Raw genomic sequence first — 101617 nt, 5'->3', positions numbered from 1 at the left:
CCTCTGTCTGGAACATTCCATACATATGTGTGATATATGGACTCTGGCCGACTTTCTCCAGCACGCCAACTTCTGTGGAAATCATTTTCCAATCAGCAACGTTTTTCCGTAATTTTTTCTTTTTTATGGTTTTAACTGCCAGATTCTGGTCAATGGCGGTATGAGAGGTCAAATGCACAGTCCCGTAGCGTCCCCCTCCGATCATTCTATGACAGTTCATCTTTTCAATGGTGAGTACGCGTGACTGGTTGAGAGTTTCACCGTTTGGTCCTAGAGAGAGAAGAAAACAGTCATTTTTATTCTTGCTCTTTACACCCCATTGATCGATCTTACACGAAATCTGTGCACATTTAGATGGATCATCAGATATTAGTGAGTGTCATGAGCAGTGGCGGTGCGTCCATAGAGGGCGCAGGAGCGCCGCCCCCTCTCGCTCCTGCACCGCCACTGAAATACAATACATAGATTCGTGCATTGCATGAATCTATGTATTGTTGCTGCTGCCCACTATTCAGATGGCCGCCCCCCTAGTGAGCGCCAGCAATCTGAATAACATGGCACAGTGGCTGCGTTTGGCATGGCACAGTGGCGACAATTGATGGCACAGTGGCTGCGTTTGGCATAACACAGTGGCGACAATTGATGGGCACAGTGGCGACAATTGAATATAGAATGTCACCCCACTATGTGTGTATATAGAGGTGACCCCACTATGTGTATATAGAGGTGATCCCACTATGTGTGTATATAGAGGTGAGCCCACTATGTGTGTATATAGAGGTGACCCCACTATGTGTATATAGAGGTGACCCCACTATGTGTATATAGAGGTGACCCCACTATGTGTATATAGAGGTGACCCCCACTATGTGTATATAGAGGTGACCCACTATGTGTATATATAGAGGTGACCCCACTATGGGTGTATATAGAGGTGAGCCCACTATGTGTGTATATAGAGGTGACCCCACTATGTGTATATAGAGGTGACCCCACTATGTGTGTATATAGAGGTGAGCCCACTATGTGTGTATATAGAGGTGACCCCACTATGTGTATATAGAGGTGACCCCACTATGTGTATATAGAGGTGACCCCACTATGTGTGTATATAGAGGTGAGCCCACTATGTGTATATAGAGGTGACCCCACTATGTGTATATAGAGGTGACCCCACTATGTGTGTATATAGAGGTGACCCCACTATGTGTATATAGAGGTGATCCCACTATGTGTATATAGAGGTGACCCCACTATGTGTATATAGAGGTGACCCCACTATGTGTATATAGAGGTGACCCCACTATGTGTGTATATAGAGGTGAGCCCACTATGTGTATATAGAGGTGACCCCACTATGTGTATATAGAGGTGATCCCACTATGTGTATATAGAGGTGACCCCACTATGTGTGTATATAGAGGTGACCCCACTATGTGTGTATAGAGGTGACCCCACTATGTGTATATAGAGGTGACCCCACTATGTGTATATAGAGGTGACCCCACTATGTGTATATATAGAGGTGAGCCCACTATGTGTATATAGAGGTGACCCCACTATGTGTATATAGAGGTGACCCCACTATGTGTGTATATAGAGGTGACCCCCACTATGTGTATATAGAGGTGACCCCACTATGTGTATATAGAGGTGACCCCACTATGTGTGTATATAGAGGTGATCCCACTATGTGTATATAGAGGTGACCCCACTATGTGTATATAGAGGTGACCCCACTATGTGTATATAGAGGTGACCCCACTATGTGTATATAGAGGTGACCCCACTATGTGTATATAGAGGTGACCCCACTATGTGTATATAGAGGTGACCCCACTATGTGTGTATATAGAGGTGACCCCACTATGTGTATATAGAGGTGACCCCACTATGTGTATATAGAGGTGACCCCACTATGTGTGTATATAGAGGTGACCCCACTATGTGTATATAGAGGTGACCCCACTATGTGTATATAGAGGTGACCCCCACTATGTGTATATAGAGGTGACCCCACTATGTGTGTATATAGAGGTGAGCCCACTATGTGTATATAGAGGTGACCCCACTATGTGTATATAGAGGTGACCCCACTATGTGTGTATATAGAGGTGACCCCACTATGTGTATATAGAGGTGATCCCACTATGTGTATATAGAGGTGACCCCACTATGTGTGTATATAGAGGTGACCCCACTATGTGTGTATAGAGGTGACCCCACTATGTGTATATAGAGGTGAGCCCACTATGTGTATATAGAGGTGACCCCACTATGTGTATATAGAGGTGACCCCACTATGTGTGTATATAGAGGTGACCCCACTATGTGTATATAGAGGTGACCCCACTATGTGTATATAGAGGTGACCCCACTATGTGTGTATATAGAGGTGACCCCACTATGTGTATATAGAGGTGACCCCACTATGTGTATATAGAGGTGACCCCACTATGTGTATATAGAGGTGACCCCACTATGTGTATATATAGAGGTGACCCCACTATGTGTATATATAGAGGTGAGCCCACTGTGTGTATATAGAGGTGATCCCACTATGTGTATATAGAGGTGACCCCACTATGTGTATATATAAGTGACCCCACTATGTGTATATAGAGGTGACCCCACTATGTGTATATAGAAGTGACCCCACTATGTGTATATAGAGGTGATCCCACTATGTGTATATAGAGGTGATCCCACTATGTGTGTATATATAGGTGACCCCACTATGTGTATATAGAGGTGACCCCACTATGTGTATATATAGAGGTGACCCCACTATGTGTATATATAGAGGTGAGCCCACTATGTGTATATAGAGGTGACCCCACTATGTGTATATAGAGGTGACCCCACTATGTGTATATATAGAGGTGACCCCACTATGTGTGTATATAGAGGTGAGCCCACTATGTGTATATAGAGGTGACCCCACTATGTGTATATAGAGGTGACCCCACTATGTGTATATAGAGGTGAGCCCACTATGTGTATATATAGAGGTGAGCCCACTATGTGTATATATAAAGGTGACCCCACTATGTGTATATAGAGGTGACCCCACTATGTGTATATAGAGGTGACCCCACTATGTGTGTATAGAGGTGACCCCACTATGTTTATATAGAGGTGACCCCACTATGTGTATATAGAGGTGACCCCACTATGTGTATATATAGAGGTGACCCCACTATGTGTATATAGAGGTGACCCCACTATGTGTGTATATAGAGGTGACCCCACTATGTGTATATAGAGGTGACCCCACTATGTGTATATAGAGGTGACCCCACTATGTGTATATAGAGGTGACCCCACTATGTGTATATAGAGGTGACCCCACTATGTGTATATAGAGGTGACCCCACTATGTGTATATAGAGGTGACCCCACTATGTGTATATAGAGGTGACCCCACTATGTGTATATAGAGGTGATCCCACTATGTGTATATAGAGGTGACCCCACTATGTGTATATAGAGGTGAGCCCACTATGTGTGTATATAGAGGTGACCCCACTATGTGTATATAGAGGTGACCCCACTATGTGTATATAGAGGTGAGCCCACTATGTGTGTATATAGAGGTGACCCCACTATGTGTGTATATAGAGGTGACCCCACTATGTGTATATAGAGGTGACCCCACTATGTGTATATAGAGGTGACCCCACTATGTGTATATATAGAGGTGACCCCACTATGTGTATATAGAGGTGACCCCACTATGTGTATATATAGAGGTGATCCCACTATGTGTGTATATAGAGGTGACCCCACTATGTGTATATATAGAGGTGACCCCACTATGTGTATATATAGAGGTGATCCCACTATGTGTATATAGAGGTGACCCCACTATGTGTATATATAGAGGTGAGCCCACTATGTGTATATATAGAGGTGAGCCCACTATGTGTATATATAGAGGTGATCCCACTATGTGTATATATAGAGGTGATCCCACTATGTGTGTATATAGAGGTGACCCCACTATGTGTGTATATAGAGGTGACCCCACTATGTGTATATATAGAGGTGAGCCCACTATGTGTATATAGAGGTGACCCCACTATGTGTATATAGAGGTGATCCCACTATGTGTGTATATAGGTGATCCCACTATGTGTATATAGAGGTGACCCCACTATGTGTGTATATAGAGGTGACCCCACTATGTGTGTATATAGAGGTGACCCCACTATGTGTATATAGAGGTGACCCCACTATGTGTATATAGAGGTGAGCCCACTATGTGTATATATAGAGGTGACCCCACTATGTGTATATAGAGGTGACCCCACTATGTGTATATAGAGGTGAGCCCACTATGTGTATATAGAGGTGACCCCACTATGTGTATATAGAGGTGACCCCACTATGTGTATATAGAGGTGACCCCACTATGTGTATATAGAGGTGACCCCACTATGTATATATAGAGGTGAGCCCACTATGTGTATATAGAGGTGACCCCACTATGTGTATATAGAGGTGACCCCACTATGTGTATATAGAGGTGACCCCACTATGTGTATATAGAGGTGACCCCACTATGTGTATATAGAGGTGATCCCACTATGTGTGTATATAGAGGTGATCCCACTATGTGTATATAGAGGTGAGCCCACTATGTGTATATAGAGGTGACCCCACTATGTGTATATAGAGGTGACCCCACTATGTGTATATAGAGGTGACCCCACTATGTGTATATAGAGGTGACCCCACTATGTGTATATAGAGGTGACCCCACTATGTATATATAGAGGTGAGCCCACTATGTGTATATAGAGGTGACCCCACTATGTGTATATAGAGGTGACCCCACTATGTGTATATAGAGGTGACCCCACTATGTGTATATAGAGGTGACCCCACTATGTGTGTATATAGAGGTGATCCCACTATGTGTATATAGAGGTGACCCCACTATATGTATATATAGAGGTGACCCCACTATGTGTGTATATAGAGGTGAGCCCACTATGTGTATATATAGAGGTGAGCCCACTATGTGTGTATATAGAGGTGACCCCACTATGTGTATATAGAGGTGATCCCACTATGTGTATATAGAGGTGACCCCACTATGTGTATATAGAGGTGACCCCACTATGTGTATATATAGAGGTGACCCCACTATGTGTGTATATAGAGGTGAGCCCACTATGTGTATATAGAGGTGACCCCACTATGTGTATATAGAGGTGATCCCACTATGTGTATATAGAGGTGATCCCACTATGTGTGTATATATAGAGGTGATCCCACTATGTGTATATAGAGGTGAGCCCACTATGTGTATATAGAGGTGACCCCACTATGTGTGTATATAGAGGTGACCCCACTATGTGTATATAGAGGTGACCCCACTATGTGTATATAGAGGTGAGCCCACTATGTGTATATAGAGGTGACCCCACTATGTGTATATAGAGGTGACCCCACTATGTGTATATAGAGGTGATCCCACTATGTGTATATAGAGGTGACCCACTATGTGTATATAGAGGTGACCCCACTATGTGTGTATATAGAGGTGACCCCACTATGTGTATATAGAGGTGACCCACTATGTGTATATAGAGGTGACCCCACTATGTGTATATAGAGGTGACCCCACTATGTGTGTATATAGAGGTGACCCCACTATGTGTATATAGAGGTGAGCCCACTATGTGTGTATATAGAGGTGACCCCACTATGTGTATATAGAGGTGACCCCACTATGTGTGTATATAGAGGTGATCCCACTATGTGTGTATATAGAGGTGACCCCACTATGTGTGTATATAGAGGTGACCCCACTATGTGTATATAGAGGTGACCCCACTATGTGTGTATATAGAGGTGACCCCACTATGTGTGTATATAGAGGTGACCCCACTATGTGTATATAGAGGTGACCCCACTATGTGTATATATAGAGGTGACCCCACTATGTGTATATATAGAGGTGACCCCACTATGTGTGTATATAGAGGTGACCCCACTATGTGTATATATAGAGGTGACCCCACTATGTGTGTATATAGAGGTGACCCCACTATGTGTATATAGAGGTGATCCCACTATGTGTATATAGAGGTGACCCCACTATGTGTATATAGAGGTGATCCCACTATGTGTATATAGAGGTGATCCCACTATGTGTATATATAGAGGTGACCCCACTATGTGTATATAGAGGTGATCCCACTATGTGTATATAGAGGTGACCCCACTATGTGTATATATAGAGGTGACCCCACTATGTGTATATAGAGGTGATCCCACTATGTGTATATAGAGGTGATCCCACTATGTGTATATATAGAGGTGACCCCACTATGTGTGTATAGAGGTGATCCCACTATGTGTATATAGAGGTGACCCCACTATGTGTGTATATAGAGGTGAGCCCACTATGTGTGTATATAGAGGTGACCCCACTAAGTGTATATAGAGGTGATCCCACTATGTGTATATAGAGGTAATCCCACTATGTGTGTATATAGAGGTGATCCCACTATGTGTATATAGAGGTGACCCCACTATGTGTATATATAGAGGTGATCCCACTATGTGTATATATAGAGGTGACCCCACTATGTGTGTATATAGAGGTGACCCCACTATGTGTATATAGAGGTGATCCCACTATGTGTATATAGAGGTGACCCCACTATGTGTATATATAGAGGTGACCCCACTATGTGTGTATATAGAGGTGATCCCACTATGTGTATATAGAGGTGACCCCACTATGTGTATATAGAGGTGACCCCACTATGTGTGTATATAGAGGTGACCCCACTATGTGTATATAGAGGTGACCCCACTATGTGTATATATAGAGGTGACCCCACTATGTGTATATATAGAGGTGACCCCACTATGTGTGTATATAGAGGTGATCCCACTATGTGTATATATAGAGGTGACCCCACTCTGTGTATATAGAGGTGACCCCACTATGTGTATATAGAGGTGACCCCACTATGTGTGTATATAGAGGTGACCCCACTATGTGTATATAGAGGTGACCCCACTATGTGTATATATAGAGGTGACCCCACTATGTGTGTATATAGAGGTGACCCCACTATGTGTATATATAGAGGTGACCCCACTATGTGTATATATAGAGGTGACCCCACTATGTGTATATAGAGGTGACCCCACTATGTGTATATATAGAGGTGACCCCACTATGGGTGTATATAGAGGTGAGCCCACTATGTGTGTATATAGAGGTGACCCCACTATGGGTGTATATAGAGGTGACCCCACTATGTGTATATAGAGGTGACCCCACTATGTGTGTATATAGAGGTGACCCCACTATGGGTGTATATAGAGGTGACCCCACTATGTGTGTATATATTGGTGACCCCACTATGTGTATATATAGAGGTGATCCCACTATGTGTATATAGAGGTGACCCCACTATGTGTATATAGAGGTGACCCCACTATGGGTGTATATAGAGGTGACCCCACTATGTGTGTATATATTGGTGACCCCACTATGTGTATATAGAGGTGACCCCACTATGTGTATATAGAGGTGACCCCACTATGTGTGTATATAGAGGTGACCCCACTATGTGTGTATATAGAGGTGACCCCACTATGTGTGTATATAGAGGTGACCCCACTATGTGTGTATATAGAGGTGACCCCACTATGTGTATATAGAGGTGACCCCACTATGTGTATATAGAGGTGACCCCACTATGTGTGTATATAGAGGTGACCCCACTATGTGTATATAGAGGTGAGCCCACTATGTGTATATAGAGGTGACCCCACTATGTGTATATATAGAGGTGACCCCACTATGTGTATATATAGAGGTGAGCCCACTGTGTGTATATAGAGGTGATCCCACTATGTGTATATAGAGGTGACCCCACTATGTGTATATAGAGGTGACCCCACTATGTGTGTATATAGAGGTGACCCCACTATGTGTATATAGAGGTGACCCCACTATGTGTATATAGAGGTGACCCCACTATGTGTATATAGAGGTGACCCCACTATGTGTATATAGAGGTGACCCCACTATGTGTATATATAGAGGTGACCCCACTATGGGTGTATATAGAGGTGAGCCCACTATGTGTATATAGAGGTGACCCCACTATGTGTGTATAGAGGTGACCCCACTATGTGTATATAGAGGTGACCCCACTATGTGTATATAGAGGTGACCCCACTATGGGTGTATATAGAGGTGAGCCCACTATGTGTATATAGAGGTGACCCCACTATGTGTGTATATAGAGGTGAGCCCACTATGTGTGTATATAGAGGTGAGCCCACTATGTGTATATAGAGGTGACCCCACTATGTGTATATATAGAGGTGAGCCCACTATGTGTATATATAGAGGTGACCCCACTATGTGTATATAGAGGTGACCCCACTATGTGTATATATAGAGGTGACCCCACTATGTGTATATAGAGGTGACCCCACTATGTGTATATAGAGGTGATCCCACTATGTGTATATAGAGGTGACCCCACTATGTGTATATAGAGGTGACCCCACTATGTGTGTATATAGAGGTGACCCCACTATGTGTATATAGAGGTGACCCCACTATGTGTATATAGAGGTGACCCCACTATGTGTGTATATAGAGGTGACCCCACTATGTGTATATAGAGGTGATCCCACTATGTGTATATAGAGGTGACCCCACTATGTGTATATATAGAGGTGAGCCCACTATGTGTATATAGAGGTGACCCCACTATGTATATATAGAGGTGAGCCCACTATGTGTATATAGAGGTGACCCCACTATGTGTGTATAGAGGTGACCCCACTATGTGTATATAGAGGTGACCCCACTATGTGTATATAGAGGTGACCCCACTATGTGTGTATATAGAGGTGACCCCACTATGTGTATATAGAGGTGACCCCACTATGTGTATATAGAGGTGAGCCCATATATATTTTTTTATATCTATATATAAATATATACATACATATGTGTGTGTTTGTGTTAAATAATTAATTACATCAATTGATAAAAAATATATAAGTAAGTATGTAATATATATATATATATATATATATATATATATATATATATATATATATATATATATATATATATATATATATATATATTAAAATGTTATATTTATATATATTATATATATTAAAATATAATATAAAATATAATTTTTTTTATATATATATATATTTATATAAATGTATACATATGTGTGTGTTTGTGTTAAATAATTAATTACATAATATATATATTAAAATGTTATATATATCTAGTTTTGGATTTTTTATTTTGGATTCGAAGTTTTATTTATATATATATATTATAATGTTATATATATTTATATATATATATATATATATATATATATATATAAATATATATAACATTATAATATATATATATATATATATATATATATATATATAAATATATATAACATTATAATATATATATATATATATATATATATATATATATATATAAATGTGTGTGTGTGTATATATATATATATATAACATCGAATCCAAAATAAAAAATCCAAAATGTTACACAGATTACATAATGTGCTCTTTGAAGGGCAGATTTCTCTTATTTCTATATATCTCCTATGGGAAGGATTGATTGCTTTGCACTGCGGCTTATTTCTGCACCTCGCATTATAATTCTCTAATATATTACTTACCATAAAAGTCATCTTTTAGGTTTTCGAGGTGTAGGCAGGGACAGGTTCTATCTATGGCAGCCCTGACCTTCTGCCTAATAGTCTTGGCTCCACCCTTTTTAGGGGCGGTAGTTTGGGGCGGTGGCTTTGCCCGGTGCTCCTTGGATAAAGGGCGCACACTTGGCAATACAACAGGTTCTTCCTTGTTGTTCTTCGCTTTGTAAACGTTCTTTCTCATAAATCGTGTCATTGTTCTCATGGAACTCGCAACACAGCAGAGAAAACGCATCCTGCTCGGTCAGATACACGCAGCAAGTGAGCTGCAGTCCCCTTGCGTGTTCCTTAAATTGCCAAAAGTGGAGCAGCCACAGTGACATCACAAAGTCCCATATGCATATCAGTGTTCCATAAGGGGGAGGAGCCAGTGACATCATCATGTTCCGTAGCGAATCAGTGTTCAGTATGCAAATGAGCCTTCCTTTCTGTAGACTGAATTCACACAGCTGCTCCAGATGGATGAGGTGTTCTATTTTTAGAACCAACCGACAAAAATTCAAATCTACAGCCAGTCTGGTGCACTGTACAAACAACTGTTTAACCCCTTCACTGCCGGGGACTTTTTCTTAATATGTTTTCTGTTCATTAAAATGAGCAGAAATGACTGTAAAAAGTATATATTTTCTGAAAGCGGAGGCTCTGCAGAATCAAATGGCGGCATTTGTAATTTTTTATGTCACAAGATATTTACACAGTTGTTTATCAATCGCATATTATTAGGAAACAAATTCGCTAAAATGACTTTTAAAGCAAACAAAAGCAATATTATAATCAATTTTGTGAAGGTTTGTGCGATTTGCTGCATTTGTTGTCCGACAAAACGTGTCTCTTCTAGGCAGTTTCTTTGTACCTTTAACAATTAATTAAAGACATTTGCACGGCCGAAAAATTCATTTTTTTTTTTTTTTAGGATCATTCGCAAATTCAGAAAAATTCTAATTCAGTACATTCTAATTGTATAGATGCGGTAATCGTTTTTTTTTTTTTTTTTTTTTTTTGTATTTCTTACGTTCACTAGCAGACAAATTTAAAAGGAAATATATTTATTAGTTTATAACTTTTATAGTTTTTATTATTATAATATATGATTTATAAATAATAATAATAATAATAATAATAATAATAATAATAATACAACTATAATAATGGTTAATAATTCATTACCTTCACTAACAGACAAATTTGAAAGGAAATTCCAAGACCTATAATTAAATAGTTTATAACTATTATTATAGTTTTTTATTAATTATTACTTATTAATAATAAAGAATAATAATATTTTATTATATATAATAATTGTTAATAATTTGTTATGTTCACTAACTGCCAGGTTTGAAACAAAAAACAATTCCTAAAATGTATTCATTTATAACTATTATTATAGTTTTCATTATTATTAGCAATTGTATTAATAATAATAATAATAATAATAATAATAATAATAATAATATAAACTATAATATTGGTTAATAATTCATTACCTTCACTGACAGACAAATTTGAAAGGAAATTCCAAGACCTATAATTAAATAGTTTTTAACTATTATTATAGTTGTTATTAATATATTATTACTTATTGATGATGATAATAATAATAATAATAATAATAATAATAATAATAATAGAACAAATCTATAATAATTGTTAATAATTTGTTATGTTCACTAACTGCCAAGTTTGAAAGAAAAAACAATACCTATAATTTATTCATTTATAACTATTATTATAGTTTTTATAACTATTTATAATAAATAATAATAATAATAATAATAATAATAATAATAAAATACACTATAATATTGGTTAATAATTCATTACCTTCACTAATAGCCAAATTTGAAAGGACATTCCAAGACCTATAATTTAATAGTTTATAACTATTATTATAGTTTTTTTTATTTTTATTATTATGAATACAAAATAATAATAATTAAAAAAACTATAATAATGGTTAATAATAATGGTTAATAATAATGGTTAATAATTCGTTATGTTCCCTCATGCCATTTTCACACTGGGGCGGGAGGTGCGGCGGCAGAAAGCGCCGCCAATTTTGCGGCGGTATTAGGTATTTTTGCGGTTGAATTACGGCGGTATTCGGCTGCTAGCGGTGCGGTTTTACCCCCGCTAGCGGCTGAAAAAGTGTTAATTTTGCCTGCAATGCGCCTCTGCAGAGGCGGATTGCCGGTGGTATAGCTGCAGTTTCCCATTGCTTTTAATGGGAATGAGCGGTGGAGCTCCTTCACCGCTCCAAAGATGCGCCTAGCAGGACTGTTGGAGCGGTCCTGCTAGCGCCAGGGCTGGACTGGGACAAAAATTTGGCCCTGGACTTCATCCAGACCGGCCCACTTTAATTCAATAAAATGCTGCCCCCCCCCCCCCCCCCCCCCCCCCCCCCGAAAAATCACGCCCACCAAAAGGCCCCTACATCCATTATTGTATATCATGAGAGGGAAAGGGGGTGAGAGAGGGGGGTGAGTGTAAGAAAAAGAGAGTGGGGCAGATTCAGGTAGCTTTGCCCCTTTTTTTTTACGGAGGCGTAGCGCACCGTTTTGCCGCTGCGCCTCCGTAAATTTTCTGCGCTACGCGCGATTCACGGAGCATTAGCTCCGTAAATTGCGTGTGCGCTCCGGAAAACTGCCCGGTGTAAGGGCGCGTAATTTAAATGATCCCGTAGGGGGCGTGGATCATTTAAATTAGGCGCGCTCCCGCGCCGAACGTAGTGCACATGCTCCGTCTGGAAACTTTCCCGACGTGCATTGCGGCAAATGACGTCGCAAGGACGTCATTTGCTTCAAAGTGAACGTGAATGGCGTCCAGCGCCATTCACGATTCACTTACGCAAATGACGTAAGAATGCAGCCTACGATATGACTGGCATAAGAGCCTTATGCCAGTCATATCTTAGGCTGCCGTCGGCGTAACGAGCTCTCTGAATCAGGAGCATTCGTAACGCCGGCGCAAGTAAGCAATTGCGCTGCGTAACTATGGTTACACAGACGCAATTGCTTCTTGAATCTAGGCCAGTGAGTGTAAAAGAGAGGGGGTGAGTGTAGGACCCCTTTTTACACTGATGTGTTTTTTAGGCGCTTTTGGGCTAAAAATAGCGCCTGTAAAGCAACTGAAAAACGCTTCCGCTGCAGTCCCAGTGTGAAAGCCTGAGTGCTTTCACACTGGGGCGCTGCCAGGGCGTTAAAAAAAAAAGTCCTCATTCTGTGAAGGCGGGTCACCCCTTGACACCGAGCCTGTTGACCGCCAACATCGTGATGATCCCTAAACCTGATAGGGACCATTCTTCCTGGGCCAATTTTCGACCAATTTCCTTAATCAACATAGACATGAAGATTTTGACGAAGATTCTGGCCAATCGCTTGAATTCCTTTCTTCCGCGCTTGATTAAGAAGGACCAGGTGGGTTTTGTCCCACGTCGGCAGGCGGGTGACGCTATCAGACGCCTTCTTCAAGTTCAACATATAGCTCATAGTAGATCCTTGGAAACAATGTTTTTGTCATTAGATGTTAACAAGGCCTTTGACACATTGTCATGGCCTTATTTGACACAGGTCCTTCTCCACTATGGCTTTGGCCCCTCCTTTTTGAGTTGGATCTCTGCCATTTACGATTCCCCTCGGGCCAAGATAAAATATTATGGTTTTGAATCGTCCACCTTCCCTATCGAAAGGGGTACCCGTCAGGGCTGTCCGCTTTCCCCACTTTTGTTTATTTTAGCATTGGAACCCTTGGCGGAAGCTATCCGATCCCACCCGGACATATCTAGCGTAGACATAGCCGGTACTTCGCATAAGTTGTCCTTGTTTGCGGACGATATTCTGTTGACTGTTACTAAGCCCAGACTTACCCTCCCGAATCTACATTCTCTCTTAAATGATTTTGCTAAGTTTTCCGGCTTATCTGTTAATCCCTCTAAGTCCAAGGCCATGTCAATCAATCTTCCGCCCTCGGAGCTTGAATCCCTTCAGGCTGCATTTTCTTATCAATGGCAGACCTCGTTGCCTTATTTAGGGATCAAGCTCACCCCGAATTACTCGGGTCTATACCAAGCCAATTTCCCTTCGCTTTTTGGGAAATTGTCCGCTATGCTTTCCTCCTGGTCTACTCTCCCGCTTTCCTGGTTTGGCAGAATCGCGACGGTCCGCATGACTTACCTTCCAAAGTTGCTTTATTTTTTTAGAGTCTTGCCGGTCCAGGTTCCTTCTTACGTTTTACGTATACATCAACGTAAGCTACTGCAGTTTGTTTGGGGTTCTAAGAGGCCCAGGATCAAGAAACAGATTCTTTATGCCCACAAAATCAATGGTGGGCTGTCGGTTCCCAACCTGCAGGCTTATTATTTGGCCGCAGGCATAGCCCCCCTTTCTCATCTTCACGAGCAGCAACAAATGCCATTGTGGGCCACTATCGACTTAGTGGACTCTCACCCGATACCTTTGGCTTCTCTCCCATGGCTCCCTCGAGCGCACCGCCCTAGCACTATAGGCCCCTGTCTGGCTCACTCGCTCCGGCTGTGGGATACGATTAAATATTCGGCGGGCCTGATCTCCCCCCATCTTCCCCTATTGCGTCTCCTTCATTGCCCACTATTTCCACCAGGATGCGACAACCCCTTGCAGTTCTCATGGTGGACCCAGAATGGTTTCGTGGACGTTCATTCTCTTTTTACCCCTACTAGGATCGTCTCTTTCGCAACCCTGCGTTCTTCTCATGATATCCCCCTTCGGGAGCATTATAGCTACATGCAACTCCGGCACTTCCTTTTGCAACTTATAAAGTCTCAACCTACCCCTTATACGTTGACTCCCTTTGAAAGCCTATGTAGATCGCGACCCCAATCCTCGGGTCTAATTTCCTTAATTTACGCAGCCATAATTTCCTCTAAAAGACCTCCGCTGAGACCTTATCATTTACAGTGGGAGGCGGAATTGGGGAAGCAGCTTGACCCGGAGGATTGGCGGAGTATGACTGTTGCTCTATCCAAATGTTCTAGAAATGTTCTCTTTCAGGAGAATGCTTATAAAGTGTTCTACAGGTGGTATTATACCCCAGCTAGATTGGCAACTTTTATCCCGTCCTATTCTCCCTTATGTTTCCGCGGCTGTTCTCAGGAGGGCACAATGGCACATATCTGGTGGACCTGTCCCAGGGTGTGCAGACTGTGGGTCAGAGTATATACGCTCCTTCGCAATCTTTTTAACACCACTCTCAAGAGGGATCCATTTGTGGCACTTCTTTGGAAACCAATTACGGAACTCCTGCGCCCGGAACGCCAGTTGGCATCGCATATTTTTACTGCAACTAAATTGACCATAGCTAGGGCTTGGAAATCCCCAGCCCTCAGTTTCGAGGCTGTTAAAAACTGTGTGAACGACATCATGATAAATGAGAAGCTGACGGCCGTCTTATCAGATACTCACGATAAATTTCTCAGAATCTGGCAACCTTGGGTGGATCATGACCGCTCTTCGCGATTTGACCCATCACTCCTTTCCCTTTAGTACATCCCGGCTCCCCCCACCCCATGGACTCTTTTTCCCTCCCCCCTTTTTTCTTTTCTTTTCCTTTCTCCCCCTTTTTCCTCCTTTCTATTTCTCATCCTAGTTTCTCTTACTCCTTTCTTCTTTGGTCTATCTTCTATACCTTTACATTTTTCTCTGCCCCACAGGCTTAGTCCTGCTGGGAAAGGAAAATTGTTCTGCTGCTCTCTAGGGAAACATTTTTCTTTATTTTTCTTCAGCTATTATCAGTTGATATTTAATTTTGTATGCACACGTGTATGTATATATATATATGTGTGTATGTATGTGTGTGTGTGTGTATATGTGTGTGTGTGTGCGTATGTGTGTATGTGTATATATGTGTATATGTGTATGTGTGTATGTATGTATGTATATATATATATATGTATGTGTATGTGTATATTTTTTATTTTTTTTTTTTTTTTATCTTAATTTCACTGTCTGATACTTACTGTCTGATGTTTCATGTTTTCACTCATGGTCCTGCGAGATCATTGACATGCTAATCTAACCTGTCAGGGTTTTTTACTTACCTGTCTTGTAATCTGATGTCAATGTCCTGCTGACCTCACCTGACTACCCTTGGATTTCCAAGGGGTTTTTTTTTTTGTTTTGTTTTGTTTTTCTAATTGAGCATTGTAATGGTCGTTCTACTTCTACTAGTTTATTTATTTTATCCTTATATATGTATATATATGTATATATATATATATTTTGCCCTTTTTTTTATATATATCTATATATCTTTTTTTGTTTTTTGTTTACACCTATGTTTCCTGCTGGGCTATGTCTATATTTGTTTTGTATCACAATGTTGGATGTGACTTTTCAATAAAACCCTTTGTACAAGAAAAAAAAAAGTCCTCCACGCAGCATTTCTCTTTTAAAAAACGGCCCACTGAGCCATCGGCCCACCGGGAAACTCCCTGTAGTCCCTATGGCCAGTCCATCCCTGGCTAGCGCACCGCTCCAGTGTGAAAGCCCCCTCCATGCTGCGGTCTCCCTCTGTGTAAATAAAATAAGAAGATTGCAAAAAGCGTATATTGATTGGTTTGCGCAAAAGTTATCGCATCTAAAAAATAAGGGATAGCATTATGACATTTATATATATATATATTTTTTTTTTTTTTTTCACAAGTTTATTTTTTATTATTTATTTTTTTTTTTACCAGTTTATTTTTTATTATTTATTTATTTTTTACCAGTAATGGTGGCAATCAGCGACTTATGGCGGGACTGCGACATTGCGGACAAATTGAACACTACGACTCGGTTTCCACTTGTTGCGACTTGTCCTGCGACTTGGGTCTGCAACGTTGAATGACAAGTCGTATGCCCCCATGATTTCCAATGAGTACCGATCATATCTCTGCGACTTGAAGTCCCAGCGAGTTGAAAGTGGTCCCGGCACCATTTTGGCGCGCTTTAATGCGATTTGAGGTCCATAGACCTCAAGAATACACAGGCATTGCTTCAAATCGCGGCACAAATTGCAGCAAAATCGCGCGACTTTCAGGTCACAATAGTGGAAACCTAGGCTAAGGGGTTTATGTACTAAAGCTAGAGAGTAGGGTTGTCCCGATACCACTTTTTTAGGACTGAGTACAAGTACCGATACTTTTTTTATGTACTCGCCGATACTTTTTTTAATGTGTCCCCAAATGCAGCCATGTCCCCCCACATATGCAGCCATGTCCCCCCACATATGCAGCCATGTCCCCCCACATATGCAGCCATGTCCCCCCACATATGCAGCCATGTCCCCCCCATATTCCAGCCATGTCCCCCCACATATATCCAGCCATGTCCCCCACATATTCCAGCCATGTCCCCCCCACATATTCCAACCATGTCCCCCACATAATGCAGCCATGTCCCCCACATAATGAAGCCATGTCCCCCACATATTCCAGCCATGTCCCCCACATATTCCAGCCATGTCCCCCACATATTCCAGCCATGTCCCCCACATATTCCAGCCATGTCCCCCACATAATGCAGCCATGTCCCCCACATATTCCAGCCATGTCCCCCACATATTCCAGCCATGTCCCCCACATATTCCAACCATGTCCCCCACATAATGCAGCCATGTCCCCCACATAATGAAGCCATGTCCCCCCACATATTCCAGCCATGTCCCCCACATATTCCAGCCATGTCCCCCACATAATGCAGCCATGTCCCCCACATATTCCAGCCATGTCCCCCACATAATGCAGCCATGTCCCCCACATATTCCAGCCATGTCCCCCACATATTCCAGCCATGTCCCCCACATATTCCAGCCATGTCCCCCACATATTCCAGCCATGTCCCCCACATAATGCAGCCATGTCCCCCACATAATGCAGCCATGTCCTACATACCTTGATGATGCCGCACGTGCCGCCGTTAATCAGCGTGCGGGGAACATTACAGCTTTCGTTTGAATAGCTGTATCCCCGCCGCGTATAGACACTCCCCCTTGCGTGGGATTGGACAGATCATCCGTCCAATCCCGTGCAAGGGGGTGTGTCTATACGCGGCAGGCATACAGCTATTCAAACGAAAGCTGTAATGTTCCCCGCATGCTGATTAATGGCGGCGGCGGCTTTGCGGTTTGCGGCGAAGGGTTTGCGGCGACGGCGGGGGGAGAAACAAGTATTCTATTTCAGTATCGGGGGTATTTGCGGGAGTACGAGTACTCCCGCAAATACTCGGTATCGGTCCCGATACCGATACTGGTATCGGTATCTGGACAACCCTACTAGAGAGGGCAAAATTTGTCACGTTTCTGCATAGAAACCAATCAGCTTCTAACTTCGGCTCGTTCAATTAAGCTTTGGCAATAAAACCTGGAAGCTGATTGGGTACTATACAGAAATGTGACTCATTTTTCCCTCTCTAGCTTTAGTAAATAAACCCCAATGTGACACCTTTTTTGGGAACCAGTGACGCCAAATACATTGATCAGTGCTAAAAATATGCACTGTCACTGTATTAATGACACTGGCAGGGAAGGGGTTGACTTCAGGGGAGATGAACGGGTTATATGTGTTCCCTGGGAGTGATTACTAACTGTGGGGGAGGGGCTTGTTCGGTGGGAACACAGAGATCCGTGTTCCTGTTTAGCGGGATCTTTACCTTCCCTTGTCACAGAACGGCGATCGGCTTTGTTTACATCGACAGACCGCCGTTGCATTGCCATGAAATGCGATTTGCCATGGAATGAGATGGTCCGCCTCCATCTCATCCTATTGGCTCACTCATGTCACGTGACAAAACTTCAGTCACAGCTAGGCTATCATAGGGAGAGGATCTCCTCTCCCTGTGATAGGCCGATAGCACTGTCAGCAGCGTGCCTCCCGCTCCCCGATTAAGTACACCCCGCGCCCGCTCTACTCCCCGTCCCCCGCACTCTACTCCCCGTCCCCCGCACTCTACTCCCCGTCCCCCGCACTCTACTCCCCGTCCTCCGCACTCTACTCCCCGTCCCCCGCACTCTACTCCCCGTCCTCCGCACTCTACTCCCCGTCCTCCGCACTCTACTCCCCGTCCCCCGCACTCTACTCCCCGTCCCCCGCACTCTACTCCCCGTCCTCCGCACTCTACTCCCCGTCCCCCGCACTCTACTCCCCGTCCTCCGCACTCTACTCCCCGTCCTCCGCACTCTACTCCCCGTCCCCCGCACTCTACTCCCCGTCCCCCGCACTCTACTCCCCGTCCTCCGCACTCTACTCCCCGTCCCCCGCACTCTACTCCCCGTCCTCCGCACTCTACTCCCCGTCCCCCGCACTCTACTCCCCGTCCCCCGCACTCTACTCCCCGTCCTCCGCACTCTACTCCCCGTCCCCCGCACTCTACTCCCCGTCCCCCGCACTCTACTCCCCGTCCCCCGCACTCTACTCCCAGTCCCCCGCACTCTACTCCCCGTCCCCCGCACTCTACTCCCCTTCCTCCGCACTCTACTCCCCGTCCTCCGCACTCTACTCCCCGTCCTCCGCACTCTACTCCCCGTCCCCCGCACTCTACTCCCCGTCCTCCGCACTCTACTCCCCGTCCCCCGCACTCTACTCCCCGTCCTCCGCACTCTACTCCCCGTCCTCCGCACTCTACTCCCCGTCCTCCGCACTCTACTCCCCGTCCTCCGCACTCTACTCCCCGTCCTCCGCACTCTACTCCCCGTCCTCCGCACTCTACTCCCCGTCCCCCGCACTCTACTCCCCGTCCCCCGCACTCTACTCCCCTTCCTCCGCACTCTACTCCCCGTCCTCCGCACTCTACTCCCCGTCCCCCGCACTCTACTCCCCGTCCCCCGCACTCTACTCCCCGTCCCCCGCACTCTACTCCCAGTCCCCCGCACTCTACTCCCCGTCCCCGCACTCTACTCCCCTTCCTCCGCACTCTACTCCCCGTCCTCCGCACTCTACTCCCCGTCCTCCGCACTCTACTCCCCGTCCTCCGCACTCTACTCCCCGTCCTCCGCACTCTACTCCCAGTCCCCCGCACTCTACTCCCCGTCCTCCGCACTCTACTCCCCGTCCCCCGCACTCTACTCCCCGTCCCCCCGCACTCGTCCTCCGCACTCTACTCCCCGTCCCCCGCACTCGTCCTCCGCACTCTACTCCCCGTCCTCCGCACTCTACTCCCCGTCCCCCGCACTCTACTCCCCGTCCCCCGCACTCTACTCCCCGTCCCCCGCACTCTACTCCCCGTCCTCCGCACTCTACTCCCCGTCCTCCGCACTCTACTCCCCGTCCTCCGCACTCTACTCCCCGTCCCCCGCACTCTACTCCCCGTCCCCCGCACTCTACTCCCCGTCCCCCGCACTCTACTCCCCGTCCTCCGCACTCTACTCCCCGTCCTCCGCACTCTACTCCCCGTCCTCCGCACTCTACTCCCCGTCCTCCGCACTCTACTCCCCGTCCCCCGCACTCTACTCCCCGTCCCCCGCACTCTACTCCCCGTCCCCCGCACTCTACTCCCCGTCCTCCGCACTCTACTCCCCGTCCCCCGCACTCTACTTCCCGTCCCCCGCACTCTACTCCCCGTCCCCCGCACTCTACTCCCCGTCCCCCGCACTCTACTCCCCGTCCCCCGCACTCTACTCCCCGTCCCCCGCACTCTACTCCCCGTCCCCCGCACTCTACTCCCCGTCCTCCGCACTCTACTCCCCGTCCCCCGCACTCTACTCCCCGTCCCCCGCACTCTACTCCCCTTCCTCCGCACTCTACTCCCCGTCCTCCGCACTCTACTCCCCGTCCTCCGCACTCTACTCCCCGTCCCCCGCACTCTACTCCCCGTCCCCCGCACTCTACTCCCAGTCCCCCGCACTCTACTCCCCGTCCCCCGCACTCTACTCCCCTTCCTCCGCACTCTACTCCCAGTCCCCCGCACTCTACTCCCCGTCCCCCGCACTCTACTCCCCGTCCTCCGCACTCTACTCCCCGTCCCCCGCACTCTACTCCCCGTCCCCCGCACTCTACTCCCCTTCCTCCGCACTCTACTCCCCGTCCCCCGCACTCTACTCCCCGTCCCCCGCACTCTACTCCCCGTCCTCCGCACTCTACTCCCCGTCCTCCGCACTCTACTCCCCGTCCCCCGCACTCTACTCCCCGTCCCCCGCACTCTACTCCCCGTCCTCCGCACTCTACTCCCCGTCCCTCGCACTCTACTCCCCGTCCCCCGCACTCTACTCCCCGTCCTCCGCACTCTACTCCCCGTCCTCCGCACTCTACTCCCCGTCCCCCGCACTCTACTCCCCGTCCTCCGCACTCTACTCCCCGTCCTCCGCAGTCTCTACTCCCCGTCCCCCGCACTCTACTCCCCGTCCCCCGCACTCTACTCCCCGTCCCCCGCAGTCTCTACTCCCCGTCCCCCGCACTCTACTCCCCGTCCTCCGCACTCTACTCCCCGTCCCCCGCACTCTACTCCCCGTCCTCCGCACTCTACTCCCCGTCCCCCGTTAAAGCGGGGGTTCACCCTTAGAGGGCACTTTTCCCCTAGATGGATGCTCGTTTTCTCTAGGGGAATCGGCTATTTGTTTTAAAATATGATCCGTACTTACCCGTTTTCGAGATGCATCTTCTCCGCCGCTTCCGGGTATGGGTCTTTGGGAGCGGGCGTTCCTTCTTGATTGACAGTCTTCCGACGGTCGCATCCATCGCGTCACTCGTAGCCGAAAGAAGCCGAACGTCGGTGCGGCTCTATACTGCGCCTGCGCACCGACGTTCGGCTTCTTTCGGAAAATCGTGACGCGATGGATGCGACCGTCGGAAGCCTCTCGGAAGACTGTCAATCAAGAAGGAACGTCCCTTCCCGCAGCCCATACCCGGAAGCGACGGAGAGGATGCGTCTCGTAAACAGTTAAGTACAGCACATATTTTAAAACAAATAGCCGATTCCCCTAGACAAAACGAGCAGGAATCTAAGGCTAAAAAATGCCCTCTAAGGGTGAACCCCCGCTTTAAGGCTCAGGGAACGGGGCGAGTCTACGCTATTACCGTAGACCTAGCGTTGGATACGTTAGTAGCGTAAACCTGTGCATGCGCAGTATTTACAACACCAGCCCAGTAGACCTAGCGTAGGCTACGTTAGTAGCGTAAACCTGCGCATGAGGTTTACGCTACTAACGTATCCAACGCTAGGTCTACGCTAATAGCGTAGACTCGCCCCGTTCCCTCAGCCTTAACGGGGGACGGGGAGTAGAGTGCGGGGGACGGGGAGTAGAGTGCGGGGGACGGGGAGTAGAGCGGGCGCGGGGTGTACTTAATCGGGGAGCGGGAGGCACGCTGCTGACAGTGCTATCGGCCTATCACAGGGAGAGGAGATCCTCTCCCTATGATAGCCTAGCTGTGACTGAAGTTTTGTCACGTGACATGAGTGAGCCAATAGGATGAGATGGAGGCGGACCATCTCATTCCATGGCAAATCTCATTTCATGGCAATGCACCGTTATTCACACACACTGATGCCTGTTGATTGGCTGGTAGTTGAAATGCCCCGCCTATCTTAGCAGGAGAGTGGCACTTCAGCCTCCTCAGTCCCGTTATTCGGCCCGCCCCCTCCGCTAACCTAAGCGGGGATTGGCTGGAGATGTTCTCAGTTACCATTTGATCCCGCCCACCCTGGTGTCTGAGCACGCTGATTGGGCAGCGGTGTGTTGAGTGGCGGGCAGGCTCTCCTGGGTCCCGTTCTCCGGCAGACATGGAGTCGGTGGGCGCTCAGAGGCTGCAGCCGGGGGTGTCCGGGGGAAGTCTGCGCTCTCTCCGGCCCGGGGTGACGGGCGGGTCTCAGGCCACGGCTCCTCCCCCTCCGCTCAGCCTCGGGGTGTCCGGGAGTCCGGCGGTGCTGCGGGAAGCGGTGGAGGCGGTGGTGAGGAGCTTCGCCAAACACACCCAGGGATACGGGAGAGGTGAGGGGCCCTGGGGGGCCACAGACTGGCGGGGGGCAACGTAGGGCTATGACCCCCCCCCCATACTTACCCTTTATAATTACCCCCTTCATGTCCCCCTGTCCCTTATAATTACCCCTCGTCTGTTTATAATTGCCCCTTGTGTCCCCCCCGTCCCTTATAATCACCCCCTGTCCGTTATATGTCCCCCTGTCCCTTTATAATTACCCCCTGTCCCTTTATAATTACCCCCTGTCCCTTATAACTCCCCCTTGTGTCCCCCCCGTCCCTTATAATCACCCCCTGTCCGTTATATGTCCCCCCATCCCTTATAATTACCCCCTGTCCCTTATAACTCCCCCTTGTGTCACCCCCATCCCTTAGAATTGCCCCTTGTGTCCCCTTCCCCTGTCCCTTACAATTACCCCTTGTCTGTTATTTGCCCCTTGTGTCACCCCCATCCCTTATAATTGCCCCTTGTGTCCCCTTCCCCTGTCCCTTACAATTACCCCTTGTCTGTTATTTGCCCCTTGTGTCCCCCTCCCCTGCCCCTTATAATTAACCCTGTCCCTTATAACTCCCCCTTGTTTCCCCCCCATCCCTTATAATTGCCCCTTGTGTCCCCTTTCCCTGTCCCTTATAATTACCCCTTGTCTGCTATATGTGTCCCCCCCCCCCCCCGTCCCTTATAATTACCCCTTGTGTCCCCCCCCCCCGGTCCCTTATAATTACTTCTGGTCCGTTATATTTGCCCCTTGTGTGCCCGTCCATTATAATTACCCCTTGTGTCCCACTCCCATCTCCCTTATAATTACCCCTTATCTGTTATATTTTCCCCTTGTGTCCCCCCCCCCATCCCTTAGAATTGCCCCTTGTGTCCCCTTCCCCTGTCCCTTACAATTACCCCTTGTTTGTTATTTGCCCCTTGTGTCCCCCCCGTCCCTTATAATTACTTCTGGTCCGTTATATTTGCCCCTTGTGTGCCCGTCCATTATAATTACCCCTTGTCTGTTATATTTGCCCCTTGTGTCCCATCGTCCCTTTTTATAATTACTCCTTGTTTGCTATAGTTGCCCCTTGTGCCCCCCCTGTCCCTTATAATTACGCCTTCATGTTCCCCCACCCTGTCCCTTTTTATAATTGGGGCTAATTATAAGGGGGACATGGAGTAATTTTATAAGGGACGGGGGGGTAATTATGAGGGGAGAGGGGGGGGTCGTGAGGTGTAATCATAAGGGCGGTGGGGTTTATTTGTAAGGGACTGGAGGGTATGAGGGGTATTTATAGGGGGAAGGGGGGTAATCGTTTTGATGGGATAACAAAGTTATTGAGCACATGGGGTTAATTAGGACGGGTCAGGGGTAGATTGTCGGGGGGGGGGGGGCATCTCTCAGATAAGTGATATGGGGGGTAATTTTGGAGGATGGAGATCTGAGGGATCAGTTATTGAGAGTGGGGGGTGGTTTTAGGAGTTTTAGGATTTTGGGTTTATTATGGGGGGGGGGGGGGGTTAATATGAAGGAGGGGGTGCCAGAGGTGGGGGGGCGGGGTTTAATATGAATGAGGAGGTGCCAAAGGTGGGGGGGGTGTTTCCTGGTATAAGAGTCATAAGACCTGACAGCCTCGTGTTTCAGGCATCGGAGGGCGGCCCATAGACTGTGTCCTGGGTATGAAGTAAATAATCGCAGGCAGAGAACGGGGTGGTCTCGCTCCTCGGGGGCGGGACATTTATGACATGGGGGTGACTAACCAACGCCAAGTGAGGATAAGAGAAACAAGGTAACGTTGTGTGCGGCACCACGGATCCCAGCGCACCGCGCCCGGTGAGTCGCACACATTGCCGATCACATCCCGTTATTTGTCCCCCCCTCCCCCCCGTCTGTTTGCGATCCTGCGGGGGGCGCTGTTCACCTCGTGTGATGATAATCCCGTCCCCAGCTGTGAGTCCTCCCCACCGTCTGCTCCAGGGACGGGATCAGACAATACTCGCGGAGTGGCGGAGCTCCTCCACCATATGGGATCAATTCCTCCCGACGTCTCCCAAACCTCCTCGTCCCTTCCTCCAATGTTTTCATTCTCTTCGTGTAAACTTTATTTTCTTCCCCGGCAGAAGATGTCGTCGCAGTGACCGCAGCCTCGCCGTGTGTGGTGCGGGGGTGGGGGGCGGCTGGCGCGGGATCCTCACTTGGCATCTGTCGGGGATTAATATGGAAAATTAGCAGTTGCTGAACCGCCATTTGTTCGGTGATTTGCTGCGTGGGATCGGCTTGTCTTCCCGTTACCGATTATAAATAAAGTTTTTTTAAAGGACATGTTCATGTTACAATATAGAATCTGCCCCGCATGACCCCCATCATCCCACCCCCGCCCACCTAGTTGCCCACTTGGCTCTTTACAATGACGGTGGATTGCCTCTGTGTTTGCAGCCTCGTTCTTCCACCCTGCCGCCCCTATGCGGTGCGTCCCGTCCCACCCCCCTGCCCACCTAGTTGACCACTTGGCTCGTTTACAATGACGATGGATTGCCTCAGTGTTTACAGCCTCGTTCTTCCACCCTGCCGCCCCTTACGCCGTGCTTCCCTTCCCACCCCTACCTACCTAGTTGCCCACTTGGCTCTTTACAATGACAGTGGATTGCCTCAGTTTACAGCCTCGTTCTTCCACCCTGCCCACCCCTACGCGTTGCTTCCCGTCCCCACCCACCTAGTTGCCCACTTGGCTCTTTACAATGACAGTGAATTGCCTCAGTGTTTACAGCCTCGTTCTTCCACCCTGGCCGCCCCTCCGCGGTGCGTCCCGTCCCACCTAGTTGCCCACTTGGCTCCTTACAATGACGGTGGATTGCCTCTGTGTTTGCAGCCTCGTTATTCCACCCTGCCCGCCCCTTCGCGATTCGTTCCATCCCACCCACCTAGTTGCCCACTTGGCTCATTAACGACGGTGGATTGCCTCAGTGTTTGCAGCCTTGTTCTTCCACCATGCCGCCCCTACGCAGTGCGTCCTGTCCCACCTAGTTGCCCACTTGGCTCCTTACAATGACCGTGGATTGCCTCTGTTTGGAGCCTCGTTATTCCTCCCTGCCCGCCCCAACGCGGTGCGTCCCGTCCCAACCCCTTGCCCACCTAGTTGCCCACTTGGCTCGTTTACAATGACGATGGATTGCCTCAGTGTTTACAGCCTCGTTCTGCCGCCCCTTACGCGGTGGTTCCCTTCCCACCACTACCTACCTAGTTGCCCACTTGGCTCTTTACAATGACAGTGGATTGCCTCAGTGTTTGCAACCTCATTCTTCCACCCTGCCCGCCCCTACACGGTTCGTCCCGTCCCACCCACCTAGTTGCCTACTTGGCTCATTAACGACGACGGTGGATTGCCTCAGTGTTAAAAGCCTCGTTCTTCCACCCTGGCCGCCCCTCCGCGGTGCGCCCCGTCCCACCCCCCTGCCCACCTAGTTGACCACTTGGCTTGTTTACAATGACGTTGGATTGCCTCAGTGTTTACAGCCTCGTTCTTCCACCATGCCGCCCCTTACGCGGTGCTTCCCTTCCCACCACTACCTACCTAGTTGCCCACTTGGCTCTTTACAATGACAGTGAATTGCCTAAGTGTTTACAACCTCGTTCTTCCACCCTGCCCGCCCCTATGTGGTTCGTCCCGTCCCACCCACCTAGTTGCCCACTTGGCTCATTAACGACGACGGTGGATTGCCTCAGTGTTTACAGCCTCGTTCTTCCATCCTGGCCGCCCCTACGCAGTGCGTCCCGTCCCACCTAGTTGCCCACTTGGCTCCTTACCATGACAGTGGATTGCCTCAGTGTTTACAACCTCGTTCTTCCACCCTGCCCGCCCCCTACGTGGTTCGTCCCGTCCCACCCACCTAGTTGCCCACTTGGCTCATTAACGACGACGGTGGATTGCCTCAGTGTTTACAGCCTCGTTCTTCCACCCTGGCCGCCCCTACGCGGTGCGCCCCGTCCCACCCCCCTGCCCACCTAGTTGCCCACTTGGCTCGTTTACAATGACGTTGGATTGCCTCAGTGTTTACAGCCTCGTTCTTCCACCATGCCGCCCCTTACGCGGTGCTTCCCTTCCCACCACTACCTACCTAGTTGCCCACTTGGCTCTTTACAATGACAGTGGATTGCCTAAGTGTTTACAACCTCGTTCTTCCACCCTGCCCGCCCCTATGTGGTTCGTCCCGTCCCACCCACCTAGTTGCCCACTTGGCTCATTAACGACGACGGTGGATTGCCTCAGTGTTTACAGCCTCGTTCTTCCATCCTGGCTGCCCCTACGCGGTGTGTCTCGTCCCACCTAGTTGCCCACTTGGCTCCTTACCATGACGGTGGATTGCCTCAGTGTTTGCAGCCTCGTTATTCTTCCCTGCCCGCCCCTCCAAGGTGCGTCCCGTCCCACCCCCACCCACTTGGCTTTTTACAATGACAGTGGATGGCCTCAGTGTTTACTGCCTAGTTGTCCAACCCCCGCCCACCTAGTTGCCCACTTGGCTCATTTACAATGACAGTGGATTGCCTCAGTGTTTGCAGGCTCGTTCTTCCACCCTGCCCGCCCCTACGCGGTTCGTCCCATCCCACCCACCTAGTTGCCCACTTGGCTCTTTACAATGACAGTGGATTGCCTCAGTGTTTGCAACCTCATTCTTCCACCCTGCCCGCCCCTACACGGTTCGTCCCGTCCCACCCACCTAGTTGCCTACTTGGCTCATTAACGACGACGGTGGATTGCCTCAGTGTTAAAAGCCTCGTTCTTCCACCCTGGCCGCCCCTCCGCGGTGCGCCCCGTCCCACCCCCCTGCCCACCTAGTTGACCACTTGGCTTGTTTACAATGACGTTGGATTGCCTCAGTGTTTACAGCCTCGTTCTTCCACCATGCCGCCCCTTACGCGGTGCTTCCCTTCCCACCACTACCTACCTAGTTGCCCACTTGGCTCTTTACAATGACAGTGAATTGCCTAAGTGTTTACAACCTCGTTCTTCCACCCTGCCCGCCCCTATGTGGTTCGTCCCGTCCCACCCACCTAGTTGCCCACTTGGCTCATTAACGACGACGGTGGATTGCCTCAGTGTTTACAGCCTCGTTCTTCCATCCTGGCCGCCCCTACGCAGTGCGTCCCGTCCCACCTAGTTGCCCACTTGGCTCCTTACCATGACAGTGGATTGCCTCAGTGTTTACAACCTCGTTCTTCCACCCTGCCCGCCCCCTACGTGGTTCGTCCCGTCCCACCCACCTAGTTGCCCACTTGGCTCATTAACGACGACGGTGGATTGCCTCAGTGTTTACAGCCTCGTTCTTCCACCCTGGCCGCCCCTACGCGGTGCGCCCCGTCCCACCCCCCTGCCCACCTAGTTGACCACTTGGCTCGTTTACAATGACGTTGGATTGCCTCAGTGTTTACAGCCTCGTTCTTCCACCATGCCGCCCCTTACGCGGTGCTTCCCTTCCCACCACTACCTACCTAGTTGCCCACTTGGCTCTTTACAATGACAGTGGATTTCCTCAGTGTTTACAACCTCGTTCTTCCACCCTGCCCGCCCCTACACGGTTCGTCCCGTCCCACCCACCTAGTTGCCCACTTGGCTCATTAACGACGACGGTGGATTGCCTCAGTGTTTACAGCCTCGTTCTTCCATCCTGGCTGCCCCTACGCGGTGTGTCTCGTCCCACCTAGTTGCCCACTTGGCTCCTTACCATGACGGTGGATTGCCTCAGTGTTTGCAGCCTCGTTATTCTTCCCTGCCCGCCCCTCCAAGGTGCGTCCCGTCCCACCCCCACCCCCTTGGCTTTTTACAATGACAGTGGATGGCCTCAGTGTTTACTGCCTAGTTGTCCAACCCCCGCCCACCTAGTTGCCCACTTGGCTCATTTACAATGACAGTGGATTGCCTCAGTGTTTGCAGGCTCGTTCTTCCACCCTGCCCGCCCCTACGCGGTTCGTCCCATCCCACCCACCTAGTTGCCCACTTGGCTCATTTACAATGACGGTGGATTGCCTCAATGTTTACAGCCTTCGTTTTTCCACCCTGCCTGCCCTACGCGGTGCATCTCGTCCCACCTAGTTGCCCACTTGGCTCCTTACAATGACGGTGGATTGCCTCTGTGTTTACACCCTCGTTCTTTCATTCTGGCTGCCCCTACGCGGTGTGTCCCGTCCACCTAGTTGCCCAATTGGCTCCTTACAATGACGGTGGAATGCCACAGTGTTTGCCTCGTTCTTCCACCCTGCCCACCCCTACGCGGTGCGTCCTGTCCCACCCACCTAGTTGCCCACTTGGCTCCTTACAATGACGGTGGATTGCCTTAGTGTTTGCAGCCTCGTTCTCTTTCGTACTGCCCACCCCTACACAGTGCGTCGCGTCCCACCCACCTAGTTGCCTACTTGGCTCCTTACAATGACGGTGGATTGCCGCAATTTTTACAACCTCGTTCTTCCACCCTGCCTACCCCTACGCGGTGCGTCCCGTCCTACCCCCCCACCCTACTATTTGCCCACTTGACTCGTTTAAAAAGACGGTGGATTGCCTCAGTGTTTGCAGCCTGGTTATTCCACACTGCCCACCCCTATGCAGGGCGTCTCCACTGACTTTATAGGGTGTAGGGCCACATTCAAGTCCTGTAGAAAGCTCCCGCACGGGCAATGGGCCACAATACATCTGCAGGGAGGCTGTGAACTCTGAAGGGGTAACTTTGAGGGACAAATTATGCGGGTTATTAGGTGTAAGTAGAAGGGAGGAGTTGGGCTATGAGGGGAGATTCTGAAGGACAGGGTGGCAAGGAGAAGGTGATTTGTGAAGGAGAAGGTGATTTGTGAAGGACAGGGTGGCAAGGAGAAGGTGATTTGTGAAGGGCAGGGGGGCAAGGAGAAGGTACTTCTGAGGGGCAGGGGGGCAATGAGAAGGTAGTGGTGAAGGGCAGGGTGGCAATGGGGGTTGAATATGAAGCACAAGGGGGGGCAATGAGGAAGGGTTTTGAGGAATGGGAAGGGGAATCGGGGTTGACTATGAAGTACAGTGGGGAATGAATGGTAATTATGAGGGACAGGAGGCAATAAGAAGTGGCGGGGGGGGGGGGGGGGGGGGGCAGGCAGTGGGAGATGGTTATGATGGACAACGGGGGGGGGGGCAAGAAGGTATTTATGTTATGAAGGACAGGGGGCAATGAGGCATTATAAGGGGACTGGTGAGGGAGGACTGAGTGGCAGAGGATCAGCAGACCTGGGGGACCAGAGCAGGATAAACCAATAATATCGCACGTGGTGAACAGCGTGGGAGCAATATAGCGGGAGGGGAGTAGAGAGGAGGAGGGGGATCGGCAGAGCTGGGGGTTACTACTGAGCGAGCCTTCATTAGAGCTGGAGGTTACCGCGGAGCGAGGGATTGGGTGGAGCTGGAGGTTACCGCCGAGCGAGGGATTGGGTGGAGCTGGAGGTTACCGCCGAGCGAGGGATTGGGTGGAGCTGAGGTTTTACTGCCGAGCGAGGGATGGGTGGAGCTGGGGGGTTACTACTGAGCAGGGGATCGGCGGAGCTGGGGGGGGGGGGGGTTACTACTGAGCTGGGGGGGTTACTACTGAGCGAGGGTTCGGAAGAGCTGGAGGGTTACTACTAAGCGGGGGATCGGCGGAGCTGGATGGTTATGATGGACAACGGGGGGGGGGGAGAAGGTAATTATGTTATGAAGGACGGGGGGCAATGAGGGATGATTAAGGGGGGGGGGGACAATGTAATCATGAGAAATATGGGGACAATAGAGGGTTGTGGGCAATGAGGGGTGATTATGAGGGACAGGGGGGGCAATAAGGGATTTTTATGGGTGGGATTGCAATTATGAGGGACAGATAGACAATGAGGGGTGATTAATGGGGGGGGGGGGGCAATGAAGGGTAATCTTGAGAAATATGGGGAAAATAAAGTCGTGAGGAACAGGTGGGCAATGAAGTTGCAATTATGGGGGGCAATAAGGGGTTGTTATGGTGGGGGGGTATTGAGGGAGGGGGGAGCAATGAAGGGTAATTCTGAAGAGCAGATGGATATTGAAGGGTTGATTGTGATGGCCAGGGGGGCAATGAAGAGTAACTGTGAGAAACATGGGGACAAAAAATAGTTGTGGGCAATGAGGGGTGGTTATGAAGGATGGGGGGGGGGGGGGGCAATAAGGGGTTTTTATGGGGGGGTTGCAATTATGAGGAACAAAAGGGGCAATGAGGGGTGATTAATGGTGGGGGGAGCAATGAAGGGTAATTGTGAGAAACATGGGGACAAGAAAAGGGTTGTGAGTGACGGGGTGGCGGGGGCAATAAAGGGGTATTTGAATAGACTTCTAACACCTCTTATTTTCCTTCTTTCCGCCCCCCCAGTAAACGTGGTGGAAGCTCTGCAGGAGTTCTGGCAGATGAAGCAGACCCGGGGGGCAGACCTGAAGAACGGAGCCCTGGTGGTTTACGAGATGGTCCCTTCCTCCAGCCCGCCGTACATCTGCTACGTCACCCTACCTGGAGGAAGCTGTTTCGGGAGTTTCCAGGTACGCGTACATTTTTATTATTATTTTATAACTTGGTTTTTAAAAATGTGAACCCTAAAAGAGCGGCCCGTAGTCGCGGGATGTGGATGGTTCTGGTAGTCCTTATTGAGAACTTGGTATCTAAAGGGGAACTCATGCGTAGCATTTTCCTGCGGTCTGATGGCATCACCAGGACTTTCTCCTCTATCTCCAGCAGGGGGTGGGCGTTGCTCTTTTTTTTTTTTTTTTAAATGTCGATCAAAGCTCATGTGGTGTGCAACACGGGACTGCTATAGTGAAAAGTAAGCGGGGACTGGTGAGGGAGGACTGAGTGGCAGAGGATCAGCAGAGCTGGGGGACCAGAGCAGGATAAACCAACAATATCGCACGTGGTGAACAGCGTGGGAGCAATATAGCGGGAGGGGAGTAGAGAGGAGGCGAGGGATCGGCGGAGCTGGAGGTTGCCGCTGAGCGAGGGATTGGCGGAGCTGGAGGTTGCCACTGAGCGAGGGCTTGGCGGAGCTGGAGGTTGCCGCCGAGCGAGGGATTGGCGGAGCGGGAGGTTGCCGCCGAGCGAGGGATTGGCGGAGCGGGAGGTTGCCGCCGAGCGAGGGATTGGCGGAGCTGGAGGTTGCCGCCGAGCGAGAGATTGGTGGAGCTGGGGGGGTTACTGCTGGGCATCGGCAGAGCTGGTGGGGGTTACTACTGAGCTGGGCATCGGCAGAGCTGGTGGGGGTTACTACTGAGCTGGGGTTCGGAAGAGCTGGTGGGGGTTACTACTGAGCTGGGGGGGGGTTACTACTGAGCTGGGGATCGGCAGAGCTGGGGGGGTGTTACTACTGAGCGAGGATTCGGAGGAGCTGGAGGGTTACTACTAAGCGAGGGATCGGCAGAGCGCGGGGGGGTTACTACTGAGCGAGAGATCAGCAGAGCTGGGTGGGTTACTACTAAGCGAGGGTTCGGAAGAGCTGGAGGGTTACTACTGAGCTGGGGGGGTTACTGAATGGGGGATTGACAGAGCTAGGGGGGGTTACTACTGAGCTGGAGTTTGGGCGGAGCTACTACTGAGCTGTAGTTGGCAGAGCGGGGGGATCTGCTGAGTAGGGGGGGTGTCTATTGGGTCTATTTAAAGCAAATAGAAAATCAGCACACAGGACATTTGCCACACTCCATTAAAGCTCCAAATCTCTATTTTTCTTCCTTAGTTCTGCCCGACTAAAGCTGAAGCCAGGAGGAGCGCGGCGAAGATTGCGTTGATGAATTCCGTGTTTAACGAGCATCCCTCCCGCCGGATCACCGACGAGTTCATCGAGAAGAGCGTCTGCGAAGCCCTGGCCACGTTCAATGTAAGAGGCTGTTCTGTTAGTAGCCGGCTCCCCCTCCCCCCTCCCCAGTGCTGGCGGGATGGTTGAGGTTGTTAATCGCTCCATTGACTTTCTCTCCGGCGTCGCTCCTCGTGTCATTTCCATGAACTCTTTCCTGTAAGTTGTTAAATCTCGGTGTTTGGAATGTGATCTGTACATTCGAGAGATGACCGAAATCTTACAAACCTTTGTTGTGTCGGCGCCCCCCCCCCCCCCCCCCCCCCCCCCCAGTTGGATATACACTCCTACGTTGTTTTTCTTGTATGGTCGGGTTTAGTTGCTCACATTTTAGGTTCCATCCTACCGGCCATCATGGGATTGGTAGAGCTGGTGGCCACCGTGTGACAGGATAGAGGGCGGGGCACCATGTGACAGGAAAAAGGGCGGTGGGGCGACCGCGTGACAGAATGGGGAGAGTAACCGTGTGACAGGATAGAGGGCGGGGGGCTCGCGCCGAGTGATAGGATAGAGGGCGGGGGGCTCGCGACGAGTGATAGGATAGAGGGCGGGGGGCTCGCGGCGAGTGACAGGATAGAGGGCGGGGGGGGCTTGCGGCGAGTGACGGGATAGAGGGTGGGGGGGCTTGCGGCGAGTGACGGGATAGAGGGCGGGGGGGCTTGCGGCGAGTGACGGGATAGAGGGCGGGGGGGCTTGCACCGAGTGACGGGATAGAGGGCGGGGGGGCTTGCGACGGGATAGAGGGCGGGGGGGCTTGCGGCGAGTGACGGGATAGAGGGCGGGGGGGGCTTGCGGCGAGTGACGGGATAGAGGGCGGAGGGCTCGCGACGGGATAGAGGGCTCGCGACGGGATAGAGGGCTCGCGCCGAGCGACAGGATAATGGGTGGAGCGCTCGCGCCGAGCGACGGGATAGAGGGCGGGGGGCTCGCGCCGAGTGACAGGATGGTTGCACCCTGTGACAGGATAAAGGGCGGGGATGGGCCACCGCGTGACAGGATAAGGGGCAACTGCGTGACAGGATAGAGGGCGAGGGGCTCGCACCGCGTGGCAGGATATAGGGCGGCAAGGGGGGTGCACTGCGTGACAGGATAGAGAACTGGGGGCCACCCTATAACCATATAGAGGGCGGGGGGTACCCCTATGACAGTATAGAGGGCGGGTTCGGTCAGTACCTGTTTGTGTGTCGGAGATTCTGTTCAGGAGAGAAGGTGGGGGGAGGGTTTGGAGACGGTCCGGAGTTCCTCTTTTTATTGTGTATTTTATGGGTTTGCTTCCAAAATTCCTTTGTAAGTCGCTGTGACAAATGCGTTCCCCCGGCTGGATGTTTTCATTCCTCGCACTTTCCAGATGCCGCGCACGGCTCCCCCTGGAGGCTTCTTCTGGGATTTGTATTGTTTGATGTTTTGCAGAAATACGTGTGTGGTGTTGTTTTTTTTTTTGTTTATTTTTTATTTGGTGGGAAAGAGAGAAGCGGCTGGTTTGGTTTCAGATCCCCGGATTGGAGTGTCATTGGCTATTTACCATCCACAAGCAGGAGACAATGGGCCCACCCTGAGAAGTGTAGTGAGGGGCCACAATGAGAAGTATATTGGGTGGGGGCGAGGGGCTACCCTGGGAAGTGTAGTGGGGGGACGAGGGGGCCATCCTGAGCAGTGGGGGGCCACCCTGAAGTGTAGTGGTGGATGAGGGGCCCACCCTGAGAAGTGTAGTGGTGGATGAGGGGCCCAACCTGAGAAGTGTAGTGGTGGATGGGGGGCCCAACCTGAGAAGTGTAGTGGTAGATGGGGGGCCCACCCTGAGAAGTGTAGTGGTGGATGGGGGGCCCACCCTGAGAAGTGTAGTGGTGGATTGGGGGGCCCACCCTGAGAAGTGTAGTGGGGGTATGAGGGGGGCCACCCTGAGAAGTGTAGTGGGGGTATGAGGGGCCACAATGAGAAGTATATTGGGTGGGGGACGAGGGGGGCCACCCTGAGAAGTGTAGTGGTGGATGGGGGGCCCACCCTGAGAAGTGTAGTGGGGGTATGAGGGGCCCACCCTGAGAAGTGTAGTGGTGGATGGGGGGCCGCCCTGAGAAGTGTATTGGGGGGTTGGGGAGGGGCCACCCTGAAAAGTGTAGTGGGGGGTTGGGGAGGGGCCACCCTGAAAAGTGTAGTGGGGGACAAGGGGGGCCACCCTGAGAAGTGTAGTGGGGGTACAAGGGGGCCACCCTGAGAAGTGTAGTGGGAGAAGACCCTGAGAAGTGTAATGGGGGTACAAGGGGGCCACCCTGAGAAGTGTAGTGGGGGGACGAGGGGGCCACCCTGAGAAGTGTAGTGGGGGGACGAGGGGGCCACCCTGAGAAGTGTAGTGGGGGACGAGGGGGCCACCCTGAGAAGTAGTGGGGGACGAGGGGGCCACCCTGAGAAGTAGTGGGGGGACGAGGGGCCCACCCTGAGAAGTAGTGGGGGGACGAGGGGCCCACCCTGAGAAGTAGTGGGGGACGAGGGGCCCACCCTGAGAAGTGTAGTGGGGGGACGAGGGGGCCACCCTGAGAAGTAGTGGGGGACGAGGGGGCCACCCTGAGAAGTAGTGGGGGACGAGGGGGCCACCCTGAGCAGTGGGGGGGGGGCATTGAACTGGAAGAAAACAATGGCAGTGTGTGGAGAGCCTCTTGTGTTATAGGAAGGAGTTAAGACAAGTTCTCCTCCGCCGCGTTTCTGGGTCTCATTAGTCACAAGTGTTCTCTGGCAGATCCCCGTTCTGCGTCGGTGTCCAGACACGCGTTTAGTTTCCTCGCCGCATTTGTGTTGTGACAACAAGGAGCAGATGAACTGTCAGGAACTTCACTGAATTTTCCATGTTTTGTTTCTTAGGGGAACCGCGAGGAGGCCGACAACCCCAACACCGGGATCGGCGCGTTCCGATTCATGCTGGAGGCCAACAAAGGAAAATCCATGCTGGAGTTCCAGGTACGGCTTCCCAAAGAGCTCTCCCTAACGCCATGGACGCACCCGGGACCTGCTGCGTTTCCTGGTCTGCTAGGAGTCATTAAAGCCTCGCTCTACGCCTTTCCTCCTCCTCCACCGCTCACTCTACGCCTTTCCTCCTCCACCACTCACTCTACGCCTTTCCTCCTCCACCACTCACTCTACGCCTTTCCTCCTCCTCCACCGCTCACTCTACGCCTTTCCTCCTCCACCGCTCACTCTACGCCTTTCCTCCTCCACCACTCACTCTACGCCTTTCCTCCTCCTCCACCACTCGCTCTACGCCTTTCCTCCTCCTCCACCACTCGCTCTACGCCTTTCCTCCTCCACCACTCGCTCTACGCCTTTCCTCCTCCACCACTCGCTCTACGCCTTTCCTCCTCCACCACTCACTCTACGCCTTTCCTCCTCCTCCACCACTCGCTCTACGCCTTTCCTCCTCCTCCACCGCTCACTCTACGCCTTTCCTCCTCCACCGCTCACTCTACGCCTTTCCTCCTCCACCACTCACTCTACGCCTTTCCTCCTCCTCCACCACTCGCTCTACGCCTTTCCGCCTCCTCCACCACTCGCTCTACGCCTTTCCTCCTCCTCCACTCGCTCTACGCCTTTCCTCCTCCTCCACTCGCTCTACGCCTTTCCTCCTCCTCCACTCGCTCTACGCCTTTCCTCCTCCTCCACTCGCTCTACGCCTTTCCTCCTCCACCACTCGCTCTACGCCTTTCCTCCTCCACCACCGCTCGCTCTACGCCTTTCCTCCTCCACCACTCGCTCTACGCCTTTCCTCCTCCACCACCGCTCGCTCTACGCCTTTCCTCCTCCACCACTCGCTCTACGCCTTTCCTCCTCCACCACTCGCTCTACGCCTTTCCTCCTCCACCACTCGCTCTACGCCTTTCCTCCTCCACCACTCGCTCTACGCCTTTCCTCCTCCTCCACCACTCGCTCTACGCCTTTCCTCCTCCACCACCGCTCGCTCTACGCCTTTCCTCCTCCACCACTCGCTCTACGCCTTTCCTCCTCCACCACTCGCTCTACGCCTTTCCTCCTCCACCACTCGCTCTACGCCTTTCCTCCTCCACCACTCGCTCTACGCCTTTCCTCCTCCACCACCCGCTCTACGCCTTTCCTCCTCCACCACTCGCTCTACGCCTTTCCTCCTCCACCACTCGCTCTACGCCTTTCCTCCTCCACCACTCGCTCTACGCCTTTCCTCCTCCACCACTCGCTCTACGCCTTTCCTCCTCCACCACTCGCTCTACGCCTTTCCTCCTCCACCACTCGCTCTACGCCTTTCCTCCTCCACCACTCGCTCTACGCCTTTCCTCCTCCACCACTCGCTCTACGCCTTTCCTCCTCCACCACTCGCTTTACGCCTTTCCTCCTCCACCACTCGCTCTACGCCTTTCCTCCTCCACCACTCGCTCTACGCCTTTCCTCCTCCACCACTCGCTCTACGCCTTTCCTCCACCACCACCACTCGCTCTACGCCTTTCCTCCACCACCACCACTCGCTCTACGCCTTTCCTCCACCACCACCACTCGCTCTACGCCTTTCCTCCACCACCACCACTCGCTCTACGCCTTTCCTCCACCACCACCACTCGCTCTACGCCTTTCCTCCACCACTCGCTCTACGCCTTTCCTCCACCACTCGCTCTACGCCTTTCCTCCACCACCACCACTCGCTCTACGCCTTTCCTCCACCACTCGCTTTACGCCTTTCCTCCTCCACCACTCGCTCTACGCCCTTTCCTCCACCACCACTCGCTCTACGCCCTTTCCTCCACCACCACTCGCTCTACGCCTTTCCTCCACCACTCGCTCTACGCCTTTCCTCCACCACTCGCTCTACGCCTTTCCTCCACCACCACTCGCTCTACGCCCTTTCCTCCACCACCACTCGCTCTACGCCCTTTCCTCCTCCACCGCTCGCTATACGCCTTTCCTCCTCCACCGCTCGCTCTACGCCTTTCCTCCACCACCGATTTAATGTCTCATTTGCTCTGTATTTCTAAATTATACAGATGATTGTTTTGTTGAATTGTTAGAATTCCTTCTAATGTTTTTTTTTCTCTGTTTCTCTAGGAGCTCATGACAGTCTTCCAGCTCCTCCACTGGAATGGAAGTCTGAAGGCCATGCGGGAACGGCAGTGCTCCCGTCAGGTATGCGACCCATAATGTGGTGGGCACTTGCTGTCTACCTACTGATGATCACAGCCAAGTAGATGACGTTCCCACCTTACTGACCCTCCCTTCAAAAGCACTTTTCCCTCATTATGCAGCAAGACAAAGTTGCCTGTTCTGGTTCCCTCCGATTCACCAATCACATTTGCCTGGGGTGCATAAGAGAGGGGGATCGGCAGGGAAGTGGGCCCCAGAACAGATGGGGATGTTACTGGGGCTCCCCAGTGTAAGACAGGATGTTACTGAAGCTCCTTACTGACCACCAATGTAAGAAGAGATGTTACTGGGCCCCCTCACTGACCACCAATGTAAGAGGGGATGTTACTGGGGCCCCTCACTGACCACCAATGTAAGAGGGGATGTTACTGGGGCTCCTCACTGACCACCAATGTAAGAGGAGATGTTACTGGGGTTCCACTGACCACCAATGTAAGGGGAGATGTTACTGGGGCTCCTCACTGACCCCCAATGTAAGAGATGTTACTGGGGCTCCTCACTGACCCCCCAATGTAAGAGGAGATCTTACTGGGGCTCCTCACTGACCCCCCAATGTAAGAGGAGATCTTACTGGGGCTCCTCACTGACCCCCCAATGTAAGAGGAGATGTTACTGGGGCTCCTCACTGACCCCCCAATGTAAGAGGAGATGTTACTGGGGCTCCTCACTGACCCCCCAATGTAAGAGGAGATGTTACTGGGGCTCCTCACTGACCCCCCAATGTAAGAGGAGATGTTACTGGGGCTCCTCACTGACCCCCAATGTAAGAGGAGATGTTACTGGGGCTCCTCACTGACCCCCAATGTAAGAGGAGATGTTACTGGGGCTCCTCACTGACCCCCAATGTAAAAGGAGATGTTGCTGGGGCTCCTCTCTGACCCCCAATGTAAGAGGAGATGTTACTGGGGCTCCTCACTGACCCCCAATGTAAGAGGAGATGTTACTGGGGCTCCTCACTGACCCCCAATGTAAGAGGAGATGTTACTGGGGCTCCTCACTGACCCCCAATGTAAGAGGAGATGTTACTGGGGCTCCTCACTGACCCCCCAATGTAAGAGGAGATGTTACTGGGGCTCCTCACTGACCCCCAATGTAAGAGGAGATGTTACTGGGGCTCCTCACTGACCCCCAATGTAAGAGGAGATGTTACTGGGGCTCCTCACTGACCACCAATGTAAGAGGAGATGTTACTGGGGCTCCTCACTGACCCCCAATGTAAGAGGAGATGTTACTGGGGCTCCTCACTGACCCCCAATGTAAGAGGAGATGTTACTGGGGCTCCTCACTGACCCCCCAATGTAGGAGGAGGTCTTACTGGAGCTCACCATAGCTTTGCCTAAACATGGTATATCTAAAGCCCTATGATAGAATTCACTTCCTGGCCTGAAGAAACTGGAGGCAAGAGGGAAACTCCCCAAAAGGGAGAACAATTGTGACGTCATAGTGGCACTATAATGGGGGCTCCTTACTGATCACCAATGTAAGAGGAGATGTTCTGGAGCTCCTCACTGACCACCAATGTAAGAGGAGGTGTTACTGTCCCCTTTTTGAACCCCTTTGGGTTCGTCCGTGTTCAGTAGGTCTCGAGTTGCCTACCCCTTGCAGTAGTGTCATGTGGTCTCTACATTTGTCATTTACTATATCATCCTCTAGAGGGCATCATGACCCCAACCATAGTTATGTCCATCCTTTTCTATTTTTTTCATACAGGAGGTCCTGGCCCACTACTCCCACCGGGCCCTGGACGACGACATGAGAAACCAGATGGCGATGGACTGGGTGAACCGGGAGCAGGACTCTCCATCAACCCTGACCCGAGAGCTGGCGGCCACCGAGAGGCAGCTGGACGAGGCCCGGCTAGCCGGGAAGGAGCTCCGTTACCACAAGGAGAAGAGGGACATCCTGATGCTGGCCGCAGGACAGCTGGGGAATATACACTCCTCCAACTGCTAGGTGGCGCCCTCCCCCTCTACACTAATCCATACAATGGGCAGGCTGTGTCTGTGAGGTGCTAGCTGGTCCTACAGCTTATCCTGTATGTGGTTCTGTACTCCTTCCTGGTGTCACCTAATGGACAAATGAGGAATTGCACGTGCTTGTGTCCCCCCCCCAAAACTAATATTTCAGTTATAGTCGGGGGTCTGCTGGGTGCATCCACTGACCTCCCCTCTTATCTCTCGGGTCCTTCAGAATTAGTCACGCAGTTGCTGGCTCTTTCGGCTTCCATTTTTAAATTTCAGCAGGGAGAGTGAGACCCTCGTAATGTGGAGACCCGGGGACCCCAAGGATCTCTTCGCCTGGGTCCTCCAGAGATGAATAAACTTAAATGTTAGTTTTGGGTGGAGCCACCATTTAAAGGGCTGTATGAGGTTTCGGAATCTGTTCTTTGGCCTCTCTGTAGTTTTTTTTTTTTTGCTTTGCAAACGGGATGTGGAAATTTCTTAACTTTTGGGGTCTGCAATTTTCTCAAAGAGTACGAGCGGCATTGCGGAGATTTCAGGCCAACGGAAGTTCTCACCGGAAGGAGAAAAGAATTCTGGGTAAATAATCTGAAGGGGGGGTCCAACCGAGCGTCCAACCATGGAAATAATTGACAGGAACATTTCCCTCCAAGACGTAAATTGCGCAGACTTCTACCAGGGTACAGTCTCTCCATGTGTCTCTGTACTAGAAGAGGTTTATTATAGAGTGTGTGTGGGGGCCAGGGAAGGTTTGAGAGGAGGGAGCAGATGACGATTCCAACCTGTATAGGAGCTGCGGTGGTTGGCGCCGCTGGGGGTTCCAACTGAGCCGCCAACCCATGAAAATATTCCATGGCATTTTCTTGTAGAAAGGGGAGCAGCTGATGACTCCATCTTGTATAGAAGTTGTGGTGGTTGGCGCTGCTTGGGGTCCAACTGAGCTGCCAACCACATTTAAGCTCTTCTAGGACGGGGGATCAGTATTCTCAGCCCCCCTGGAGGATTTATCTAGGGATAAGCACCAGGGTCTCAAAAATAAAGGTAGACATGGTCCACCTTCAGCCGTGGGTGATGGGTTGGTGTGGGAAATCCTATCCCCAAACCAGCCCTCAGAACCAGTCGTGGAATCTGGTCCATTTCAGAAGGCAGGGCTGAGGAAGGAAGGCCTCCTGGGTTGATTGGCCAAGGTTTAGAGTCCAGCCCACATCCGCTTTCTCAGGGCTGAGGAAAGAACCCCTCCCAGGTTGATTGGTCAATGTTTCGAATCAAGGCTAAGGAAAGAACACCCCCATGGTTGATTGGCCAAGGTTTAGAGTCTGTCCAACATCCACAGGGCTGAGGAAAGGGCGCCCCTAGTATTTGGCCAAAGTTTAGACTAGAGTCTACCCCACATCTGTATCCTCAGGGCTGAAGAAGGAACAGCCCCCCCCCCCCCCCCCCCCCCTTGGGTTGATAGGCCAAGGTTTAGAGTCCAGCCCACATCCTCTGAGCTGAGGAAGGAACATCCTCAGGGTTTTGAGTCCGGCCCACCCCTAGTGTTTGGCCAAGGTTCTGAGTCCAACCCCTGTCTGTATCCTCAGGGCTGAGGAAGGAACCCCCCCCCCCCCCCCCCCCCAAAATAAAGGTAGACATGGTCAACCTTCAGCTGAGGGTGATGGGCTGGTGTGGGAAATCCTATCCCCAAACCAGCCATCAGAACCAGTCGGGGACCCTGGCCATTTCAGAAGGCAGGGCTGAGGAAGGGACACCTCGAGGGTTGATTAGCCAAGGTTTAGAGTCCGGCCCACATTCTCAGGGCTGAGGAAGGAACACCCCCCCCCCCAAATAAAAGTAGACATGGTCAACCTGATTTAATTTTTCTGATTGGATCCCAACTCCTTTAACCCCACAAACACAGACCCTTCTATACCATCAAACATCACATCAGTGGGTTGTACAATGCGATTGTAACGTGCGCCCAGATTTCTAACATAGAAGACCGCTGCACGTGGCGTTCACTTTCTGACCTGCTGTGTCAAAAATGTAATTTACCCAGAAGTCCTTGCTCCTTCTCGGCATCAGTTTGCAAAGCAACCGTGAACCGGGTCACCAATCGATGGGACCAGCTGCCTTTTATTTCTGATTTTCTCCCCCGGCCTTTGACACTGAATGTGTCCAGAAACAAAAACAACCCTCCCCACAAGAGGTGGCTTCCGCCTACGAGATACACTTTTGCACATTTTCTTTGTAGGAGCGCGCTCTGTACAGCGGTTTTATACTCCGGCGCTCTCTGTGTCCTGTACTGTTTTTATATATATATATTCTATATTTTGATAGCCGCAATCAGTCGCATCTTCCAAGGCTGAGATGGTAGCGTATTCCTAACCGTTCGGTCAGAAGTCGGCTTTTCTAGAAACGTTTTTTTATAAGTAGTTTACAGATCTAGCGGCAGTTTGGCGAAGGATGATGACTTAGATTTTATTTCACGTGTTTAACACTAAGCAAGATATAAGACGAACACTAATTACTGGGTGCTAGACGAGATGGGAGGAGCTTAAAGTGGACCTGTTTAAAATGTACACCTTTCCGGGGACCGATTGAAGGATGTGGGGACCGCATTAGTGTTTTTGAACTGAGCTCGGTCACCTGCTGGAGGCATTTAAGCCAGCTATAGACTAGGCCAGTGGTGGCGAACCTTGGCACCCCAGATGTTTTGGAACTACATTTCCCATGATGCTCATGCACTTTGCAGTGTAGTTCCAAAACATCTGGGGTGCCCAGGTTCACCATCACTGGACTAGGCGATTGTTCTTTCCTGTAGCAGTGGGTGATGTGCTGGTGTGGGAAATCCTATCCCCGACCCAGCCCTCGGAACCATTTACGGACCCTGGCCATTTCAGAGGGCAGAACTATCCTCGGGGCTAAGAAAAGAACACCTCCTGGGTTGATTGGCCAAGGTTTAGAGTCCAGTCCACATTCATATTCTCAGGGCTGAGGAAGGAACACCTCCTGGGTTGGGTGGCTAAGGTTTCAAGTCCATCCCATATCCTCAGGGCTGAGGAACACCCCCCCCCACCAACTTAATTGGCCAAGGTTTGGAGTCCAGCCTACATCCTCAGAGTTGAGGAAGGAACACCCTCAGGGTTGATTGGCCAAGGTTTAGAGTCCAGCCCACATCCATATCCTCAAGGCTGAGGAAAGAACGGGACAGAATACCCCTAGTATTGATTGGCCAGGGTTTAGAGTCCGGCTCAAATTTATATTCTCAGGGCTGAGGAAGGAACACCTCCTTGGTTGATTGGCCAAGGTTTATAGTCCGGCCCTCAACCTCAGGAAGGAACACCCTCAGGGTTGATTGGCTGGGGCTTTGAGTCCGGCCCACAACCTCACAGCTGAAGAAAAAACATCCCTAGTGTTTGGCCAATATTTAGAGTCCAAACCCCCCACCTCCAGGTTGATTGGCCAAGGTTTAGAGTCCAGCCCACATTTATATCCTCAGAGCTGAGGAAGGAACACCTCCCAGGTTGATTGGCCAAGGTTTAGAGTACAGACCACAACCTCTGGAAGGAACACCCTCAGGGTTGATTGGCTGGGGCTTTGAGTCTGGCCCACAACCTCAGAGCTGAGGAAAAAACACCCCTAGTGTTTGGCCAACGTTTAGAGTCCAGCCCACATCTGTATCCTCAGGGCTGGGGAAAGAACCCCCCCACCCCCAGGTTGATTGGCCAAGGTTTAGAGTCCAGCCCACATCCATATCAGAGCTGAGGAAGGAACACCTCCCAGGTTGATTGGCCAAAGTTTAGAGTCTGGCCCACATCCTCTGGGGTTGAGGACAGAATACCCCTAGTATTGATTGGCCAGGGTTTAGAATCTGGCCCACATCCTCTGGGGTTGAGGACAGAATACCCCTAGTATTGATTGGCCAGGGTTTAGAGTCTGGCCCACAACCTCAGGGCTGAGGAAAGAACACACCTAGTGTTTGGCCAATGTTCAGAGTCGACCCCACGTCTGTATCCTCAGGGCTGGGGAAGGAACTCCCCTAGGGTTAATTAGCCAAGGTTCAGAGTCTATCCCACATCCGTATCCTCAAGGCTGAGGAAAGAACACCTCTAGTGTTAATTGACCATGGTTTAGAGTCCGGCCTACATGTGTATCCGCAGTGACTGTTCATAGTCTCCTGAGCTCGGTCATGTGACCTTGAGCCTTGGTGAAGATCAGATGGTGGGGCATTGTGGGTGTTTCACGTCAATAGTGACTGTGCCTAGTCTTCTGAGCTCGGTCACGTGACCTAGAGCCTTGGTAAGGATCAGGTGCTGGCTGGCTGCTAGGGGCCTTGTGGGAGTTTCATATCAATAGTGACTGCGCCTAGTCTTACGAGCTGGGTCATGTGACCTAGAACCATGACGAAGATCAGATGTTGGTGGGACATTGTGGTTTTTTTTTTCACATCAATAGTTAGACTGGAGGTGGACTTTGTTGCTCATGGGTCAGATTATATTAAACTGATCTAATCCCACACGAATGGAACGAAGTGTTAGAATGTAGCGCTCCTAGGCGGCCTTATCAGAGACCGAAAGTGTCATGAATGTACCCAAACAGAAAGATATATCACTTTGTGTATACATTGCAGCTTAGTTGCGCCCACTGCGGCCCATGTAATGTAACGGGTCCACTTTACTTCTATATACACTACAATGGGATCCTTTTGGCGTAATTGTGACTGAAAGCAAATATGCTATTGGCTGGAATGATATGTTGGAGAAGCACAATCGCAGGGCCATCCGTCACTTTTATAGCAAATGAATGATAAAATCGTAAAGATAACACACCAGGGTAAGGGTCCTTATTTTCAGCTGTCAACGATCAACCTTTCCTCAAATGTGCATATACCGCAATCGGGCAACCACGAGCCCTGGTGCCTGTTTACATTCAGCGCCGCAAATCTTCACTGTCCTGTCTGGGGCTGTATAATATATTCACATAGACTTCTATGGGACCATCCCTGGCCTCTGTACGTTGTCTCTGGCCTTGGGACACAGCCCTATAGATTCTGTGGGACCATCTCTGGGCTTAGGACACAGCCCTATAGATTCTGTGGGACCATCTCTGGGCTTAGGACACAGCCCTATAGACTTCTTTGGGATCGTCTCTGGCCTCAGGACACCACCCTTTAGACTTCTATCGGACTGTTGGTGGCCCTCGGGACACAGCCCTTTAGATTCTGTGGCATCATGTCTGGCCTCAGGACACAGCCCTATAGACTTCTATGGGACTGTTGGTGGCCCTCGGGACACAGCCCTATAGACTTCTATAGGTCTGTTGGTGACCTTTTGGGGCACATCCCTATAGATTCTGTGCGATCGTCTCTGGCCTCAGGAAACAGCCTCAAAGACTTCTATGGGACCATCTTCAAGTGTCTTCAGCTTCGGGACTAAAGATAAGGCCAGGTGTCCCCCTAAACTCTTTATAGACTTCTGTGGGATCGTCTCTGGCCTCAGGACACAGCCCTATAGACTTCTATGGGACTGTTGGTGGCCCTCGGGACACAGCCCTATAGATTCTGTGGCATAATGTTTGGCTTCAGAACACAGCTCTATAGACTTCTATGGGACTGTTGGTGGCCCTTGGGGCACATCCCTATAGATTCTGTGCGATCGTCTCTGGCCTCAGGAAACAGCCTCAAAGACTTCTATGGGACCATCTTGAAGTGTCTTCGGCTTTGGGACTAAAGATGAGGCCAGGTGTCCCCTAAACCCCTCTTTAGCCAAATTCTGAACATTCGCGCTTCTTTTTTGTTTTACATAGACTAGCTTCAAGCGCCTCCTTCCTGTTTACATGAGGAGCTTTTTGGCGTACAAAAAAAACCCACAAGCTTTAAGTTTGACCAGAGATGAGTTCAGAAGACACCCGAGCTCACCTCTGTTTGGGACACAGCCCTACAGATTGCTGTAGGACCGCTTTGGGACTCAATTCCACAGACTTCTTTAAAGAAAGTCTTTGGCGTTGGGGAAACGGCTCCATAGACTTCTATGGAGTCCTGTCTGGCCTTGGGACACGGCCCTATAGACTTCTATGGAGTCCTGTCTGGCCTTGGGACACGGCCCTATAGACTTCTATGCAGTCCTGTCTGGCCTTGGGACACGGCCCTATAGACTTCTATGGAGTCCTGTCTGGCCTTCGGACACGCCCCTATAGACTTCTATGGAGTCCTGTCTGGCCTTCGGACACGCCCCTATAGACTTCTATGAAGTCCTGTCTGGCCTTGGGACACGGCCCTATAGACGTCTATGGAGTCCTGTCTGGCCTTGGGACACGGCCCTATAGACTTCTATGGAGTCCTGTCTGGCCTTGGGACACGGCCCTATAGACTTCTATGGAGTCCTGTCTGGCCTTGGGACACGGCCCTATAGACTTCTATGGAGTCCTGTCTGGCCTTGGGACACGGCCATATAGACTTCTATGGAGTCCTGTCTGGCCTTGGGGCACGGCCCTATAGACTTCTATGGAGTCCTGTCTGGTCTTGGGACACGGCCCTATAGACTTCTATGGATTCATCTATGACCTCAGGAAAACTGCCCTATAGACTTCTATGGGATTGTCTCCAATCTTTAGCTTCTAGACTAGAGCTCAGGTGTCCTCCAAACTCATCTCTAGCCAAACTCTGAACCTTTCCTCTCTTTTCTTCGAGAGCTTCCTCTTTGTTTACGTGAGGAGCTCATTGGAGTAAACAAAGGGGTGCCGGTTTTGAGTTCAGCCAGAGATGAGGACACCCAAGCTGGAACACAGCCCTATAGAGTCCTGTAGGACCAGCTCAGGACTCAATTCCATAGACTTCTGAGTCGAAACCACAGCACCACTGACTTTTATGCGACCATTTCTAGCCTCGGGACATAGCCCTTTAGACTTCTATAGAGACTTCAGTCAGGTTCTGCCATGGTGTAGGTGGGACTGTGATGCCCTTTATGGCACTGGATGTAAACAAATGCTGGAGGCTTCAGCTGCCCGATCAAGGTGCGTATGCATTTGTGGAGAAGGTTAGGTTAGGGGAAAAGAAATCCTTTAACAATCAGACCACAAATCTAACATGGGGGGGGGAGGGGAAATAAGGACACTAAGTTGTGTCCATTGAAGTTTGAAAATGACCCATCACATCTAGATCCTTATCCTTGTGTGAAAGCTTTGTGAATTGGGCCTTTAGTATCCGCGACGGGTGAATTTTCCTCTCGGTGACAGGAAATGACACTTCCTGTCAAATTTTTGGTAGTTTTGTAACATTTCCCAGGATGAGGTGTACCGGTGGTATCCATGTTTTCTAGAACAAAAGCAATATGTCGGTCCCCCCCACGTACAGAGCGGGGGCTGTACACTATATTCTTGTATAAATCTCCTTTTTTTTTTTATTATATCTATTGCTTCTTACTACCTAACGAAGTCTCCACGACCGCTTCCGGACCAATATCCTGTGTTTTATATCAATACTCGGCAACTTTGTATTTCGGTATATACAAATAAAAAAAATATGGATTTAAGACAAGCTGTGGCCTCTTCTTCTGGGGTGAAATGTAAGAAAAGTCACGAGAGATGAAAATTATTCCTTCTAAACGTGAACATTTTGGGGTACGTGTGCCTATAAAATTGGTAGAGTCCAGCCCACGTTCATAACCTCAGAGCTGAGGAAGGAACACCCTAACGTTAATTGGCCAAGGTTTTGAGTCCGGTCCACATCAATAACTTTAGGGCTCAGAAGGGAACACCCGTGGGGTTGATTGGCCATGGTTTTGGGACGGTTCAGTCCATATCTTCAGGGCAGAGGAGGGAATACCCCCAAGGTTGCTTGGCTCAAGGGTTTGAGTCCGGTTCACATCCATAACTTTAGGAGAAGAACACCCGTGGGGTTGATTGGCCAAGGTTTAGAGTCCGGCACACATCTAAATCCTCAGGGCTGAGGAGGAACACCCCCCCCCCCACCCCAGGGTTGATTGGCCAAGGTTTAGAGTCCAGCCCACATCCATATCCTGAGGGCAGAGGAAAGGACACCACCTGGGTTGATTGGTCAAGGTTTAGAGTCCCGGCCCACATTCATATCCTCAGAGCTGAGGAAGGAACCCCCTAACGTTGATTGGCCAAGGTTTTGAGTCCGGTTCGCGTCAATAACTTTAGAGCTCAGAAGGGTACTCCCGTGGGGTTGATTGGTCATGGTTTTGGGTCCAGTCCACATCTTCAGGGCAGAGGAGGGAATACCCCCATAATTGATTGGTCAAGGTTTAGAGTCTGGCGCCCACATCCGTATCCTCGGGGCTGAGGAAAGAACATCCCAAGGGTTTATCGGCCAAGGTTTTGAATCCAGCCCACATCTATATCCTCAGGGCTCAGGAGGAAATCCCCCAGGGTTTATCACCCAAGGTTTAAAGTCTGGCCTACATCCATACCCTCAAGGCTGAGGAAGGAGGACCCCCTGGGTTGATTGGCCAAGATTTTGAGGTTAGGCCCACCTATACCCTCAGGGCTGAGGAAGAGACTGGCCAAGGTTTAGAGTCCAGCCCATATCCTCAGAGCTGAGGAAAGAACACCCCAAGGTTGATTGGCCAAGGGTTTGAGTCAGGTCCACACCCATAACTTTAGGAGAAGGGAACACCCGTGGAGTTGATTGACCAAGGGTTTGAGCCTGGCCCAAATCCATATCCTTGGGGGTGAGGAAAGAACATCCCTAAGGTTGGTTGGCCAAGAGTTTGAGTCAGGTCCACATCCATATCCTCAGGGCCGAGGAGGAAACACCCCCAGAATTGATTAGCCAAGGTTTAGATACTGGCTCGCTTTGAAACCCTCAGGGCTGAGGAAGGAATATCCCCAGGGTTAATTGGCCAAGGTTTAGAGTCCGGCCCCGCATTTATATCCTTAGAGCTGAGGAAGGAACACCCTAAGGTTGATTGGCCAAGGTTTTGAGTCCAGTCCACATCCATATCTTCAGGGCAGAGGAGGGAATACCCCCCAGGGTTGATTGGCCAAGGTTTTGAGTCTGGTCCACATCAATAACTTTAGGGCTCGGGAGGTAACACCCGCGGGGTTGATTGGCCATGGTTTTGGATCCAGTCCACATCTTCAGGGCAGAGGAGGGAATAACCCCAGGGTTGATTTTTCAAGGTTTTGAGTCTGGCCCACATCCGTATCCTCAGGGCTGAGGAAAGAACCACCCCCCCCCCCCCCCCCCGGGTTGATTGGCCAAGGTTTAGAGTCCGATCCACATCTATATCTTCAGGGCTGAGGAGGAACGCCGGCACCCCTCTCCAGAATTGATTTGTCAAGGTTTTGAGTACAGCCCACATCCATATCCTCAGAGCTGAGGAAGGAACACCCTATGATTGATTGGCCAAGACCCGCGGGGTTGATTTGCCATGGTTTTGGGTCCAATCCACATCCATATCTTCAGGGCAGAGGAAAGAACATCACAAGGTTTAAAGTCTGGCCTACATCCATACCCTCAAGGCTGAGGAAGGGGGACCCCCTGGGTTGATTGGCCAAGATTTTGAGGTTAGGCCCACAGCCATACCCTCAGGGCTGAGGAAGAGACACCCTCAGGGTTAATTGGCTAAGGTTAGGAGTCCAGCCCATATCCATATCCTTAGAGCTGAGGAAAGAACACCCCAAGGTTGATTGGCCAAGGGTTTGAGTCAGGTCCACACCCATAACTTTAGGAGAAGGGAACACCCGTGGAGTTGATTGACCAAGGGTTTGAGCCTGGCCCAAATCCATATCCTCTGGGCTGAGGAAGGAACACCCTAGGGTTGATTGGCCAAGGTTTATAATCTAGCCCACGCCTATATCTTCAGGGCTGAGGAGGAACGCCCCCCTCCAGGGTTGATTGGCCAAGGTTTTGAGTCCGGCCCACATCCATATCTCTGTAAAGTGAGGAGCATGAGACACAGACGGGGTGATTCTCATGGGGCGAGACCTGAATGAGAGGGATTGGTGGGATCCCATGGGCGGGACAATAATCCCTTTCTATTTCCTCACCACATTGTGTCCTTTTATTCCTCTTTGTATTTGTTTTAATTTGCTCTTATTTTATGCATTTCCCACCTTCGGGATAACAAATTGTAATATTCATAAGTGGCTTCTGTGTACTGAGATACCGAGAATTACACCCGACATACGGGACAGGAGAAGTAGTACTGTGCAGAGTCCATACATACAGAATAAGAGGAGATACCGGGAATTACACCCGACATACAGGACAGGAGAAGTAGTACTGTGCAGAGTCCATACATACAGAATAAGAGGAGATACCGAGAATTACACCCAACATACAGGACAAGAGAAGTAGTACTGTGCAGAGTCCATACATACAGAATAAGAGGAGATACCGAGAATTACACCCGACATACAGGACAGGAGAAGTGGTACTGTGCAGAGTCCATACATACAGAATAAGAGGAGATACCGAGAATTACACCCGACATACAGGACAGGAGAAGTAGTACTGAGCAGAGCCCATACATACAGAATAAGAAGAGATACCGAGAATTACACCCGACATACAGGACAGGAGAAGTGGTACTGTGCAGAGTCCATACATACAGAATAAGAGGAGATACCGAGAATTGCACCCGACATACAGGACAGGAGAAGTAGTACTGTGCAGAGTCCATACATACAGAATAAGAGGAGATACCGAGAATTACACCCGACATACAGGACAGGAGAAGTAGTACTGTGCAGAGTCCATACATACAGAATAAGGACAGATACCGAGAATTACACCCGACATACAGGACAGGAGAAGTAGTACTGTGCAGAGTCCATACATACAGAATAAGGACAGATACCGAGAATTACACCAGACATACAGGACAGGAGAAGTAGTACTGTGCAGAGGGTGTGGCTGCTTGTGGAGCAGCTGAAGCCTGTGTGTGCTGAGCTGCTCTGATGTCTGGTGCAAGCCCAGGGTTGGGCTCCCCTGGGCTGGGATCTCTCCCAGGAGAGTCCCAGGCTTCCCGGCCTACACAAGGTGAAGCTGTGGTTGGTGGTGAGGATGGAGGACGGAGCTCTGGAAATGGAAAGACAGTTACAGAGACTGTAAGTAAAAGTGAAAATGTTTGTGTGAAGAGTACCAATGTTACCGATAAGAAGAAGTTTGGGAATGTTATTCCACAAAAAAGTTCTAAGTCCAGTCAGCCATTGCAGGCCCAGCAAGCCCAGCGCAGTGCAGCCCAGTCTGTTCAGCGCAGTTCAAGCTCTGCAAGTACAGCCCAGCCCAGCCAGACAAAGCAAACCCTGCAGAGTGGGGCACATGTAGTCCAGCCACATACCAATACCACCCAGTCCAGTCCAGTCTCTGGAAGTATGATTCGGGACAGTCAGCCATCACAGCCACATCAAGCCCAGCACAGTGCAGCTCAGAGTGGAGCAGAGACATTGGCTTCTCCCAGTACGCCCCGTAAATATTCCAGAACCTCCTTGGAACAGAAGACAATCAGTGAGAACTTGCAGCAGCGTGTGATGGTCAGTAGCAGCCAGGGACGGTCATTGCGCTGTAAGCAGCAGAGTGAAGAGGAGGGTGGTAACAATCCACAATCTGGCCCAGTGATACCACCCACACCCAGTAAAGACCCTCAGGCCAGTACTAGTAATGGGAAGGAGGATAAAAATTTCAAGCGCCCTGCAGCTGCAAAGAAGAAGAAAAAGAAGCCTGAACCTGCGCTGCACCTGGCTGATAGAATGTCTTCCCTGGTGAAACGAATGGACTCCCTAAGAAAAGCTAAGACTAGGATCCAGACGCAGATCGACTCTGTATACAGACTTAAAGCTGCCAATCCCAAGAGAGAAACGTTATACGACAACAGGCTGAACTCCTTGGGCATTGAACTGGCCGGTGTATCAAAAGACATTGACGCTACCATGGAAGAACTGGGACCGGCGGGTGAGGTATATCGCAATCGCGATCGATTTGAGGCAGCATTAAGTGTGGGGATTGAATCTTCAACAGAGTCAGACTCTGGGGAACCAGGTCAGCGTATACAGCCACCTAACGTGTCTCCTGAGGGGAAGTCTGTGCATCCGCTGGAGGACAGTAAGGAGCAACATCAGATTGGAGCAGGTTCTCCTGCTGGACTTCCAGCTCTGGAGGATGGCGGGATCATCAGTATAACCCAGCAGACATTTACAGTTCAGGAGACGCAGATGAGTGATGTAGTGGACTCCCAGCAAATGGACTGTGAGGACAGTGCTGCTGCCACTAGTACTCATGATGGGAGCCATGCTGAGGGGACTGGGGTTCAGGGTGGGGGTGATACTGGGGTGACAAGTAATGATGCTGCTAGCAATGACATTATGTGCAGTGATGATGTGGTGAATAATTCTGACGGTGTTGATATTAGTACAGGGGTATCTGATTGGGGTCATCAGCAGTCAGAGACCTCTGAGAATATAGTGATGGAGGAGTCAGTTCAGAACAACCCTCAGGACTTCCCCCCTTTGGTGGACCCACCACCTGCTCCCCAAGGGAAGGCTGGTCCATCTAGTCATGTCCCTCCTCGGAATGCCTGGAGCCGCGGGGCCCCTTCATTTTCCACTGGTAATAATTACACTGGTCAGGCTTTTAAAAGAAGGAACGTGGTTAGATTCAAGCATAGGGGTTCCAGAGAGGAGCTCCCTGATAGGAAGTTTGTAGTAAGGGAGTTGCTGTGTCAGCAGATGGGGTTTGCGCCTGCAAACATACTGGCAGTCATCAATCTCCCTGACAGACAAGGTTATGATGTCAGCTTTAAGCTCATGTGTGACTTGGACAAATTCTGGGCCAGCTTCAGTGGTTTGCGGGACAAAGAGGGATGGAGGGATTTCATCCTTATTCCCATCTCCAAACCTGACACAGCAACTGTTAACATCATTTTCTGGAATGAGTCTGTGCCCCCCCAGGACATTATCATCTGGCTTAGAAGACATTGTGAAATGGTTTCTGAGTTGACAAAAACTAAAGATAGTGATGAGATCTGGACGGGGGGTTGGAGGGTTCTTGTCAAGTTGAGGCAATCTAACAATGTTACCCATCACCTGCCAAACTCCTTTTTCATTGGGCGGGAGAGAGGGGTTTGCTTCTATGCAGGTCAGCCCAGGTTATGTTTCAAATGTGGCAAGTCCGGCCATGTGGCGAGCGTTTGCACCATCTTGAAGTGTAATCTTTGTGGGGAGGTCGGCCATGTCAGTTCTACCTGCGAGACGGTTAAGTGCAATCTATGTGGAAGGCTCGGCCACTTCCACAGGGATTGCCCGGAGGCCTTCCATAATATGGGTGAGGAATCTGCGGACAATGAATTGTTGGCTGCAGCAGAACAACTAGAGGAGGAGGCCTTAATAAACGGGGCCACATTGACTAGGGAGGAGGTGGGCCCAGAGGTTCAGGAGACTACCCCCGGACGGGCGGACAGTGTCCAGCAGGTTGAGGAGCAGCCGGCCGCACACTCTTCTTCTGTTCCTGTCTCTGTGAAGGTCATTGGTCAGAAGAGGAGGAATAAAAAAGATAAAACCACCCGTAAACCCGAAGGTGACTGGACATTAGTGCAGAAGTCAGCTAAAAGAGTGAAAGGGGCACCAGAAGTGGGTACGGTAGTTTCTACCAATAGGTACGAAGTATTATCAGATTCGGATGCCGATTCCTATTCTCTAGAGGCCCATGAACTGGACCAGGAACTAAAAAGAGTGGAGAGGGAGTATGCGACTGGCTCAGAGGATGACCCGCCCACTAAAAGGCGTCCGCCCCCTGATCCTGTATACGTAGAATCTGATATGGAAACTGGTAGTCGGCAGAGTGACTCCGATTCTGACTTATGATGATGGGGATCTTATTCTTTCTCCTCTTTGCTGTGATGGCAGGTTTTTCTCTAAACATTGTCTCCAGCAATGTGAACAGTATTAAAAACAGGAGGACAAGGCATGCAGTTTTTGAACACCTCAGGTACCTGGATGCTGATGTCTATTTTTTCCATGGGAGAATGTATGTGAGGGGGAACATGAAGGGTCTGGCCGCATCTGAAAGGACCTGCCCTTTGGGATGTGGTCAGGAGGAGTCCATGGAGCATTTCTTGGTGGATTGTTGGGGAGGCCGTGAAGTCTGGAAGGAAGTAGCTGCCGGAGTTGGGATCCCGGGGTTGGAAAACCTGAGTTACTCAGACAGACTTTATGGTGTTTCCCCAACGGTACAGGGTGTAGACAGAGGGACAACGTACATGATCATTACCATAGTCAAATACTATCAATGGCATGCAAGGGCCAGAGTGGCCATGCATAATGAGCAGTTTAACTCCAGCAAAATCGCAGGTTTGGTGATATCCGAATTGCGATGGATCAAATGTCTGGAGATTGGGAAGTGTTGTAGGAGTTCAGATTTATGGGAAGGGGTTTTTTTGTAACATTGGGACATTTTTATGGACTTTTTATTCTCCTATGATGCTTGTTTTTAATTGCTAGGTATTGACCGGAACATGTCTGTGATTGTTGTGTATTGATGTGTATCTTGTCTGTTTTTACAAATAAAAATATCCATACATACAGAATAAGGACAGATACCGAGAATTACACCCGACATACAGGACAGGAGAAGTAGTACTGTGCAGAGTCCATACATACAGAATAAGAGGAGATACCGAGAATTACACCCGACATACAGGACAGGAGAAGTAGTACTGTGCAGAGTCCGTACATACAGAATAAGAGGAGATACCGAGAATTACACCAGACATACAGGACAGGAGAAGTAGTACTGTGCAGAGTCCATACATACAGAATAAGGAGAGATACCGAGAATTACACCCGACATACAGGACAAGAGAAGTGGTACTGTGCAGAGTCCATACATACAGAATAAGAGGAGATACCGAGAATTACACCCGACATACAGGGCAGGAGAAGTAGTACTGTGCAGAGTCCATACATACAGAATAAGAGGAGATACCGAGAATTACACCCGGCATACAGGACAAGAGAAGTAGTACTGTGCAGAGCCCATACATACAGAATAAGAGGAGATACCGAGAATTACACCCGACATACAGGACAAGAGAAGTAGTACTGTGCAGAGCCCATACATACAGAATAAGAGGAGATACCGAGAATTACACCCAACATACAGGACTGGAGAAGTAATACTGTGCAGAGTCCATACATACAGAATAAGGACAGATACCGAGAATTACACCCGACATACAGGACAGGAGAAGTAGTACTGTGCAGAGTCCATACATACAGAATAAGAGGAGATACCGAGAATTACACCCGACATACAGGACAGGAGAAGTAGTACTGTGCAGAGTCCATACATACAGAATAAGAGGAGATACCGAGAATTACACCCGACATACAGGACAGGAGAAGTAGTACTGTGCAGAGTCCATACATACAGAATAAGAGGAGATACCGAGAATTACACCCGACATACAGGACAAGAGAAGTAGTACTGTGCAGAGTCCATACATACAGAATAAGGACAGATACCGAGAATTACACCCGACATACAGGACAGGAGAAGTAGTACTGTGCAGAGTCCATACATACAGAATAAGAGGAGATACCGAGAATTACACCCGACATACAGGACAAGAGAAGTAGTACTGTGCAGAGTCCATACATACAGAATAAGAAGAGATACTGAGAATTACACCCGACATACAGGACAGGAGAAGTAGTACTGTGCAGAGTCCATACATACAGAATAAAATGAGATACCGAGAATTACACCCAACATACAGGACTGGAGAAGTAATACTGTGCAGAGTCCATACATACAGAATAAGGACAGATACCGAGAATTACACCCGACATACAGGACAGGAGAAGTAGTACTGTGCAGAGTCCATACATACAGAATAAGAGGAGATACCGAGAATTACACCCGACATACAGGACAGGAGAAGTAGTACTGTGCAGAGTCCATACATACAGAATAAGAGGAGATACCGAGAATTACACCCGACACACAGGACAGGAGAAGTAGTACTGTGCAGAGTCCATACATACAGAATAAGAGGAGATACCGAGAATTACACCCGACACACAGGACAGGAGAAGTAGTACTGTGCAGAGTCCATACATACAGAATAAGAAGAGATACCGAGAATTACACCCGACATACAGGACAGGAGAAGTAGTAATTTCCCTCTGTTACCATCGGGGGGCGCCAACATACACTTTTTGGTTATTCTTCCTGACGCTGAGGATTCTGGGAAGGAATGGCTTCCTGGGTAAAGTACAATGTGTGTCTCCTGAGGAGGACGGTCCGTATTCTGATCTCCGGCTCTCGCTGGACCTTCAAAGTATTTTATTTTCCTGCCTAACAATTGTATTTGTAGAGGAAGTTCCCACAATGGCTCACCTTTTCTCCTCTCCTTCCAGGATGGGGGAATCGCAGGTTTGGAGTCGCCTGTAGAAGGTGTCTGAGCTCCGGGGACGAGCGGAGGACGCAGAGATGGAGTCCGCCAAACGAATCCTGGTGTATCTGAGCAAAGAGAGTTCTCTGCTGCAGTGTGCCAGGTTTGTGCAGGTAAAGCCCCCCCCCTGTGTCCCCTCGTGCCCCCTGTGTCCCCTCGTGCCCCCCTGTGTCCCCTCGTGCCCCCCTGTATCCCCCCTGTGTCCCCTCGTGCCCCCCGTATCCCCCCTGTGTCCCCTCGTGCCCCCCGTATCCCCCCTGTGTCCCCTCGTGCCCCCCTGTGTCCCCTCGTGCCCCCCGTATCCCCCCTGTGTCCCCTCGTGCCCCCTGTATCCACCCTGTGTCCCCTCGTGCCCCCCGTATCCACCCTGTGTCCCCTCGTGCCCCCCGTATTCCCTCCCTGCACCCCCCTGTGTCCCCTCGTGCCCCCCGTATTCCCTCCCTGCACCCCCCTGTGTCCCCTCGTGCCCCCCGTATTCCCTCCCTGCACCCCCCTGTGTCCCCCCTTATGCCCCCTGTGTCCCCCCTGTATCTTCCGTGCCCCCCTGTGTCACCCCCTGTATCCCCCCGTGCCCCCTGTATCCCCCCCCCCATATTCCCTCTCTGTATTTCTCCCCGTATCCCCTCTCTGTATCCCCCCCCCCGTTTCCCCTCTCTGTAGCTCCCCCTTGTATCCCCTCTCTGTAACTCCCCCTTGTATCCCCTCTCTGTAGCTCCCCTCTGTATCCCCCCCCCCCGTGTCCCCCCTCGTATCCCCTATCTGTATCCCCCCCCCCCGTATCCCCTCTCTGTATCCCCCTTGTATCCCCCCCGTGTCCACCCTGATTCCCCCCGTGCCCCATGTATCTCCCCCATATCCTCTCCCTGCACCCCCCTTATCCCCCCTTTATCCTCCCTGTGCCCCCCTGTATCCCCTCCATGTATCCATCCCCATATCCCCCCCTATATCCCCTCTCTGTATCTCCCCCCCCCCTGTGTATCCCCCTGTGTCCTCCCTATATCCCCCCCATGTCTCCCCCCCCCCCGTATCCCCTCTCTGTATCTCCCCCTGATTCCCCCCGTGCCCCATGTATCTCCCCCTGTATCCCCCTCCTGTGTCCCCCCCCCCCTGTATCCCCTCCCTTTATCTCCCCCTGTGTCACCCCCTTGTATCCCCCCCCCCTGTGTCCTTCCCTGTACCCTGTATGCCCCCCGTGTCCTCCCCCCAAGCTCGGCTACACACATGTGCACTGTGATAATACGCCTTAAAATGTGCGTTATCACAGATCACCCGAGTGCACATTGCTGTGGTGCCATTGGTCGGCCAGAGATGGATCGATATTTTTTTTTTTTGTGATCTGTCAGCGGCCTGATAAAAAAAAAAAAAAAAACACTTTTATCCACATACAGAGCCTGGAAAAAGTATTCGTACCCCTTGAAATTTTCCACATTTTGTCACGTTACACCCAAAAACGTGATTGGGAACCTCGGCGCCCCCAGGTGTTCTGGAACTACATTTCCCATGATGCTTCATGCACTTTGCAATGTAGCTGAGCATCATGGGAAATGTAGTTTCAAAACACCTGGGAGCGCCGAGGTTCCCCATCACTGTGAGAGACCAACACAACAAGTGTCACATAATTGTGAAGTGGAAGGAAAACGATACAAATAAATATGTGAAAAGTTGGGGGGAGGGGCATTTGTATGGTGCCCCCCTAACTAAAATCTAGGGGAACCAATCGCCTTCAGAAGTCACCTAATTGGTAAATAGAGTCCCCCTGTGTGTCATGTAATCTCAGTATAAATACAGCTGTTCTGTGAAGCCCTCAGAGGTTTGTTAGAGAACCTTAGTGAACAAACAGCATCATGAAGGCCGAGGAACACAGCAGACAGGTCCGGGATAAAGTTGTGGAGAGGTATAAAGCAGGGTTAGGTTATAAAAAAATCTCCCAATCTTTGAAGATCTCACGGAGCTTCTGTTCAATCCATCATCAGAAAATGGAAAGAGTATGGCACAACCACAAACCTAACCACCTAACTCTAAACCCTCCAACCCCAAGCACCTAACCTTGACCCCCACCCTTCACCACCCAACGCTAAACCCTAACCCTCCAACCCTAACCTCCTAACGCTAAACCCTAACCCTCCAACCCTAACCTTCTAAGTCTAAACCCAAACCCTCCAACCCAAACCTTCTAACGCTAAGCCCTGAACCTTCCATCCCTGACCCCCAACTCTATACCCTAACTTTAATCTTCTAACCTCAAACCCTAGCTCACTTACTTTAACCCCCCAGCCCAGCTACCCAGCCCTAACCCTCCAATACTAACCCCCTAACTCTAAACCCTCACCCTCTGACCCCAAGCACCTAACCTTAACCCCCACCCTTAACCACCTAATGCTAAACCCTCCAACCCTAACCTTCTAAGTCTAAACCCTTACCCTCCAGCCCTAACCTTCCAATGCTAAACCCTAACCCTCCAACCTTTACCCTCCAACCCTAACCTTCTAACGCTAAACCCTAACCCTCCAACCTTTACCCTCCAACCCTAACCTTCTAACGCTAAACCCTTACCCTCCAACCCTAACCTCCTAACGCTAAACCCTTACTCTCCAACCCTAACCTCCTAACGCTAAACCCTTACCCTCCAACCCTAACCTTCTAACGCTAAACCCTTACCCTCCAACCTTTACCCTCCAACCCTAACCTCCTAATGCTAAACCCTAACCTTCCATCCCTGACCCCCAACTCTAAACCCTAACTTTAATCTTCTAACCTCAAACCCTAGTTCGCTTACTCTAACCCCCAGCCCAGCTACCCAACCCTAACCCTCCAATACTAACCCCCTAACTCTAAACCCTCACCCTCTGACCCCAAGCACCTAACCTTAACCCCCACCCTTAACCATCTAATGCTAAACCCTCCAACCCTAACCTTCTAAGTCTAAACCCTTACCCTCCAGCCCTAACCTTCCAACGCTAAACCCTAACCCTCCAACCTTTACCCTCCAACCCTAACCTTCTAACTCTAAACCCTTACCCTCCAACCCTAACCTCCTAACGCTAAACCCTTACCCTCCAACCCTAACCTTCTAACTCTAAACCCTTACCCTCCAACCCTAACCTCCTAACGCTAAACCCTTACCCTCCAACCTTAACCTTCCAACCCTAACCTCCTAACGCTAAACCCTTACCCTCCAACCCTAACCTCCTAACGCTAAACCCAAACCCTCCAACCTTTACCCTCCAACCCTAACCTCCTAACGCTAAATCCTAACCTTCCATCCCTGACCCCCAACTCTATACCCTAACTTTAATCTTCTAACCTCAAACCCTAGCTCACTTACTTTAACCCCCCAGCCCAGCTACCCAACCCTAACCCTCCAATCCTAACCCCCTAACTCTAAACCCTCACCCTCTGACCCCAAGCACCTAACCTTGACCCCCACCCTTAACCACCTAATGCTAAACCCTCCAACCCTAACCTTCTAAGTCTAAACCCTTACCCTCCAGCCTTTCCCCTTTCAACCCAAACCTTCTAACTCTAAACCCTTACCCTCCAACCTTTACCCTCCAACCCTAACCTTCTAACGCTAAACCCTTACCCTCCAACCTTTACCCTCCAACCCTAACCTTCTAACGCTAAACCCAAACACTAAATCCCAACCTTCCATCTGTGACCCCCAACTCTATACCCTAACACCCTGACTTTACGCATCTAACCTCAAACCCTAGATCACTTACTTTAACCCCCAGCCCAGCCCTAACCCTCCAATCCTAACCCCCTAACCCTGTGTGTTTAGGGGGTTAGTTTGCAGTTTTTTCCCATATTAAGGAGCGATGCTGACGCATTTAAAACAAATGCACTAATGCGCGCACAAACGTTAAGGGGCCCTTAAAGGTATATTCCACCTTTTTTCAGAAACTCTCACGCTCTTTGGCGAGCTGTAGATTTGTGGGTGTTTTGCAAGGCATTTTCCAATATGTGTTTTTTTTTTCAGGGTATCACTGGGCACTTTTCCTCCGAGGACACGGCTGTCGTGAACTGTGGACTGGACCGGGATCGGTTTGTCATCTCCGATCGGCCATTCAGCGGTTCCAGCGGCGTCCGGCTTCAGGTCAGTAGGCGGTACTAAAAATGAGAGCTGGACGCCTACAGGGGGCCTATGAGGTTTCAGCAGCCTGTGATCTCTAGTGCTTGTGGTCACATGATCACTGTGACAGCCAATCATAGTGGTCCTAAAATCAGGAGCCTGCTTACCGGCTTTCTGCATGCGGATCCTCTTAAAGGGCCAGCTCCCATTCAGAAAGGGGCTAACAAGTAAAAAAAAACTAGATCTCCCGATTACGGCAAACGCAGGCGGAGTGCTCACCTAATTCATCTTCCTACAGAGGCCGTCCTTCTGCCCCATCAAACACCTGAACCCGGACCAAGCCGCCCGCCTGCCAGAGCAGATCCGTCTCCGAGGTGTGGATGTGGGAGTCGCCATCTTGCTGCAGACAGCCAACAAAAAGGTTCTGCTGACGAGAAGAACCAAAACCCTCAGCATCTTCCCCAACGTCTGGGTACCACCCGGTCAGTATTCCACATCGATCACAATAACGGCAATGGGCGCTGATAGTGCTGCCAGCGTCTATGTGTACCCGGCCCCTTGTGTGCTCCTCTCCCCATGACCCCGGAGCATCCTGCGTCTCCCAGTGACCCCGGAGCACCCCGTGTGTCTCCCAGTGACCCCGGAGCACCCCGTGTGTCTCCCAGTGACCCCGGAGCACCCCGTGTGTCTCCCAGTGACCCCGGGAGAACCCCGTGTGTCTCCCAGTGACCCCGGGAGAACCCCGTGTGTCTCCCAGTGACCCGGGAGCACCCCGGAGCACCCCGTGTGTCTCCCAGTGACCCCGGAGCACCCTGTGTGTCTCCCAGTGACACCGGAGCACCCTGTGTGTCTCCCAGTGACGCCGGAGCACCCTGTGTGTCTCCCAGTGACCCCGGAGCACCCTGTGTGTCTCCTAGTGACGCCGGAGAACCCTGTGTGTCTCCCAGTGACCCTGGAGCACCCTGTGTGTCTCCCAGTGACGCCGGAGCACCCTGTGTGTCTCCTAGTGACGCCGGAGAACCCTGTGTGTCTCCCAGTGACGCCGGAGCACCCTGTGTGTACCCCAGTGACGCCGGAGCACCCTGCATTACCCAGTAACCCCAGAGTATCCTGCGCCTCCCAGTGACCCCGGAGCACCCCGAGTATCCTGCGTTACCCAGTGACCCCCCCAAGTATCCTGCGTTACCCAGTGACCCCCCCCCGAGTATCCTGCGTTACCCAGTGACCCCCCCCGAGTATCCTGCGTTACCCAGTGACCCCCCCCGAGTATCCTGCGTTACCCAGTGACCCCCCCCCCCGAGTATCCTGCGTTACCCAGTGACCCCCCCCCGAGTATCCTGCGTTACCCAGTGACCGCCCCCCCCGAGTATCCTGCGTGACCCCCCCCGAGTATCCTGCGTTACCCAGTGACCCCCCACCCCGAGTATCCTGCGTTACCCAGTGACCCCCCCCCCCCGAGTATCCTGCGTTACCCAGTGACCCCCCCCCCCCGAGTATCCTGCATTACCCAGTGACCCCCCCCCCCCCCCCGAGTATCCTGCATTACCCAGTGACCCCCCCCGAGTATCCTGCATTACCCAGTGACCCCCCCCCCCCCGAGCACCCTTCCTTACCCAGTGACCCCCCCCGAGCACCCTTCCTTACCCAGTGACCCCCGGAGCGCCCTGTGTGTCTCCCAGTGACCCCAGAATGTCCTGTGTTACCCAGTGACCTCGGAGTTTCCTGTGCACATAAAAATCTAGATTTCATTATTTTTTTCTCTTTAATATTGTTTTCCACTTTTCTATAAGTATTTTTTTTATGATCTTGCACTGTGCCTGTGTGAGAGTTTCAGCCGTTGCCTTCTTCTGTTGTACAGGTGGTCACATGGAGTCAGGAGAGCAGGTGAGTGCCAGGCGTCTCGTCAATATACCGTTTTTTTATTATTTGTATCGCATCTCCGTTAATTTTGTACACATTCACATTGGTAGCTCCTCGATGCCGGGCTGAGAGAACTACAGGAGGAGACTGGGCTGGACCTGAGGAACGAGACTCCGCCCTGGAGGATCCTGGGGCTTTGGGAGGTAACTTGTGCACAACCCCCATTCCACAGCAGCTTGTAGATTCTTCTGTCAGAGTTCTCCATGCTCAGTGATTGTAAATCTACCTTCTGTCTGAGAAATAACCGCGTAGGTCTGAAGACCGCGCTGTCACTGACAGACACAGGTGATACCTCCCCCCAGGATCCAGCACTGGCTCTTCTTTCTGGTACTTCCAGCTTCCACCCCGAGGGACCTTTGACACATAGTCATACCCCGTGTGTCTCCCAGTGACCCCGGAGCACCCTGTGTGCCTCCCAGTGACCCCGGAGCACCCCGTGTGTCTCCCAGTGACCCCGGAGCACCCCGTGTGCCTCCCAGTGACCCCGGAGCACCCCGTGTGCCTCCCAGTGACCCCGGAGCACCCCGTGTGTCTCCCAGTGACCCCGGAGCACCCCGTGTGCCTCCCAGTGACCCTGGAGCACCCCGTGTGCCTCCCAGTGACCCCGGAGCACCCCGTGTGTCCCCCAGTGACCCCGAAGCATCCCATGTGTCTCCCAGTGACCCCGGAGCACCCCGTGTGTCTCCCAGTGACCCCGGAGCACCCCGTGTGTCTCCCAGTGACCCCAGAGCACCCCGTGTGCCTCCCAGTGACCCCGGAGCACCCCGTGTGTCCCCCAGTGACCCCGAAGCATCCCATGTGTCTCCCAGTGACCCCGGAGCATCCCGTGTGTCTCCCAGTGACCCCGGAGCATCCCGTGTGTCTCCCAGTGACCCCGTGTGTCTCTCAGTGACCCCGGAGCACCCCTGTGTGTCTCCCAGTGATCCCGGAGCACCCCTGTGTGTCTCCCAGTGATCCCGTGTGTCTCCCAGTGACCCCGGAGCGTCCTGTGTGTCTCCCAGTGACCCCGGAGCGTCCCGTGTGCCTCCCAGTGACCCCGGAGCGTCCCGTGTGTCTCCCAGTGACTCCGGAGCGTCCCGTGTGTCTCCCAGTGACTCCGGAGCGTCCCGTGTGTCTCCCAGTGACCCCGGAGCGTCCTGTGTGCCTCCCAGTGACCCCGGAGCGTCCTGTGTGCCTCCCAGTGACCCTGGAGCACCTTGTGTGCCTCCCAGTGACCCCGGAGCATCCAGTGTGCCTCCCAGTGACCCCGGAGCATCCAGTGTGCCTCCCAGTGACCCCGGAGCACCTTGTGTGCCTCCCAGTGACCCCGGAGCATCCAATGTGCCTCCCAGTGACCCCGGAGCATCCAGTGTGCCTCCCAGTGACCCCGGAGCGTCCTGTGTGCCTCCCAGTGACCCCGGAGCGTCCTGTGTGCCTCCCAGTGACCCCGGAGCACCTTGTGTGCCTCCCAGTGACCCCAGAGCATCCAGTGTGCCTCCCAGTGACCCCGGAGCATCCAGTGTGTCTCCCAGTGACCCCGGAGCATCCAGTGTGCCTCCCAGTGACCCCGGAGCGTCCCGTGTGCCTCCCAGTGACCCCGGAGCGTCCCGTGTGCCTCCCAGTGACCCCGGAGCGTCCCGTGTGCCTCCCAGTGACCCCGGAGCGTCCCGTGTGCCTCCCAGTGACCCCAAATTCATGATTTTGGCTTTTTGTCACTGTGCAGTCAAGTCCTGAGCTGGGAATTCATTAAAACCGATTTTTGTTTTCCAGTCCGCCTTCCCACCGCTGCTGAGCCGCGGACTCCCCACGAGGCACCATATTGTCACTTACCTTCTCGTCACCTCCAGCAAAACCCACCAGGAGCTGCAGGTAAGTCGGCCGGAATCGGGGGGCCATCAGTCTCCTTCTTTCAGAGATGTAATGTTGGGATTTTTTTTTTTTACTGTAACAGGAGAAACTCCACCCGGCCGAGGAGGAGGTCAGCGCGTGCGTCTGGCTGGACCCGGAGATCGCTGAGCGCATAGTGGCGGCTCAGGAGGGAGAGGAGGATTCTGGGGAAAACCTGCCGGGGATTCCAACCTCCATTCAGTAAGTTTATATTTATCTCTAGAGAGGTCAGTGGTGGGATAATCTGCAGAATATGGATCTGTCAGGAGGAGGATGGGAGGGAGCGATGTTCTGCAGATCTCTAGAGAGGTCAGTGATGTAATAATCTGCAGAATATATGAATCTGTCAAGAGGGGGAGGGTGCGATGCTCTGCAGATCTCTAGAGAGGTCAGTGGTGGGATAATCTGCAGAATGTATCAGGAGGGAGCGATGTTGTGCAGATCTCTAGAGGGGTCAGTGATGTAATAATCTGCAGAATATATCAATATGAATCTGTCAGGAGGGGGAGGGTGCGATGCTCTAGAGGGGTCAGTGGTGGGATAATCTGCAGAATATGGATCTGTTAGGAGGGAGCGATGTTCTGCAGATCTCTAGAGAGGTCAGTGGTGGGATAATCTGCAGAATAAATCAGGAGGGGGAGGGAGCGATGTTCTGCAGAGCTCTAGAGGGGTCAGTGGTGGGATAGCCTGCAGAATATGGATCTGTCAGGAGGGGAAGGAGCGATGTTCTGCAGATCTCTAGAGAGGTCAGTGATGTGATAGTCTGCAGAATATATCAATATGGATCTGTCGGGAGGGTGCGATGCTCTGCAGCCATCAGATTTTCCGTAGTAATACTTGTCTCGGCCTCCTCCAGGGTCACGGAGGTGTCCGGGAATTCTCTCTCTCGGAGGGACGTGGACGTGTCGGTGTTTTTGAACACGGCCCCGGTCGGCGGGGAAGACGTGGAGCGCGTGAGCACCGGCACCAAATACGCTCTGGAACTTTGGTTAGAAACTTTGCAGGCTCCGGAATAAATCCGGCCGTACGGAAGGCATTTTCTATGAACCTCAAAAGCAATAATTAATTTTCTAAACACTTTTTTTTTTTAATTCAGCAGCCCCGCCCCCGAGGATCCAATATGTACAACACCACAGAACACTGAATAAATAAAAAGGTTTATTCCCATTTAAAAAGTTTTTTTTTTCCTTTGTTTTGGATTATGTCTATTGTCAGCCAGAAAGTAAAAAGCATAAAGGACTAAAATACAGAATACGTTTATAGATATTTAAATTACATAAATATGAAAGAAAAAAAAAAAGAACTCGCTGTTCCCTACAATGGTGGCATTAACCCTTTTCGGCTCCAAGGGGGAGGGGAGAGAGAGATCTGGAATGTGGTTTTGGTCTCTTTACAGGGCTGGAAAGGGAGAGCAGAAACCTTCATAGAAAGTAAAAGCATTGTACGGAATATATATATAAAAAAAATATATATATATAAATGTATTTTTGTATTCATCTATATACAATATCCTGTAAATACAGTTAGGAGGAGACAGCGAGTTAGAAAAAAAAAAAATACAAAAAGACAATATACAAAAGAAAAAACGGCAAAGTCTAGAAAATAGCTTGTAGTCACTTCATATCCACCATTTAAAACCACAGACCTAAAATAAAAAAACGAGACAAAAGACCAAAAAACAAAAACAAAAAAAAAAAAGACCTAAATTAAAAAGAAAAATGAAACAAAAGACCTAAGAAAAAAAAAAGACCTAAAATGAAAAAAAAAGACCTAAATTAAAAAGAAAAATGAAACAAAAGACCTAAGAAAAAAAAAAGACCTAAAATGAAAAAAAAAGACCTAAAAATAATAATTAAAAAAAAAAAAAAAAAAAACACAAAATAAATAAATAAAATAATAATAAAAAAACGAAACAAAAGACCGAAAAAAAAAAGATAAAAAAAAAAGACCTAAATTAAAAAGGAAAATGAAACAAAAGACCTAAGAAAAAAGACCTAAAATAATAAAAAAAAAGACCTAAAAATAATAAAAAAAAAAACACAAAATAAATAAATAAAATAATAATAAAAAAAACGAAACAAAAGACCTAAAATAATAAAAAAAAAACTAAATTAAAAAGGAAAATTAAACAAAAGACCTAAGAAAAGAAAAAAGACCTATAATAAAAATAAAATGAAAAAAAAAAAGACCTAAAAATAGTAAAAAAAATAAAAAAAAACACACACCACGAAAAAAACCCCCTAAAATAATAAAAATTAAAAAAACTACACAAAAGACCTAAAAAAAATAACAAAAAAAAGACCTCAATTAAAAAAAATACACAAAAGACCTATAAAAAAAAATAAACGAAAAAAAAAAAGCCTAAAATAATTTAAAAAAAAAACAAACAAAAGACCTAAAAAAAATTCCTAAAAAAAAAAATAAAACGAAAAGAAAAAAAAAAAAAAGGCCTAAAATAAACAAATGGAAAAAAAAACCTGGGTGCAGTGCCTAGTCATAGCCACTAGGTGGTGCTGTGCTTCTGCAGGGATCTGGCGCCACACACAGGCTGCAGGAGGTATTACAAAGTATAGGATGATTATGTGTTAATGCTTTATGTAAATGGCTTTTTTGGAATGATAGAGGGCCAAGGTGGTGGCCTGATTATCATAAAAGTCACGACAGACATCCATAACAATAAACCAAATTGTGGGGGGGTGCAAAAAAAAAAAAGGGGGGGGGGGCAGCAGTTCACACAGATTTAAAGCTGAAGGCTATTAAACCTTTTTCCCCGCTTTCCTTGACACAATTTCCAGTAGATCTGAAAGCAACAAGCCAACACATTTCGGGGGCTCAATGTACTGGTGACTCCATATGGTCCTGCTCCTGTAGGTGGCGACATCAAACCCATCTGTCATGAAGTATGGCTTTCAATGAATGAAAGGAAAAAAATAAAAACAATTCGGGCCTCAAGGGGATCCTTTAGAACCACTGTTTGTTTTACCATAATAAACTGAATGAAATAGGCAAAGGGACTATCAACTATTGCTGCGGTCCTACGAGGGGGGTGGGGGCAGTTGCCCTGGGCACATCAGAGCAAGGGGACAGAGAATAGACACAGGGCTGTAAACCCATTCTAAGGCATGCATTAACAGCCCTGGGTGCTAGATAAAACTGTTCCAGGACTGGGTCCTGCTTCTCACCTGATTTTTGTCTAAAGCCCCTCCCATGAGGTCTCTTCACGATTCTTGCCTAAATTTAGTCCAAAGCCCCTCCCATGAGGTCTATTCATGCATGATTATCTCCTAAATTTAGTCTAAAGCCCCTCCCATAAAATCTCTTCATGATTCTCGCCTACATTTAGTCCAAAGCCCCTTTCCTTGAGGTTTCTCTGATTCTCTACTAAATTTAGTCTAAAGCCCCTCCCATGAGGTCTCTATGATTATCTACTAAATTTAGTCTAAAGCCCTTCCCATAAGGTCTTTTAACGCATGATTCTCTCCTGAATTGTGTCCAAAGCCCTTATCAAGAGGTCTTTTCATGCATAATTCTCTCCTCAGTTTAGTCCACCCCCCCCCCCCCCCCTATGTATCCATGCATGATTCTCTCCTCAGTTTTTTTCCAAAGCCCTTCCCATGAGGTCTTTTCATGCATGATTCTCTCCAGGCCGTTTGTCCAAAGCCCCTCCGATGAGTTATTTTCATGCATGATTCTCTCCTAAATTTAGTCTAAAGCCCCTCCCATGAGGTCTCTTCACGATTCTTGCCTAAATTTAGTCCAAAGCCCCTCCCATGAGGTCTATTCATGCATGATTCTCCTAAATTTAGTCTAAAGCCCCTCCCATAAAATGTCTTCATGATTCTCGCCTACATTTAGTCTAAAGCCCCTCCCATGAGGTCTCTCTATGATTCTCTACTAAATTTAGTCTAAAGCCCTTCCCATAAGGTCTTTTAATGCATGATTCTCTCATGAATTGTGTCCAAAGCCCTTATCAAGAGGTCTTATCATGCATAATTTTCTCCTCAGTTTAGTCCACCCCCCCCCCCCTCCTTTAAGTATCCATGCATGATTCTCTCCTCAGTTTTTTTTCCAAAGCCCTTCCCATGAGGTCTTTTCATTCATGATTCTCTCCAGGGGGGGTTGCCCTAAGCCCCCTTCCCATGAGGTTTCTTCATGCAGGATTATGTGCAAAGCCCCTCCCATGAGGTCTCTTCATACATGAATGAAGGTGGTTTGACCCAAGTCAATGCACCAAGCCAGAGCACTCTTTATATAGGATCTCCTTACCATCCATTCCCTGAGGACCCAATAGGCAGTTTCAGTTTAAAAAAATAAAATAAAAAAATCCTATATGTACCTACATCATGACAGTTTTCTACTCCTCCGCCAAAGGGGGGCGATGGGGTTGGGTGGGCCTCACTCAGTACTGTGAGCCCAGCCTGCGTACCGATGAGCCTCCTGAAGGCCCGGGATGAGTCAGGACCGCCAGAGCTGGACCGAGGAGGAAGGTGGGGACAACCTTGGAGAATGGAGAGGGTTCCGTGTTGAGGAGGGGGAAGCATTTGCGCTCCATCTTCCCATTTCTAATTAACGCATTGCTGTGGCTACGGGGGGGGGGGAGCCTCGGTCATCGAAATTACTTTTTCTGATCTTTGCCAACCTGTTGCCGCAGGACAAGGGATGGGCTTTAATGACAATACATGTGCCCAATTCAGACCCAATAACGTGTTTCACCCACTCCTGGGCTTCTTCTAGAACCTAGCCTAGAAGTGGGTAAAGAGGTGCGGTCTGGGCAAAGGTAAAGCTGAAGCCCGAGTTATCAAAGAAAGCCAGCTCCCGATCATCTGGCAGCCAATCACTGGTCACATGATCGCCAAACCTTTCCACCCCCCCCAAAACGCATTTCACCCAATCCTGGCTTAGTCTAGAACCAAGCGCAGAAGTAGGCAAAGTAGGTGCGGAGGAAAATCTGACGCCTGAGTTATCAAAGACAGCCAGCTACCGGTCATGTGACCACGGTGACAGCCAATCACAGTGGTCACATGATCGCCAAACCTTTCCACCCACAAAACGTGTTTCACCCACTCCTGGGTTTAGTCTAGAACCAAGCCCAGAAGTAGGTGCAGTCGGGGCGGAGCAAAATCTAAAGCCCAAAGTTATCAAAGACGGCCAGCTAACGGTCATGTGACCCCTGTGGCAGCCAGAGTGGTCACATGATCGCTAAACCTTTTTACCCCCCCTTGGGCGTTTGGAACCTTTTAAAAAGGATGCCGCGGTGGGCAAGAAGAGGGGTAAGGATCTTTAATTTCCAGCTGGGATGTGTGAGATGATATAGCGTCCTCTGGGGGCCCGAACGCTCAGAAGACATTTCCTACAGGGCCGAACGTTAATGCGATTTGTATTTCTAAGGACCGACTCACCCCACAAACGTTTCAACCCCCGCCTTGGGCGTTTGGAATCCTCTAAAAGGGCGGGAAGGGATTTTCAATTTCGAGGTGGGATATGAGAGATGATATAGTGCCCTCTGGGGGAATCGAACGCACAGGAGGAGCTTCCTAAACGCCTCCATGGCCGACCGTTAATGCGACAACAGAATAATCCGGCCATAGAGAGGTCAGACTCCACCCACATATTTCTGTAACCTTAAAATAAAAAAATAAAAAGATACAATGTAATTTGAGCATTAATCCGGATTGATTGGTTGTACCAACGGGCTGAAAAGTCAAAACGGATCGGCCAATCGTACCCAACATTTTCCAACCCTTCAGGTAATTTGGGGCTAAAGAAATGGCCTGATATAAAACTATGATATGACCGCCCATAGCCGCCGCCACGTGGCTACAGAGGAGACATCGTAATACTAAAAACCGATTTAAAAAGTCACTCCATGGCGGTATTTTCCTGCGTCTGTCTTGGTTGATGATAATGCGGCGTCCGGTCCCGAGGAGGATTCCGGGAATAGGAATACGTCCGCCAGGCTTGGTGAGCCGGTCGCCGAGCGAGAAGCGTCCGCTCAGTCCAGGGATATAATGTCTGGTCGGCACCCTGGTAACGTGGAGGAGGGGTTTTGTGAGGCGCTGTGGGTGTGGCTTTCCCGTAACGTACTGGTGGACACGATGCTGCTGATCCGGCTGGCGCTGCTGCTGGTGGTGTGGGAGGCCGTTATGGCCTGGGTCAGGGGGCTCATATAATGCGACGGCGTGGGACGGTACTGGAAGAAGTGGCTGAGGGTGTCTTGTTCGTCCAAGGAAGTGATGACTGAGGGGCTGTAGTGCTGTAAAAGGGAGAAAATAAGGAGGTCAGTAGAACCCTATTGTGACCAGAGGTCACCAATGCCGAGACCTACGGGAGCAGGGTTGGGTATTGTGACCATACCGCTATGGGGAATATATTCAGTAAATACACTCCTAGGGCTAATTTGCCTACCTAGCTTACAATTGTACCCTCTGGGGTATATAGATTACGTACGGGGGGCTCGAACCCTGAGAAGTTCCTCCCCCCTGAGCAATATCAGTGAACCCTTGCTGGGCATGAGTGAGGAGGTTCATAAAACTTTAGAGCTATTCAAGTTATCCTCTCTACAATTACGTTACCTTTTCTCTGACGGGAAAAAAAGAGTACAGCTATTTATATCCGGTCACTATTGGCCATCGTTACCAAGGACCCCATTGGCCATCGTTACCAAGGACCCCATTGGCCATCGTTACCAAGGACCCCCCCATTGGCCATCGTTACCAAGCCCCCCCCCCCCCATTGGCCATCGTTACCAAGGCCCCCCCCCCCCCAATTGGCCATCGTTACCAAGGCCCCCCCCCCATTGGCCATCGTTACCAAGGCCCCCCCCCCATTGGCCATCGTTACCAAGGCCCTCCCCCCCAATTGGCCATCGTTACCAAGGCCTCCTCCCCCAATTGGCCATCGTTACCAAGGCCTCCCCCCCATTGGCCATCGTTACCAAGGCCTCCCCCCCATTGGCCATCGTTACCAAGGCCTCCCCCCCATTGGCCATCGTTACCAAGGCCTCCCCCCCATTGGCCATCGTTACCAAGGCCTCCCCCCCATTGGCCATCGTTACCAAGGCCCCCCCCCCCCATTGGCCATCGTTACCAAGGCCTCCCCCCCCATTGGCCATCGTTACCAAGGCCCCCCCCATTGACCATCGTTACCAAGGCGACTATTACAAAGGTTACCATTACTAAGGTCACAATTGGCCACCATTGACCACCAACAAGTCATCTTCTCTGCAACTATTTTACCTTTTCTCTGACGGGAAAGAAAATAGTACTGTGATACATTTGCCTATATGTCTCAGTTTACTGCTCCCTGCTAGCCATATGGGTAGAGGTAGAAAGGAATTTCATGTGTGATTCATTCCTCTGACAGGTTATTGACGTGCTAATGTCCCCTCACTATTCTAAACGTTAATTGATCTATTGTGTTGTGTAAAGAAGATCTGTGTTTACCCTTAAAAGATGTGTATTGTATCATCAGGCTAAATGATTAGAGAAGTAGTATGTTAATTATTCTGATTGCTTCAGTGTATTAATTAACTCCACTGATGTCTTTATCTAAAGAAACGTGTCTGCATGGTCGGCTCCGACTTGTCTCCTATAATCTGTATGGGAAACCCCACTGTGTGAGGGGGGGCGTTCCTAACAGGCTGTAACCACATATAAGCTGAGTTTTTGTGGCAATAAAGTGTCTTGTTCTAGCAGCAAGCTTGGCATGTGTGGCTTTCTGGGCGATTCCAGGGATATCCCTCCTCGTGGAATATTGGGGTGATTTTCGTTATGGGAAGAAGGGAACGTTGACGGGGATATCATACCGATACCGTCACAAGTACAGTTAGTTTTAACCCGGTCACCATTGCTCATCTCTACCAAGGCTACTATTGGAAATAATTACTAAGGCCACCATTACAAAGGTTTCCATTTTGAAGGTCACAATCAGTCATCATTACCAAGGCCACTATTACGGAGGTCACCATTGGTGGTCATTACCAAGGCCACCATTGACCATCATTACTAAGGCCACCATTATATAGAGGTTACCATTTTGAAGGTCACCATTGGTCATCATTACAAAAGGTCTCCATTACTAAGGTCACAATTGGCCAGGATTACTTGGGTCACAATCAGACAGCATTGTCACAATTGGCCACCATTGCTAAGGTCACCAATGCCCACCAAGTCATCTTCTCTGCAACCATTTTACCTTTTCTCTGACGGGATAGAAAAGAGTACAGTTATTTTTAACCCGGTCACCATTGCTCATGATCATTACCAAGGCTACCATTGGACATCATTACCAAGGCCACTATTACAAAGGTTTCTATTTTGAAGGCCACTATTACCAAGGCCACCGTTTGGCCGCCATTACCAAGGCCACCGTTTGGCCGCCATTACCAAGGCCACCGTTTGGCCGCCATTACCAAGGCCACCGTTTGGCCGCCATTACCAAGGCCACCGTTTGGCCGCCATTACCAAGGCCACCGTTTGGCCGCCATTACCAAGGCCACCGTTTGGCCGCCATTACCAAGGCCACCGTTTGGCCGCCATTACCAAGGCCACCGTTTGGCCGCCATTACCAAGGCCACCGTTTGGCCGCCATTACCAAGGCCACCGTTTGGCCGCCATTACCAAGGCCACCGTTTGGCCGCCATTACCAAGGCCACCGTTTGGCCGCCATTACCAAGGCCACCGTTTGGCCGCCATTACCAAGGCCACCGTTTGGCCGCCATTACCAAGGCCACCGTTTGGCCGCCATTACCAAGGCCACCGTTTGGCCGCCATTACCAAGGCCACCGTTTGGCCGCCATTACCAAGGCCACCGTTTGGCCGCCATTACCAAGGCCACCGTTTGGCCGCCATTACCAAGGCCACCGTTTGGCCGCCATTACCAAGGCCACCGTTTGGCCGCCATTACCAAGGCCACCGTTTGGCCGCCATTACCAAGGCCACCGTTTGGCCGCCATTACCAAGGCCACCGTTTGGCCGCCATTACCAAGGCCACCGTTTGGCCGCCATTACCAAGGCCACCGTTTGGCCGCCATTACCAAGGCCACCGTTTGGCCGCCATTACCAAGGCCACCGTTTGGCCGCCATTACCAAGGCCACCGTTTGGCCGCCATTACCAAGGCCACCGTTTGGCCGCCATTACCAAGGCCACCGTTTGGCCGCCATTACCAAGGCCACCGTTTGGCCGCCATTACCAAGGCCACCGTTTGGCCGCCATTACCAAGGCCACCGTTTGGCCGCCATTACCAAGGCCACCGTTTGGCCGCCATTACCAAGGCCACCGTTTGGCCGTCATTATATAGAGGTTACTATTTTGAAGGTCACCATTGGTCATTATTACAAAGGTCTCCATTACTAAGGTCACAATTGGCCAGGATTACTTAGGTCACCATTGGACACCCTAAACCTAAGGTCACCAATGATCAACAAGTCACCTTCTCTGCAATTATTTTCCTTTTTCTCAGACAGGGTGGAACAGAGTACTGCTATTTTTATCCAGTCACCATTGGCTGCCATTACCAAGACCACCATTGCTAAGGCCGCCATTGACGACCCATAGTTGGAGGAGGAGCAGAGCAGGTACATCTGCTGTCTTGCACACTTCTACCAGTGGCCTTGTTTTACTTCATAAGGGGAGGATTTGCCATCATTTCACCCTCTCCGATGTAGGCTGCCTCCCATGTTAACCTGTTCTGCACTCCACTATTATAGTCCACAATAGAGCAACTCTGAACTAAATTATAAAAGTTCAGTCCAAAAGTTTAGGTATTCTCACCTGATTATCAGTGGTCTGAAGGAACGAGAAGAGGTCGAGTCCTGTAGATGACAAACACAAAACAGACAGTGAGAATGTGGATTTTCCCCAGAGGACCCGTCTCTACCAATTACAACCAAAAACATAAACTTCTATAAAATATTAGACATTTGGGTCTACATCGACTTTAAATCCGGCTCTCCTTACCCTGAAGTTCACTTGGTACTGGGAAAGTCCGATGGTAGTCTGGGATGGGAAGACTCGACAGGTAATCGCTGCCTATAGTCGTCAAGGGAGGGCTTCTCAACACGGAAGATGTTTGATGGTCGAGGCTGATCACCCTAAAACGCATATAAAGGAATATTACTTAACTTCTAAGGGGTGTGGCTGTTACTCAGCTCTGCCAGCATAGAGCCCTGGAGGGAGAGGAGTGCTAAGAGGTGCGGCTGTTACTCAGCTCTGCCAGCATAGAGCCCTGGAGGGAGAGGAGTGCTAAGAGGTGTGGCTGTTACTCAGCTCTGCCAGCATGGAGCCCTGGAGGGAGAGGAGTGCTAAGGCATAATATACACTCACTGGGGAGTGTGGGAGGAAACCCATGCAGGCAAAGGGAGAACATGCAAACTCCATGCAGATATGGGGATGTGAATCAGGGACCTCAGTGCCGCAAAGGGAGTCATGCTAACCACCAAGTCACTGAGCTGCCATGATCCATGCTAGGAAGGTGGTAGGGTATCCAGGGGAAAGAGCAGCATGGGATAGAAGAGAAACGAGGGAGAGAAGTATGACGGAGATGATCAGTCAGGGAAATGGGGAGTAAGGGACAGAGAGATTGTGGTGGTTGGGGGGGAGAGAGGGGGTAAGGGAGAGGAAAAAGGATAAGGAAGACAAGCAGTAAGGGAAATGGGGAGTAGGAGACCGGTGGGGGGGTGTTAATGGAGACGAGAAGTGAGGGACAGATGGTGGGGGGGAAACGAGGATGAGGAAGACGACCTGTAAAAGGACACGGAAGTAAGGGAGGGGCGAAGAGTAGTAAGGGCAATGGGGAGTAAGGGACAGAGAGGCGGTGGGAATAAGAGACGGATGAGGAAGACGCTTGGTGATGGGAAAGGGGAGTAAGGGACAGGAGAGATGGAGACGAGTAGTAAGGGCAATGAGGGGTAAGGGACAGAGAGAGGGGAGAGTGTAGAGGATGAGGAAGACAGGCAATAAGGGAAATGGGGAGTAAGGGACAGAGAGGGTGGTGGGGGAGGATAAGGACTAAGGGAGAAGGAGGAGCTGAGTAGTAAGGGAGATGATGGGGAGTAAGGGACAGAGGGATGGGGGGGGGGAGGAGTAAGGGAAAGAGAGGAGGCGAGAGATGAGTAGTAAGGGAAATGGGAGTTAGAGAGAGAGAGGAGGAGGGAGACCAGTAGTAAGGGACAGAGAGAGGGTGGTGGGGGAGGATGAGGACTAAGGGAGAAGAAGTAGATGAGTAGTAAGGGAGATGATGGGGGAGTAAGGGACAGAGGGATGGGGGGGGGAGAGGAGTAAGGGAAAGAGGAGAGAGATGAGTAGTAAGGGAAATGGGGAGTTAGAGAGAGAGGAGGGAGACCAGTAGTAAGGGACAGAGAGGGTGATGGGGGAGAGGGAAACTAGTAGTAAGGAAAATGGGGAGTAAGGGACAGAGAGAGGGGGGTGGGAGGAAGAGGCGTAAGGGAGAGAGAGGAGATGAGGGAGATAATGGACCGAGAGGGTGGTGGAGTAGGAAGAGGAGTAAGGGAGATGGGGAGTAAGGGACAGAGAGAGGGGGATGGGAGGAAGAGGAGTAAGGGAGAGAGAGGAGGATGAGTAAGGGAAATGATGGGAAGTAAAGAACAGAGAGAGGGGGATTGGAGAAAGAGGAGTAAGGGAGAGAGAGGAGGATGAGGGAGACAAGCAGTAAGGGAGATGAGGAGTAAGGGATTGAGAGGGTGGTGGCGAAGGAAGAGGAGTAAGGGAGAGAGAGGAGGGAGAAAGAGGAGGGAGGAGAGTAGTAAGGGGGATGAGGAGTAAGGGATAGAGAGGGGGGTGGGAGGAAGAGGAGTAAGGGAGAGAGGGAAGGATGAGGGAGACAAGTAGTAAGGGAGATGAGGAGTAAGGGATGGAGAGGAAGAGGAGTAAGGGAGAGGAGTAGTAAGGGAGATGATGGGGAGTAAGGGAGAGAGGGTGGTGGAGATGGAAGAGGAGTAAGGGACAGAGGGGAGGGAGAGGAGTGGTAAGGGAGATGAGGAGTAAGGGATGGAGAGAGGGTGGTGAAGGAAGAGGAGTAAGGGAGAGAGAGAGGAGGATGAGGGAGAGGAGTGGTAAGGGAGATGAGGAGTAAGGGATAGAGAGAGGGGGATGGGAGGAAGATGAGTAAGGGAGAGAGAGGGAAGGATGAGGGAGACAAGTAGTAAGGGATTGAGAGAGGGTGGTGGAGAAGGAAGAGGAGTAAGGGAGAGAGAGGAGGGAGAAGAGTAGTAAGGGAGATGATGGGGAGTAAGGGAGAGAGAGGAGGATGAGGGAGAAGAGTAGCAAGGGAGATGAGGAGTGAGGGATGGAGAAGGAAGAGGAGTAAGGGAGAGAGAGTAGGGAGAAGAGTAGTAAGGGAGTTGATGGGGAGTAAGGAACAGAGAGAGGGTGGTGGGGAAGGAAGAGGAGTAAGGGAGAGAGAGGAGGGAGAAGAGTAGTAAGGGAGATGATGGGGAGTAAGGGAGAGAGAGGAGGATGAGGGAGAAGAGTAGCAAGGGAGATGAGGAGTGAGGGATGGAGAAGGAAGAGGAGTAAGGAGAAGAGTAGTAAGGGAGTTGATGGGGAGTAAGGAACAGAGAGAGGGTGGTGGGGAAGGAAGAGGAGTAAGGGAGAAGAGTAGTAAGGGAGTTGATAGGGAGTAAGGAACAGAGAGAGGGTGGTGGGGAAGGAAGAGGATGGAGGATGAGGGAGAAGAGTAGTATAGGAGATGATGGGGAGTAAGGGAGAGAGGGCGGTAGAGAAGGAAGAGGAGTAAAGGAGAGAGAGGAGGATGAGGGAGAAGAGTAGCAAGGGAGATGAGAAGTAAGAGATAGAGAGGGGGGGATGGGAGGAAGAAGAGTAAGGGAGAGAGAGGAGGATGAGGGAGAAGAGTAGTGAGGGAGAAGAGTAGTAAGGGAGATGAGGAGTAAGAGATAGAGAGGGGGGGATGGGAGGAAGAAGAGTAAGGGAGAGAGAGGAGGATGAGGGAGAAGAGTAGTAAGGGAGATGAGGAGTAAGAGATAGAGAGGGGGGGATGGGAGGAAGAGGAGTAAGGGAGTTTATGGGGAGTAAGGTATGGAGAGAGGGTGGTGGAGAGGGAAGAGGAGGATGGGGGAGAGGAGTAGTAAGGGAGATGAGGAGTAAGAGAGAGAGAGGGGGGATGGGAGGAAGAGGAGTAGGGGGCGTGTCCCGTCCTGGACACAACATACTTCTGTTTCATCTGGCCGGTGCGTCTCTGGAAACACATGCAAGTCGTTCATTCACAAGCTTCTCGGCGGTGCATAGGGGGTGACGATCCCTTACCTTGTATCTCACCATCTACCCCAATTCCATTACACGTGGGGAGCCCCCCGGGAACCGGCTGTGGAGGGAGATCTTACACGTTTGTAGAGACATCTTACTATGGAAGGATTTGGAGTCACACAACAAGACTACGGCCAGGTCTTACCCTTTGGACCCCATGGAAGGCATGATGGTGGAGGTGATGGGACAGGTCCTCTTGGCTGGGGGTTCGTCTTCATCGGACGAGCTGTCCAGGGTCAGGTCAATGACCTCCACCCTTTTCATGCTCTCGGCGTTGAGCTTGAAGTCGGGGCTGAGGCTGTAGAGCGCGCCGGCTGTAAGGGGGGGAGGGGTTTACAAGGCGTTCAGATAAATGACATTCAAAATCCTTTCTGCATGTGAGCGGTCGGGGGAACCCAATCATCCTTTGGCTGAACATAAATGGCGCTTACTGTCGATGGTGCCGTAAGTCTGCGTCTGACATAGATCCTGCTTCTCCTTCTTGGGTTTCATGGGACACCAGGAACCGTCCTCCATGAACTGGATCTCGTCGCAGTCCGTACAGTTGTTCAGGATCTCCATGAAGAGGCTGCGGGGGAGAACAACAGGGAAACTCCGGCTCAGAAATCCACTAGGATCTCATCTACATGAACCTTTGTATCTTTTTTCTATATAGTGCTCACCCATCGATGATCAACGTGTCGTACGGCGCCTTCTTGTCGCAGACGGGACAGGTCCAGGTCGGCTTCTTCTCGTTCATCTGCAGGTACAGCGCGGCGTCGAAGCACTGGAGGTGTGTGCAGGTGATCGCCCGGCAGGGAACCGTCAGACGCATCTTACCCAGCTAGAGGGGAGCCGAGACATGTAGATGTTTACAAAGGGGAAGACCCAAAATCTATCATTAACCCCTCCCCCTATACACCCCCCCCCCATGGGGCAGAGCAGTGCTTACATGTCTATTGACCTGAATTTTCGGCAATTTTTACGTTATTGATTTAGATAACAAAGTAATACAATGATCCTGAGGGGTGGGGACTAGGTTTTTATAATTTTTTTTATAAATTAAGTGAACTCACTAGACACAATATAGATACCCACAGCAGTTCTTACATTTCTAATATGGACCTGATTATTCAGAAATCACTACATCATTAATTTAGATAAACACGGAGGGAGGAGTCTGAAGATGGCGCGGTCAGAGTGAGGAGTAGCTAGACACGGGCTCCCGCTCTCCAGTCCTGCTCTGAAAACATGCTAAGCCCCGAGATGTACGGGAGCCGGTTCCCTCGCTTCCCCCACTAGAGTATCCCCCTTTCCCCCGTCCCCCCTTCCGGAACCAAGCCCGTGTTCTAATCGGGCTTGCGTCGGTCTCTGGCGGGTCTCACCTTCTTAGTTACGTGGTCGCGTGGGCTGTGCGGCTTTCCTGGCTACTCTGGCTGGATGCGCTGTAGCGGTGTGCGGTCGGGTGAGGACGGCACGCTGGGACGGCGAAGGGGGAGGGAGCGACAGAGGTGAGTGGGGGCCGGAGCCCCCCCTGTTGTGTCAGACTGCACGGCGGCTTCCCTTCCCTCCGGAGTGTGCGGGTGGCTGAGCTGTGGAGGTGTGCCGCGTCCCTCCATGAGAGAAGGCTGAGGGAGGGGGTGTCACAGCGCCAGGCAGCCCTGCAGCCCAAGAGAAGTATTACAGGACTGAGCTGAAGGCTGACATCAAAACTATTACATCCAGAAAAAGGTGAAACCTATTGCAGCAAATATTTTTTTTTTTTTTTTTTTTTGACAGAAAAGCTGCCAGACTGGTGAGTACATTGCATGGCTGTACACCTGTGGATTCCTGAACGAAAACTAATTTATACAACTACAAATGCACAAAAGCACCATACCGCAAAAGCGCTGGAGGGATGATAGCCCTCACATTTTATACTCTTCACAGTGATTTGTTCAAAAGAGGAGTGTGAAACGTGCATTATGCAGCACTATCCAGTCTGATAGCCTATTAGAGAAGATTGCAAACTCCAGCAACAGGAGGGTAAGACTAGAAACACACCACAGCAGTTCCTGTTTCTCCCCTTTTTTTTTTTTGAAAGATACAGGAGTGGCGAGTACACTGCATTTTCCAAAAATGACAGCGATGTTTTAAAGTCTACGCTATTTAACTGTCCACAGTATACATACTGCTACAGTCAGACCGGTAACGCCAGGCAACAGTGGACATTTATGCATAAAGGTTATAAGCAACCTACCAGCTGAACTGTATACTCGAATTTCATGTGTTGAGTGATTAAGAATGATTAAGATATTTTAAGAACATACTTTGAAATTTGCTAGCCGGAGTAAAACTACATAGTACTTAGAGACATCTCCTGTAAGCAGTCATATAAGTAATATATATCGAACTCTTCTCATATTACACTTCAGTATCTACAGCATACAGACGAGTGGGTAGAGAACGTGACTAAAATCGGCGGGTATAATAGTAAAAGCACAGCACATGCACAGCACATAGTATAATTAATCAAACTATAGAGCCCTGAAAACCTGCAAAAAGAGATCTCTGAGATAGACGGGCACCGGAGACAGATAGAAGAGGGGGGTCAGCATATGTGTTGGGTGCCCCGAACATCTTCAACCCAAAGCCAAGGCCAAAAAGTAGAAATACTATAGCAACTTTAAACTGCGAGACAAGAAACACCAAATGGTATTGTCTTGTGCAGCACCCACCTCTCATAAGTGCAAAACGGTCCTCCTATAAAATTCTCTGTAAAGTGTCGCAGTTTCAACTCAGGCGCAGCAAGAAGCACGGACAAACAGCTGGGACTATTGTAGGACCGTGAGGGGTGAAGGATGACCACAAGGGGAAAAGGAGTAAAAGGTGGGGCAATCCCAAAGGTCCCCCGCTTAAGTCAAAGCCCAGGCCCGATGTGCAAATTTGTGACCCATGGGACAAATGGAGATAACCAGCATATAGAAAAACCATCAACTACCAGAGGAGGCCAGGCAGAAAGGGAAAAGAAAAAAGAGAAGAAAAAAGAGGCTGCTAATATCTTGGCGGACCCAGAAATACTCTCAGAGTCATTATCAGAGAATAGAACAGATCAAGATAGAGAAACAGACAAAGAAATAGATCTAGAACAGAGAAATAAGGAAGAAACGCAGGATATGACACTTTTGCCAACAAAAAGGGAGATGGAAGGAATGTTCGCTGCTTTAGAAAGATCACTCAAAACGCAAATGGAAAAAATGGAGAAAAACATGGGGCATATATTGGAAAGAGTGGAAGAAGTGGAGAAAAAAGTTGACCACAATGTAATCTCATTTAAAAAACTAGAAGATGAAATAAAAGCATTAAAAATAAACCAACGAGAACAGGCGTATAAACTAGAAGATCAAGAGAACAGAGATAGAAGAAAGAATATAAGAATACGCGGTGTTCCAGAAACGACACAAGTCGAGGACCTCCCAGAAATAATAAGAAAAATCTGCAATCCAATATTAGAGAGAGAAACAACTTCCCCGCTCAGAATAGAACGAGCACACAGAATAAGACGTCCTAGGGAGAGAACACAGGATTACCCAAGGGACATTATTGTGCGTTTTGAAAGCTGGGAAGAGAAAAACCAGCTATGGAGAAAACTGAGAGGGAAGTCGCCGTTAGAACACGATCAACATAATATTCAAATTTATCAAGATCTGTCACAAGAGACGTTAAAACGAAGAAGAAGTTTAAAACCATTGCTAGGTGTTCTGCAGGAGCATGATATTCAGTATAACTGGGGATTTCCAGCGTGCCTAATAGGCAGGAAAAATGGTGTTTCGGCAAGACTGAGGTTTTTGGAGGAAATACCAGAATTTTGCCATAGTTTAGGCATCCCAATGCCAAAAAATTATTAGTGTTGATCGGCCGGGGAGGAGGGGAATTGTGGGGGGGGGGCTGTGGGGGGGGGGGAAATGGGGAGGGTCAACATAGTAAGCTACCGGAGTGGGACCAGGGAGAAGGGAGACCCAGAGAGTGCTTCTTCACCAGTTCCCTAGTATATGGGGACAGGAGACCGGGCTAGAATAGAACTCCACCTCAGCCTGAGGAGCAAAAGAGCGCCAGGAGCGCCAAATAGAAAAAGCTCTAAAAATGACCAGAAGGTCAGGGACCGAACGGGGGGGGGGGAGGGGAGGAGAAAGCCCCAAAAGAAGAACAAGGGGGCAAGGTACAATTGGAAGGGAGGGGGGGGAGGGAGAAGGGAGGGGGGGGAGGAGATTGGGTGGGAAGGGAGAGGGGAAGATTAGAGAGGGGGGGAAAGGGATTCAGATCTGTGTGTCATGCAGTAGGAAAGAACATATATACCCAAGACAGAGGGGAAAAAAAAAAAAAATATGACAAACATAAATTTCTTAACATACAATGTAAGAGGTCTCAGTTGCCCCGAAAAAAGACATATGGTACTAAAAGAAGTTGAAAGGTATTCTGCTGAAATAGTTTTTTTGCAAGAGACACACATAACGCTGGACTCTAATGTCAGATTGTATTCTCGGGCAGTTCCTAGTTGGTACTACGGGGACTCCCCAAAGAAGAGAGCAAAAGGGGTCGCCATAGGAATAGGGAAGAATATCTCCTTTATAGTGGAAGATAGGAAAGTAGACCCGGAAGGTCGTTATTTGTTCCTAAAAGGAGTACTCCAAGGGAAAAAATACACGTTAGCAAATATTTACTGCCCAAACAGCCAACCGCATAAATATCTGAGGGGGATTTTGAATGCCTTAACGGACTTTAAATTAGGACATGTAATACTAGCAGGAGATTTTAATCTCTCAATGGACTATCAATTGGATAGTACATCCGGGGCTCAGAGGCGAAATATTAAACAGCTTAGAATATTAAGAAAAAAAATGCATAGCTACTGTTTAATAGATCCCTGGAGGATTACATATCCAAATAAAAGAGACTACACCTACTATTCCTCCGTGCATGGAACATACTCAAGACTGGACTATATTTTGGTAGACCATGAGTTATTGGAAGAGGTAGTTAAAACTTCGATAGGGGTATCTACAATCTCAGATCACGCTCCTGTAATAGCGGAAATTAGATTCAAAGAAATAGAGCAAAGAAAAGGATCATGGAACTTGAATGAAGAACTTATAGAGGATATAGAGGTAAACAACATAGTGAGAATGGATTTGGAGCAATATTTCACCCTCAATAACACTCCTGAAGTAAGGGTAGCTACCGTTTGGGAGGCCCATAAGGCATACATCAGAGGGAAATTAATCTCAATAGGAGCAGGGAAAAAAAAGATAAGGAAATTAAACATGAAAAAATTAACAACTGAGCTATTTGAACTGGAGCAAATGCATAAAGAACGAGGAGAAAATGAAATATATCATGAAATTATTGTAAAGAGGACCCAGCTTAGAGATCTGATGAAGGTTGAAACAAGAGACATATTCAAAAATGTTAGGAAGGAGAGGTATAAATGGGGGAACAAACCAGGGAAACATCTAGCCAAAATATCTAGGGAAAAAAAAAAAAAAAACTACATCGAAAAAATAAAGAATCAAGACGGCCTTATGAAATATAAGACGTCTGAAATAGCGGAATCCTTTCGGACTTTTTATAGCTCACTATATTCAATAAGAACCAAGGAAACACAAGAGCAAGAAAAGATGAGAAAAAGGAAAATCAGGGAATACCTAGAAGAAGCGAAATTACCTAAAATTTCTCAAAATGACATCGAATCCCTAGAGGCCCCAATAACTCAAGAAGAGGTACATAGAGCCTTCAGGGAAACCCCGTGCGGGAAAAGTCCAGGCCCCGATGGCCTACCGATCAAATATTATAAAACATTTAGCGAACTCCTGGTCCCAGAGATGTGTAACTATTTTAATAAAATAGGAGAGGAAGAAGAAATAAGAAAAGAATCTCTTTTGGCAAATATTTCTATTATCCCTAAAACGGGAAAAGATGGAACGTTGTGTTCCTCCTATCGTCCAATAGCACTGTTAAACGCAGACCTGAAAGTATACGCGAAAATATTAGCAACCAGGATAAAAGGTTTAATGCCGCAATTAATAAACTCAGATCAGGCGGGCTTTGTAGCAGGCAGAGAAGGAAGAGACAATAGTATAAGGACCCTGTTACTGTTACAACAAGACCCAAAAAAGAAACCCCCAGTCGTACTCATGTCCTTAGATGCCGAAAAAGCATTTGACAGAGTCGACTGGGGGTTTATGATGGAAACTTTACAAAAAATAGGCATGGGCCCAAGGTTCATGAAATGGGTAAAGAACCTGTACAGCCACCCAACGGCAAGGGTGAAGGTCAATGGGAGTATGTCATCTGTGTTCAACATGGAAAACGGAACCAGACAGGGGTGCCCGCTCTCACCTCTCCTATATGTAATAGCCTTGGAACCGTTGTTAGCAAAAATCCGGGAAAACCCGGGGATAGGAGGGGTGAGAGTGGGAGATGAGGAACACAAGGTGGCGGCGTATGCGGATGACATACTCCTATATCTGACCAAACCTAGAGTATCTCTCCCTAACGTTATAAAGGAAATAAAAAGATATGGAGAACTTTCAAATTTTAAAATAAACCCGATAAAAACGGTAATCTTGAATCTGGGGATAGAAAAAAAAGAAGCAGAAGAACTACAGAAAGAGTATCCATTTACATGGGAAAAAGAAGCCATAACGTACTTGGGTATAAAAATTACATCTAAAGTTGAAAAACTCTACTCGGCCAACTTTGTTCCCTTAATCAATGACATTAACCAAGACCTGAAAAACCTAGCAAAAAAACATATCTCCTGGATAGGCAAGATTAATGCGTTTAAAATGATGATTTTACCAAAGATAACATACAAACTTCAAATGCTCCCAATAAAAATACCGCAAAGCTTCTTTAAAGTAATTAAAACAGTAATTTTGAAATACATATGGGCAGGTAAAAAGGCTAGATTAAGCTATTCACTGTTGAGCATGAAAAAAAAAGGAGGGGGGTTGGGGCTCCCCGATATAAAAAGATATTATTTTGCTGTAAACTTAGCCAGGCTGGTAGAATGGACAAACGCACATACACAAAAAAAATGGGTACGTATGGAAGAAATATTAAGTGGGACACTATTAAAAAGAAACGTATGGATACCACCGAAAATGAGGGAAATGAGCACGAACACACACAACATAACAAGGAACGTATTTAGGATATGGGACACAATATTGAGACGGGAAAAATGGGAGTATAACTCCCCATTAATCCCATTAGCAGGCACAAATTTTTTTCCACCAGGTAACGGAACACGTTTTGGAAAACACTTAGGGGAGAAAAGATTAAAAGATATTGTTACATGGGGAAAAATCAAACTTAGACAAGAGATAAAAATAGGGGAAGGGGAACAAAGCATGAGTGAATGGGAGTATATGCAGTTAAAACATTTTGTGAGCACACTACCACAACCAATTAGGGAAGATAAGACACTATATCCAATAGAAAAAATATGCAGCATGGACAAGCCCCTGATACACGGTATATCAAAGGTATACGGGATACTAACAGAACTCGAGACCCAGGAAGCATTGCCCTTTTTGGGAAAATGGGAGAGCGACATTGGTAAAAAAATTGATAAAACACAAATGATAGGTGCAGTATATAACCATGCTGCGGACATTACCACCATAGAAGCAAACTATAAATGCATGGTGCGATGGCACATGACCCCATCAAGAATGAATAAGATCCACCCTAGAAATTCAGAGCTATGTTGGAGAAACTGTAAACAAAAAGGAACAACGCTACATATATGGTGGGACTGCCCGAGAATGCAGGAATTTTGGAAAGAAATTTTGAAATATATCGCAGAAATAACAGGAGAGACGATTTTATGTAGCCCGCTGACCTGTTTGTTTCACGGAACTGAAAAAACAAAAAAACAATATGGAACAACTCTGGTCCCAGTGTTGTTAAACGCAGCTAAGGCTCTGATCCCCAAAAATTGGTTACACCCAAAGAGGCCATCAATTAAAGAGTGGATAGAAAGGGTGGAATATATAGAAGAGATGGAGTATCTTGCCTGCAGAGAGTTAGGAGAAGAGGACAAAAACAGGTCGGTTTGGGAAAAGTGGAAAGTGTTCAAATCCACAGAAAAGTTCGTCCAGGGAACGATAGAAGCAGAAAGCTGAAAAAACCATAAAGAAGATTGCATGGCACACAGATCCGGGGGGAGGGGGGGGGGGAAGGAAAAGGGGGGAGGAAAAGGGGGGGGAAAGGGGAAAAAAAAAAAAAAAAAAAAAAAAGGGGGGGAATAATCATGATATGCTAATATAGTTAGATTCGTCAAGCGGGAAAATACTAACCTAACAGTTTAAAAATGTTAAATCCGTAATGTCAAAAAAAGAAACACAAAAAAAAAAAAAAAAAAAAAAAAACACGAATGATGCGAAGCCGCAAGAGAGACGCTAAGGGCGGGCGAACCGTGAGCTAGCCTCTCGGCTATATGTGAGCAGAGTCTGACGTGAAAAAAAAAAAAAAAAAAAAAAATTTAGATAAACAAATACATTGATCCTGGGGGTGGGGACTAGGTTTTTTTTTTTAATATAAATTGAGTGAACTCACCAGACACAATATAGATACCCACAGCAGTTCTTACATTTCTAATATGGACCCGATTATTCAGAAATTACTACATCAAACAAATACATTGATCCTGGGGGTGGGGACTAGGGACTAGGTTTTTTTTGTTTTGTTTTTTTTACAAATTAAGTGAACTCACCAGACACATCAGACACACCCACAGCAGTTTTTAAATTTCTGCTATGGGCTGGATTATTCAGCAATTGCTACAATAATAATTTAGATAAAGTAATACCTTGATCCTGGGGGGTGGGGGACTAGGTTTTTTGTTTTTTTTATAAAATTGAGTGAACTCACCGGACACATCAGACACACCCACAGCAGTTCTTACATTTCTGCTATATTCCTGAATTTTCAGGAATTGCTACATTATTGATTTAGATAACAAAGTAATACAATGATCCTGAGGGGTGGGGACTAGGTTTTTATATAATTTTTTTTATAAATTGAGTGAACTCACTAGACACAATATAGATACCCACAGCAGTTCTTACATTTCTAAATTTGGACCGGATTATTCAGAAATGACTACATCATTAATTTAGATAAACAAATACATTGATCCTGGGGGTGGGGACTAGGTTTTTTTTTTTTTTTTACAAATTGAGTGAACTCACCGGACACAGACACACCCACAGCAGTTTTAACATTTCTGCTATGGGCTGGATTATTCAGCAATTGCTACAATAATATTTTAGATAAAGTAATACCTTGATCCTGGGGGGTGGGGACTAGGTTTTTATTATTTTTTTATAAAATTGAGTGAACTCACCGGACACACCCACAGCAGTTCTTACATTTCTGCTATAGTCGGGAATTGAATTTTCGGGAATTGCTACATTATTGATTTAGATAACAAAGTAATAAAATGATCCTGAGGGGTGGGGGACTAGGTATATATATATATATATATATATATATATATATATATATATATATATATATATATATATAAAATATTGAGTGAACTCACCAGACACAATATAGATACCCACAGCAGTTCTTACATTTCTAATATGGACCCGATTATTCAGAAATTACTACATCATTAATTTAGATAAATACATTGATCCTGGGGGTGGGAACTAATTTTTTTTTTTTAACATAAATTGAGTGAACTCACTGAACACATCAGAGACACCCACAGCAGTTCTTACATTTCTGCTATATTCCTGAATTTTCGGGAATTGCTACATTATTGATTTAGATAACAAAGTAATACAATGATCCTGAGGGGTGGGGACTAGGTTTATTTTTTTATATAAATTGAGTGAACTCACCAGACACAATATAGATACCCAAAGCAGTTCTTACATTTCTAATATGGACCTGATTATTCAGAAATCACTACATTATACATTTAGATGAATACATTGATCCTGGGGGTGGGGACTAGGTTTTTTTTTTAACATAAATTGAGTGAACTCACCGGACACATCAGACACACCCACAGCAGTTCTTACATTTCTGCTATATTCCTGAATTTTGGGGAATTGCTACATTATTGATTTAGATAAAGTACTACCCAGTTATCTAAATAACTGGGTATTTAGATAACTGGGTTATGGGGACTAGGGTTTTTTTGTTTGTTTTTTATAAATTGAGTGAACTCACTGGACACATTAGAGATACCCACAGCACTTCTTACATTTCTGCTATGGATCAGAATTTTTGGGCAATTGCTACATTATTGATTTAGATCAGTGGTCATCAACCCTGTCCTCATGGCACACTAACAGGCCAGGTTTTATGTATTACCTTGGGGAGATGCAGACTAGAATACTGCAATCACTGAGCAGAAAATTATATCACCTGTGATGAATTTCAGTTATCTTGCAAACCTGGCCCTGAGGACAGGGTTGATGGCCACTGATTTAGATAAAGTAATACAATGACCCTGAGGGGTGGGGACTAGTTTTTTTTTTTTTTTTACAAATTGAGTGAACTCGCCGGACACATCAGAGATACCCACAGCAGTTCTTACATTTTTGCTATGGATCCAATTACTCAGCAATTGCTACCATATTAGTTTAGACAACAAATACATTGATTCTGGAGGGTGGAGACTAGGGTTTTTTTTTTTTAATTGAGTGAACTCACCGGACACATCAGGGACACCCACAGCAGTCCTTACATTTCTGCTATGGATCTGATTATTCGGCAATTGCCACATTATTGATTTAGAGAACAAAGTAATACATTGATCCTAGGGGGTGGGGACTAGGTTTATATATATATATATATATATATATATATATATATATATATATATATATATATATATATATATATATATATATATATATAGTGAGTGAACTCATCGGACACATCATAGACACCCACAGCAGTTCTTACATTTTTGCTATGGGCTGAATTATTCAGCAATCGCTACAATAATAATTTAGATAAAGTAATTCATTGATCCTGGGGGGCGGGGACTAGGTTTTTTTTTTTTTTTTTTTAAAACATAAATGGAGTGAACTCACCAGGCACATCAGAGACACCCACAGCAATTCTTACATTTCTAATATGGATTATTGGGCAATTGCTGCATTAATTTAGATAAAGTATTACGTTGATTCTGGGGGGTGGGAACTAGTTTATTTATTTTTATATAAATTGAGTGAACTCACCAGACAAATCAGAGACACCCACAGCAGTTCTTACATTTCTGCTGCGGAACTAATTATTTAGCAATTGCTACATTATTTAAATAACAAAGTAATACATTGATCCTGGAGGGCGGGAACTAGTTTTTTTTTTTTTTTTTTTTTTTTATAAATTGAGACACCCACAGCAGTTCTTACATTTTTGCTATGAATCTGATTATTTGGCAATTGCCACATTATTGATTTAGAGAACAGAGTAATACATTGATCCCAGGGGGGGGGTGGGGACTAGGTTTTATTTGTTTTTTTCTTATATATAAAGTGAGTGAACTCACCGGACACATCAGGGACACCCACAGCAGTTCTTACATTTCTGCTATGGGCTGTATTATTTAGCAATTGCTACAATAATCATTTAGATAATAAAGTAATACTTTAATCCAAGGGGGTGGGGACTAGGTTTATTTTTTATAAATTGAGTTTACTCACTGGACACATTAGAGACACCCAAATCAGTTCTTACATTTCTGCTATGGGCTGGATTTTTCAGCAATTGCTACATTATTGTTTAGATAAAAAAAGTAATACATTGATCCTGGTGGGTGGGGACTATGTTTTTTTTTTTTTTTTATAAATTGAGTCTACTCACCGGACACATCAGAGACACCCTCAGGCTGGTCGTGGCGATTTCGCTGTCAGGATCGGCTGTCAGTTTTTCTTTTACTGTTGTGGAACAAAAGAAGGAAAAAAAAAAAAATCAGCAAATACGAGTCAGAGGGGGGGGGGAGGGGGGCGGATTTCATGTTCAGGTGGAGAGAATGTTCTAGACTCACTCAGCGCTCTGGAGTGGTCCGGGTTCCGGATGCCTTTGGCCCGCAGTTTTTGCAGCAAAGTGACCGACGTCAGCTGCTTTACCAGATACACGGAGAGGGAGTAATTCTGTCATGGAGGAAGCATTCATGAAATTATTATTAGAATAGAAATAATACAAATAAATGGTAAAAATAACAAAATAAATAAAAATAATAATAAATAATGATGAAGTTTAATATTCATTTTATTAATTAAAAAAATTATAATAATAATAATAATAATAATAATAGTAATACAAAAATAAAAAATTATTATAATAATAATAGTGTTTAATATAATTGTATTAATAAATATTAATTTATTAATAAAAATAATAATAATGTTTAATATCATTAGTTTTATTATAAATAATATTAAAACTATTGTTACATTATTATTAATAATAATAATAAACGATGATGTTAATATTTTATTATTATTATTATTATTATAATAAAATGATGATGATGTTTAATATCATTCATTGTATTATTAATTAAAAAATAATAATATTATTATTATTTAATTAATAATACAATGAATGATATTAAACATCATCATCATTTTATTATAATAATAATAATAATAATAATAATAATAATAATAGTAATAAAAAAAAAGAACATAATAAAAAATTATAATAATAGTGTTTAATATAATTTTATTAATAAATATAAATTTATTATTAATAATAATAATAATAATAATAATAATAACGTTTAATATCATTAGTTTTATTATAAATAATAATATTAAAACTATTGTTACATTATCATTAATAATAATAATGATGTTAATATTTTATTATTATAATTAACAATAATAAAAAACAATAATAATAAATGGAGAAAGAAAATATGGACAGCCGCACTCCAAAAAACCTTGATGGTTGTCTTTATTTAAAAAAAGCAAAAATGCACTACAAGTCACAGCACACTACACGGTAGTAAAACAGCTGACGCGTTTCACACTATAAATTAGTGCTTAATCATAGCTCAGCTCAGGAGGAGGACACGGGAGGAGGCCAGGTGGAGGAGGACACGGGAGGAGGAGGACACGGGAGGAGGCCAGGTGGAGGAGGACACGGGAGGAGGCCAGGTGGAGGAGGACACGGGAGGAGGCCAGGTGGAGGAGGACACGGGAGGAGGAGGACACGGGAGGAGGCCAGGTGGAGGAGGACACGGGAGGAGGCCAGGTGGAGGAGGACACGGGAGGAGGAGGACACGGGAGGAGGCCAGGTGGAGGAGGACACGGGAGGAGGCCAGGTGGAGGAGGACACGGGAGGAGGCCAGGTGGAGGAGGACACGGGAGGAGGCCAGGTGGAGGAGGACACGGGAGGAGGCCAGGTGGAGGAGGACACGGGAGGAGGAGGACACGGGAGGAGGCCAGGTGGAGGAGAACACAGGAGGAGGCCAGGTGGAGGAGAACACAGGAGGAGGCCAGGTGGAGGAGAACACAGGAGGAGGCCAGGTGGAGGAGAACACAGGAGGAGGCCAGGTGGAGGAGAACACAGGAGGAGGCCAGGTGGAGGAGGACACGGGAGGAGGCCAGGTGGAGGAGGACACGGGAGGAGGCCAGGTGGAGGAGGACACGGGAGGAGGAGGACACGGGAGGAGGCCAGGTGGAGGAGGACACGGGAGGAGGCCAGGTGGAGGAGGACACGGGAGGAGGAGGACACGGGAGGAGGCCAGGTGGAGGAGGACACGGGAGGAGGCCAGGTGGAGGAGGACACGGGAGGAGGACACGGGAGGAGGAGGACACGGGAGGAGGCCAGGTGGAGGAGAACACAGGAGGAGGCCAGGTGGAGGAGGACACAGGAGGAGGCCAGGTGGAGGAGGACACAGGAGGAGGCCAGGTGGAGGAGGACACAGGAGGAGGCCAGGTGGAGGAGGACACAGGAGGAGGACACAGGAGGAGGCCAGGTGGAGGACACAGGAGGAGGCCAGGTGGAGGACACAGGAGGAAGGCCAGGAGGAGGCCAGGTGGAGGACACAGGAGGAGGCCAGGTGGAGGACTTACCCTGCCGAACTCGGAGGACCAGTTGACCACGATGCTGTTGGCCGCGGTGGAGGAGAGGCGGATCAGCGGCGAGATGTTGATGGGTCTACTCGGCCGTTTGGGCTCGACGCCGTTCTTGGTGGGGGGAAGGTAACCCTGTGCGGATGGGAAGAGAGACTTCTGGTGAACACCTCCTAGGAGTAGGAAGGTCGGGAGGGGAGGGGAGATCCGGAGAGACCGATTGACTTACCGGCAGCGGGCAAAGCTTGCCGTTCACCTTCACAAACAGGTTGGGGGGGAAATAGTCCTCCTGGGGGCAGCTGGTCTCACAAAGACAGAACCTGGACACAAGAGAGAGGGGCGTCAGGAGCCAAAAACTTAAAAAGGAGCTTTAGTCTCACAACCTGGTTATACTGTCTGGTAGGGTCCCAAGTACTCCTCCATAGAGGCCATGGTCCGCATGCGCTGCACTGATGATGGCCAACAAGCCAGAAACAGTTTGGGGAAAATGGCTCTCCCACATGACCTGAAAAATCCCCGTATTGTGTGTCTTCTATCAGCTCCCTCTTCTGGCCAGAATGTGGTATTTTCCTGAGATTCTGCAGTCAGGAAAACACTGGTATGGCCACTAGATGGTGCTGACAATTTGTCATGATTGTGCGATAGCGTTAGGCCAGGCGTCTTCCCAACTACAGCCTGCGAGTCGCACGCGGTCCGAACTTTATCAGTATAGTCCGAGAAACCAGGTCTGCTGGTGTTTGCTGATGGGGACTCGGATTGGGGACTGAAATTATGTAAGTGAGGGGAGAGGAGGGGCAGAGGAAAGGTGGGTGTTCCTAAATTATGAATGAAGGGGAGGCTAGAATGAAGAACCCTGGCGCAAGCGAAAGATTCGGACCATGATGCAAGCGGGAACTCGGGAGGGGGACCCCGACACAAGCGGGAAGAGGGACCCCGATTCAAGCGGGGGGCGCGGTTGTGGAACCCCGAGGCAAGCGGGAAGAGGGACCCCGACGCAAGCGGGAACTCGGGAGGGGGACCCCGATTCAAGCGGGGGGCGCTGTCATGGAAACCCGACACAAGCGGGAAGAGGGACCCCGACACAAGCGGGAACTCGGACGGGGGACCCCGACGCAAGCGGGGGGCTCCGACGAGGGATCCCGACGCAAGCGGGGGCTCCGACGAGGGATCCCGATGCAAGCGGGGGCTCCGACGAGGGATTCTGACGCAAGCGGGGGCTCGGACGGCGGACCCCGACGCAAGCGGGGGCTCGGGCGGCGGACCCCGACGCAAGCGGGGGCTCGGGCGGCGGACCCTGACGCAAGCGGGGGCTCAGACGGCGGACCCTGACGCAAGCGGGGGCTCAGACGGCGGCCCCCGGGGCAATCGGGAACTTGGACGGGGGACCCTGACGCAAGCGGGGGCTCGGAAGGGGGACCCTGACGCAAGCGGGGGCTCGGAAGGGGGACCCTGACGCAAGCGGGGGCTCGGAAGGGGGACCCTGACGCAAGCGGGGGCTCGGACAGGGGACCCTGACGCAAGCGGGGGCTCGGACAGGGGACCCTGACGCAAGCGGGGGCTCGGACAGGGGACCCTGACGCAAGCGGGGGCTCGGACAGGGGACCCTGACGCAAGCGGGGGCTCGGACAGGGGACCCTGACGCAAGCGGGGGCTCGGACAGGGAACCCCGACGCAAGCAGGGGCTCGGACAGGGAACCCCGACGCAAGCAGGGGCTCGGACGGGGGACCCCGACGCAAGCGGGAGCTCGGACGGGGGACCTTGGCGATAGGTTTGTAGCCCTTTATAATCTAGAACAATAAAAAGGTAAGTGAATAGGGGGAGGGGCAGAATGAAGGATTACCTGAGCTGAACCTGTACTGTGTAATCACATTTTGCTCCCGGCAATATATCCCTAGAAATGAAACAAAAAAGGCCAATCAAAACCAGTTCAATTCAACATTTTCACAGAAATATAACATAATAAAATGAATTTATTACGGGAGGGGAGATATATATATATATATATATAAATGTGAGGAGGTCTACAGAGCCACAACTAAGGATCGCCATATTGTCTGCAATATGGTTATCGCCATCTAGTGGCCATAATGCAGCATTTTCCTGAAATACCACATTGTGCCCACTAGATGGAGCCAAACATCCCACAAAATATTATTATTACAATGAAGGGATCATTCATGAACACTTTTTTATCTCTGTATATTTTTATTCACGGTGAGGTTTAGATTTTTTTCTGCTTTTTTTTTTCTCTCTAATGTTCTCGATCACTGAACTGACCTGGAAGTGAGGATCTGATGGACCTGCTGGGGGGTCAATGCGAAGCTGAAATGGGCCTCTTCAAACCGCTGGGTGTTGGTTGAAGCTGGAAGGAGACAGAGATGGTTAGAGAAGTCAGGTGAGGGGTCACCAAGGAAGGAATTCGGCACAGGGATGGTGGGAACCCCTCATAATGGGGCACAGTGATGGCGGGGACCCCTCATAATGGGGCACAGTGATGGCGGGGACCCCTCATAATGGGGCACAGGGATGGTGGGAACCCCTCATAATGGGGCACAGGCATGGTGGGGACCCCTCATAATGGGGCACAGGCATGGTGGGGACCCCTCATAATGGGGCACAGTGATGGCGGGGACCCCTCATAATGGGGCACAGTGATGGCGGGAACCCCTCATAATGGGGCACAGGGATGGTGGGAACCCCTCATAATGGGGCACAGGCATGGTGGGGACCCCTCATAATGGGGCACAGGCATGGTGGGGACCCCTCATAATGGGCACAGGCATGGTGGGGACCCCTCATAATGGGCACAGGAATGGTGGGGACCCCTCATAATGGGCACAGGGATGGTGGGAACAGTGATGGCGGGGACCCCTCATAATGGGGCACAGGGATGGTGGGAACCCCTCATAATGGGGCACAGGCATGGTGGGGACCCCTCATAATGGGCACAGGCATGGTGGGGACCCCTCATAATGGGCACAGGGATGGTGGGGACCCCTCATAATGGGCACAGCGGGGGTACATTTGGATGGCGGGGACCCCTCATAATGGGGCACAGGGATGGTGGGGACCCCTCATAATGGGGCACAGGCATGGTGGGGACCCCTCATAATGGGGCACAGGGATGGTGGGGACCCCTCATAATGGGCACAGGGATGGTGGGGACCCCTCATAATGGGCACAGCAGGGGTACATTTGGATGGCGGGGACCCCTCATAATGGGGCACAGGGATGGTGGGGACCCCTCATAATGGGGCACAGGCATGGTGGGGACCCCTCATAATGGGGCACAGGCATGGTGGGGACCCCTCATAATGGGCACAGGGATGGTGGGGACCCCTCATAATGGGCACAGCAGGGGTACAGACCCGGGATGGTGGGGACCCCTCATAATGAGGCACAGGGATGGTGGGAACCCCTCATAATGAGGCACAGGGATGGCGGGGCCCCCTCACTCACCGAGTGTGGTGGGCTTGACGAGCTCATCATACACGTCGTAGAAGGGGAGCCTCTTCATCTTGACGTCGGGGTGGACGGGGAGGATGGGCGGGGAGAGGTGTTGGACGTCCGGCTCTTGTTTCGGGCTCAGCATGGGCAGAGGCGGCAGCATGGAGGAGGGGACGCCGGTCGCCATGGCGCCGTTGTCGTAGCTCAGGTGGCACAGGGACCCTTGCGCCAGCGCGGCGGTGTTGGGCAGGGCTCCGCTCTGCACGTGCAGCATGGTCAGGTCCCCGCTGTTCAGGATCTTCCGCGGGTATCGCCTCCGGTAGAGCTCTTTGATCTTCATCGGGCTGCTGGGGGTGGAGCCAGATCTGAGTGGGAGGAAAGCGAGAAGCTCCTGATCCCGCCCACTTCCGTCGCTCTCCGCACAGTCCAGGAAAAACTGCAGCGCTGAGTCTCTGAAGCTCATAACCAGGCGCTGGAAGAGAAGAGAGACAACGGGGGGCGTTACTAGGGGCAACCTGAAGATCGCAACAATGTATCACAGTCTGAACTTGTACCCGCCCCCTTTCACCAGAGATCACACCCATACTTCATATCTAGTGGGAGGGGCCAGCCAGGCTACAGAAAGTGTCACCGCCTTCTGTCATGGATCCTTTTCAAAATCATATGAAAGAACAAATCCCTGGCATCCCTTTAGACGTGCATGTTCCCCCTTCATAGGCCACTGAGGGGCACCGCCGAGGAGCACACCCCCTGCATTGCATAGAGAGGCACACAGACCCAGTGATGTCATCGGTGGATAGAAAATAAGGGATGTAAACGAGGATAAAAATGTCATTATGTTGATGAGGAGAGGGGGGGGGGGGGGGGAGGAGAGGGGGGGGAAGCAAAATATAAGCAGATTAAACATTAATCTGGGGACACGGGGGCATTGTGTGGGCACCGTCCCCGAGTGCCAGAGGACAACCTGAGCTGTAGCGGGTTATAGGAGGTCACAGACTGCCGATCCTCGTCAGATTACCGGGCGGCATGAGGTGGCGATCTTCATCAGAACCTGATATTGTATTTCCCTCTACAGGGGCAGCGGGTCCCCCCTCCCCCTACATCCACCCCTCGAGTCCCCCCCCATCCATCCCTGGTGTCATTGTCCCCCAATCCTTTCCTGAAGTCTCCCCCTCCCCATCCATCCCTGGAGTCTCCCCCCCCTCCATCCCTGGAGTCTCCCCCCCTCCCCCTCCATCTCTGGAGTCTCCCCCCCATCCATCTCTGGAGTCTCCCCCCCATCCATCTCTGGAGTCTCCCCCCCCATCCATCTCTGGAGTCTCCCCCCTCCCCATCCATCTCTGGAGTCTCCCCCCCCATCCATCCCTGGAGTCTCCCCCCCCCATCCATCCCTGGAGTCTCCCCCCCTCCATCCATCTCTGGAGTCACCCCCCAATCCATCTCTGGAGTCTCCCCCCCCCCCCATCCATCCCTGGAGTCTCCCCCCTCCATCTCTGGAGTCTCCCCCCCCCATCCATCCCTGGAGTCTCCCCCCTCCATCTCTGGAGTCTCCCCCCTCCCCAGAGTTTGCCCCCCCTCCCATCCATCCCTGGAGTCTCCCCCCCTCCCCAGAGTTTGCCCCCCCTCCCATCCCTGGAGTCTCTCCCCCTCCCCATCCATCCCTGGAGTCTCCCCCCCCTTCCCATCCACCCCTGGAGTCTCCCCCCCCTTCCCATCCATCCCTGGAGTCTCCCCCCTCCATCCCTTGAGTCTCCCCCCCTCCATCTCATCCCTGGAGTCTCCCCCCCTCCCCAGAGTTTGCCCCCCCTCCATCCCTGGAGTCTCCCCCCCTCCCCATCCATCCCTGGAGTCTCCCCCCTCTCCATCCATCCCTGGAGTCTCCCCCCCTCCATCCCTTGAGTCTCCCCCCCATCCATCCCTGGAGTCTCCCCCCCTCCCCAGAGTTTGCCCCCCCCTCCATCCCTGGAGTCTCCCCCCCTCCCCATCCATCCCTGGAGTCTCCCCCCTCTCCATCCATCCCTGGAGTCTCCCCCCTCTCCATCCCTGGAGTCTCCCCCCCTCCATCTCTGGAGTCTCCCCCCCTCTCCCTCCATCCCTGGAGTCACCCCCCAATCCATCTCTGGAGTCTCCCCCCCTCTCCCTCCATCCCTGGAGTCACCCCCCAATCCATCTCTGGAGTCTCCCCCCCTCCCCATCCATCTTTGGAGTCTCCCCCCTCCCTGGAGTCTCCCCCCCTCCATCTCTGGAGTCTCCCCCCCCCTATCCATCTCTGGAGTCTGACCCCCTCCCCAGAGTTTGCCCCCCCCATCCGTCCCTGGAGTCCCCCCCTCCCCATATAGAGATATAATAATGAGGAGTATATAGAGAGATATAATGAGGAGTATATAGAGAGATATAATGAGGAGTATATAGAGATATAATGAGGAGTATATAGAGATATAATAATGAGGAGTATATAGAGAGATATAATGAGGAGTATATAGAGAGATATAATGAGGAGTATATAGAGATATAATAATGAGGAGTATATAGAGATATAATGAGGAGTATATAGAGAGATATAATGAGGAGTATATATAGAGATATAATGAGGAGTATATAGAGATATAATAATGAGGAGTATATAGAGAGATATAATGAGGAGTATATAGAGATATAATGAGGAGTATATAGAGAGATATAATGAGGAGTATATAGAGAGATATAATGAGGAGTATATAGAGATATAATGAGGAGTATATAGAGATATAATGAGGAGTATATAGAGATATAATAATGAGGAGTATATAGAGATATAATAATGAGGAGTATATAGAGATATAATAATGAGGAGTATATAGAGATATAATGAGGAGTATATAGAGAGATATAATGAGGAGTATATAGAGAGATATAATGAGGAGTATATATAGATATATAATGAGGAGTATATATAGATATATAATGAGGAGTATATATAGAGATATAATGAGGAGTATATAGAGATATAATAATGAGGAGTATATAGAGAGATATAATGAGGAGTATATAGAGAGATATAATGAGGAGTATATAGAGATATAATGAGGAGTATATAGAGAGATATAATGAGGAGTATATATAGAGAGATATAATGAGGAGTATATAGAGATATAATAATGAGGAGTATATAGAGATATAATGAGGAGTATATAGAGAGATATAATGAGGAGTATATATAGATATATAATGAGGAGTATATAGAGATATAATGAGGAGTATATAGAGATATAATAATGAGGAGTATATAGAGAGATATAATGAGGAGTATATAGAGAGATATAATGAGGAGTATATAGAGATATAATAATGAGGAGTATATAGAGATATAATGAGGAGTATATAGAGAGATATAATGAGGAGTATATAGAGATATAATAATGAGGAGTATATAGAGATATAATGAGGAGTATATAGAGATATAATGAGGAGTATATAGAGATATAATAATGAGGAGTATATAGAGAGATATAATGAGGAGTATATAGAGAGATATAATGAGGAGTATATAGAGATATAATAATGAGGAGTATATAGAGATATAATGAGGAGTATATATAGAGATATAATGAGGAGTATATAGAGAGATATAATGAGGAGTATATAGAGATATAATGAGGAGTATATAGAGAGATATAATGAGGAGTATATAGAGATATAATAATGAGGAGTATATAGAGATATAATGAGGAGTATATAGAGAGATATAATGAGGAGTATATAGAGATATAATGAGGAGTATATAGAGAGATATAATGAGGAGTATATAGAGATATAATGAGGAGTATATAGAGATATAATGAGGAGTATATAGAGAGATATAATGAGGAGTATATAGAGATATAATAATGAGGAGTATATAGAGAGATATAATGAGGAGTATATAGATATATAATGAGGAGTATATAGAGAGATATAATGAGGAGTATATATAGAGATATAATGAGGAGTATATAGAGAGATATAATGAGGAGTATATATAGATATATAATGAGGAGTATATAGAGAGATATAATGAGGAGTATATAGAGATATAATGAGGAGTATATAGAGATATAATGAGGAGTATATATAGAGATATAATGAGGAGTATATATAGAGATATATAATGAGGAGTATAGAGAGATATAATGAGGAGTATATATAGAGATATAATAATGAGGAGTATATAGAGAGATAATGAGGAGTATATAGAGATATATGGAGGGGAAGTGACACTTCCGGTGTAGTGATGATGTTGTTGTTACAATGTTGCAGTGTCGGGGGGAGGGGGGATCTCTGTGGGGATCAGGGGCCCGGTCGGTGTTGGGGAGATCCAGGCTGGGGGGGAGGGGAGGTCATTGTACTCACCCGGATCGGGCTGTGATGGGGGAGGGGTGATCTTGCGGGGGGAGCCCCGACTCCTCGTCTGTCCGGGTGATAGATCCGGTCGGAAGGGGGGGGATGGGTGAGATTCGGACCCACAAAGACTCCTCGGGCCCCGCACTGCACGGGGGACACACCAGGAAATAGGAAGAGGGTCATCCGCCTGTGTACAGGGAGAGGGCGGCTTTTCTCTGGCGCCTCTGGCGGTCATTCCTTGCAGCGCAGGCGCCCTGTGTGTTGGATCCTACTCCGCGCGGAAGGTGGTCTAGCGCCCCTCTGGCTGTTTTTGGCAGTGCAGGTATCAGCTTATACTACACTACTGCCCCCGGTGGTAATAAGTGGGAATGCACGGAAGTGTGTAAGGAGGACTCTCTACCGCCCCGGCTGGCTGTGAGTGGAAGTGCAGGACATTTCTTTTTCTTGGAAATTTACTTTCTGATTCCAATAAATAATAATAATAAGTGACCCGGATATAAACTCTCACCCTGTGAGGTGCTACAAAGTCTGATCACTGGGGGGAGGGGAGACTGAGGAAATGCCTCCTCCTACCTGCAGCAGACTGATGACATCATCTCAGCCTAGGCAGAGTCTCTTCCTGCAGCTCACTGAGGGCTTATTAATAATAAAAGGTGGGACTTTTCTGAACATGTAAAGTTAGTGACGGGTCCCCTTTAAGAGCAGACAAGATTTCCAGCCCTCCAGGTAGGAGCACAGCTGGGCTCATTAGTACTGGTCACCCTGATTGGGTCACCTGTGTGGTGGGGGGAGGGTGAGACACGACAGAGCAGATCATCCTCTGGAGAGTGCTGGAGAATATATGGCGCTTCTGGAAACTGGACTGCGGAGCTTACACTCTAACGGTATGTCATGACTCCGCCCCCTCCCCCCCCATAGCTGTGATATTGAAGGATAGCAGACTTTTCATTGATGACATCAGAAATCCCCCTCCGTGTGATTGGATATTGATGAAGTCTATTGATTTGTGTCGCTTTAAGACCAGACTGCCACCTTTCCACGTGCGTTTTGCGTTATCACGCGTGTCCGTTCTCATCAGTTGATGCGTCAGAAAACGGGCAGCGCAAATATTGTGTAAATAGTGTCTGTGTGGGTGTTAGGAGCTGTCGGGTGGGTTTGGGGCTCATTCCTGAGTGTTTAATGTGCCCAGGGAACGCGCGCTACCATTTGTTGTGAAAAATGCCGCGGCCCCTTTTTATTTATCATAATTTTTTTTTAATTTTTTTTATTTATTTATTTTCCCCTTGATATTTTTTTTTTAATTTTTATTTATTTCCCCTTAATTTCCCCCTTCATATTTTGATTTATTTTTATTTAATTTTCCACTTCATAATTTTTACTTATTTTTATTTATTTTCCCCTTCATATTATTAGTTTTTTTTCCCCTTCATATTTTTATTTATTTTCCCTTTTCACATCATTATTTTTTGTATTTTTTTATTTATTTTAATCAAATTTTTCCCCTTCATATTATGATTTTTATTTAATTTTCCCCTTCATATTATTATTATTATTATTATTATTAATAATATTATTATTTTTTTCCCCTTCATATTATTTTTTTATTTATTTTTATTTAATTTTCCCCTTCATATTTTTTTTATCATGTATTTATTTATTTATTTTTATTTTCCCCTTCATATTATTATGTATTTATTTTTATTTTCCCCTTCATTTTCATATTATTTTAAATTTTTTTTATTTAATTTTCCCATTCATATTATTTATTATTATAATAATAATAATAATAATATTTATTTTCTCCTTCATATTATTTTTTTATTTTTCCCCTTCATATTTTTTTTTTAATCATTTATTTATTTTTATTTATTTTCCCCTTCATATTATTATTCATTTATTTTTATTTATTTTCCCCTTCATATTATTATTTTTATGTATTTTATTTTTATTTACCCCTTCATATTAATAATAATATTATTATGTATTTTCCCCTTCATATTTTTTTTATCATTTATTTATTTATTTATTTTTATTTATTTTCCTCTTCATATATATAAAACATTTTTTAATGTCAGTGTAATTCGATGTGTTGCAGTGTGTTGTTTGACCACTTGTAATTTTTCTCCTTCATTGATGTATGCTGATAAGGCGGCACTGAGAGGTGGCACTGGGCACCGATAAGGCGGCACTGGTGGGCACTGAGAGGTGGCACTGGGCACCGATAAGGCGGCACTGGTGAGCACTGAGATGTGGCACTGGGCACCGATAAGGCGGCACTGGTGAGCACTGAGATGTGGCACTGGTGGGCACGAAGAGGTGGCACTGGGCACCGATAAGGCGGCACTGGTGAGCACTGAGATGTGGCACTGGTGGGCACTGAGAGGTGGCACTGGGCACCGATAAGGCGGCACTGGTGAGCACTGAGATGTGGCACTGGGCACCGATAAGGCGGCACTGGTGAGCACTGAGATGTGGCACTGGGCACCGATAAGGCGGCACTGGTGAGCACTGAGATGTGGCACTGGTGGGCACTGAGAGGTGGCACTGGGCACCGATAAGGCGGCACTGGTGAGCACTTAGATGTGGCACT

General features: G+C 48.9%; 3 protein-coding genes across 7 annotated transcripts; 2 read left to right on the top strand and 1 right to left on the bottom strand.

The window, feature by feature from the left end:
- Window positions 1-22402: 22402 nt before the first annotated feature.
- LIX1L (limb and CNS expressed 1 like) lies at window positions 22403-47610 on the top strand. 2 transcript variants are annotated; one of them, XR_005744733.1, is made up of 7 exons: window positions 22403-22679; window positions 31033-31196; window positions 32381-32521; window positions 35351-35446; window positions 37553-37630; window positions 39359-40852; window positions 47562-47610. XR_005744733.1 is itself a non-coding variant. In XM_040332630.1 (6 exons), exons 1-6 carry the CDS (start codon window positions 22472-22474, stop codon window positions 39599-39601), a joined length of 930 nt encoding a protein of 309 aa, XP_040188564.1. In that variant the 5' UTR covers window positions 22403-22471; the 3' UTR covers window positions 39602-41013. The 2 variants fall into 2 exon arrangements, 1 of the variants encoding a protein (XP_040188564.1); XM_040332630.1 differs by lacking the exon at window positions 47562-47610 and having other exon boundaries at window positions 39359-41013.
- Window positions 47611-55777: 8167 nt separating this feature from the next.
- On the top strand, window positions 55778-65036 carry NUDT17 (nudix hydrolase 17). Of its 4 annotated transcripts, none has more exons than XM_040332632.1 (10): window positions 55778-55850; window positions 55969-56116; window positions 59983-60099; window positions 60374-60557; window positions 61934-61959; window positions 62046-62138; window positions 63745-63843; window positions 63926-64062; window positions 64718-64849; window positions 64958-65036. In XM_040332632.1, exons 2-10 carry the CDS (start codon window positions 56042-56044, stop codon window positions 65007-65009), a joined length of 915 nt encoding a protein of 304 aa, XP_040188566.1. In that variant the 5' UTR covers window positions 55778-55850; window positions 55969-56041; the 3' UTR covers window positions 65010-65036. The 4 variants fall into 4 exon arrangements, with proteins under 4 accessions (XP_040188566.1, XP_040188568.1, XP_040188565.1 ...); XM_040332634.1 differs by having other exon boundaries at window positions 55779-55889; window positions 64961-65036; XM_040332631.1 differs by having other exon boundaries at window positions 55779-55889.
- A 1644-nt stretch (window positions 65037-66680) lies between these two features.
- Window positions 66681-99247, bottom strand: PIAS3 (protein inhibitor of activated STAT 3). Its single transcript, XM_040332390.1, has 14 exons — window positions 99037-99247; window positions 94681-95140; window positions 93499-93583; window positions 93062-93112; window positions 91450-91540; window positions 91221-91355; window positions 89183-89288; window positions 88999-89072; window positions 77805-77965; window positions 77574-77710; window positions 77288-77456; window positions 73819-73952; window positions 73633-73673; window positions 66681-70114 (listed from the first exon to the last, which is right to left on the bottom strand). The coding sequence occupies exons 1-14, from the start codon at window positions 99208-99210 to the stop codon at window positions 69854-69856; spliced, it is 2079 nt and encodes a 692-aa protein (XP_040188324.1). The 5' UTR covers window positions 99211-99247; the 3' UTR covers window positions 66681-69853.
- Between the last annotated feature and the right edge of the window lie 2370 nt (window positions 99248-101617).

This window comes from Rana temporaria, chromosome 13, assembly GCF_905171775.1.
Source record: "Rana temporaria chromosome 13, aRanTem1.1, whole genome shotgun sequence".
NCBI lineage: Eukaryota > Metazoa > Chordata > Amphibia > Anura > Ranidae > Rana > Rana temporaria.
The sequence above is the reverse complement of the archived record's forward strand: the minus strand, read 5'-3'. Positions and strand labels throughout refer to the sequence as shown.

Bases quoted from the DNA above. Each gene is read 5' to 3' on its own strand.
- LIX1L (XM_040332630.1), top strand. From the start codon at position 22,472: ATGGAGTCGGTGGGCGCTCAGAGGCTGCAGCCGGGGGTGTCCGGGGGA. The intron at 22,680-31,032 runs GTGAGGGGCCCT...CCGCCCCCCCAG, and splicing joins CACCCAGGGATACGGGAGAG to TAAACGTGGTGGAAGCTCTG. The intron at 31,197-32,380 runs GTACGCGTACAT...TTTCTTCCTTAG, and splicing joins GCTGTTTCGGGAGTTTCCAG to TTCTGCCCGACTAAAGCTGA.
- NUDT17 (XM_040332632.1), top strand. From the start codon at position 56,042: ATGGAGTCCGCCAAACGAATCCTGGTGTATCTGAGCAAAGAGAGTTCT. The intron at 64,063-64,717 runs GTAAGTTTATAT...GGCCTCCTCCAG, and splicing joins GGGATTCCAACCTCCATTCA to GGTCACGGAGGTGTCCGGGA. The intron at 64,850-64,957 runs GTTAGAAACTTT...TTTTTAATTCAG, and splicing joins AAATACGCTCTGGAACTTTG to CAGCCCCGCCCCCGAGGATC.
- PIAS3 (XM_040332390.1), bottom strand. From the start codon at position 99,210: ATGACCCTCTTCCTATTTCCTGGTGTGTCCCCCGTGCAGTGCGGGGCC. The intron at 77,711-77,804 runs GTGAGCACTATA...TCTCCCCCGCAG, and splicing joins GACACGTTGATCATCGATGG to CCTCTTCATGGAGATCCTGA. The intron at 77,457-77,573 runs GTAAGCGCCATT...CCCCCCTTACAG, and splicing joins GACTTACGGCACCATCGACA to CCGGCGCGCTCTACAGCCTC.